This window comes from Dromiciops gliroides, chromosome 1, assembly GCF_019393635.1.
Source record: "Dromiciops gliroides isolate mDroGli1 chromosome 1, mDroGli1.pri, whole genome shotgun sequence".
Lineage (NCBI taxonomy): Eukaryota > Metazoa > Chordata > Mammalia > Microbiotheria > Microbiotheriidae > Dromiciops > Dromiciops gliroides.
Window position 1 is genome coordinate 675,324,827 of NC_057861.1, and position 121,896 is coordinate 675,446,722.

The window sequence follows — 121,896 nt, forward strand, 5'->3', positions numbered from 1 at the left end:
TCCAGGCAGAATTTGGGGTGGGCCTCTGCATCAGCCCCAAACCGGAGAGAGCTCCAGGAAACTGAGGGGGAGCTCTGCGGAGGTTATGTGTTCTCTTATGCAAACACAGGGCAATCAGACTCTAGCTAATGAGCAAAATCTCAAAGAACAAGACTTTTGGAGTTGGAAAGGACCTCAATTCTGGTCCCAACCAGACACATGCCGTCCCAGGCTTTATGTACACCCGTGGTCTCAGCTCTGCCATTAACTCTCTGTGTGACCTATGGGCAGGTCCCTTCTTCTCTGGGAGCCTCAGTTTACCCATCTGAAAAATGAGTGGGTTGGATTCTATGGTCTCTGAGATCCCTTCCAGCTTTGGAATTCTGTTTTATGGTTTCTCCATGCGATTCTAGAAATCATCTGCTTTGATCTCCCTCATCTGGAAGAGCAGGAAACTCAGGCCCAGGTCGGGGAAGGGATTGGCTCAATGTTACATAAGGAATTAGAGACAGAATTGGAACTAAAACACAGATCTCCTGACTCCAAGTCTAGTGATTTACCACTTGGGGGTGAAAAAGGGAGGCCTTTACTCCAAGCAGTTCTAGTTCCCTGTCTTTCCCAGGGCCCTGGAGCCTGGGGCGGAGGAGAAGCAATCTCCCCTAGGAGAAGCTGAAGAGGAGGGGCTTGTCCCAGGGCCAGATGGTCAGTAAGGCATGTGTCTTATTGCCTAGTGAACTTTATTAGCACCATCACTACAATGCTGTGCACACAGTAGGTGCTCAAGACTTGTTTGTGTTGGTGAATTGAATGGACAATAATAGCTCCCATTTCTAGAGTACCTTAAGTTTTATAGTGCACTTTCCTCACAATAGCCCTTCAAGGTAGGTTGTATATTAGCATGGTGGTCTAGCATGCTATATTTGGAGTCAGAGGCTATAGGTTCAAATGCCACTTGACCTGAATGTCCTTGGAAAAGTCACTTAATCCCTTTGGGCTTCAGTTTCCTTGCCTGTAACCAGGGAGCCATGGCCTAGGTGACCTGTAAGATCTCTTCCAGCACAATCTGTGATCCTATTACTCCTATTTAACAGATGAGGAATCGGCAGAGGGAGCGTATTCATCTGGGAAGTACCTACCTAATCCAGTGAAATCATGCCTATGGCTGAACAAGTTATTGTATGTGAATGCAATAGAATTATTATTGTGTCGAAAGAAATGATGAAGGGTATGAGTTCATTTTTCTCTTGTTTTTGTTTTTTTGGGGTTTTTTTGCAGGACAATGGGGGTTAAGTGAATTGCCCAGGGTCACACAGCTAGTAAGTGTCTGAGGCTGGGTTTGAACTCAGGTCCTCCTGAATCCAAGGCCTAGGTGCCCCATGAGTTCATTTAAAAAAAAAATTTGAGTTCCAAATTTTTTCTCTCCCTTCCTCCCTTACCTCCCCTCTCCCTGAGACAGTAAGCAAGTTGGTATAGATTATACATGTTCAATCATGCAAAACATATTACCATAAAGGGTATTTGTTCAGAGAAACCTGGGAAGAATTATATGAACTGATACAGAGTGAAGTGAGCAGAACCAGAACAATTTATACAGTAACAGCAACATTGTAAGGAGAATTATCTTTGAAAGACTCAGTAACTCTTATCGACACAATGACACCCCACAATTCCAAAGCATTCATGATCACACATGCTATTCACCTCTAGAGAGAAAACCAATGGACTCTGCAGTTTAAAGCATGCTTTCTTTTCTTTCTTGCCTATTTTGGGACATGGTCAAAGCAGGAATTTGTTTTGCCTGACTATACATATCTGTGATGGGTTTTATTTTTCTTGCCTTTTCATTAGGTAGGAGAGGGTAAGTAGGAAGGGAGTCCAAAACTGAAAATGAAATTAAATTGGATTGTAAAAAAAGAAATCAGCATCTACAGATGAGGAGAGGAAGGTTCAAGTGGTAAAGGGACTTGCCCAAAGTCATACAACTATCTAGTAAGTGGGTCTTGAACCCAGGTCTTCTGACTCTAAGATCAGACACTCCACTGCCTCCCTAGAGGTAGAGATGGGGAAAGTGAGGCCCAGAGACTTTCTTGAGGGAACAGCCAGGAGTTCCTGCCCTACTAAGATATCTTCTTTGGGTTAGGAGGATGGAGGGAAAGGAGAGAAAGGTGAAGAGACGAAAGAGGGAATCTCTGCACCATTTCTGCACTCTAACTCTAGGTCAGGATTCAAGAGAACCAGTGACTCATTGTATGACTTTCGTCAGCTAATCCCTTCCCCTCTCTGATCTCAGTTTTCATCTGTCTTCTCCTGGTTAACTAAGGTGTAATTGTGGGAAAGGACAAGCTGCTGAGATTCATTTTTAGTCATTACAATGTCCTACTGAAATCGGGGACATAGAGGCCTCGAGGGAATAGGGAAGGGAACCACTGGTACCTGAGGCCTGAGGACTGAAGATCTGGTCTTTGGGCCCAGAGAAGAAAGGATGCTGAATGTACCTAGATGAGTAGGCCAACCTGGAGAGGGCAGAACAAGGCCACCTCCTCCCTTTTAGCAGCTCATTCCTTCCACCTTGACTTTTTTTTTTTGGTAAGGCAATTGGGGTTAAGTGACTTGCCTAGGGTCACCCAGCTAGTAAGTGTTAAGTGTCTGAGGTCAGATTTGAACTCAGGTCCTCCTGAATCCAGGGCTGGTACTCTATCCATTGTGCTACCTAGCTGCCCCCCACCTTGACTTTTTATTCAACAGAGAATGATTCAGTACCTAATGTGTGCCAGATTGGGACAGCTAGGTGGTGCAGTGGTTAGAGTACTTGGCCTGGAGTCAGAATGACCCAAGCTCAAATCTGACTTTACATACTTATTAGCTGGGCAAGTCACTTAATGCTGTTTGTCTGTGTCCTCATCTGGAGATGGTAAACCACTCCTATCTCTCTGCCAAGAGAACCCCAAAAGGGGTCACAAAGAGTCATACACCACTGAAAAATTACTAAACAACAATGTGCTGGATGCTAGAAAGTCAAAGCCCCAAACCAAAGGGCCCCAGACTCTTCAAGAGCTCACATTCTCTTCTCCCCACCTCAATCTGCCGATCAGATCAGACAGGGAGTGGAGGTGGACTGAGGAAAGGTGAGTGTGGGATGGCGCCAAAGAATCACAGGACTCTAGGTAGCTTTGTCCAGAACGAGAGTGATGGTAGATCCTCATGTACCCTGCCCTGGCCAAACCACATCCAGAGTCCCTCGCCATGTCCTGGATGTCACAGTTTAGCTGGAGAACACCCGGAGGGTATGAACTGGATGGCGAAAGGCCTTGAGATCATGCTACATGAAGACTTGTTGAAGGAACTGGGGCTCTCTAGACTGAAAAAGAGAAGACTTGGGGGGGAAATGAGAGCTGTCTTCCAGTTATTTAATGGGTCGTCATATGGAAAAGGCACAAGATATTCTGCCTGAAAAAAAATTAAAAATCAAAAAAATGAAAAATAATAAAAAAGACATTCTGCCTGACCCCAGAGGGTAGGACTAGAACCCACAGGTCGAAGCCACAGAGAGACAGCTTTAGGCTTAATTTAGGCTTAGCAAAGGTTCCCAACAGAGCTGTTCAAAAGTGCCTTCCCAGATGCTTTGGGAAGGAATGTATTCTCCTTTGTTATTCTTCAGATGAGGGCTGTGAAATGAATGTGGCCAATTCTCAATCACCCAGTCAGGTATAGACTGCAAGGGCCCCCTCCACCTCCCAGAATGTTTGGATTCCGTGGTTCTGTTCTTTCCCCACTCCCCAGCCTTGCCCCATGGGCTCAGGTGGGGTGGGGATGGTGCCTCCAAGAGGGGGCCAAGTGGGTAGATGATTGGATCCCTAACACCTGCGCCCTGGGGAGACAGAGGCAGGCGCTCACAGCTTACACTTACACTCTCCTCTCTGTTTCCCCAGGGCCACTCTGTGGCAGAGCAGGCCAAGCAATGAGTCAGCAGCACCCCTTACCCCACCCTTCGTGAACCCAGCCTGGGGCTCAGAGAAGGGAGCCAAGGGGAGGCAGGAGTTCTCCTTCCCTGAAGAGGATCCAGGAAAAACTGTAATCTTTTTTTTTATTAGCAAGCCCTTTCTGACCTCCCAATGCTGAAGATGGCCCCTTCTGATAAAAGGCCTCCAATCAATCAATCAATCAATCAATCAATCAATCAGTCAACACACGTTTATTAGGCACTAACTATGTGCCATTCAGTCACACTAAATGCCTGTTGACTTGATTTGGTGCTGCTAGGTCAGCCGGAGACCTTCCTCCTAATTAGTCTCTTTGCCCCAAGACTCATCACTTCAGCCCATCCTATTCACTGCTACCAAATGCAATTTCCCATAAGCATCAAGATCTGACCACAGGACTCCCCTACTCAGTAGACTCCACTGGCTTCCTATTGTTTCCAGGAGAAAATAGAAGCTCTCTGGAGCTTTTAAATTCCTTCCCAACCTAGTTTTCCAGTCCTATTGGACTCCCCCTCCCACATTTTGCAATCCAGTCCAACTGGGAGCCTCTCTGTTCCTTACACATGGCAGCACCTCCATCTACTATCACTAGGCCTTTGAAATGGCTTCCCCCATGCCTCAAATACACTCACTCCTTATGTCCACCTTTAGGAAGTCAAGCATCAAGGAGAAGCTTGGTGGCTCTGTGGGTAGAATACTGAGCCTACAGTCAGCAAGGCCTGAGTTCAAATAGGACTTCAGACACTTACTAACTGTGTAACCCCAGGCAAGTCACCTAATTTCTCTTTGCCTCAGTTTCCTTATCTGTAAAAGGGAGATAATAATAATAATAATTAGTACCCACTTTCCAGGGTTGTTATGAGGACCAAATGAGATAATAATCGTAAAGTGCTTAGCATTGTAGTACCTGGCACAAAGCAAGCACCTTGTAAATGTTAGCTATTATTATTTTGCACATGAAGCATTTCTTAGCTCTGCCCCTTTCCCCGGAAAGCCCCCTCATTTTATAGATTTGGAAACTGAAGCCAGAAGGGCTGACGTGCAATGCCCCGGGTCACATAGATATTAAGTAACAACATCTGGATTCGAACTTCTCCCCTAACTTCAGATCCAAGGCTCCTTCCATTGTACTCAGATGGCTCTCTGATTGATGGTGATGGCAGTGGTGATGCTGGCTGGCCGTGATAATCAGAGAAGACCTAGTCCCCTAAGGAAACCACTGTCTGATCAAGGAAACAAGATTCACACAATTAATACTTTGTTTAGAACATTTCCTTAGTTCTTTATAGTTTTCATGTTATCTTTTATTATCCTCACTTTACAGATGAAAGAACTGAAAGGCAGACACGTAGGATCAGAGGATTGAGAACTGAAAGTGTCTTTAGAGAGTATCTAGTCTAAATACCTCTTTTCCAGACAGCAAACCTTTGAGGTAGGTATTACTGGTGCTCAGTTGTTTCTGTTGGGTCTGACTCTTCCTGACCCCATTTGGGATTTTCTTGGCAAAGATCCTAGAGTGGTTTGCCATTTCCTTCTTCTTCTTCTTCTTCTTCTTCTTCTTCTTCTTCTTCTTCTTCTTCTTCTTCTTCTTCTTCTTCTTCTTCTTCTTCTTCTTCTTCTTCTTCTTCTTCTTCAGACAATTGGGGTTAAGTGACTTGCCCAGGGTCACACAGCTAGTAAGTATCAAGTGTCTGAAGTCAGATTTGAACTCAGGTCCTCCTGAATCCAGGGTCTCTATCTACTGCGCCACCTAGTTGCCCCGCCATTTCCTTCTGCAGCTCATTTTACAGATGAGGAAACTGAGGCAATTAGGGTTAAGTGACTTGCCCAAGGTCACACAGGTAGTAAGTTTCTAAGGCTGGATTTGAACTCAGGAAGATGAATCTTCTTGACTTCAGGCCCAGTACTCTATCCACTGTGCCACCTAGATGCCTTTGGCGGTAGGGTGGTGTGATTGTTATTATCCTCATTTAACAGATCAAGAAACTGAGGCTTAGGGAAATTAAGTGACTAGCCTGTGGTCACCCACCTAGCAAATGTAGGAACTGGGATGGGGTCCCAGGTCCAGTGATACTAAGTCCAGTATTCCTTTCACTATGCTGTACTACTTTGTTGCATCAGTGTATCCCCAACCCTATCAGACACTGGAGCTATTATTAAAAAGATATTTGATGGAGGACAGCTAGGTGGTGCAGTGGATAGAGTACCAGCCCTGGATTCAGGAGGACCTGAGTTCAAATCTGGCCTCAGACACTTAACATTTACTAGCTGGGTGACCCTGGGCAAGTCACTTAACCCCAATTGCCTTACCAAAAAACCCCAAAAAACAAACAAACAAAAGATATTTGATGAATTGAAAGGAATTGAATTGCAGTTGAGGGAGGAGGAAGAGCTTAGGTCAGAGCCTTCCTCAGCCCTTGTGCTTTACTCTGACCTGGTATATCCCTTAAGCATTAAATAGGGCTCCTCAGCAAAGCCCTTTTTGGCCCCTTCCTCTGTAATGTGACCTTCAGCTTGGGGTCCTGGGGGAAGAACAGAGGTAGGGTTGGACACATTTTTCACAGCCAAGTCACATGGATGGGCTAGGTAGTGTGTCTCTAGGGTTGACCCCATACTCTCAGAGCTGTGTTTGGACAGGGCTTGAAGGCCTCCCTCTCCAACATCAAGCCCCTGGACATTCCAATCTTCCTTGATCCTTGGAAACAGTCACATGGATCTGGTCCAGGTATAGACAGATGGCTTCCCTGACTGGGAATCAGTTTATTTACAATTTAGAATGGAGGGGCAGGAAGGTGCATGGGCACCCTACCCCATAGTGTCTCATGATTCAATGCAGCAAACATAGCTTAAGTGCCTACTGTGTGCAAAATGCTGGAGATATAAAAATTAAAACAGCATAGGCCCTGCCCTCAAAGAGTTTCCAGTCTAATGGGAGAGTGGAGCGAAGCATGGTACAAACATAACTAGAATACAAAGGAGAGTGTGCCAGGAGCAAGGGAGAGTTCTAGACCAAGAGAAAAGAACTTAATCACTTTCTTTTGGGAGGGAATTGAGGAAGGGTTGCTTTTTTCCCTTTTTTTTTTCTTTTTTTTTTTTTAAATGTATGAGGTATTTTATTTTTTCCGTTACCTTTTTTTTTTTTCTTTTCAGGGCAATGAGGGTTAAGTGACTTGCCCAGGTTCACACATCTAGTAAATGTCAAATGTCTAAGGCTGGATTTGAACTCAGGTCCTCCTGAATCCAGGGCCAATGCTTTATCCACTGCGCCACCTAGCTGCCCCCAGGAAGGCTTTGAAATAGAGCTCACTATCTCGCCTCCTCCCAAATTCATCCCTTTCCCCAGTTTTTCTATTGCAATGATACCACCATCCTACCAGTTACCCAGGTTCAAAATCCTGCAGTCACCCTCAACTCCTCCCTCTCCCTCATCCAGTGTGACCAATCTGTTACCAAGTCTTGACATCTCTACCTCCACATCTTCCATAGAAATCTACTTCGTTTTATTCACACAGGGTAGTTCAGGCACTCATCACCTCTGGACTCTCTGCCTCAAGCCTCTCCCCACTCTAATCCATTCTCCATAGTGCTACCAGAATAATTTTCCTGAAGTATAGATCTGACCATGTCACACCCCATCCTTGCTCAAGCAAATCCAATGGCCCCAGGGGCAGCTAGGTGATGCAGTAGATAGAGCACCAGTCCTGGAGTCAGGAGTACCTGATTTCAAATCCAGCCTCAGACGATTGACATTTACTAGCTGTGTGACCCTGGGCAAGTCACTTAACTACAAATGCCTCACACACAAAAAAAATCCAATGGCCCCTACTACCTCTAGAATAAAACATAGATCCCTCTGTCATCTAAAGTTCTTCCCAACCTTGCCCCAATCTACCATTCCAGTATTCTTACACATGACGGTCCTATAGGAATGCTACCATCCATCCAACTTGCTGCTCCTCACACATGGTGCCATCTAACACCTTCGTGCCTTTTTATTGGCTCTCCCTTATCCCCTCCACCTCTTAGAATGTCCTTCTTGATGACTCAGCTCAAATGATATCTTCCACAGGATTCCTGATTCTTTCTCAACTGCTTGGAGCAGCTAGATGCCATAGTGGACTGAAGTCAGAAAGAATTGAGTTCAAATCCTCCTTCAGATGCTTGTTATTTGGTTCTGGGCAAGTCACTAAACCCCTCTCAACCTCAGTTTCCTCATATGTAAAACTCTACCTCATTGGGTCACTGTGAGGATCAGATGAGATGAGATGTAGAAAGTCCTTTGAAAACCTTAAAGTGATATGTTATTATTATCGATACTCTGGGTATGGAGGCATCTAGGTGCTAGCTCAGGGGATAGATCACTGGGCATAGAGTTGGGAGACCTCAAACATGCTCTAGCTATATGGCCCTGGGCAAGTCACTTAACCTCAGTTTGCCTTAATCTACTGGAGAAGGAAATGGGAAACCACTCCAATATCTTTGCCAGGAAAACCCCATGGCCAGTATTGGAGTGCTATGGTCTACAGGGTTATGAAGGAGTCAGATATGACTGAACAACAACTCTGTATGTATCTTGTATATACATGTATGTGTATATGTGTATATACATACATATATATGTGTGTGTGTGTGTGTGTGTTGTTTCCTCCATTATAAAGTAAGCTTCCTGAGGGCAGGGACTATTTCTTTTGCCTTTCTTTGTATCCCCACTGTTAGCACAAGGCAACTAAGTGAACATTTATTGATTGATTAAAGGCTTTGACTAGTGAACTAGGACTTGAAAGAGTGGAGTGAAGAAAGTACATTCCAGATATAGTCAGTCAGGCAGTCAATATAGATTTATTAATCATCTACTATGTGCCAGGTACTGTGCCAAGTGCTAAGGGGGGGGGGAAGAGGCAAAAGACAGCCCTTGCCCTTAAAGAGCTTACAGTCTAAAGGGGGGGAACACAATAAGCAAACAAATATATACAAACTATAGGAAACAGGGGAAAATTAAAAGAGAGAAGACACTAGAATTAAGAGGGTTCCTATGAAAGATAGGATTTTAGGTGGGACTTAAAGGAGGCCAGGGAAGCCAGGAGTTGGAGATGGGGAGGTCTTTGAGAATACACAGAGTTGGGAGAGTGCAGGATCAGATCTGGGAACAGCTCCAGCCATCCAATTCCTCTGTAATGTAGAATTTGTGAAGGGGAATCACTTTCAAATGAGTCTGTAAATGTAAGTTACAGCCAGACTGTGCCAGGCCAAGATTTTTTTTTTGTACTCAAAAGGAACTGAAATGAAAGCAGATGCCTATTGATTAGGGGGAATGGTTGAACAAAGTGTATTATATAGATATAATTGAGTATGATTGCACTATAAGAAATGACAAATATGAGAAACTTGAGAAGACTTCAATGAAGTGACACAGAGTGAAATCAGAACAACCAGGAGTATTATTTGCTGTTGTTTTTGTTTTTTGTGGTTTTTTGATGCTGCAATGAGGGTTAAGTGACTGGCCCAGGGTCACACAGCTAGTAGGTGTCAAGTGTCTGAGGTCGGATTTGAACTCAGGTCCTCCTGAATCCAGGGCCGGTGCCTTATCCACTGCACCACCTAGCTGCTCCCGGGAGTATTATTTGCACAATGACCATGGTAATATAAAGGAAAACAGTGAAGAAAAGACTTCAGAACTCTTATTGATGCAGAGGACTGACAGTGAAGCATCTTGGGTTTTTTTTTTTTTTTGCGGGGCAATGAGGGTTAAGTGACTTGCTTAGGGTCACCCAGCTAGTAAGTATCAAGTGTCTGAGGTCGGATTTGAACTCAGGTCCTCCTGAATCCAGGGCTGGTGCTCCATCCAATGTTCCACCTAGCTGCCCCCCTTCTTCTTTTTTAAAAAAAGTATTCCAGGTTAAGTGACTTGCCCAAGGTCACACAACTAGTAAGCATTAAGAGTCTGTAACTGGATTTGAACTTGGGTCCTTCTGACTTGGGGGCTGTCCTCTATTCACTGCACCACTTAGCTGCCCCAGTGAATCATCTTCTACATGAAGGTGGTAGATTGTAGAAGGTGCAGAGGCAGATATTTTCAGACATGGTTAGTTTATGTTGATTTGATTTGCTTAACTACTGGTTTGTTATAAGGGATGGTTGGGTGGAGATAGTCACTGGGAATCAACAGTAATGAGATATGTTTTTTAAAAAGCACATCAATAAAAGATTTTCAAAAGGAAACAACAACCAAAAAGACTAAGGAATTTTTATTTTATCTTAAGGGCAGTTGGGAGCCAGTGACGGTATCTTTGAGCCAGAGATTAACATTCAGTGGGGGACTGCTCTCAATTCTAAAGAAGCCTTTGAATACCAAGAGCTTCTTCACAAAATTTCCTCCAGCATTGGTGACCACCGGGGGGGGGGGGGGGGGGGGCTCAGTGCCATTAGCCATGAGTCTAACACAGACAGCCAAGATAGAGAGACATAGAGGGGGATGGAGGAGGATAGGATAATAGAAATGGCTCCCATGCTCTAAGGTTTACAAAACACTTTTCTTGTGTCAGCTCTGTGATTCAGGAAGTACAAGGATTATTATTCTCATTTCACAGAGGAAGAATCTAGCTCCAAAAGGGGAGAAAATGATTTCCTCTGGTTACCTAATTAGTAAGTGATGGAGTCAGAGCTCAGATGCGGGTCTTCTAAGCCGTCAGTCAATAAACAAGCATTTATTATGCGACAGCTAGGAGCTGGGGCTACAAAAACATTAACAGTTCCTGCCTTCAAGAAGCTTACATTGTATCTAAGGGAAACAATGTATACATATATAAGTAAATCCATACACAAAGTAACCTAGAAGCAAGGTCTAGCAGGTGGTGAGGTCAAGAAAGTCTTCATGTATGGAGGAGGCACTTGAGATGAACTTGGGAGGATTTGAAGGGCTGTGATCGACAGAGATGAAGAGGGGGTGCATTGCAGGCATGGGGAGACAGTGCGTGAAAAGGCATGAAGGTGGCAGGTTGATGCCAAGTTTGGGGAAAGTTAGAGGGGCTGCCCTGGGCTGGATTTCCCCTAACCCCACCAAGCTCTGCAAGGGCCCATTGTCCCTCCAGTTCCTCTAAAGACTAGGGATAGATCTCCTTGTCAATATCCCCATCACTCACAGCCTGGAGCTGTGTCTACACAGGTCACAACCTCTCACTGTCCCCTTTTGTTCTGGCTTCCTCAAATCCAGATACTTTGTAGCCTCTTCCTCCTCCTCTTTCTGAGGCTTTCTCATTCTGTCTGAAGGCCATGGGGCCTCGAACTTCCTCTAAGACATACAGTTGGGGTGGGATGGCCCAGGGCAGACTGGGAGCCAACCTACTTACACTTGGCCATTCCAACTGAACTGGGTGGCTAACTATCTCTCAAGGTCTTGGCCTGCTCTCTTGGTCTCAGTTTCCACGTCTTTGTTCATACCATTTCCCAGACTGGGAATGAACTGCCCCCACCGTGTCTAGCTGCTTTGCTGCTTTTCTTCTTTCCAGACCCGGCTCAGATGCTGCTTTCTCCATGAAGTCTTATCTGACCAGCCCAAAGGGCTTTGTCCATCCCCAGATTTTCCTAAAGCCTTTTGCACCTCTCCTTTGCCTCATGGAATTCTCCCTTGTATCATAACTGTTTATGTTCATCATCTCTGCCACTCTTTACTTCTGTAACATTGGAGAAGTCTTCTCCCTCATCTGGGCCTCAGTGTCCTCATCTGAAAAAGAAGCAAGCTGGGTTGCATCAGAAACTCAAAGAGCTAGAGCTGGTAAGAGCTAGGTGACACAGTGGATAGAGTATTAAGCCTGGGGTCAGACTCATCTTCCTGAGTTCAAATCTAACCTCAGACACTTACTAGCTGTGTCATCCTGGGCAAGTCACTCAACCCTGTTGGCCTCAGTTTCCTCATCTGTAAAATGAGGTGGCAAAAGCAAACCACTCTAGTATCTTTGCCAACCCCCCCCCCAAAAAAAAAAACCCAAAAGAATTGGAGTCACGAAAACTTGGACATGACTCAACAACAACAAACCTAGGAAAGTGTGGAGTCCAAACTTTTAATTTTATTAATGAGGAAACTGACACTCAAAGTAATTAAGTGACTTGTCTAAGGTCATGTAGGTGGTGTTAGGGGGAGGATTTGAACCCTCTCTAACAAAGGAAGGCCCAGAGCCTCTGATACCAGATATCACTGCTTCTCTCAAAGGTTCCTTCCAATCCTAAATCCTGGGACTTCCCAAATCCTAAAAGTGGCATCTAAAGGCTCCAGGAGAGGGGGTAGTGTTGGCAGCCTGAGGGCTCTGGAAAGAGAGGCTGGGGTCCCTTACTATCGATAAAGTTCTCAAAAGAAGCCCATGGCCTTGCTTGCCCACCACCCCCAAAGAAGAGAGGACATGTGTTTCTGAAGAAGCAAGCCAGACCTTCCTTCCCCTTCCAGCCCAAGAACCAGATGTCCCCACTGTGCAGTTGGGGAGAATGAGGCAGACTGGCGGGATGGGGGGGGGGATGGGTAACAGTGAGGCTGAGCAGAAGCAGTGCTCCTCAGCTCCTTAACCACTGGACCACCCACCCTTTGCAGGAAGAAAGGCAGAGGACTGCCCCTTCTTTCTTCATAATCCCTTCCCCCCTCCCTCCCTGCCTCCCTGCCTTCAATCACCCCAAACTTTAACTGGTTCCTCTGCCCCTTTAAATTCCTCCCAGTCAGGCTTGGCCCCTCACACATGTTTATGACATCTGGGCCCCGGCTGCCTCCTTTCCTCAGTGACAAATGCCTTCTTAATGTTGGTTTATTATTCTAAGATGCGGGAAGCAGCTTCAGCCAAGATCTGAGCAGCAGCTGAGCTGAGCTGAGGCCGAAAAAACCCTACCCTACCCACCATCCCAACTTTAGCCCAGTTACCCCCTTCCGGGGGCCAGCTCATCGGCATGGGCAGCCACACTGCCAAACTGGGGAGAGGGGGGAAAGGGGGGGCCAGTGTGCCCCTGGCCTCCTGTACATAGCCCATGGGTCCCAGTCACAAGAAAGGCTGCTCCTCCCCCAAAGTCATCCAGGGGCAAAGGAGTGCTGGGGATCTAAGAGGCATCTCTTCCACCCTCTCTCTTTCTCTCTGGGTTGTCTTCTTTGCCTGAGATCCCACCATCAGGCTACAGTTCCTGTAGGGTAAGACCTTCCCAGCTGCTAAAGTGCACACACCCTTGGGAGAGATAGCACATTAACGCCTCAGTGTGAATTCCTTCATCAGATTCTTCTCCTAGGGCTTTGAGCAGAGAGCAGGTTTTAATGGGGGGGGGGAGAGGGAGAGAGAGAGAGAGAGAGAGAGGAGGAAGAAGAAGAAAGAAGAAAGAAGAAAGAAAGAAGAAGAAGAAGAAGAAGAAGAAGAAGAAGAAGAAGAAGAAGAAGAAGAAGATGACGACAGTGGGCACAGGCATTCAGGAAGGGTTTGGGGGCCAGGACAGGGACTCTGTGAAGGTTGGGTCCAGGAAGTTCATTGAGGTGATCGGGGCTCTGTGATAGGTGGGGCCTCAGACTCATGGAGAGGATGAAGGCTCCCTGGGGAAGATGAGGGCGCAGAAAGGGGGAGGGACATTCAAGAAGGGAAAGGGAAGCTTCAGGAGAAGATGGGGGTAGATACACCCTCCCCTTGGACATGAGCCCGCCGCAGGCTCCCTCCTCTACCCACCCTTCCCACCTCTGCTCCTCCTTTCTTCCTCCCTGCCAACTTCCCTCCCCTCAACCCAGCCCAGCCCTATCTTACCCTGAAGGGAAGCATTTTTCTGCTTGGAAAAGGAGAGGGATAGGACCTGATAGGGAGATTCTCCCTGAGGCCACAGCAACTTCTGGGCCCAACCCTCTCTTCCCCTCCTCCCTCCTGACATTGTGTGAGACCCCGAGGCCCAGGGGATTATCTCCATTTATCAGGATACCCACCATCTTGTTTGACAGACAGGTGGGGAGAAGGGGATATGGAAACAGAGCTGTTCTGAGTCCTCCCAGTAAAGGGTAGGACTGATGTGGCCACAGCTGGGCTAAGTAGTGAAGGGAGAGGAGTGGAAGTAGAATGACAGGGAGATGGGCTGGGAGGCCTTTGGGATTAAGCTTTAGTACAGGAGGACCTGAGTTCAAATCCAACCTCAGACACTTAACACTTACTAGCTGTGTGACTCTGGGCAAGTCACTTAACCCCAATTGCCTCACAAAAAACCAACCCCCCGCCCCCAATAATGACCCCATGAAGCAGAGACTATTATTATCCCTATTTTGTAGATGAAGAAACTGAGGCTAAGAAAGGTTGCGTAACTTACCCAGAGCCACACAGCTAGTAGGTATCTGAGGCAGGATTGGAAAACAGATCATCCTGTTTGCAAATCCTGGGCCCTATTCAGTAGCTACCCAACAGCTGCCTCAAAGTTCTAGGATTCAACTCAATCCAATAAATGTTTATTGAGAACAAAGCATTGTGTCCAATTGGAAATAAAAAGACTGACCAGCAGGACTTTTTTTGTAAGGGGCGGGGGGACCTTATGATCTATTAAGGAGTAACTGACATTTACACAAACAAGTATAAGTCGAGGTGGTGGGGACAAAGAAGAAACCCGGAAGCCTGAGGAAAGAGAAAACATTTTCTGCAGAGAGATCAGAGAAGGCTTCGAGACTGAGATGGCTCCTGGACTTCCAATCAAGAATAGAATTGTGGCAACTGATGGTACTAATGTATCCTAAGGATTAAGATAGGACAAAACCAGAACTGGGGATGGAAAGCAGTCCCTTCTGCCTGGAACATAAGTCCATGAAGGGAAGGCTTGAAAGGTAGATCAGTCAGATTCTGGAAGTCCCAAAAGGCAGCATCAGGTGACAAAGCTGGTACCCAGAAAGGACACGTGGATGCAGTGGGATGTTACCATCTGGTCAGAAACAATGAATAGGAAGAATTCCAAGAAGCATGAGAAAATTTATATAAATGGATGCAGAGTGAAGTGAGCAGAATCAGGAAAGGGGTCTAGACATAGTGGTTACAACCACTCAATGGAAAGAACAGAAAAGCTGACATAACTGAAGGCTGTACAACTCCAGTGACTAAAGCTGGACTTGGAGGAAAGATGAGAAAATACCCCCTTTTCTGCAGAGGTGGGGGACTATGGGTGTGGAACAGTGTATATGTTGTAAAAACTAGCTTGATGCGTCGGTTATTTTGTAGAACTGATTTTCCCCTCTTTTTTTTTTAATTCTGTTACAAGAACAGCTAGTTCAGTAGGAGAGAAAGAAGGAATGTATTTAGCAGATGAGGGAGGAAAGGAGCATTTACTAAGTGCTTACGATGTGCTGGTCACTGTGCTAAGCACTTTACAAATTCTTATCTTATTTGATGTTTTGAAATGAAGGTGATATAAAAACAAAAATATCAATAAAAGTTTTAAATTAATATAACAGTCCAAGTGAGAGGTGATAAGTTCTGCACTAGGTGGTGGAGCATGGTAGGGAGGGGGAAAGAGGGGAATGCCAGATGTTGTGAAAGTCACAAATGGACAAAACTCAGCCAATGACTAGATGTGAAGGGCTCTGCACAGGGAAGAACCAAAGATTTGGAGTCTGAGTGACCGAGAGGGTAATGGTGTAATTAACAGATGTATGAGAAGTTAGGAACAGACTTGAGACCTCATAGCCAGAACTAAAAGAATTAAGAGAGGGAAGGAAACAAGCATTTATTAAGCACCAATTATTATTTCATTTGATCCTCAAAACAATCCTGGGAGGTAGGTGCTATTATCATCCTCATTTTGCAGTTGAGGTAAATGAGGCAAATAGAATTTAAGTGACTTGCTTAGGGTCACGTAGCTAGGAAATGTTTAAGGGCAAATTTGAACTCAGGTCTTCCATATAACTGCCCATTCTCTTGTCCAAAGGAAGAAGCCAGGACTAACCCCAGGAGTTCCAACTCCATAGTTTACCTTCACCTGTCCCCACATCTGAAGTTCCCTTAGACTCCATGGAAAGCCTGTAATCCTACCCCTGGGCAGTGCCCCTAGAGATGCAATCTTTGAGGTTGAGCATCACCATCTCCCTAGTTCTCCTGAAAGGGACCAGAAAGGAGGGAAGAGGCCATGGATTCAAAGCTATAATCAGGGAAATCCTGGAGGGTAAGGAATATTTTCTGAGGAATCAGAGAAGATTCAAGAAGGAGATGGCACCTGGCCCTTGACTAAAAGTAGCATGGTGGCAACAGACAGAGCTGATGGGTGCTATCCTATGCTAAGGGTTAAGATAGGACAAAACCAGAACTGGGGGGGGGGTGGAAAGCAGTCCAGTCTGCCTGGAACATGAGTCCATGAAAGGAGAAGACAAGGGAAGGCTCAAAAGGTAGATCAGTCAGACTCTGGAGGTCCTAAAAGGCAGCACCAGGTGATAAAGCTGGTACATGAATGCAGTGGGATGTTACCATCTGGTCAGAAACAATGAATAGGAAGAATTCCAAGAAGCATGAGAAAATTTACATAAATGGATGCAGAGTGAAGTGAGCACAATCTGGAAAGGGGTCTAGACATAGTGGTTACAACCACTCAATGGAAAGAACAGAAAAGCTGGCTGGCCTTGGAGGAGAGCTGAGAAGATGCCCTTCATCTCCTTCTTTGAAGGGGTGACCCAGCCCCTGGCCACTAAAGGAAGTGGGGACAGATCCAGTCAAGGAGGAGGAAAGAGGAACCAGTGTCTCTTGTAAGAGAGATGATGCCTTTACTGTCTGTGGCGTCTTTGCAAAGGAGGAGGAAAATATGCCGGCAGGCTTCGATGCAGTCCTCCCACCTGTGTAGAGTTGGGCACACTTCCCTGTAAGCTCTGCCAGATAGATAATAGGACTATGGGATTTAGAGTTGGATGTTACCTTAGAGACCATCCAGTTTAAGTCCCTCGTTTTGCAGAGAAGTAGCATTGTACATTATTGCTATGCATATTTGTGTCTAGTCCTCCTGCTAGGAGATAAGGACCAGGACTGAGTCTGGTCTGAACTTTGTATCTCCTCCAGTTGAGCATGATGCCCACACAATGGAGGCTTAACAAGTGTTTGACGAAGAAAAGTTCAACGGCTAATGGTTGGAAATCACAAAGGAACACATCTGAACTCAAGAAAAGGGCAAACAATTTGACAAATAGAGCTATCCAGATACAACTAAGAAGAGGTTAGAGAACCGTTAATTGTGATTTGAGTCAAGACTGGATTATATGATATGGTGGCCAAGAAGGCTAATGGGATTTTTGGTGGCATGGGGAGAGACATTGTCAGTAGTCCAGTCATGCAATAGGCATTTATTAAGTGCCTATTATGTGCAAGGCACTGTGCTGAGCAATTGAGGATACAAAGACAAGGTACATTGATTTGTTAGATATGAAGATGTGGTTGACTAGGTGGCACCATAGTGCACAGAGAGCCAGACCTGGAGTCAGGAAGATTCATCTTTGTGAGTTCAAATCTGGCCTCAGACTCTTACTAGCTGGGTGACCCTGGGCAAGTCACTCAACCCTGTTTGCCTTAGCTTCATCATCTGTAAAAAGAGCTGGAAAAAGAAATGGCAAACCACTCCAGCATCTTTACCAAGAAAATTCCAAATGGGATCATGAAGAGTTGGACATGACTGAAGAATGACTGGACGACAATGAAGAAAAGCTTTCTAACAATTAGAACTGTCCCGAGGAGTGAGTTCCCTGCCATTGGAGGTCTTCAAGTAGACACTGGATGACCACTTGTGAGGAACCGCAGGCTCTCATTCTTAGAGGTCTCCTGGTCCATCCTTCATTTGATTTCTTTTGTTTTTTTGTTTTTGTTTTTTGTTTTTTTTGTTGGGGAAATGAGGGTTAAGTGACTTGCCCAAGGTCACACAGCTAGTAAGTGTCAAGTGTCTGAGGCCAGATTTGAACTCAGGTCCTCCTGAATTCAGGGCCAGTGCTCTATCCACTGTACCACCTAGCTGCCCCCCTCCATCCTTCATTTGAACAAGAATTATCCCCTATGACATCCCCAACAAATTCTAGAGGGGATTCCTGATCAGGGACAAGTTGAACTCAGTAACTTCTGAGGTCCTTCCAACCTTAAGATTCTTTAGTCTTCGAAAGGAGCGTGAAGAAAAAAAAAAGAAAAAGAAAAGAAAAGAGGTGAAGAAAAGTATCTTTACATACCTAATCTCCAGCTAAGCCAGGATGTAAACCTGAGTCTCCTGCCTGGAGACGTGGGGTTGGGAGGTGATTTCTCATAATGGGCAATGCTAGGATGGGGCAGAAGGAATGGTTCTGCTTTGGACTCGCCTGAGTGAGGTGAGGAATATGTCACTGAGACTAGAAGGCGTGGAGGGAATCAAGTTTGGGCATGGTGGGGGCCAGAAGTGGCTGGGCTGGCTGAAGCTGTTCCTTTCTGGGTCCTTTGTCCTTCCCCTCTGCTTTTCTCCAACATGCCCCTTCGAATGGGGCTGGTTCCTATTCTTCTCTGGACCACAGTTTCCTCCCAGGACAGAAGAGAGAAATGGGCGGGTGGGTTGATGAAGGGAATTTTCGAAGCGCAATGTGAAGATATTGTTTCTCAGAAGTTTGAGAGCAGTTTTAGAGGTGTGTCCTGGTCCTTCTAAAGAGAGGGATTGGGGCGGCTAGGTGGCACAGTGAATAAAGCACCGGCCCTGGAGTCAGGAGGACCTGAGTTCAAATCCAGCCTCAGACACTTAACACTTACTAGCTGTGTGACCCTGGGCAAGTCACTTAACCCCAATTGCCTCACTAAAAAAAAAAGAGAGAGAGAGAGGGATTGTAGTGGCCTAGAAATCAGCTCCTTCCTAGCTGCGTGGTTCCAGTTACTTCCTATTTCTGGGCCTCAGTTTCCTCATCTGTAATCTAAAGGTATCCCAGCTCCAAGTGCTCTGGATGTGAAATCCAAGTCACAGAACTTCCCAATTAGATGGGCCCTTAGAGATGCAGGAGTTCCAAGCTCTCATTATACAGACAGGGAAATTTAAGGCTGAGAAGGGAAAGGTCACATAGTCAGTGGCAGGGCTGGGACACAAGCCCAGGTCTTTTGCTATGCCAAGAGGCCTCTTAGGAACAGGAATATCTCTTCCACCCCACTAGCTCTGACATATTTGGGAGGGTTAGAGTCATGGAGGCAGGAGGATGGATGAGATGACCCTGGGCGGGGCGGGGGGGGGGGTGTCATGCGAAGGCATTGCTGATTTGTGGATGTGAAGGTTCTCAAGTCTCCTCCTTTTCCTTCACTCCCCTTATCCCTTGATCTCCCTGTTCTTTCTCCCTTCCTCCTGGGAAATAAAGACCCTGTTAGAGCTTGCCCTCAGATTCAAGATTAAACAACCAGTCACTCACAGGGAGGGTGGGGTCTCTGCCCTGTGGGCTTTGGGGATGGGGGAGAATTAGCCAGAACTAAAGGCTATGGACCCTGATCCATGGATACTGGACCTTGGGCCTGGCATGAGCGGGTCCCCTAGGGACTGAGGGCAGGACTAGGAGAATGGGGACCCTTGCTCTCCTGAGACTCCTGCCCAGATACTGGAGCATGACTCCCACCTGGGCCCTGGGAGAAGTCAGTAGAAAGGTGGCGTAGGACCAGCCCTATCCCTCCCAGGGCCAAAACAGAAAAGGGGATGGGGGGGGACAGTGAGGGAACAACTTTTTTGCTGCCAAGAACAGAGCAAACTTTATGGGGAACTGTAGCCATGGGTAGGGATGCAAGAACCATTGGATCAGAATTTAAGATTGGAAAGGACTTGAGAGGTCTTCTAGTCTACCCCCAAAACATCACTTCACAGATGAGAAACTGAGGCCTGCAGCAGTAGAATCCTTTGCCCAAAGTCAATCAATTGATGAAGTGGCAGAACTGAGATTTGAACTCAGCTCCTCTGGCTGTAGAATCCAGAATTCTTTCAACCACAGTACACCACCAGCTCAAAAAGAAGGGCTTGTAGAAGTGGTCATCTACTCCAGACCCTTGCTTGAAAAGGAATCTTCTCTACCACACCACTGGCCATTGGTCATTAGGCTTCTGATATTACCTCCAATAACAGAGAACTCACTACCTGCTGAGTTCTCCACATCATCGTTTGGTCTCTAACTGATGAAAAGCATTCATCCCACTTTGCTAAGACAGGGGTCACCTGAAGCCTGGGGGAATGGGGACAGTGCCCAGGACTGTATTCTTCCCTGATCCCCAGGAACATATCTCATTGGTTCTACTGTTACCCTCTTTATGGCCTTGGGTGGCGATCTTTGGCACCACTTCACAAAGGGCCTGCGCCTCACCTCGATAAGTCTTGCTATATCTCTACCCTGGGCAAGTCACTTAACCTTTCTGTGCCTCTGTTTCCCCATCTGTACAACAGGAATGATGATGAAGATAATGATACCTACCTTACAGAGTTGTTGAGATGAAATGAGATATCATAAGTAAAGTGTTCCTGAAGTTATTCTAATGAAGGAAAAGGCAGGGAGATACTCTGAAGAGTTCATTCAGGAGCCAGAGACCAGGTGTCTGCTCCTACAGGGGTCAGCACCACCCCCAGCCTCCTAAACCCATTCAATGGGGTTATTGTTAAGAGCAGCCAAGTTCTTCAAGTTGAACACCCCAGACCAAACCACAGCTCTTTGCCCAGCGGTCCCCAGAGTTGTTAGGAAATAAAATCCCCATCAACAAAACCAAAACCAGCCTTGAGTGCTGCCCCTTTCCTCCCCTCTTCCCTCCCCATCCCAGCTGAGAGAAGAGAGCCCAGAGATGCAGAGAGGGCAGGCTCACAACACAAAGCGGCACAGCAATCTAGAGGCCCAGCAAGGAGCAGAACTCAGGCGTTCTGGCCCCCAGCCAGGATGCCCTCATTTGTAATGAGAGAGGGCTGTAACCACTTAAACGGCAGGAGTGATTCGGCATGTATCCTGATGCCAATTTAGATGCCTCCCTCCTCTGGGGCCCTGTGGATTAATGATGTTAGTACAATTCAATTAGATTTCTCGGCTGCCACCCCGCTGAGCCGACTGGAGGGCTTCATACATCCCTGCCCCTGATAGATCGCTGGCAATCATTGCCTCCCAGGGACCACTGTGGCATCCTTTTGGCCTCCCCCTCAAAGCTGAGATAAAAAGCAGAAGGATTTGGGGAGGGGGAGTAGAGAAAGGATAGAGGGGAACCTGCAGAAAAAGACCTCTGTACTCCGGTTTAATGCTTGTGACCTTTTCTTCCTCTGCAAAATACTTGCCCCCTGACATCCCACCTTCAACAATTCATCCCTTTGATAATGAACCCAAACCTCCCCTCTCAAAATGCGGTTCCTTAGCCCAACTCCATCCTGCCTGTCCTCCTTCGCTTTGCCCTGTAAGACTCAGCTCAACGCCACCTCCTCCAGGAAGCATTCTCTGCCTCCTCCATTGCTCCTTTCCTATAGGACCTGACTTCTGAATTCAAACCCACCGTCGATCCTTCTGGGGGAGACCCGGCTCCTTCAAGCTGGGAACTCCCCAACAATAGGGCCTGCGTTTTTTCCTCTTGTCTCTCCCGCTCTCTCCTGTCTTCCCCTTCCTGCCGTGCCAAAGACAGAAATGTTTAGAAAAGCTTAATAGTTAAGTGATTGATTTGGACTGGGGGGCGGGGAGGAGAGTGGAAGGGGGAAGGGAGGTGAGCCTTGGGCTGCTGATCAGTAGATTAGTTTCAGCTCTGCCCCTGACATTCTATATGACCTTGGACTAGTCTCGTAAACAAACAAAAAGGCTGACAAAGAGGTCTTGGACATCAGGGGAGGCTGCTCGGGCGTAGTGGAAAAGTTCATGATTCAGATCAGAGAACCCCAGTTCAAATCTTTGCATGGCTTAATGCACTCTCAGCACTTAGCACAAGTAGGCACTTATTAAGTGTTAGTTGACTGACTATTCTGCCCTTTATCACTTGTGGCCCCTTGGTCGAGTCGCCCTTTCAGAGCCTCAGGTTCCTCCTTGGACTAGGCGACCTTCTAAAGTTCCTTTCAGCCCTAAATTGATGATTCTGTGGTCAAGTTCAACTTGCTTATCTTACAGATGGGGAAACTGAGGCCCAGAGAGTGAGTAAAACTTAGCTAAAAGGAACAAAGAATTTGAGGCCAGAGTCAGGACTTGAACCCAAATCCCTAGGTTTCTAAGTTAGAGCTCTTCCTACTGTATTATTCCATGCTGCCTACCAATTTGTCCTTTCTGAACTCCATTTCCTTATCTTGAGAGGCAGCTGGAATAGTAGAGAAGGCTAGAAAACCCTAAGGCATTTATCTTCTCTTATACTCAGTTTTCTTATCTGTGAAATGGGGTTGTCTGGAGAGTAAAATGAGGTACTCTTCAAGCTTTGAACTCGGTTTCCTTATCTGTAACGGCAAGGATGATAATAATAGCTCCTACCTCACCTGGTTGTTGTGAGGATCTAATGAGATAGCTTATGTGAAGTGCTTTGCAAACCTTAAGGCCCTATATAAATACCTTCAATGATGAGATGAAATGAGATGCCATAAGTAAAGTGTTCCTGAAGTTTTTTTGTTTTTGTTTTTTGGTGAGGCAATTGGGGTTAAGTGACTTGCCTAAGGTCACACAGCTAGTAAATGTTAAGTGTCTGAGTCTAGATTTGAACTCAGGTCCTCCTGACTCAAGGGCTGGTGCTCTATCCACTTCACCATCTAGCTGCCCCCTGAAGTTATTTTAATAAGGGAAAACACCATCATCATCTGTAAAATGGGGTTCCCATTCCATCCAGTGGGTCCTACACTGCTCCGGCCCTTGTTCCACCCCACAAAATCCTGCCCTGCTCCTATTACCTCCTTTCCCCCATCATATTTTCCCGAATCATCTGCCCTCATTCCCTCCAAACCCGCCTTCACGACCACTGTCCCCCTTGCTGGGATCTTGGATCTGTTCTTTTCACAAGGAAATGACCTGATTAACTCTGAGTTGAAAATAATTAAGTCTAGGCCTGGGGCTCTGGCCTATCAGACAGTATCCCCTCTGGAGTCCACCATGGTTCGCATCAGTCTTTGAAAGCAGGCCCAGGACTGAAAATCTTCTTCTTGGCACTTCCATGGTACAGAGGAGGAGCCAGGCTTTTGGGGGGATGACTCACCTTTTCTGTGGAAAATTGAGTCCTTCTAACTGGATTGACCAGGGAATGTCTGGACAAAGTGTATTCAATGAGTGGTAAAAGGACAGTATTATGCCCCAAGGAGAGACTAATCTGAAGAGTACAAAGAAAATGGGAACACGCATGAAGAAAGAATAACCAAAAAATGCCATCTGCATAGTGACTACAATAATAATAATAGCTAACATTTATATAGTGCCTATTATATGCCATGCGCTGTGCTAAGTGCTTTAGAATGATATCATTTTATCCTCATGACCACCCTGTGAGGTAGCTGCATTATAATCCCCATTTTATAGAGGAAGAATCTGAGGTAGAGGTTAAGTAGTGTCTGGGCTAGATTTGAACTCAGGTCTTCCTAACTCCAGGCTGGACACTGTACCACCTAGCTTCCTCAATTATCTTAATAATATAATCAACCCTAAAAACAATAACAACACAACAAAACCCTATATGGGAGGAATTGGCATGGTAAAGTGGACTGTGTTAGACCTGGAATTAACAAGACCTGGGTTCAAAACGCACTTCTGACACTAACCGGGCACACGTTCTTCGTGATAGATTATAAAGGAGGATTTATAGTGTCACATGGGGATTATTTAAAATTTTTGTTGTGTATCTGAATGTTGTACTTTATGAATGTGATGTTTGAAAATAATTTTTGGGGGCAGCTAGGTGGTGCAGTGGATAGAGCACCAGCCCTGGAGTCAGGAGGTACCTGAGTTCAAATCCAGCCTCAGACACTTAACACTTACTAGCTGTGTGACCCTGGGCAAGTCAATTAACCCCAATTGCCTCACTAAAAAAAAAAAAAAACGAAATAGTTTTTTAAAATTTGATTGATATCTTTTGTTTTTTACATTAACTTCATTTTTTAATATATGCCTCTTCTCTTCTCTACCCAGAGAGTCATTCTTATAACAAAGAATTAAAAGGGAAGGAAGGGGAGAAGAAAGCAGTTCAGCAAAATTTATTAATGTATCAAACGACTCTGCCTGTGTATGCAGCATCCCACACTAGTGATCCCCCACCTGGGTGCATTTTCTTATTTCTTCCTGGGACGGAACTTAATCATGATAATTTCCTAGCACTTAGCTTTGATTGTGTTCTTGTTGGATTTGTAATAAGGTAGTATAGAGTGTTGTTTTGGTCATGATGTATATTGTTTTTCTGGTTCTGCATACTTTATTCTGCATTGGTTCTTAAATTGCCCTGTGTTACTCTGGATCTGTTTCCATTTCATGCAGGATTCCATTACATTCGTGTATTATATTTTATTAATACATTTCCCCAATTAGTAGGCATCTACTTTGTTTCCAATCCTTTCTTACTACAAAGAATGTGGTTATAAATATTTTGGTACGTTTGAACCTTTCTTTGATATCCTTGGGACATGTGCTAAACAATATGCACTCTGGGTCAGAGGGGATAGGTATTTTCATCATCTTCTTACCATAATTCCAAATTGCTTTCCAGATTGGATGGACCAATTCATGGTTCCACTATCTGTGTAGTGCATACTGTGCTTGTCTCTCTCCATAATCTCGCCAGCACTAATCATTCCCATCTTATGTCATTTTTTCTAATTTGATGGAGAGGAGTGTGAAACAAAGAACAATTGCACCTGAGACAATAGGACCCAAGTTCAAATCCTACACTGATGCTAGTCTGATGCTTAGTGACTTAGGCGAGTTTTTAACTTCCCTGTGCCTTAGATTCCTAATATATAAAACAAGATTTTAAGTCTTTATGAATTGATTTCCTCTGGAAGGAAATTCCCTACCCATCTATGCCTTAGTACCTAAATTATAGGGAGTTGCCGGAGGAACTTTAGAGAACTAGCCATGACCAGACACCTTGGATATGTCAAAGGTGAGATTCTTGAAATCCAGAAACTCCCTGACTCCAAATTCAGTGCTCTGTACGTTAAACTATGCTGTTGCTCACTTTCTAACTTTATGAATAATGAACATCCTGTCTTGTTTTTGAAATACAATCCTTCCCACTCTAAGCAGAATGAGTTTATTGATTGAGTAGCTTGGCCCCCTCCTTCCCCAGAGATCCTGAGTGATCCCTCCAGCATTTGCTCCTTAGTCCCAAATCTTCTCTCCTTTTTGCTTCCTCCTTCCATGGCTGAGTGGTGCCTGTGAGGTGCCAAGCGGAGTGATGAGTGAGGAGGTTGCATGCACAGGCTTTGTTTAGCCAGAGTAGCCTTGGAGCTCTTAGTGTTATTAGCCACTGTTGATGGGACTTAATATTAATAAAGAGGCTTATCTGAGCGGAGCCGGGGTGCTGCGGTGGCTCAAAAGGGCTGCCCAGGGTATTTTTAGTCTTCTGCTAAGCATGGTTATTAGTTATTAATACTCTAAAGTGCTATCCGGATGGTCAGCATGCCTCAGTGGGCTGTGGTAAAGACAGGGGGCTGCGGCAGGGATCCCCTCGGCCAGTTTCTGTGTACAGGCTGGGGGCGGGGGGGGGGGCAGAGGTGGAGAGAAGACAGGCCTGCCGAGCTTTGGGGGACACAGGAGGAAGAGCAGCCCCAGGCCCTCCGTTGCTTCAGACTCGTTGCTGCTGATGGAGCTTCAGGAAAGGGAGAGGTCAGGAGGACTGGAAAGATCGGGAGGTGGAGCTTGAAAGGGGGGTCCATCTCTCTTCCTGCTTGCCTTTTCCCTGTTGAGACCTGCCTGCTCTGCCACCCGCCTTTCCAAATCAGAAAGAGATCTAGTCAAGACTGGGCTGGTCCCTCACTTCTGATCCTTGGAAGATGGAATCTTCCTGGTCCTCTCGGGCAAAGAAATGCCTCTTAGAGGGATCCTTTTGTAGCTGGCTTTATTTCCATTTTTCAGAATGATAAACTGAGGCAAAGAGCCAGAAAGCAGCTGCCCCACCCCACCCCCACCCCCACCCCTCATGGAGCAGACAGAAGTCAGGCAGAAAGGAGAAGTAGAAAGAATTGTACGCTCAGCTGTCTTTCCCTGAGGTTACCTCCCATTAATACTGGCCATATTTGGTAGACATGTAGTTGTTTGCCTGGTGTCTCACTCATTAGAAGGTAAGTGTCTTGAGGGAAGGGACCATGTTTCTCTCTCTCTCTCTCTCTCTCTCCTCTCTCTCTCTCTCTCTTCTCTCTCTCTCTCTCTCCTCTTCTTCTATCTTCCATATTTAGCAAGGTGCTTGGCCCATATTAAGTGCTTAATAGAGTTTGTTGGCTAAACTGAGAGTCAATCAATTTGGAGCCTCCACAGTATAGCTAGGGCAGGTGAGGTGGCACAGTGGTTAGAGTGCCAGGCCTGGAATCAGGAAGACTCATCTCCATGAGTTCAAATCTGGCCTCTGAAACTTATTAGCTTTGTGATCCTGAACAAGTCACTTAACCCTGTTTCCCTCAGTTTCCTAGTCTGTCAAAGGAGCTGGAGAAGGAAATGGCAAAGCGCTCCAGTCTCCTTTGCCAATAAAACCCTAAATGGATCAGGAAGAGTAGAACGTGACTGAAAACTGACTCAACAATGGTGACCTCCCAAAAATATACCAGTATGGCAGTCAGGATAGAGATCTGGGCTTGAAGTCAGGAAGACTTAAGTTAAAATCCTACCTCAGCTGCTACTGTGTGACCCTAGACAAGTCATTTAACCTCCATTTTGCCTCAGTTTCCTCAACTGTAAAAGAGAGATAACTGCACACTATCTGACAGGCATGCTGAAAGGAACAAATAAGATCACATTTATAAAGGGCTTTGCCACAGTGGCTAAGGGTTACATCAGGGCTTTATTTATTCCTTTCCCCCTCTTTCAAACCAACTGTTCCTGCCTTACGTACACATCACTCTCCTGGAAAGGTTGGTTGAAGCCGCACTGTGAAGGCCTTTCAATGACAAACTGACTGAGGAGTTTTACATTCTGTATAAGAAGTCGTAGGGAGCTAGAAGATTTGGATTAAGTCTGAACTCAAATATTTACTAGCAAGTGACTGCCCCCTTTCTCAGTCTCAGTTTCCCCATCCGGGAGATGGGGGTAATTCTGCCCAATCTGCCTGCCTCATGTGGATGTTGAAGACCCAGTGAATTCACTCAAAAGTGTCAGAGTACACACCGTGGCTTAGCCAGTGAGTGGAAGTGGTAATGTAGGGGAGAGAATGGGAGACCAGGTGTCTGGGCTTCTAGTTGCTTTCTGAGGAGCTGGGCTCAGAGCCCATGAATAGATCGGTCTTTCCCAGTTGATCCCAGTAGATCTGTGACTCTCATCCTGCAGCACAGGTCATTTACTGCTAAAAGACTTCGGATCCTCCAGCAACTCTGATGGGCTGTTTGAATTCCCCTCTTTCTACCCTCATGCCCGGGACACCAAGCCCAGATGTAGTGAAAGAGATGAGGGAGCATGTTGGGAAAAGGGGGAAGTGAATGTGAACTTGGGAGAGTTCGGGTCCTTTCCTGGGAGGGTCCAGAGCCTGATGTCCTTGGACTCAGCCTCAGGGAAGGGTCCCATCAAGATTGTACAGCTGAGGGCCACACCAGGCCCAGGGCATGGTAAGGTGGGGTGGTGGAGAAGATCAATGGAGAAAATGGGCCCAGCCTTAGCTGAGGCCCTGACCCTAACTCAAGACTGAAACCCTTATCTACCCCTAGAGTTAGTCCTGAACTCTGTCCCAGACTGATGAACCCTGACCTTGATTCCAGAATGGAGCCCTTACAATCCTGACTCTGGCTACAGCCTGAACACTGACCCTGATCCCAATCTGAACCCTAACCCTGGCTCCAAAATAAATCCTTCCCTTGGTTCGGCAGAATGAGCTCTAACATTGGTTCTAGGATGGGCCCTGACCTTGGCTTCAGAATGGGTGGCCCTGTCCCTGACTCTAGAATAAACTCTGGAACTCCAAAATGGGTCTGAACCATGCCCCCAGCCCCACCCCTATGAGCTGTGATCCAGCCCCATCTCAGATAGAGGTCCTAACTCCAACTCCAGCCTTAACCTGAAGGAACTAGAGAGGCAGGCCAGACAAGAGAGTCCTCCCGACCCCACTGGGAGGGGTCTCTTCAGACTCTGTCTCAGAGATATCAAACTCCAAACACTTAGCCTAAGGGTCAGTCCCACCAGATGTTAGCCAAACCCTGACACCCTGTGACCCCCACCTCCCTGGCTGGAATAAATGATTTGTGGCTGCATCTTCCCCAGCTGGCTGGTCTGGGGACAAAGGCCCCTTGTCCCTGTGTCTGGGGTTGGCGCCTGAGGTAGCCTGGCTAGATTTCTCACCATCCTCCCTCCTGGGCCCTTCCCCCCCATCTCTGCAGGTGGTCTTGGGCCCTGAATGCCAAGCACAGCAATAACGTGTCAGGAGCCTGAGGAGCCTGAGACAGTCTCTTCTTCCTCTAGGGAAGTAAGAATAGTGCCAGGTCTCCCTCTGCTAAGGACCGAGTTCTGGAAGCCATCCCATCAGGGAAGATAGCCTGAAAATTTCTGGAATCTAGGATTGGTAATGCAGAGGAATGACATGGGCCAGGCTCCCTCCTTCTACTGCCCTCCCACCAGGACCAGAGCAGAGGGGGAAATGAAGGAATATGGGGCCAACCCCCCTAGCTTCTCTCTAAACAGGATGTTCTCAGCCATCGATTTCTGTCCCGGGTCACTGCAAAACCAACACAGGTCACCCCCAGCCTCCTGCCTCCCTCCCAGCAGGAGCAAAGTCCCAGTCTGGCTAGAGACACAGAGGGGCTCAGAGGGTCACTGGAGGGTCACTCCCCCCCCCCCCCGCCCCCCAGCAACATTCAAGATAGAGAACTGGGCTTGGAGGCTGGAACCTTAGTTCTGACACTTACTAGTTCTGTGACTAAGTTATGACTTCCTCATCTATGGAAATGAGATAAAAATACCTATTGTGTCTGCCTGATGGGGTTTGTTGAGACAATGAATGTAAAGCTCTCCCTGAATCTTAAATCATCTTGTAAAGGTCAGGTCATCCTCATTCTCCCTTTCTGTTCTACATGTCCAGCAGACAGAGTATCTCTCTCTTCCTCTTAATAATAGCTAGCATTTATATATTGCCTTACAGTTTCACCTTACACATACTATCTCATTTATCCTCAAAACAACCCTGCAATTATTACCCCCATTCTTACAGATGAGGAAACTGAGGGCAGCAGAGGTGCAGTGACTCACCCAGGATCATACAGCCAGGAAGTATCTGAGGCCAGATTGGAAACTCAGGTCTTCCTGACTCCAGGGCCTGGCGCTCTATCCTCTGTGCCACCTAACTGGTGATCTCCCATTCTCCCTACCTCCACTCAAAGGAGAAAGTTTTCAAATTGCTCAAAATTCTGCTTGGACTATTCCCACTGCCAATTTTTCCAAGAAAACGGGGAGGTCCTTCTCATCCCACCGCAAATCTGACATGCCCAACCCAGCTCATCCTTCCAATCCCTCTAGGTCACATCACAAGTTGTAGGATAGGTCTCATATCCTTTCCCTATAGGAGATAGTATGGTGGGGCAATTGGAAACTTGTCCAAAAATACCCCCCTAGCCCGCGCCTTTTCCCTCCCTTCCCTAGGGCACCCGCCATCCTTCAGTCACTCAGAGTTGCAACCTGGCAGTCACCCGTGACCCCTCTCTTTCCCTCCCTTTCATGTCCAATCAGCAATCAAGTCTACCCATTCTGCTTCCACATCTCTTGCATCTTTCCCTTTCTCCATCTCCTTCTCCTTCCCTTTCCTCATATGGGCTACTACCTAGTTCAGAATCTCCTCACCTCTCTCAGCTGAACTACTCCCATAGCCAATTAGTCCTCCGGTCTCGTCTCTCTCCTCTCCCATCCATCCCCCACACAGCTGTCAAAGTGAAAGATCTCCTCATTTACTCTCCTACTCAATAAACTCCTCTGTGGCTCCCTATCATTGCTCTAGGATCCAATACAAACACCTGTTTGGCATGTAAAGCCCTTTCCAGCCTGGCCCTAGAATGGAAGGGATCTTGGGTTTATAGCACAATCTCCCCTTCACTCCACTCTGGGGTCCAAGTGAGCTGGCTTCCTTGCTGTTCCCAACACACAACACTCCCTTTCCCGTGCCTTAGATGCACTCTCTTCTCACCATGGCCTCTGAGAATCCTTTCCTTCTTCAAATCTCAAGCTTTTTGAATGATTAATTTGACCCAGGATGAGAGATCTGAGTTCTAGTTCTTGCTCTGCTACCAATTCCCTGTGTAACCCTGGGCAAATCAGCCTCCTTTTATGAAAGGAGTAGCATAAAATGAAAGCCTTGAACTTGATGGGTGCTTCAAGCTCTGACATTCTGTGCTCTCTCTTCTAGCTTTAACATTCTATGTCTAATTTCCATCCAGACTTGAAAGTCTACATTCTATTACATTGACTTCCTCCCCAAGAGGAGGGCATAATTTGGTTGGTCTCTTAATACTTAGAACACCCTCAGGTACCTGCGGGAATTGAGTGAGGATGGACATCCCTGATCCTTCTGTACAAGAATATGCTGAACAAGGGACCTGCCCCCTACCCTTTCCATTAGCCTGTCTTCTTCTTCTTCTTCTTCTTCTTCTTCTTCTTCTTCTTCTTCTTCTTCTTCTTCTTCTTCTTCTTCTTCTTCTTCTTCTTCTCCTCCTCCTCCTCCTTCCCCTCTTCCTCCCCCTCCTCCTCCTTCTCCTTTTCTTCCTCTTCCTCCTCCTCTTCTTCTTCTTCATCATCATCTTCTTCTTCTTTTCTCCTCCTCCTTCTTCTCTTCCTCCCCTCCTTCTCCTCCTCTTCCTCTTCCTCCCCCTCCCTCTCCTCCTCCTCCTCCTCCTTTTCCTCTTCCTCCTCCTTCCTCATCTTCCTCACCCTCCTTCTCCTCCTCCTTCCCTCTTCCTCCTCCTCCTTCTTCCTTCTTCTTCTTAGGATGTCAGCCACTGGCCAACAAGTCCTTCTTGATCATAGCATCCCTGGTTGCTCAGAGCTGTTAAGGGTGGAGCTTGCTCTGCCATGTGGAAAGTGGAGGGGAAGCCAGGGGCAGGTGAGACAGAAAAACCTGAAGAACAGGGAAATGTGAGCCCTCTCTGAGCACTGGAGAATGCTGGGCAGGCCAGGGCCTGTTTCTGCCTGTTGGGCTGGGCCTACAGCTGAAATCTCCAATGACCCCTGGGAAGCAGGTTTGCCCCTACCTATAAGTAGAGGCAAAGCAGAGGTAAAATGGGGGGTGGAGGGGCCGTCCTTCATTTCTTCCTCTACAGAGCCTGGACATCTTGGTCTGGGTACTTCCTCTGTCCAAGGTCATACATGTTGAAGAAGGGAAAGATGGGAGATGATGATTAGGGAACCTTCTAAACTCCTGTATTTCTTAATTCCTCTCAGAATTGCTTGAAAGCAGTTTCAAGTGCCACTCAAGGGGCTCCGAGGCATGAAGTCCCAACTCCTTAGTCTGATATTCAAGGCCCTTGATGATGTGACTAGTCTCTGGCTAGGTCCAACACTGTGTTCACTGTTAGGCATCACAATCCCTCAGCTGCAGCCCAGGCTGGTCTTTTTATTTTGTCTCAAATTTTCTGGCAAGACTCATTGCAGCCTCCCTTCTTTTCCTCATGCTGTCTCCCTTACCCGGAACACCTTCTTCCCTTTTTAAATTGAAACCCAACCAGCCCCTTGGAATCCCTTCTCCTCTAGGGAGGTTTCTTGGCACACCCTAGCCAAGTGGGCTCTACCTTACCCGAGCTGGGCAGGGCAGGGCTGGCTAACCTCTTTTGCTTAGCCTTCCCAAAGCCAGGATTTCTGCTCTCTCTTGCCTCTGCTCTGGTGAAGTTGTAGAAGAAACACTGGATTTGGAGTCAGAGAATTCTATGTCAAATCTCAGGCCTGCTACTTCTTTTCCAGAATGACCTTGAAGGAATCTCCCAAGATCCCTTGGCCACAGTTTCCTTCATATGTAAAGCGAAGGGGTCAGATGACATGCTCTCTAAGGTTCCTTCCAGGGCCCAAACCTACAATCCTATGATCCTGAGGGAAGCTCAGAGCTCCAGAGCCTTCTCAGGAAGCCTTTCAGCTCTCCCTGGCTCCACTCATCCCCTTACAGAGAAGTTCCCCATGTTGATGTGTCCAGAGCAGGAGCAGCGCCCTAACAGACCATGCCGCTAACACACTTTCTGGAGACGTGACCCAGAAGAACAAAGCCCGGAAGATGGCCAGGTCCCCACTCCCTGGGACATCACACTCAGCACCCTGAGTGTGAGACAGGGGGAGAGAAGGGGGAAGGCTCGCCAAGAGCAAATTTCCATACAGAAAGATCACAGGGAGTATCAGAGCTGGATGGAATGAACCTTAGAGCTTACCTAGTCTAACCCTCCATTTTACATGTGAAATTGAAACTGAGCCAGCCAAGACCAGTGATTGTGCTCCTAGGGCAAGAGTCTTTCCATTACTTACCTCAAAGCCCGAGTTAGGAATGGGGGAAGTACCTAGAGTTTGGGGAATTAGGAAGGAATGATCCTGGCATACTCATCTCTTCTGGACACGTGACCCTCTCTCTTCTTCTCCTTCAAGTCTCTAAGGAAAGAAAGCCTCATGCCTTGGGAGATAGATCTTGTTTGGAGAACTGTGTTTGGTCCTGGGTGTTTCGGTTTAGGAAGGATGCTAAGAAGCTGGGGAGTTTCTAGAGGAGGGCAACCAACACAGTGAAGGGCTTAGATTCCATGGGAGGATCAGTTGAAGGAAGTGGGAATATTCAGCCTGGGGAAGAGAAGACACAAAGGGAAATGTGATGACTGTCTTTGTGAATCTGAAGGGCTGGAAGGAGGGACCAAGGTTGTTCTATCTGGCTGCAGAGGGTAGAACCAGGAGGCTCAGGAAAAGCTTTCTAACAACCAGGACTGTCATGTAGTAGAGAGTTTCCTTGGAAGTCTTCACGAAAAGGATGGATGACCATTAGGCAAGTATGCTGAGTTGGGGATTCATTCTATAGGAGTTGGCTGCTGAGCTTCCTTCTATCTATCAACCAGGGAGTCAAGAACAGCTAGGTGTTAGCAGGATGTAAGTTCAAGTTCAGCCTCAGAGACTTACTAACTGTGTGACCCTGGGTAAGTCACTTAACTCCATTGCCCCCCCCAATTTATATATATATATATATGTATATATATATATATATATATATATATATGTATACACACCCTTGTTTGGAATTCTGTCGCCACTACTCACTGGTGTGATCCTGCACTAGTCATTTTTACTCTCTAAACCTCAATTTCCTCAACTGTAAAATGGGGTTCAAAATTGCACCTACCATGATAAAACAACTTCTCTATATAAATAAGCTAGTATTGGGAGGGACTGACCAGGTTGCCCTTCTTTTATCCCAGCCCTTGACTGTTCATTAAGCCCTGTCCTGTTGTGATTTCTCTCTTGGATCCTCTCCTATTTTGGAGAGGAGACTCAGGAATTTGGAGGCAGACACGGAGCAGGCGCCCTCCTTGTCCTTCCCCCTCTGAATTCAGAGTGTAGTGCAGCTCTTCCGTTCTCTCTCCTGTCTCTGTTGGAAGCAGCAGGTCAGCAAGGCCGGCCTGAAGACTTTGAAAGTTCAACACATTATTAAAAAAGAGAGAGAGAAAGATGGGGGCTCTGTCATTCCTCCCCAGCTGTAATAACAGCACGAGGAAGAGATGGAGAAACCCAGTCCCCACTGTGTGCTTGGTGGACGGTTCAAAGGAGTTTTCAGCTGAATCCTTTCTCATCGACTGAGTCTAGGACACTGTGGGAGGGGGGAGCTGGGAGGCTGGCTGGGAGGTATTTGACAATTTTTCACCTTCAGCAGAAGAAGGCTGGACCCAGGACATGGAACTGGACTTTGGCCTGGCCAGCCCAGGCACCTGGATTTTCACCCTTTATGAGCCTCTTGGGTGGGTGGTAGAGTGCAAGGGAGCTCATTTGTGGCAAGAGAGCATGGGTGGGGGGGCTGGAACACCCTAAGCTAGAGATGGTTTAGTGGTCATTTGGGAGTCTGTGACCCTGGCCCTGCCTGTTGGAGAAGCTGCCGCCCACTCAGATGGCCCAATCAGATCTCTCCTTCCCTGTTGTGCCTGGGCCAGGGAGAGCCCGAGGAGTGGGGGGGGGCAGAAGCTCTGCTATGCCCCCTTTTCTACTTTACTCCGGCCCCTCCTCAGGACTTTGAAGGATCCTGAAGTAGAAGGGGATGGTTTCCTAGCCAGGGTCTTGGGGTCCCTGTGGCATTTCCACAACTCTGAACTTCACAGCTGCCAGGAAAGGGAGGGGGCAGGGAGGGAGAGGTGGGACCTGGAGGAAGGAGACAGTCCATTCCACCGTCATTTACACATCTGAAGCCACGGCAAAAAAATCAATGGGAATCCCCAGAGCCAGGCTGGGGCTGGGGGTTGGGGGTGGTCCAGCCTTCATTACAGCTGTACTATCCTTTCAGCCCCATAGAGCAGGGAAACAGGCCTGTGGTGTCCGAAGCTTCCAGCTTCTGCTGTTGCCCCTTTCCCCGGAAGAGGTCTCAGATCTGAGACAACTGGGGGAGGGGGTCGGGTGGCTGACTACCATTTGTCGGGGCCACGTTAGCCTGAAGCCTGTGCCTAGTGCTGGGGCTACAGAGAAAAAGCAAAACCACCTTCTGCCCTCAAAGAGATTACATTCTAATGGGAGATGTGACAAAGGAATAAATAGACACACACAAGATGCACACGGAGTAGTTAAAGGGGAAGGTACTAGCCCCAGGAGGGAGCAGGAAAGGCATCCTACAGAAAGGGCCATTTGAGCTGGGTCTTTAAATAAGAAAGAGATCTTAAGAGAGGGAGGTAGGAAGAAGGGAGAGCATGCTAGGTATGGAGACAGCCAGTGCAGGAAAACCCCAAGTAGGACAACCTAGGTAAGGGGGCAGAGGCAGAAGATGAGCTTGTTGCTCAGAACCAAACCAAATAGGCGAGTTTTGCTGGTACTGCAAGGGGGAGTGCAGCTAGTCAGTGGCAGGCCTGGTGTCAGGAAAACTCATCTTCCTGAGTTCAAATCTGACCTCAATCACTTACTAGCTGTGTGACCTTGGGCAAGTCACTTAACCGTTTGCTTCAGTTTTCTAATCTCTAAAATGAGCTAGAGAAGGAAATGGCAAAACACTACAATATCTCTGCCAAGAAAAACCCCCAAATGGGCCATGAAGAGTCAGACACGACTGAACAACAATGGGGGGGGGGGCGGGGGAGTAATAGAATAAATCTGGAAAGGTAGGCAGAAGAAATTAAGGATTTAAAATGCCCAACAAAGGAGTTTGTATTTACTTCTAGAGCAAAGGGGAACCATTGAAACTTCATGAACAGGGAAGTAGCATGGTCAGTCATTCACAGATTATTTTGCTAGCTGAGTGGAGGATAGATTTGAATGTGAAGAGACTGGAAGGAAGAAGCCCAATTAGAGGCTGTTGTAGGGGGCAGCTAGGTGGCACAGTAGATGTTTCACTGGCCCTGGATTCAGGAGGACCTGAGTTCAAATATGACTTCAGACACTTGACACTTACTAGCTGTGTGACCTTGGGCAAGTCACTTAACCCTCATTGCCCTGCTCCCAAAAAGATTGCCTGGCTATTCTTGTTTGTTGTCATGCTGTGGGATAATGTGCCAAACAGTTTTCTTTCTGCCTTTCAAGGCTGGAGAGGGTGTCAAGCGGGTGATATTCCCTGGGTACCTTGTGCCTAGCATGATGGATGGCCAGTCCCCCCCATCCTAGGTTTCTGTGGGTAGAACTGCCCCAGTGCCATTGTGACCTTGAGCTTGGTGAAGGGGAGCAGGAGGATTTTGTAAGATTGGATTACTAAGGGACCAGACCCAGAGAAAAGGCTCAGTCCCTCTTCCCCCTCTGATAGGCTGTTATTCAATACTTCTTCCCTTCCCTATCCCCCACCTCCTCAGCCCATCCCCAAACCAAGCTTCCAAGAGTCCAGGTGGTTGCTTCCTCTTCCTCCATTGGATCCCAGGAGCTCAACAAGGTTGATCTGAAAGTATGATTCTCAGTCATGGGCTGGATGTTGGGTCCCTGTTAGACAAACTCTTGGTTAGCGGGTTAGTCTTCGGTAGGACTCTGAGCCCATCATCTGAGATGGAAAAGTCTTTACCTCTGGCTTCTGGAATATGGGACTACGTTGAGGCCTTTAGGTTCATAAAGAACAGTCTTTTCTTTCTTTAGGTGAGGCGAATGGGGGTTAAGGTGACTTGCCCAAGGGTCACACAGTCGTAGTAAGTGTCAAGTGTCTGAGGCCAGATTTGAACTCAGGGTCCTCCTGAATCCAGGGCCGTGCTTCTATCCACTGCGTCCACCTAGCGGCCCCACCCCTTCATTTTCAAAGAGGACCAATGTCTTGACATTCAAGCGAAAGGGATTTAAGTGAGGCAGCATTTACAAATCCTGCCGTCTCTTCAGAGTCGTGGAAGTCCAGTGGGCAGGACAAAGGACAAGACGACTGTTGATGTCGGGCATGCAGTGGATGACCTGGGCATCTTTGATGTCTGGAATAAGCTCTAAGTGCTACACAGCCCTCCTTCAGCCAACTTTCATGACCCGTTGGTGGAAAACGGGATTGTGCTCATCCTCAGGATTCTGCTGGGAGGTAAGTCTTCACATGCTTGGGGCGAAGCCAACCGCCTAACTAATCAAAAGGGTTAAGTTTGAGTTTCTGAGGCTACCCCAGCGAGGTTTAGCCCAGCTGGTTGATGAGACAGGTTTAGCCAGGTATGAGGGCTGCTGCCCCTTGCCTATGTATGGCTTCTTGGAGCCTACAGGCGAGAGTTGGGTGACAGGTGGACGCCCCGGGTTGGATGAGCAGCCCTGAAAAAGGAGCAAGTCCTCACACCAGATCGTGCTGGTCCTCCTTGAACACCCACGTTAGTCTCTAAAAGTGTGGAATGAATATGAAAGTAGGGAAGGCTTGAGATTCTGCTGGTTGACTCTAGGGGGCCGCCTCCTCTTCTCCTCCCTTTGGAGGAGTAGTAGTAGTATGGGAAATGACTTTCCCCTTGGTGGGATCTGGGGGTTGGAGCCAAGGAATTGGGGCTGAGGTGGGCTGGGGGCTGGGCCTTTGTGCTCAGAACAGGAGGGGCCAGAGTCCCGCCTGGTTTGGGGTTATAATAACACAGTGTCTTGCCAACCCTGCTGCTCTCATTTTCCCTCTCTCCCTAGAGATCAGACACTTGATCTCCCTATACTTCAGAACCCCATTCCTCTTCCACATGGGCTCCCCAGGAGAAATCAGCCGAGGATCGTGGCTCTGTTTAACAGATCAGTTAACTGAGATCCCCAGGAACAAAAATTAACAAGGTGGCCCAAAGTAGAATCTGAACCCAGAGCTCAAAGCCTTTAAGATCCAGGGTTCAGGGAAATAGAAGAAAGTAGGGAAGGATTTGTCTTACCAAAGAGAGCTTAGGGATCTCTTGGGTTGGGTCCTAGGCTCAGCCACAGGGAAGTCTCCTGCTGCTCCTTCCCCAGGAGCAGTTCAGACCCTCACTCCCCTCTGGCCTGGCCTGGCCTGGATTGCTCCCCCCCCCCCCCAAGACCTGCCAGGAAGCAGGGCGAACACTGCCATCTACTGAACACCGGAGCCCTCAGGCTCGATCCGGCAGCTTCAGGCCGAGGGCAAAGCCCAAGGGACATCCCCCCTCCCTCCAGCCCCTCCGGGCATCGGAGGTGGTTGGTTCAAAGCACTTTGCCTTGCAATCCTGCCCTTCCCGGTCGCTAACCACTAGGGTAGAGGGAATAAACTAGGGGAAAGGGGGCTACTTTTTCCCCCAAGGGTACATCCAATTCCTCCTTCTTAAAAAGGTGGGTGGGGGACAAGCGGGAGCTCCTCGCTCCTTCTCCTCCCCCCTTTGCCCATCTTCTCTCCCTCATCTCCGTCTCGTCTCTTCTCTTCACCCCTCCCCTCCTCTCTTCCATCTCCTCTTCTCTCCCCCCTCCTTCTTTCTGCTTCCAATCTTCCTTTCTCTCCCTCTCTCCTCTCTCCCCTTCCCCCTCCGCCTCCGGCTCACCTCCTCCCTCCTTCCCTCCTTCCTTTCTCGCCTCTCCCCCCCTCTCTCACACCTAGCCCTCAGCTTTTCACCTCTTCCCCTCCCCTCGCAGCCCAGTGCTCCTCCCCCTCCTCCCTCCTGCACCCTCCCCGGGGGAGTTTAGACCCTGGATAAACACTAGACTCAAGTATATAAATAAGGGAGACAAAGCCGAAGGGAGAGATTAAGGGCTGATTATCGCCGAACAAAAGCGGTCGCCGGGCTGGGGGGCTCGGCTGGGATAGGGGGAGGAGGGGGCGCCACCCTGTTTCGGGGCTGGGGCCCGGCCCCTAGCTTGGGGTTGGTGGGCGGGGGGCTCGGGTGGTTTAAAATATATTTAAAAAGCAGAGGTGTGTGTGTTTAATTAAAAAAAAAAAGGCCCGGGCTCCCCTCCCCCGATGCAGACCCGGGGGAGGGCACGACTCCGCCCCTCCCTCACCCGGCGCCTTTGTGGCGACGGCCCCCAGAGCAGCTCCGCGGTGGGTGCGCGGGGCGCGGGGCCGGGCCGGACAGGTGGAGAGGGCGGTGGAAGAGGGGGCGGGGAGCGCGGGGCCGGGGCCGGGCCGGGCCGGGTGGCTCCCCGCCCCGGGAGGTGGGGCCGGGCTGGGCCGGGCTATGCAAATTCCCGCATTGAGAGGCCAATTGCCTGCGCGCCGAGAGCCGGGCTCAGAGCGCTCGCATTTCGCCAGCCAGCCAGGCAGCCAGGCAGCCAGGCAGCCAGGCAAGAGAACGCCGCGGCCGGCCCCAGCCCTAGCCCCGGCCCATTCCCGGCCCGGCCCCATCTCCGATTCCGACTTGAGCCCCAGCGCCGGCCCCAGCCCTAGCCCCGGTGGCCCGCCAGCGCCCCGCCTGGGGCTCCAGCCGCCCGCCCGCCCGCGCCCAGGTGGAATGCGCCCCAGGCGCGCGGTCCAGGGGGCGCAGTCAGCCCGTCCCGGGGGAGGCGGCGCCCGTGGCCGGCCCGCCTCGTGCCGCTGTCCCTGACTCTGCCCCGCGCCCCTAGCCCGTGCCCCGCGCCCCGCATGGATTCTTGGGGCAGCCACTGAAGCCAGCCCGAAGCGGAACGGGCCGGAGCACTTGGGCGCCGAGCGGGCATGGCCCGGGGGGGCCGCTAGGTGTGGGGGCGGGGCCTTGCTGGGGGGAGGGAGGGGGGCTCGGCTGGGGGGGGGGTCCCTGGCTGGGCTGAAAGGGCCGGACACCGAGCCCGGGAGCCGCCGCCGTCGCCGCCGCCTGCGCCTCGGGAAAGGTGAGTGGGGCCAGAAACGGGGGAGGCTTTTGCAGGCGCCCCGAGTGGGCAGGACGGGGGTCGGCTAATTGCGCCCCCTCCCCGCTCCAACTCCGCTGAAGTCCTTTGAGTCTGCGCCCCCCAAGCCCACGCTGGGCTTGCGTCGGGGAAAGTACAGGGCCAGGACTCCTGCATTGGGGGTGTGGGGGGGACGACGAGTAAGGCGAGAGTTCGGGGCTTCCATAGAACTGACTGGGACAGACCCGCGCGCCCGATACTCGGTGAACTGAGAAGGGCTAGACCAGGTGGGCCCCTTAGAGGGGGGCGTGACGTGATTCCACCCCCCCCCCCATTTAAACCAGAGTAGAGGCTTCGTTAACTCCTTGAGGGCCTCAAACATGGGCTCTGGGAGTGGGGGGGGGGGGAGTGGGAATGCAAAAGCATCTCTACGTGATTGAGAGTGGAGGCAGCAACTTTTCTAAGCTGGATCTTGGGGGCAGTGGGCCCTAACAGCCCCTCCCCCACCCCTGCTGGCCCTTTGCTTGGGGAGAAGGGAGCCCCAAGAGGCAGAATATTTTTTCCCTAGTGCAGACCCCCCCACTTATCCATCAGTGAATTCTCCACCCCCCCAACCCTGTAGCTTCCAGGGGACCTTATCAACTTCTGTGCCTCACTTTCCTCTTTTGTGAAATGTGGTGGTAGTGGGAAAGGGGGGTGGATGGGAGAGATCTGGGCAGAAAAGGGGTTGGGGAAATTGGTGACCATGGAAGGAGAGAGACATTGGGCTTTACGAGGTTTAGTGGGAAAGAAGGTGGGGGTGGGAGAGATCTGGGCAGAAAAAGTGTTGGGGAAACTGATTACTATGGAAGAAGAGGGATGTTGGATGAAACTTACTAGGGCTTTTGGCCCAGGGTTGCTTGGGACCTCCCTGGCAATCCCTTTTTCCTTTCTCGACTGGGGAAAGAGAAGGGACCTAATTTGAGCATCAGGAAAAGGTGGTGATGGTGGTGGGGGGCGGCTCTAAAACACCTTGTCTCCATTTCCTTTCTTAACACCCCCCCCATTTAATTTAGAAAGAAGAGGGAAGCTAGGCACTGTGATGGTGTATGTTGGGGGGGGAGGTGGGAATGATGGGAGAATCCCTTTTCTACTCTGCCCCCAACAGACTTCCTGAACATCTCTGCCAGTTTTTCTCCCACATCTGCCTGTTTGTTGTTCTCGTGACTGTGTAATTAGTGGGAGACCCCAGGGCTGGGGAGACCAAGGCTATTTGTATCAATGGGAAAGGAGGGGGTGCTAAGTGGGGAAGGAATTCAGACATGGTGGGAGTAGGACCAACAATCCTGACCTTCAGGGAAGAGTCTGAATTAAGGAGTGGGGTGGTGGTGGTAGAATCCTTGGGAAGAGGACCCAGGAGTCCTTGCTGCCACATATCAGCTGGAGGCCAAGTCTGTGAAATGGGAAGAGGAAAATATTGTGGCTAGGACATGGGGGAAAGAGTCAGGGTCCACGGTCTGATTAAGGAAGATGGGAAGGTGGAATGAAGGAACACAGAGAGAATGAGACAGACAGACAGATAACCCAACAGACCCGGGTCCTATCAGTCAGGGAGAGGGAAGAATGGGGGAGGGCTAGAGAAGGAGCAGGCCGGCTGGGTAAATAACACTTAATTCTTCAAATAGCTGCACTGCTGGCCAATTAACTCCTTCATAACTCCATCTCCATCCTGCCTGCCTACATCATGCCCACATGCAGAAGGAGAAATGGTTTGCCAGAGGGAGGGTGGGTAAAACGGAAAGAACCCGGACTTGCAGGACCTCCAGATCCATCTCTGGAATACCCCAGAAATCTGGGAGGATCCGAGTTGTCCTTGGGCCTGATAGCGGGGCAGGAGCTCAGAGTGAATGCAATGAGCTGATCTCTGAGGTTCTTTCCAACTCTGAAACGTGAGGGATCAGTCTCATCAGTCGCTCTTAGAATTGAGAGCTGAAAGGGATCTTGGGCTCATCTAAAGTCCCCATTTTACAGATTTAGGAAACTGAGGTTTAAAAAAAAAAAAGATGAATAGACTTACCTATGGATACATAGAAAACAGTTCAGAAGCCCCGTCTTGGGATTCCAAAATCAACTCTTTTCTGCTGTGCCACACAGATTTCTTTTCTGGGTGGGGCCAAGGCAGACCCAACTGGAGGGTTTGGGTTGTTTTTGTTGTTGTTGTTTGTTTGTTTTTGTTGTTGTTTTTTTTTTTTTTTGTGGGAGATGCTTAACCTTCAAAAATGGCAGTTAACTAGAAATCTAGAAATCGACCTCTGGCACATCCTGAGGAAAAGCTAGCCTAAAGAAATAGTGGCTATTTCTTCCCATGTTGCAGATGGGAAAACTGAGGCTCACTGAGCAGAGAGACCCAGCTTTCTTGTTAGTTTCCAGGGTTTGAGGAAGGGGTTAATGAGGAAAGACCCTGGGTTGGTGGGAGACCCTGCCCCGTGACAGAAATGGGGGAGATGTTCCTAGTGTCCAGCCGTCCAAGATGGGAATGTTCCCGGCAGTTTGGGGGAGCATTGAGGGAGGCTGAAGGCAGAGCTGAGGTTCTATCCCCATGGCTGGGAAGGAATGTTCCAAGGAGGGATGGAGACCAGGAAGGCGTACGTACGTTGTCTCTTCGCTAGCTCTTCAGAGGCAACAATTCCTTTGCAGATGGAGGAATGTGTCCCTAGGGCTGGGGGAGGCTGGGTAGGGCCTCTGTCAGACTGAAGTGGAGCGCAGGAGGGGGCCTGCCCAGGTTTAGGGAGACCCTGCCCTGTGGGGGGGGGGTGCAGGGAGTTGGGATTTCAGGTATGAAGTCTAGGCTGCAGATTCTGAAGGAGGAAGGAGGGGGCGGGGGTGGCGGTGGAAGAATTGGGATCAAAATGGGAGATAGGGAGTGAGCAGGGGGGATGCCTTGGGTAACTGGGCAATGCCTCTTTGGAGATGCCAGAGATCAGGATTCCTGGGTCCCCATTAACATACCTATTGGGAGGGGAAATGAGGGGTTAGAGATGTTTGGATTTTGCCCTTTTCTCCCCCCCCCCCCCCCCCGCGGTTTCAGCCAAATAACTTCTCTGGGGGTTCAGTTCAGTAATGCTGGCTTATGGTGAGGTATGGTGGGGTGGGGTGGAAGAGCAGGCCGGCACCCAGTGGTGGTTCGGGATTTTCTGAGTTTGTGCTGGCTCACAGAAGCTTCTCAAGCTAGACAGGGCATTTCTTGGGTTGGCAGTTCCCTGGTAAAGCTGGGCCTTTCCTTCCATTAACCTTGTGGTATCCCCCCCCACACACACACCTGAGGAGGTGGGGGGCAGTAGTGCCTGCTCTAGGAACCGGCTGGGCCAGCCTGTCTTGTTGAGTCCCATCCTTGGCCTCTATGTGTGCCTGGCTAGATTCCGCCCCCCTCTCCCCTCTGCACCCTCTCCCCCAGCTCTTCAGCTCTCTTTTTCTTTGTTTGCTGCCTCCTTCCCTTCCCTCCCCTCCCTCCTTCCCTCACCCGCTTGCTCACTCGCTAGCTAGTGGGATCAGGCGGGCTCCCAGGCGGTGGCGGCAGGAGCAGAGGGAGCATCCTTGGCCCCATCCTACCCGGCTGGATTGGTGTTGGGGAAACTCGACGACGGGCCCAGCGGGGAAAGGGGGGTGGCTTGGAGCAGGGGCAGGCATGGGTCTGGGCCTAGTCTGGTCCAAGGGGGTAAAGATAGAGGTAGGAGACAAGCAGCAAGGGTGGAAGAGGGACAACAGACAATGCCTCCTTCTTCCTCTTTCCTCTCTCTCTCTCTCTCTCTCTCTCTCTCTCTCTCTCTCTCTCTCTCCCCCTCCCTCCCTCCCTCCCTCTCTCCCTCTCTCCCCCCCCTCCCTCTTTCCCTCCTCTCTCCACCCAGGCTGGTGGGGGCTGGGCAGGCAGGCTGTTCAGTGCAGTGGGTGGGGGAGTAGGGGTGTCCCTGTCAGGATTGCTGAGGGCCCCTGGCTTCAGCCCCAGGATAAAATGCAGCTTCATCAACTTGTCTCAATTTGACAGGTTAAAGAAACACGCAGAATCCCTGCTCTGGAACGGGTGGCCCCATCCCACCTCCCTCCACCCTGCTTAAAGGGACAGAGCTGCTTAGGAGTATGTGTATTGAGGGGTGGGCTGGGGGGAGGGCGGGAGGGTGGTCTAGCCTCTGCTTCCCAGGTCTTCCCTCTTCTGCTCTGGTCTTTCTGAGAATCTCTATATACCTTAACCCTTTTCCTTCCCCTGCCAAGAGGCAGCAAACAGTCATGGAAACTGAGGCATAGGGTGGCTCTGTGGCCAGTTAGGGAGCCAGTGACCCCCTACACACACACACACACACACACACACACACACACACACACACACACACACACACACACTTCCAATCTGATATTTGTCTGCTCAGTTCCTGGTAGATTGTGTTTCTATCCCTCTCCTCTGTCCAGCTCTGGAAAGGGCTCCAGGTACCTGCTTCAGCAAACAGACCCCTGTTGAACCCAGATTGGGTTCCCTTGCAAATATTGTTTGGGCAGGGAGGAGTGTCCAAGAGAACGGGAGAGGGCGTTTGATAAGCCAGGGGCCTTGGAACATTTTTAGGGAGTTGAGGATTCCCAACTTGATGACTGAATTTAAGCAGATCCTGGCATCTCGGTGCCTCGGTTTCTCCACCTGTAAAAACAAGGGCTATGGCTTCATAGTTTTCTTATGCCGTTCTGAGTTTTCCAAGCCCAGGGGCCAGGGTTCCCGTTGCTCCTTCTTTCTTCTGCTCTGCTTTCCACAAGGAAAGACTCCAAGGAACAGAGCCTCCAACTCAGCTCAGTATCACACGCCTTGACAGGTCAGGGCCTGAAGCTTGGAGCTGGATTGGGGGTCTGAAGGCTTGCATGCAAATCTGAGCTCGTTACCCTTGTAACTTCGGTCGAGTCACTTCCTTCTGGGGCCTCAGTTTCTTCATCTGTAAAACCAAGGGGTTGGCCTGGGTGGCCAACACAAGGCCCCTCCTAGCTTGAAATAGATGATCCTGAAGAATTCAATTTAGCCAACCTCTCTTTTTCCAAAGGAGGAAACTGAGATTAAGAGAGAATCGATTTGGGGGCAGCTAGGTGGCGCAGTGGATAGAGCACCGGCCCTGGAGTCAGGAGTACCTGAGTTCAAATCCGGCCTCAGACACTTTAACACTTACTAGCTGTGTGACCCTGGGCAAGTCACTTAACCCCAACTGCCTCACTAAAAAAAAAAAAAAAATTAAAAAAAAAAAAAGAGAATCGATTTGCCCAGAGTCCCCTCGGAGCTGGTGAGTGGCAGATTCCAGTCTCCACACCCTAATGCCAGTGCCCTTGGATCAGAATAAAGGGCTCTTAATGATCATTTGGTCTAACCCCCTTGTTTGTTTTCTTAAGCAGAATTGAGGCATTGGTAGAACGCCTCACATCTCATTAATTTAATTAATTAAAAGGCTGTGTTTCAATGACACACTTTGTCAGAAACTTCATTAGCAAAGCTGGACCGAGGGGAGGGGTAGAAGCCAGATTATTAACCCCCTTGTTTTACAAGACAAAGTAATTAAGGTCCAGAGATGGGAAAGGACTTAGTCGAGGTCACACCGTCCTAAAGAGGCACTCTGGAAGCCCAATCCTTAATTGAGATGGCAACAGGAAGGCCCAGACTCGAAGCTGGCAGCTCAGATGTGAAGGTCAGTGTGCACGGGTGACCTAGGCTGCAGGAGGCTGCACTGACATTGGCCAGGGCCACCCGCCTGCCCAAATCTCCATTTACCTCAGTTTCCTCAACCATAAAATGGAGATAATAACTGCACCTACCTGACAGGATTGTTGAGGGAAACAAATGAGATAATATTTGTAAAGGACTTACTTAGGATAGTGCCTAACCCCAAACCCCACCTCCGCCCCTCATCTCCCAGACCCTCCTAGTCCTCAGCCCTTCACTCACCTATTCAGCAGATGACCCTTAAGTCTGAGTGACAATAGGGACAGACACAGATACACAGAGGCCTGCCTTCCTGATGCCTCATTCATTTAACAGCTGGGCAAAGAGGCTTGGCCTAGCCAGGGTAGTGGAGAGACCACAGAACATCTGGGTTCTGATCTCTACCCCTGCTGTGTCTTACCTATTTGACCCTGAGCAGGCCCTTTCCTATTTCTGGGAACTCAGTTTCCTCACCTGTAAAATAAGGGGCTTGAAGAGCCCCACCCCATCCCCTGCCCCAAGGCTCTGAATTCTCTTGATGTATTTCCCAACAGTCACCCCAAGGGTCAAGGTCTAATTCACTGGAACCCAGCCAGGAGAGTGTGGGGCTGAGCAGGCTGTGGTCCTGGGGGGTGGGGAGGGGGGAAGGGGGAGGGAGTTGGCACTACTGCCTCTGCCAATCGGCTCAGGCTGGTTAGGAAGCAGTTTGCTTGGACACCTGGTGTGGGCGGCGTTCCCCAAACAGCCAGCCTGCCGGGGAGACAATATTTGAAAAACACAGATTTGAAGTGGGGCTGCTTTAGGGAGTGGGGGAGACAAGTTGGGGGGATGAAAGCTGTGCTGGGGCACGAGCTGCTATGGCTCCAGGAGAAGAGCAGGTGCTCGATGGGAAGCGGGAGCCCCACGCCTTGGCCCCCTGCTCCCAGACCATCTTTCTCGTCGTGCTGCCCAGAGAAGCTGACCTAGCCTGGAAGTTCTTACTTGCCTCTGATCTGCGTTTGTCTTGCTGCAGTTAAGGCCATTCCCCCATTCCCAGGCTCACAATCCTTCCTTCCTGTGTCTGAGGCTTCTCCTGCTCCCTTTTCTAACCCTTATTCTATTTCACTGGGTACCTTTGTCTGTCTGTCTCTCTCTTCTCTCCCCTCTTGCCCCCACTTACTCCTTGTCTCTCTCCCTTCCTCCCTCCTCTCCTTCCCCCCCACCCCCCCAGCTCCCTTCCATAATCAAATCCAGGTTTTTTGAGTTGGGAGGAGATGTTTGGCTGAGGTGGCCGAGAATGGCCCCATCTCTCCTCCTCTCCTTTCCTGGCTGGAAGGGGAGCAGCCCCTTTTGTCAAGGGTGGGGGAGGGGGACCCTCCTGATTCCTTTGGTCTGATAAGAATGGTTTGGGCTTCCTTAACAAAGGGCCAGACCCTCCTTTTATTTGGAGGAGGTGGGGAGATGGGGAGAACTGGGGGCCTTCTGGAGAGACTCAGAACCGAGATCCTTAGCCTGGGACTAGGTTTTCTGGGGCCAGGATGGGTAAACAGGTTGGGGGCGGGGTGGGGGGGGTGGGGGTGGTGGGTGTTGGAGATATTGACAACAAGACCTCTTTGTCCAGAGGGGATAGAATAAGATGACCCGATTGGTTGGGGCTCTCCCTCATTAAACTACTGGTGAGATTGTCTCTGGTGTGGGGGATGTCTGTCCATTCTGACCCAGACTCTGTCCCCAGGTATCGTGAGGGCCACGTTCACCTCCCTCACCCGTGGATGCGCCCCATCATGCCCGCCACTGGCCTCCTCTTCTGGGCCTCCCTGCTGACTGGGGTCTGGCCTGCCGCCCTCTCCAAGGACTACCTCTTTGCCACCCCCAGGGTCCAGCTCTCCTTCAAAGGTAAGAAGTGGTTCTCAATCATCCATTTTTTAAAGGAATTTTCCTTGGTCAGAATAGAATCCCAGGCTCCCCCTTCATCCGTACAGGCCTTGGCAAGGCTGACCTGATCTCATTTTTGCTTGAGCCAGACTAAGTGAGGCAGGAAGGACACTGTGTTATGGAACCCAAACAGGGACATTTGGATCCTCTGCCAGTGGTGTGGAGGTTTGGGATTTCCCATGGCACGGTCCCTACTCCCTGGACATGGAGGATTAAGAGGTGATGGGGTCAGTCTGGGCCTCCTGAGAGCCAGCCTCGGGGGAAGAATGCTTCTCCTTGGTCCCCAGACACAATAGGCTAGTGGTTTGGGAGGCAGGATGGTGGTGGCCGGACTTGTCTCCCCTTGGATCTTCCCCCAGCGGTTCTTGGCTTTCTCATTTGTCCTCACTGGAAGATAGTATTGCGTGGCAGTCAGGGGGCCCATCATCCACCTGCTTGCTCAGCCCTCTTCCATCCGTTGTAGGGGATGGGACTAGAGGAGGTAGAGAAGGGGCTGGCAGAGGCTCAGCCCTCAGAGAGCTCATAGTCTGGGACGTGGAGACAGGACCCAAACCTGGTGCACAGAGAACCAGTGACAACAGGCGGCTGGTAGAGTAGGAGGAATGAGACCAGGAGTGAGGGGGGTCAGTTCCAGTCCCTGCTCTGGCACTAACAGCCTCTATGACTGGGCTCAGTCACTTTCCCTCCTCCGGGGTCCAGTTTTCCTCTCTTTGACCTCCTTGGGCTTTCTAGGTTTCCCCTGGTTGTGCTAATAGCGAGGTGTGGGATTGAGATTTAAAGGGCCATGGGAGAGATCAAAAGTGAGCTGGAGCAATCAGGGAATCCTTCCTAGAGGAGGTGGGATTGGATCGGATTCTCACCCACTGGTACCTGGTAGAAATCGTGGCCCATGAAAACCAGTGAGGTGAGCGTGTGCTCACACAGGCTGCCTTTGTTCAAGACTCTCTGGTCTCGCCTGGAGATCCAGATGTCCAGGGACACTTGGATGCACTTGGTATCTACGGGCCAGGGATGCTCAGGGCTGGGGAGGATGGGGTCACCCTAATGAGGGGCCAGTGCGCCTTGGCTAACATAGCTGGCCCCAGTGAGCAGTGCGCCCCAGGACTCAACCTGTATCTGCTTATCTCCCTGGAAGGTCCTTGGGGACCGAGGTTCCCGGAAAGCTCAGGCTGAGTGTGGGATGGACGGGACTATTTCCAGGCTCCCCTTGAGCTGGTATTGCCAACAGATCAGGGAAGTGAGCTGTCTTTAATCAGCTTTTATGCCTCGATAACTTTTGTGTGGAGTCTCTTTCCCTCTGGTGAGGCTCAGCAGGGGTGGGTGGGGGGCAGGGGCCAGGAGCTGGGGAAACTGCTGAGCTGTGGGTTTGAGAAATGGGAGGAGGAAGAGTTAATCGCTTTGGACTGTGAAATCCCCTCAACTCCCCCACCTCCTCAATGACCAGCCCAGGCCCCAAAAGGTGAGAGATTTATTCTGTTGACACCTCTGCCCGGCCCCCTTGGCCCCACTTTTACACAGCAGCTGATTAATAAATCGGAGGGATGCCGGCTGGGCCACCCCCTCTCTCCCTTTTCCCTTTTGCGTAGGTAGCCAGCCCTTAGCTCTGGAAGACCCCTTATTCTTCTCCTTCCCCCTGCCCCTTCACAGCCATGCTTAGCAGACTGTTAAGTGCCCTGGGCTGGTGGCTGAACCATGAAATATTCCTCAGCTAGTGCTGGTGGGTGAGAGAACGGCCTGTGTATTTCCTGGAGGGCATGGCGGAAGGAGCCTTGCATTTAGAAACAGAACACCTGGTTAGCCATGCTATTGGGAGCAAATCCCTTCACCTCTGGGTCTCAGTTTCCTTATCTGTAAAATGGGGGTAGAGAAAGTGATCATATTTACACCACTAGCTTTTCAAGCTGGTCGTTGGAAATTCACTCTGTACACTTCAAAATGTTATCAAAATGGGGATTTTTGTCTACATCTTAGGGTCACAGGTCAGGGTGGGCCCAAAGGGGTGGGCTCAGAAATCTGTGGCTTCAGCCAAGGTGGAGAAGGGGAAGGGAACAAGCATTTATTAAGCACCTACTATGTGCTAAGTGTTTTACAAATAGAATCAACGGGTACTGTGAGGCAGGTGCTATTATTATCCCCATATTCCCGTTGAGGAAACTGAAGGCAGATAGAAGTTAAGTGCCCCTCACTGGCCAAACCAGCACCTCAGAGGAGAGGATGCTGTTTGGCTGCCAGGCTAGAATGTTGAGAGATCTGGAGCTGCCCCTCCCTTAGAGGAACCCCAGAAGGAGAAGGGAGGTCATTTTGCTTCTATCTTGGGATCCCCGCCCCCTCCAGACTTGTGCTTAGTATCCCTTGTTCAAAAGGAAATTCAGCCACGGCTTTGGCCAGAGAGATCGGATGTGAGCATCTGGAGCCTCAGAGTTTTACATGCTGGAACAAGGGGCTCTGCTTCTCAGAGGGGAAACTGAGGCACAGGGAGGGAAATGAAGAGTTTGTTCCAAGGGAAAGCTGGCATCAAAGCTAGGAATAGAGCCCAGGCCCAGCATCCTGCAGCCAGGTGGTGCAGTAGATAGAGCACTGAGTTCAAATCCAGAATCACACTCTTCCTTAGCTGTGTGATCCTGGACAAATCACTTAACTCCTGTTTGCCTCAGTTTCGTCATCTGTAAAAAAGGGGGTAATAACAGCACCTACCTTGCAGGGTTGTTGCGAGGATCAAATGAGATATTTATAAAGCCCTTATCATGGTGCTTGGCACATAGTAAGAGCTTTATCAGTGTTTATTTCCTTCCCTTCCTCTCTGCCCATAATGCCAGTCAAGGACAATGTGTTCTTGGTTTATCTATATCAGGGTGGTGCCTTGGGGGCTTAAAAGTTCAGGGATACTTCATCTGGAAATAGGCATAAGGCAGGTTCTTATTCAGACCTAGAAGAAAGGAAGCTATGCCCCAGATCTAATCATGTGGATGCTCAGGAGAGAGCAGGGGCAGGCCTATGGTGGTCCGGAGGAAAGGGTGGGACAGGTTCCCTCACCCCATCGATGCCTCTTCCCAGTAGGAAGTTAAGAAGGGCAGCGATGCCTCCATGCCGAGGAGTCATGACCTAAGTAAGGCCTGTAGGCCTCAGGTGACTTGCCCAGAATAATGGCCTGGGGTCTTGATCTCCTGAGTTTCCTGCAAAGGAGAATAATAGAGGATTTTAATTTTTAAAAGGACGGTATTTGAGCTGAGGGGATGGGGTCTCTACAGGTCCCCAGCTCTGCCTTGATCATTTTGTATGATTAGACAGGCCCATCACACTTAGCCTTGGGGAAATGAAAGATTTGGACCAGATAATTGCAAAGGGTTCTTCTGTCTGGGTGAATTGCTCAGAAATTTGCTGTTCCCTAACAGGAAACCTGGGGACTTGAGTCTGGGCTGGGAGCTTGGGGGCTGATAGAGGACTGAGAGGAACTGGTCTGGCTCTGAGCTTGGAGCCCAAGTTTCCATCTCTGGCCGGACACTCCTTGGTGGGAGAAGGTGGAATAAAGGGCCTTCTCAGTCTGGCCCTGATAAGGAGGGAGCAGATCAGTGGTGGAGGGTAGATAAAAAACAAAGGCAGGAACCTGGCCCGAGACTGAACAGGGTCAACTCTTCCTCCCCATTCTAGAGGGTGCTGCCTAGGGGCTCCTGGGCCAGGGAAAGACCAGGGAAAGGGCATGGAGCCTCAGCCTCCCCCTGATGGAGCCTTCGGTTTGTGGAAGGAGCTAGGACCCTGCCTTCAGGGAGCCAAGAGCCAGAAGGCCCCCACCCCTACCCTCTAGGAGCCTCTTGGTCTGATGGGGAAGAAAAGAATGATTAGTGAATAGAATACAAAATAGCAATGGGTGACCTCTGACATCCTTGGAACTTTGAAATGTAGGGATTCCATAGGTGTGGGTGAGCAAAGAGTTAATTGAGGCAGGAGGAGTACAGTAGTGGGCTTCCTGAAGGAAGTCAGTTTCCAGCAGGATTTAAGAATCTTCACAAATCATTTCCCCAAATCTGTCCTTCCCCAATTGAATTCTTTTCTTTTTAATATATTTTTATTTATTTCATTATTTCCCAATAGCTTGTAAAAAAAATGAACATTAAATTAAAAGTTTTTTTCATAATTTAATTGAGTGAGCATTTCTTACAACATGTGCAAGACCTCAAACTCAGTATTGGGGATAATGTAAAGACAGATTCAACAGAGTCTTGATCTCAAAAAACCCATTCCCCAATGTGAGGAATATATGGAAGAATAATTCGGATAAGAGAGATGACCTGGTTACTTTCCTGCCTCAGTGGCATTCCCCATGCTTCTAGGATCAAATGAAAACATGTCTGTTTGTCATTTAAAGCCCTTCCCATTATGACTCCAAGCCTTCTGACCTATTATAAACAGTTCTCAAGGCCCAGCCCCGCTGGCCCTCTCGTTCACTCATCGTTCCTCATTCAGAATATCCCATCTCTTGTCTCGGAGGCTTTGTGTGGGATGATCCTCATGTCTGGGGGTCTCCTGCCCTGCAGGCCATGCATGCTTACTTTGTATATCTACTTTGTATGTGTTAGCTGTGTAGATGCATCTCCTCATGAAATGCCAGCTTCGGGACGCCCTTGGTTTTTGTCTGTGCATCCTCAGCACTAAGCATTGTGCTTGCTACACAATAGGCACTTAGATGTCCTCCGAGATCGAGATGAATGCAGAGGGGAGGAGGGGGTCAGGCAGAGTACTCTCAGCAGTTTCCCAAGAGAGGGAAGAGATTCCTTTTAGGAGTGAGTGAGTGTGTGTGTGTGTGTGTGGTGTCTGTGTGAATTTATGTGGTCTGTGTGTGTGTCTGTGTGCATGTCTTTCTGTGTAGGTGTGTGTCTGTGTTAGCATATGTGGTGTGTGTATTTGTGAGTGTCTGTGTGTCTCTGAGTGTTTTCTGTGTCTGTGTGTGTCCATGTGTGTGGTGTGTCTGTGTGAGTGTATGTGTCTTTGTGAGTGTCTGTGTATGTCTCTGAGTGTGTTCTGTGCGTGTGTGTTTTCCAGGGCTTCATGTAGGAAAGGAGATGGTTGAAGATAAAATTCACCCTGAGGTGAGAATAGATGATCCAAGATCCCTTTTAACTTTGGTCCTCTGATTATAATCTGGTGATAAGAAGATGCTCAGATGGTGATTTGGAGAATGGGTTGGAGAGAGGAGAAACTGGAAGCAGGTAGACCAGGTAGCAGGCTCTTATTGAGCTGAGGGGATGGGGTCTCTACAGGTCCCCAGCTCTTTGAGATTAGAGAGGAGGGGGCAGATGAACTAGAATAATAATGTTGATAATAGCAGGCTTTAAATAGCACTGGAAGGTTTGTTGAGTTTTTTTAAGTTATTGATATCTTTTGTTTTTCCATCACCTCCTAAGTTTCCTAAGCTTTCCTTACCTCCTAAAGAATGAGAGAGAGAGAGAGAGAGAGAGAGAGAGAGAGAGAGAGAGTGAGAGAGAGTGAGAGAGAGTGAGAGAGCACACACGCGCAAACGCTACTACCACCTCATTCAAGTTCCACAGTATATACAGGCTGTTACAAAAGCGTTAATGCAGTTTTGAGCTATTGAACCTTGGGTGTGTGTGAAGGGGAGTAATGAGTAATTAAGCTACTGAAGCATAAAACTGCATTAAGACTTTGGGGGACACTGAAGTTTACCATCCCCATAGTCCCCCACCTCACCAATGAAGGGAGGGTGGTAAATGCTCCTATCTCTTTTGGGGGCCAAGCTTGATCATAATGATTCTACAACATTCAGTTTCAGTTTTATTGTTCTTTCCTTTTGTATTGTTACCCTCATTGTATACATTGCTTTCCCGGTTCTGTTTATATCACTTTGCATCAGTTTGTATAAATCTTCTGTTGCTTCAGTGGATTATTTGCATTTCTCATTTCTCATCACATGTACCACAGTTTGGGTAGCCATCCCCCATCAGTTGTCATGTACTTCATTTTCAGTTTTTGCTACTACAAAAAAGCACTTGAAGGTTCACAAAGTATTACATAGTTTATCTGTCTTGACTCTCACTTCTTGTTGGTTGTTGTTCAGTCATGTCTGACCCTTCATGACCCCATTTGGGGATTTTCTTGGCTGGAGTGGTTTGCCATTAAAGAGTTAAGTGACTTGCCTGTAGTCGTCACACAGCTAGTAAGTAGCTAAGGTCAGATTTGAGCTCAGATCTTCCTGACTCCAGGCCTTGGTGCTCCATCCACTGCACCACCTAGCTCCCTTTACTGAAGGTATTATCCCCATTTTGCAGATAAGGAACCTGGGGTTCAGAGAGATTAACTAATTTATCCAGAGTCACTTACTTAGTAAGTTTTGGTGAGCCTGCAAAGGTTAAATCCTTGCTGATGGTCTCACAGAGCTAGTAACTGTCCAGGCAAATTAGGAACTTCAAGACAACATGTCCAGTGCTCTTTGAAGCTCTTGTTCTTCCCTCCTTCTTTCTCTTTCTTCCTCCTTCCCCTTGCTCAGATAACTGAGGGATTGGAGCATTTAAAATTCCTTGTGGTTGAGACACTAAATGGAGATTTTAAAAGCTGCCACCACCCCTGCACTTAACTTAGCTGGGAGCCATCCCAGCCTGGCCTCAATCTTTGGGAGCTGCCCATTAAGCAGCAGGGGAGGTGTGAAGGCCCCACATCTCTATTGTTCTCTCCTTGTAAATGTTTACCCTCCTCCAGGAAGGTAAACCCCCCACACCCCTTGTCCCTGCTGTGAACTCAGAATTGTGTTGTGGCACCGAGCTGCTGAAGCCAGACCTCCTGATGGCTGCTGGTGGGCTTGGGGGTGGAATCTAGGGAACTGCTTTTCAACTGGGGAAACTGAGGCATGTGTGTGTTTGTGGATTCTAGACAGAAAGTCATCTCCTTCCTGCCCTTGGGGAGGGTCACAGCGGGGCTGGGAATGAAAGCTGCCCTAGTGGTGGGCTCTTCAGAACACTAGGCACTGAATACATATTTGTAGAATTAAAGTGGACCCAGTAGTCAGTTAATAAGCATTTATTAAGTGCCTTCTACTGCCAGGCTGAACGCTGGAGATACAAAAAGAGGCAAAAGCTAGTCCTTGGCTTCCAGGGGCCTACAATCAAATAGGGGAGACGACAAGCAAACAGATTTGTATGGGAGGTCAGATTCCTAACCAGGCAGAAAAAAATACACCCACACCCAGCCAGGAAGGGCACTGGATTTGGACTGGGTTCGAATCCTGGCTTTGGTAAGTCCTTTCTCCTCACTGGGTCTCAGCTTCTGCATCTGTAAAATGGATGTGATACTCTTTGCACCACCTCCTTCCTAGGGCTGCGTTGATGAAAGCATGTTGCACATTTGTTGTTTAGTTGTGTCTGACTCTTTGTGACCCTGTTTGGGGTTTTCTTGGCAAAGAATGGTTTGCCATTTCCTTCTCCAGCTCATTTTACAGATGAGGAAACTGGGACCAGCGGGGCTCAGTGACTTGCCCAGGGTCACACAGCTAGTAAATGTCTGAGGCCAGATTTGAACTCTGGTCTTCCTGACTCCAGACCCAGCACACTGTGCACTAAGCTATCTAGCTGCCCTTTTTGAAAGCCCTATTGTTAGAGATAAAAGCTATTATTATTTTAAGTTTGGAGAGGCTCACTAGCTGCTTGATGCCATCAGAAGAATTTTTATGCCATTACAACTCTGGAAGTTCTGACCCCCCCCCCTTTTTTTCCAGGGAGGGGGGAATGAGGGTTAAGTGACTTGCCTAGGGTCACACAGCTAGTAAGTGTCATGTGTCTGAGGTTGGATTTGAACTCGGGTCCTCCTGAATCCAGGGCCACTGCTTTATCCACTGCACCACCTAGATGTCCCTGAACCCCTTTTTTGAGGGACAGTGATTTATATCAATGGAGAGGATGCCCACCCTGACACAGGAAAAAGACCCCAAAGAGGTACGATTAATAAGGGAGACCCCGGAGAGAGAGTGGAAGGTGGCCTGTTCAGCTTCTACTGACTGTCCCAGGGGCTGATGGTCATCTCCATCGGGAGAGGTGGGATTAATACGGAAGAGGAGTCCCTGTGGTTTTGGTGTGTCAGCATCCTTGCCTTCCAGGGAGCTGGTGGCTGGATCCTGAGGCCCTGGGCCCTGAAGCTGGGTGGTTCCTGGGCAGAGGAGATGAGTGTTGCCTGCCCGGGTGAGCTGGCCCTCGAGCTGGAGGGGAAGGGATGAGCTGAGAGTTGTTTCCGAGAGTTGATTTCTGGCTCTGCTGCCTTCCTTCCCATCCCTTTTCCCAAGGAAAGGACAGGGGGTGGGGCTGTGTGCCTGGGCCTAAGCCTCTACCAGGCCCAGCCTCTTCTCCAGCCCTAAACAAGTAGGCAACTATTTTTATTTGATTCCAAGATAAAAATACCTCGTTCTTTCAGTCCCTTGTTCCCACTGGATTTAGGGACAGTCTTCTCTCTGCTTCCCATCCTGTCCCCAATCGCTTACGTTATGAAGCCTAAACAGATTTCTTATTCCCATTTTACAGGTGATTATAACTGAGGCCCAGAGAGTTTAAGGGACTTGTCCAGGCACACACAACAAGTAATAAAAGAGCCAGAACCCTAGAAATCAGCTGAAAAGAACAGGTTCTAATCAGAAGAGCTAAAAGTTAAAAGAGATGATTCCTGGCTCCTGGCCCCCAGCCAACCCCCAGCCTGGGGAAGGTGACCTGGAGGAATCTCTGGCTGGGGGAGCCTTCCTCCTTCGCAGGAGGACAGGTAGCGGCCAAGGCCCAGGCCCAGCCAACTCTGGTCAGTGAGAGGGGTCCTTAGTGGAAGAGTGTTTTATGTCAAGCCCTTCTCCACCATGAGACTGGTTGTCTAGAAATGAGTTAAGTGGGGAGTTTGGCCACCACTGTCTCCTTGGGAGCCCCTCCTGAGGCACCCTGAGTGGATGTAACTGGAGGGAGGCTTTGGGGTGGCAGCCTCTGCCTCAGGGTAGGGGATCAGAGCAGGCTTTCCCCGAAGACCTTCCACTTCAGAAACTTCAGTTCTTGACTCAGGGGCATTCCAAGAAGTGGTTCAGGGGTTGGGGAGGGTCTTTCTCAAGCCTACTTCTTTCCTCCTGCCCTGGCCCGTTATGTGGGCTACCCTGTGTTAACCCAGAGAGCTTTAGGAAGGGGAGCTGTTATTATTCATGCTAGCCATGCTGGAGAGCTTGGGCCCTGGAGACCTGGGTTCAAATCCTGGTACTGGCAGCCTCACTTGGGTTTCCCATTGGCTGGAGGAGAGGATCCCCTATATACTGACTAGCCTCTGGGCTCACAGATCTTATTCTTTTCCATAGAAGCCTCGAGCCTTGAGGACAGGGTGAGAACTGGCTTCCCTTGCCTTGGATAGGAAGCCCTCAGCAGAGTAAAGCCAGAGTTTGCCTTGGGAAGATGGGAAATAGTCATCGCAGCAGCTTATATTTGAAGCTGGAAGGGACCTTAGAGGCTTTCTAATTTGTACCCGCTCCCCATTTTACAGATGGGGAAACTGAGGGCCAGCGAGGGTCAAGTGATTGGCCCACAGTCACACAGCTAGTATGTGACAGAGATAGGATTTGAACCCAGGGCCCTCTGATCTCATGACTGCATCCCTCAGGGTAGGTCTGTACAAATGCAAATTAATTTCCTCATCTCCCTACCCTCCCTTGGTCCGGGAGGAAAGCTTGGGAAGTTGGTTATTATGAGAAGTATGGGGAAGTCCTTCTTCTCTCCGAGGAGGGGAACAGGACTCCTCCCTCAGCCCAGCACGGGTCATGTGGGTCTCTCAGAGGCAGAGCCAAGGGAAGGACTCAGGAGTTCCAGGTTCCCTGGCTGAGAAAAGCTAATTAGGAAGATGGCTCTTTTGAGGTAGAAGCCGCTGGGGTTCAGAGATTTTGGGGGGTGGGGTCTGGTTAGGGTTAACCTTCGGACTACCCCGCCAGACTTGGCTTTGCTGGGGAGCAGCGCGGCTTCTCCCCCTTCCCCCCTCCCCCTTGGGTTTTCGTTGGCATCGAGAGTCGCTAGTGCATACTCAGTAAGTAAATCATGTTCCTTGGCCCTCCCAGCCTCTTAGTAATCATAAAGAATTTAAAGGAAAACCGCTGAGATGAGATTTTTATCTTGGCTCATAAAGGCTTCTTTCATCGAGCCTTCGATGCTTAGAGGGCACCGAAAACCTCCACCTGTACCCCTCTACCTACCAGTGGGGCCACCTCTGACCCTCCTCTCAGAATACAGATCCCCAGGAGCCTGAGGGACCCTGCTCCGTGTCTGGGGCCAGAGATAAAAGCGAAGCCAGAGTCTCTGACTTGGGGTCATCAGCCCAGGCCTTGCCCTCTCACTCCAAGGGACCTGTGGACAGTCAAAAGACCTGCACTCAAGTTCCAGCATCTTGTGGTGGAGGGGACGGCGGATTTGGAGTCACAATCTGGGTTCAAATCTAGATGCTATTCCTTACAGGCTGGGTGACCTTGGGCAAGTCACTAGCTTTGTCTAGGCCCTTAGTTTTTTCCTCTGTATACTAAGGGGGTTAGCCTAGATGATCTCTGAAGCCCCTTCCAGCCTTGAAGCCTAAGTTTTTATGACTCTGGCCTCTGAGGGAGGGAGAATAGTTTATCCATATGATAGATATCTCTTTAGAAGTAGGCTGGGCTAACCTTAGCCTACCTTCGGGCAATCCCCCCCAGACTCAGCTCTTCCTGATCCTTCCCCCAATCTCCTCCCCCCCCCCCATTTTTCCAGATCACCTGTGCTTCTGAGAGCTTTCTGACACCCCTGCCCTTAGCCTGGGCTCCTTTTCCCACTCCTGCAGACCTGGAAGAAGGTCATCTGCTGACCAGCCTCCCTGGGCTCCTGGCATGGGCTTTTCCACAAAAGCCTTGAGGACTGGGCTAGGACCAGCTTCCTTTGCCTCCGGAGGCCTTCAGAGGAGCAGAAACCCAAGCTTCCTCCTCCCTGAGATGTTGATGCGGGGATGGGGTCCTGTCCGAGTTTTGTCCCCCTCTTCTGAGACTTTAGGAGGTATGCGTTTGGAAATCCGAGGCTCTCCACCCCAAGCCCTGGAGAGAGAATGGAATCCAATCTCCCTTCCCTCCCTTTGTTCCTGCCTACGAAGCCTTCAGGAGTGGAGGAGGTGGGGGGGGCGGCGGCATCCTGGTCCTTTGGCCTGGAGCCTCTGAGAAGATGAGAGATCCTTGCTACATATTTCTTAGAAATAGAAAGAAACCTTTTCCAGGAGGCTCTGAACTCTGGTGCCAGAAGGCTCCAATTTAAGCCCAGCGGCACAGCCCACATGGTCCGATGAGTCTTTTCCTGGCCTTGTGCCGCCCCCCCCCACTTCTACTGGGCTGGGGAGGGAAGGGGGCAGACCTCCAGCCCCTGTAGGAGGGGAGGCTGTGGCCTCTGGCCTCTTACCGGCAGAACAGAGATCCCGGGGGGCTTACAGAGCAAATCGAGGAGCAGGGTGAGCTCTCTCCATTCTCCGGAAGGGCAAGTGGAGGCCAGAGATTTCCCAGCTGAGATGGCATTGCCGACAAGTGCATCTCCGGCCAAAGGATCAGAGCTCTTCGTTTCTACCCTCCTCTTCCTTATGTGCTCTGAACCCAACCCAGCCTTGGCTCTGCCACCTACTAGCTGAGCGATCCTGGAAGTCAGAACCCAAGTTCATATCCTGGGTCTGTGTCTTTTACCTAGGCATGTTGTCGCTCTCTTTGGTATCCTCAGCACCTGGCAGCGGGCCTGGCACACAGTAACTTACTAAATGCTGATCATATGACTTTGGTTCAGTGGGCTCCGAAATGCCCGGGAGGCCCTTGATAAGGCCAGAGAGAGGGTTCCATGTATTCTGGTTTATTTAAACTGTCAAAGGGGCAGCTAGGTGGCGCAGTGGATAGAGCACCGGCCCTGGAGTCAGGAGGACCTGAGTTCAAATCCAGACTCAGACACTTAACACTTACTAGCTGTGTGACCCTAGGCAAGTCACTTAACCCTCATTGCCTCACTTAAAAAAAAAAAAGTAAACTGTCGACCTTATGGGCATGGGGGTCGGCAGGAGCACTGGCATTCCAACAGGTAGGGAGCTTCCATTACAGGAAGTAGTTTCAGTTTCTCGGGTAGGTCCTCCCTGAGAAAGCGAAAGCTAAGGGTTAGCAGCCTTGGGGAGAAAGGAAGCTTCCAGAGGGGTGGGGTGGGGTTAAGGCTATCTTGGAATAGAGACCCCAGACTTGGGAGGGAGAGAGATGGTGGTGGGGTGGGGAAGGGGCTCTTGAAGGCCCAGCCCTCTGGCTAGGCACTGGGGGGGGATGGGGGGGATGGAGGAGAGGAGGCAGAATTAGAAGGGACCTAGTCCTTCTCCCAGGGAGCTGGCTGGTATTGGCCAGATCTGTCCAGGCTAAGTGTGGGGTGAGTAGGTTGGTCTCCTAAGTGCCAGAGGGCTTCCCCAGCAGTGTAATGAGGGAAGGCTTCTGGAGGAAGCAGACACTTAAGCTCCTATGATTTAGAGTCTCCAGAAATGGGCCAGTCTGGTTCCCTCATTTTACAGCAGAGGACAGGAAGCCCAGAGAAGGGAAGAGACTTGCTTAAGGGCACAACTCCTACTCAGCATTTGCCTTTTGGCCCAAAAGGGTCAGGTGGGGAATGGGGGATCTTCTGGGTCAGGAAACGGCCTCCACAAAGAGTCAGAGTGGACATCCCGACTGTGGATGAAGCTGGACTGAAGGGAGTGTTTGGGCTGGGGCTCCTCCGCCTGATTCCTAGCCGTCTATTGCTGTGCGACCTAGGAAAGGTCGCTGCCCCTTTCTGGGCTCCAGATCAAGTTGAGGCCAAGCCCAGAGCATTCAGGGAGAAGAGCAAGCTCCAACCCTTTGGCAGGAAAGTGCTGGCAGCATTGGGAGTCAGGGAATCGTATGCCTGGTATTTGAATTGTTTTCCAGAATTATTTATGGCCCGCCGTCCCCCCAAAGCAGGATAGCAGATGGACCACGCCACCCTCTGAGGCTAGAAGAACGTCTGCGTGGCCCGGGCGGGGGAAGACTGGAAGGCAGGAGGCCTGGGTCCCCATCTCAGGAGGCCCAGAGAGCTTCTAACCATTTCTCACACTCATCCGGTCCTTTTTCCCTCCTTCAAATGTTTTCCCAATCCTAGATCTCATTCCATCCCTCACAGAGCCCCTGGGAAGCGACTAGGCTGGAGAGGTTATGATGACTCCTTTTTACTGAGAAGGAATCTGAGGCCTGGAGCAAGGAAGTGACCCTCCCACTATCAAAGGGTAGCTGAGTCTGTGGTTGAGGCTCATAGGCTTAGAGCTGGACCTGAGAGGTCACCTGATACAAGCTCATCATTTTACAAATGAGGAAACTGAGTCCCAGAGAGGTAAACTATCCCCTAAGTGACCACAGGCCGGGGCCACATCCAGCAAACCTACTGGACTGGGATGTGATTCGGGCCTGACCATGAGCATCACGTCCCCTGCCCTAGCCTGGAGCTGAGGAAGCTTTGAACTGGCCCCGGCCCTGCTCCAAAGGCAGCTTCCAAGGTGGGGCCAACGGCCCTGTCAGTCCATGATCAATGTTTTTCCTTTTCATACCCCCTGCCTAGACCTCTTCCTTCCCCCTTCTTCCCTCCCCCAGCCTGCGTTTCCTGTTCCTGCTACTCCCATCATTGGGAAAGGCTTGCTCTCACGTGGGGAAGGCAGTGTGGGGCATCAGGCACAGACTTTGCTGCAGCCCTGGCTCTGCCCCAGGCTTATGATTTGTACCACCGAGGCCGGATGCTTTGTGATCCTCAGAACTCAGAAGGGACCCTAGAGATTAAGTCCAACCCCATCCCCCTCCATTTTGAGGGCTAAGAGGGTAGCAGACTTGCCCAAAGGTCCCCAATGAGGGGCAGAGCCAGGATTAGAACCCACATCCTTGACCCCCTTCTCACTCCCTCATGCTGCCTTCCTCGTGTCCCTTCTCAGGACCACCTAACTTTCTTCAGCTGATAAAAAATGAAGGGATTGTGAGAGATGACCCCCCCCACCCCAGTGCCTTGTACACACTGGGCTTATTTAATCCGTGTTTGAATCGAATCGAGTTGGGGCCAGGAGAGCTGTGTTCTGGGAAGGTCCCCAAGTGGAAAATCTGCCAGTCCAAGCTCCTAAAGACCAGGCCCGAGCAGAGCGTTCAAAGGCCTCGATCCTGGCTGTTTTCCTCCCCCTGGAAGGAGCCAAAAGAGCAGGGCCCCTCTGGGTCCTACCAGACCTCCTGAAAATGATACCCACGAAGGGGTTAATGAGTGACCACAAGGCCAGAGGCTGGGCCCTATCTCTCAGCCCAGCCAGAAGCCACCTTCCCACTCAAAGGGAAGGAAACCCTGAACAGATCTGGGGGTGGGAGCTGGGGAAGGAAAAGAGATTCCTCCCCGTCTATCTGTCTCCCTGCCCCCCCCAGCCCCCCACCACTGATGAGTGAGGGTGATTTATGGGTGTAAATGAGCCATGGAAAGTTTGTTGTGGTTTCGGCAGGGACCCACCAGGAGCCGGGGAGGAAGGGGTGAGGGGTTTCCGGGCCAGACCTGGAATGTTTGTTTGCAGGGAGGGGACACGGGGGAGAAAAACCCAAGTACGGACAGGGCACAGTGGGTCTCTACCTCCCTCGGGAGGTGAGCTCTATTCTGCCTCTCACTGGGTCCCAGATGCCTGGGACCTCCTGCTTGTTGTAGGCCTCAGTTTCCCATCTATGGTCCCACGGGAGCCTCACACTAATCCCCATGAATTGGGAAGGGTGGTGGCTCTTATCCCCAGTTTGTGGAGGTGGAAACTGTGGCCCAGTGAGGTGAAGGGACTTGTCCAGGGCCACACCATTGCTGGAGGAGGCGGAGCAGAGTCCCTGACTCCAGGCCAGGGTTCTTCCCCCTCCCGCCTGCCAAGTTCCAGGCAGTGAGTTCCCCCCCCCCCTTCCCCAGGGACAGGCTGGGGGTGGAGGAGATGCGGGGGGGGGGGGGGCGGGGAAACCCAAAACTCTCTAAATTCAGCCTCAGAAACAGCTCAGGAATTCTTCCCTTCTCCCCCCTTCCAATAATCCTTCCAAATCCTTTGATAAAGACTAGATGCTGCAGTGTGTGTGTGTGTGTGTGTAGCACTCTCTCTCTCAAGCCCTTAGAACTGGGGGAAGTACTTGGGGGTGAGAGGAGACAGCAGGCCTGGTCCTCCACACCCCATCCTATTCCTCTCTGAAAGACCCACTTGCTGCCCTGTCTGCATCCAGGGGTGCTGGAAACTCACAAAACCCACACCAGGGAATCCATGTGTGTGCTTGTATACCCACATACATCACCTTGCTTCCACAGACATATGTGTGCAGACCCTGTCTCTTGGGCACTCATGCCCATGGGGCCCCTCTCAGTCCATTCAGAGTTTGGATTCAGGGCCGTCATGTGCCATGATTGGGCCTGTTGGCACAGCTGAGGCCTATGCTACACCCTGTTTCATGTCAGCCCAAGGCTTAATGATGATGAAGACAATGGGCACAGACAGACCCAAAGGGTCCCCTAACCTCTGCTCAGCCCAACCCACATAGATAAGTCACATGTCTGAGCCATTGGCCCTGCAAGGGGCTTTGCCCCAATGTGCTGTTTGGGACTTTGGTGCTCCAACCCCTCTGCCACTCACTGTTTGCCTTCTCCAGCTCTTCGCCTCTTTTTCCATCATAATTTTCTCCTATTTTTCTGCACCTGTCATTCTCTGTTTCAGTATCTGTCTCTTTTTCTCCCTGTTCCCTGCCATCATTTTGGGTTTTGAGCAAGGCAGGGCCCCCCTTCCCTTGTTCATTTTGTGGGTAAACTGAGGCACTAAATGGAAGTATTTTCCAAATACTGAGTCAGAATTTGATCCAGAACATAGGCTTCCTGACCCCCAAGCTTGTTTCTCCCTCCATCCTGAGTCACATGTATGCACACTTAGAATCTTTCTTTCCGGGAGATGTAGGCATACATGCAAACTTGGGGATGTTCAACAGAGACATGTTTTTAAAAAATGAGCCCACATGCACACACACCCGTACATGTGCTGTGTTTGAAGCCTCTGGCCATTAGGCCCTGTCTGGACTGGCCCAGGCTGGTGGCGACAGGTTTGATGCCATCTCCAGTGATCTGGAAAGGTCAGGGGAGACCGTGGGAGGCAGAGGCAATGGGTCAGCAAGGAGGCCGGAAGGGGGTCCTCCCCCTCCCCTCACCTGCTCTACTGGAAAGGCCAAAGGTCGTTGGCTGAGGGCACCCTGGCCCAGCCTAGTCCTGTTGTCCTGGGTTACAGGGAACAGTGGGAGGGGGTTGGGAGTTATCGGGTCAACCTGGAGAGAGTGAATTCCTCCGAGTACCAGTTCTGTCTCTTGGGATGGTCTGAACAGGAAAGCTTGAGGCCTTCAATGATCCAGATAGCTTTGGGGAGGAGCAGCTGGGAGATCTTTTTTTCTGCCTCCAACCATCCCCCCTCCTAACTCCTTCAACTCCCCCCACTTCTGATCTATCCTGCACACAGACCCAGATCATCTTGCTAATACACACCTACTGCCAGAGGCTTGCGGTGTTAGTGGGGATGGTGCTAGATTGGGAGTTAGAAAGACCTGGGTTCCAGTCCCAGCCCTATGAGTAATTAGCTGTGGGACTTGAGCAAATTGCTCAACACCTAGGAACCTTGTTTCCTCATCTGGAAAGTGGAGCTTATTATAGCACTTCTCTCTCAGCTTTATTGTATGAGGTATGTAGAGGTTATTAACTATGGGATGTAAAGCACTTTGCCAAGCCTACAGCTCCCTAGACCTGTCAGGTGCTCATATTATGGTGTCAATCACCTGTTCAAAATCTCTCTGAGGCTTCTGGTGTCAACTGCATAAAACCTGAACTTCTGATCTTGGCATTTGGGGCCCTCTGTAATCTGGCTCCAACTTACCTGTCTGGCCTCATCTGCCCTTCACATGCTGTGTTTTGTCTAAGCTGAACTCTGCCTCAGTTTCCCCATCTATAAAATGAGCTGGAGAAGGAAATAGCCAACCACTCCAGGTACTTTGCCAAGAAAACCCCAAATGGGGTCACAAAGAGTAGGACACGACTGAACAATGACTGTCTCATCCTGCTCTGTCCTTTTTTCCTTATTTGGCATGGATTCCCATCTCACTTATCTCTCCTCCTCAATTTTTTGCCTTCAAGGCTCAGTCTGGGTTACCTCCTGCAGGAAGCCTGTTCTCACAGGTCTTCTGCTCCCCCCGCCCCCACCTACCTCTGTTCATATATTCCTAGGTGACTTCCCTTAGCTTTCTCTTTTACTCCTAGCCATCACACTGAAACTTGTTTGAGAATTATTTGGGTGCCTGTCATATCCTCCCTTCTCTGTTTTTGAATGCCTAAAATCTGGGCATAGGGACCTCTACAAAGTAAGTGCCTAATAAGTTTGTTGAATCCTTCCCCAGGAGATGTGGGTCTTCCGGGCTGAGTATGGGGGGCGGGGGGGCTTGATGCTGGCCTGCTCCCTCCCATTCCCTTGGGAAGACCCACGGGGTAAGGGTCACCCACGAGAACCTCTTGGATGGGCCATATGAGGCCAACATTTCATAGAATCACAGATTGTCAGAGCTAGAAGAAACTTTGATTCATTTAGTTTAATCCCCTTGTTTAACGCTGGGAAAACTGAGGCCCCAAGAATTAAAATGATTTGGCTAAAGTCGTGCCTCTCTAAGGCACTTTAGCCAATATTTGAACATTTAATGTGTGTAGGGAGGAGTCCCAACCCTATTAGGGCCAAAATCTCATTCAATGGGAAGCAAAGCTGGTGCCCCTCTCTGGGAAAGGGGAGGTAGAGCGCAGTGATGCCTAGAGATGTCTGCTCTGTCCCACTGGAGCCTTGGCCGCACCCCACCCCCATCACCTGTGCCCCCTCCTCCAGGAGGCAGGCAGCATCTCCTGGGTGGTGGATTTATCCTCTCCAGCTGTGTTCCTGCAGAGTGTTTATGGAACATCTTGGATGTTTACAGGGGCCGAGGGGGCTGGGGCAGTCACATCCCCCTTGCCAAGAGATGATTCTCCATAGCCAATTTCCCCCATCTGTCTAGCTCGGTCTAGTCCCATCCTACATCCCCCTCTCCTCCTTCCCTCTCATTGGCCCTTCAATCATCTTCAACTGTAGCCAACCCCTGCCAGGGCCAGGAGCTGGGCTTATCCCAATGGCTTCCACTGAACTGGGCCTCCTTCCACTAATAACCTGCCCTGTCTTCTCTGAACAGCCTGCTGTTCCCTGCCTAGAGAATCAGTGTCCTTGATCATACCACTTCCTCCATCCCCTCCAGAGTCGGTGAGACTGTAAGATGGAACCCCCAGCCACAGAGGTTGGTTGCATTAGGCCATCCCCAGTCTCTTGCTCCATGATTGGCTCTATGGGTTTGTGACCCAGTTGAAGGATTAGAACTCAGCCTGGGACCAAGGTCAGGGCTGGGGCAGGAATGAGTTAGGTCTTTCTGGTCTTTTCCTGTCACTACTTCCTGCCCTGCTCCCCCTACCCCCTTGGTTATCCCCGGTGCCTAGTCTGGGCAGTGATATTTGGTCTCTAACACAACCGTAGGGGCACCCAAACTGACCTTGGTCACCTCTGAAGGCTTTCTTCCGACCTTACTTGGCCTACTGGGCTAAGGAGAACAGCCTAACTGGGCTCATTTGCATGTTAATGAAGCTGCTGTGCTCGGAGCCTCTAGTGGGGATAATTGGGTGGGAGCCCTTGTAATTGACTTGGATGGCCCCGGGAAGACTGAAGGTACCTGTCTGACCCCCCACAGCCTCCCCCCTATCCAATTGATTCTTCTTGCTTAATGGGTATCCCCTTATCAAGGTCTAACATGCCATTCTGGGGCTTGGAGAAACAGATGACACAGTTCCTCAGGAGAGCATGACTAATGTCCCCTCTCTAACCTTAGTGCTCTCCCCTCCGGCCTGGAAACCTCAAAGGGCCTGCTGGCCTGCTGGCTGGCTGGTGGGAGAACCCAGGAAGCCTGGCTCCCAGCTTGGCAACACCTTCCTGCTTCCCTCCCCAGCCCCAAAGGGAGGCTGAGCTTGACTAGAAGATTTGAGGGGGAAGAGCAGAAGCGTGAGGTGTGGGAACATAGCTAAGGAAGGTCACGGGATCCTAGGGCCGGAAGAAGACTTTAGGGGCCCTCGAATCCAACCCCTTCATTTTACAAAGGAGGAAACTGAGGCACGGAGTGTAAGTGACTTGCCCTGTCATACAGTCATAAGGTATAGGTGCTAAGAGGCTGAAATTAGGAAGGGTGGAGGAGGCAGAGCAGACACAGGAGAAACTGTTCTGTATCCTCCATCTTTATCCTCTCTCCTGTCTCCCTCTGCCCTCCTGACAGAGCCTAATCAGGAAACACAACAATTGACATTTCTGGCACTAGCAACACCCATGGAACCAGGAGACTGGGGGAGGGGGGAACAGGAAGGAGGGGATGGAGAAGGGCAGAGGAAGCTTCCACAGCACTGCAGGAAGGCAGTTTTCCTGAGGTACAGGGCTGTCTGGAGCCATCCAGGGTCAGGCAGAGGGGGATGGGTTCTCCAGAGAGCTTTGATGCTTTCTGGGAAGCCCTGCTCAGGCCCCTCCCCTTCTCTGCTACAGAAAGTCAGCTGGGAGAGCCCTTCGAAGTCACCTAGTCCCTCATTTCCCAGAAGAGGAAGCTGGGACTCTCACAGCCTCCCCTGCATCTATCCCCTTTTCTCTGCTCACATAGCCTCTTCCCTAGTTTGGGCTTTTAAAGATTCTTGCCTGGAATATCACAGATACTTCCTAATAGGTCTCTCAGCTTCCATTCCCTCCCCTCAACAATCCATCCTCCATACAGCTGCTAAACTGATATTCCTAAAACAAGGATCTGATACAGGTTCCTTCTCTCTCCTACCTGAACCTCAGTGGCTCCCTATTACTGCTAGAATAAAATACAAAACCCTCAGTTCAGCAAAACCCTCCACAATTGGGCTCCCACCCACCTTTCTAGTCAGATTTCATATCATATCTCTTCATGTATTCCCTCCAGTCAGTCTGGCTTGCTAGCTCTTCCCCATATAGGATGTTCCAGCATCTCCCACTAATGTACACATTAATGCACACAGGTGGTCCTCCACATCTGGGATGCACTCCTTCCACACCTACACCCCTTGGAATCCCTAGCTTCCTTCAAGGCACAGTTGAGCGGTTAGCTTTCACACATCCCCCTACTTGTAGAAACAGCCTCTCTCCCTCTTTTTTTAAAAGAATATTTTAATTTTATTTTTTCTCAATTACATTTAAAAGCAATTTTTTAACATTTGGGTTTTTTTTTAATTTTGAGTTCCAAATTCCTTATATAGATCATACACGTGCAGTCATGCAAAACATATTTCTACATTAGCCAAGTTGCAAAAGAGAACACAGTCCCCCAGAAAAAAAGAAAAGTAAAAATAGTATGCTTTGATCTGCATTCAGATTCCATCATTTCTTTCTCTGGAGGTGGAGAGCATTTTTCAACATGAGTCCTTTGGAATTGTATCATTGTATCACTGAGAAGAGCTAGGTCATTCACAGTTGTTCATCATACAATGTTGCTGTTACTGTATACAATGATCTGGTTCTGCTCACTTCACTCAGCATCAGTTTGTGTAAGTCTTCCCAGGTTTTTCTAAAATCATCCTACTTGTCATTTCTTATAGCACAATAGTATTCTATGACAATCATATACTACAACTTGTTCAGCCATTCTCCAGTTGATGGGCATCCCTTCAGTTTCCAATTCTTTGCCACTACAAAAAGAAACAGCCTCTCTTTTAAAGTTACTTTGGTTATGCTTTGCTCATGTGTGTTTGTGTGTGTGTATATATATATTAACTGTGTTACCTCCCTCCCAGTAGAATATAAACCTCTTGGGCGGCTAGGTGGCACAGTGAATAGAGTACCGGCCCTGGAGTCAGGAGTACCTGAGTTCAAATCTGGCCTCAGACACTTAACACTTACTAGCTGTGTGACCCTGGGCAAGTCACTTAACCCCAATTGCCTCACTAAAAATTTTTTTTTTAAATTAAAAAAAAAAGAATATAAACCTCTTGAAGGAAGGGACTATTTGATTTTTTTTTCTTTGTATCTCCAGGACCTAAGACTGTGCCTTGCACATGGTAAACACATAATAATTTAATTTAAGCCCAGAGGACTGAAGGGACCTGTACCAGGTCATAGACCAAGCTGGTACCAGGCTTGAGACTAGAACCCAGCTCTTGATATCTGTTCCAGACCCCAAAGCTCTGCCTTTGGACTGATGTCCATTGGGCATGTCATACAAGATTATGGGCCTCTTCTCTCCATCCCTCCAACGGGAATGAGGTGGTCAGGAGCTCTGTTCCATGAAGAAGGAGCCGGGCACTATTGGGGAGTACATGGAGTAGGGAGAGCAAGGAAGGAGCCTCAAGCCTCTTAATCTGGTGGGGTTAAGGTTATCCCTGTTCAGCAGATCTTGAGGTCTTGCTCACTCTTTATTCTAGGGCAACAGCCCTAGGAATGGGCTCAGGAACCCCATCTCGTCTCATCAGTCTTGCCTTTAGGGGCAGTAGGCCCTTCCTCCCTCCAGCCAGGATCCTGCTTCTTATGAAGGGACATTTAGAGGACAATTATGGGTTGAGTGTTTGGGAATGGGGGGAGGGGGATGGGAGAGAAGGAGATATTCTCTTCTAAGATAAAGGCTTCCCAGAGCATATAGAACATAGACTGTCCTTCCTGGCCCCCTTCTAGAGATCCACGCTATGGGGACTTCTCAGAGGCCCCCTTGAGCCTGCCTCTGTTCTCCCTGTGGGTTGATGATGTGTCATTGGCTTCTAAACTCTTTTCTACTTCCAGCCCTTGGGGGTAGGGGGTACCTGCTCTCCTATGGCCAGGGCTTAGGAAGGGAACGTGTCTGTGTATCTTCTTTTTTGCAGAGTGGGGGGACAGAATCTGGTTCTACCCCTTGTCCTCAGCCTTGCTCTCACCTGGTCGGAGTAGTCAGGAGAAAGGCACAGGGGAGAGGGGCATCTCTTGCGTCCCTCCCCATTCAGAAAGGTGCTGGTCTGGGCTAGGGAAGGGGTTCAGTGCTGCCAGGCTTTGGCCAGGGGGCCAGGGACCTTCCGGGCTGTGGAGCTCATTAAAAAGGGATTAGGCAGGAGGCCAGTGGGGGCCATGGGGGTTCATCCCAGCCTCCTTCCTGCTGGGGGCGGGGCCTCGTTAGGGGCCTCAGACCCTAATGAGTTGTTGGCTCCTTAGGGCAGTCGGGGGTGTGGGTTCAGCAGTGCCAAGATTCTCCCCCCAAGGACCCTGACAAAGGTAGGAGGATCAGGGAGCCTGCAGAGACAGTTCCCAGGCCCTTGGAGCGGAACTGGGCCAGGTCAGCCCATGCACTCCCCAAGGGCACTCGGCTCCTCCAGCTTCTCCATGGAACAGAGCTCCCCACCACTAAGTCCCCACTGAGGGGATGCCCTGACACACTTAGCTTGCTGTGTGACATGGGACAGTTCCCTTCCCCTCTCCTGGCCTTTGTTTTCCCATCTATAAAATGGGAGGGTCACCGTGGCTATTATCTCTCTGGGTCCCTCCCAGTTGTGATAAATTTGCTTGAGTTTTCTGGGTTCTCTTCTCAGCTCTGTTGTTGATGCCACTGAGCCCTAGCTTCCCCATCTATGACACAAACTCATGTCTCTCCCCGCCATCTCTACACCTGCTCCCATGTCTGTCACATACAACACTGAGGGCAGAGGTCATACGTAGCCTAGTCCTTTCCCCTCCCTCCCCAAATCCCTTCTCTCTGGTCTGGAGATTAGGGAGGGTGAGACTTTGGGGAGAGGGTCAGGGGTCAGTGTGTGGGCTTCAAGGGCCTGTCCGTCATGCTTAAGGCCTGTCAGCCTCAAGGCTGAGGGGGAGTGACTGCTGTCCATCAGGGCTGGCCAGCCTCTCTGGGGCTTTTGTGGCCCTCTAAGTGAGGGGGTGGGGCCGCCCACCTCTGCTCCTGCCTCCCTGCGGTTCAAGAGTGCCTTCTCTGTCCTCTCCCCAGGAGCTTTCCAGGACTGGGGGCTGTATCACTCAGCCCCAGCCTGGCCTTGAGGGCAGCCTTTGTTAAGGGATGGCTGGGTAGGTGGGGGCACATCCTCTGTCTCTGACATCTGCCATCCACCCCATTGTCTCCTCTCACAAGCCTTGGCTTTGGGAACTTCGGTCCCCATTTTGCCAACGAGGAAAACCGAGGCACCAACAAAAATCACCTTCTAGATCCATAACCGGCCTTTCTGCCCTCGTGGTTCCCACCTCTTGTCCATCCCACCCAGAATACCGGATTATAGCCCAACTTAATACTTACTCCATCCCTCAGGGAACTGCAGAACCCTGGAATCCCGTCTGCGATATTCTTCCCCACCAGTGCTCCTGCCCGTGCTTGGAAGCCTTCAGAGGCTGCCAATTTTATGTTAGGACAGCTCAGATGAGCAGGAAGGTTTTCTTTAGCTTGAACTGAAACCTTCCTCTCTGCTGCCTCCATCCATTGACCCCAGCTCTGCCCTCCGAGGCCAAGCACAGTCTAATCCCTAAAATTCCCACATGATACCACCTTTTGCATGTTTGAAGACAGCTACCGTGCCCCTTCCACATTTGAGTCATCATGCTCTTCAACCCATCCTCATGTGACAAAGCCACGCATCCCCTTGACATCTAGGCTGCCCTCCTGAACAAGGCCCAGCTTGTCAGCATTTTCCCTCACAGGTGGTATGGTCAGATCTGAACCCAAGATCCAAGAAGTGTCTGAGCAGGGCTGAGCCTCCACCCTCCCGCCCTTTCCTGACACTCAGCCCTCCCCAGTCAGGTCAGTCCAGCTTGGAGAAGGCATTCGTTAGTTGACATCTGGTTAGCCAGGATCATAATTTAGAGCTGGACGGAGTGAGGTGCAGAGTTGGTACCCAGGTGGCAGGATGGGAATTTGAATCGTGGTCTCTTCCCTACACAGCCCGGCGTCCTCCTGGCCTCTCCACTTTTGTTTATCATGCTCACAGCCACCTGCAATGCCCTTGAGTTGCCTACCTTTCCACAATCCTCCGTCTCATTCAAGGCCCTGCCCAGTGTCACCTCTTCTAGGACACCTTCCCATACTGACCCAGCCCACTGGTCTCTGTCTCAATCCCAAGCAATAGCCGGAGCATGGAGCTCACACACTCACCTTTACAGTCTCCTCCTATGATGGTCCCACACAACAACAATGCTAACTTTTGTGGGACAGTGAAAAGAATGTTGTTGGCCTTGGGGCCTGGAGACTGACATTAAGCTTCTGCTGTGGCATTTAGCTCTACGACTGTGGGCCAGTCACTCTGTCTGTAGTCCCGTTTCCTCATCTATAAAATAAGGATAATTACCAAGAGCTACTGTGAGGAAAACTCTGAAAAATGTTAAAGTGCTGCTGAAGTGAGCGCGCTTGTTTCCCTCCGTATTTATAAAGCCCTTTTCTCACAGTGAAAGAGCCCTGCAGGGTAAGGAGCTGGGGGCAGGGAGGCCGGAAGGAAAGATGGACAGCTCACTGTCCAGGAGCAAGGAAACCTGGCTTCTGAAGTGGCAGTGTGACCCAGGAACGTTATTTCCCCTCTTCAGGCCTAAGTAAAATGGGCATGATCTTTGCACTACTTGTTTCATAGGGGGGGAAAACAACACTTTGTAAACCTTCAAATCCTTCAAGACAAGGGAAAAGTTATCATTACTGAGTCATTTTTGTATACATATTAGCATCCCAATTTTTCTGGAGGAGCCTGAAGCTCAGGACAGGAAAGAGAAGGCTTGCCCAGCTGGGAAGTGCCCCCTCCTCTGTCCCTATCTCTCGGGTTCCTTGTTCAGGGCTCTTCCTGCTCCCTGAAGATGCCGGGAGAAGCCCGGAGCCCTCTGGCTTGGTAGGATGAGATGACAAAGGCCTTGCCCGGCCAGGAGACACTCACCCCAGTGGGTGCTTCTACCAGGCTGAGGATGGGTGGAGAGGGCTGTTTGGCAGGTACCACTCATGAAGAAGAAAAAAAGTTTCCGGGCCGGAAAAGGTGTTTTCTCCTGTTGCTTGGATGAGTGGAAATGAACCTTTCCTTCCATTGATGACGAAGATCCCCCTGCCCTCCAGTGCCCTCTGCAGCTCAGGCCCAGGCCCAGGCCCAGATCCCAGCACTGGCCTCACTGCCTGTTGCTTTTCTGTTTGTTGTCTTTGAAAGTCACAGAAGTTTTCGCTTTCAATTTTGTTTGACATTTGCTGTCATCACCTGGCTGTGAGCAGAGGCCTGGGTCACTCTGTGACCTTGGGCTAGTCGTGGCGTGGTAGTGACCCTAGAGAGGATCAGTGTATTGATGGAGAAACTGAGGCCCAGGGCAGGTTCAGAGGGTCCTCGGGTTTGGATCTTGGAAAGGGTATTAGAGGACATCTGGTTAGTCTGAGGCCTGTAAACCTAATATTGTGAAGACATTTCAATCCTTGTTTTTTTTTTCTAGTCCTATATATTTTACTCCATGTGCTTGAAAGTATTATTCTAAGGATAATAATAATAATAATAATAATAGCTAGCATTTATATAGTACCTACTATGTGCCAGGCACTGGGCTAAGTAATTTATAATTATTTCATTTTATCTTCACAGCAGGCTGGAGAGGGAGATGCTATTATTATCTCCATTTTACAGATGAGGAAATTGAGGCAAATGGGAGTTAAGGGACTTACCCAGGGTCATACAACTAGTAAGAGTCTGAGGCCAAATTTGAACTCAGGTCTTCCTAACTCCAGGACTGGTGCTCTATCCACTGAGCTATCCAGCTGTTCCTAAGGGATCCATAGGCTTCAGCATAGTACCAAAGTGAGAATGGGAGGGGTTGATGACAATAAAATTAAGCATCCTTCATCTAGTGGGGGTTGTTAGCTAGGTGGTGACATGGTTAGAGCACCAGACCTAGACTCAGGAAGACACTTATTGGCTATATGACCCTGGTCAAGTCACTTTACCCTGTTTGCCTCAGTTTCCTTATCTGTAAAATGAGCTAGAGAAGTAAGTGGCAAATCCTCCATTATCTCTGCCAAGGAGATCCTAAATAGAGTCACAAAGAGACAGACACAATTGAAATGACTGACAACATCTAGTGGAAACCCCTCATTTTACAATTAGCGAGTTTTCCCCTGGTCACACAGCTAGTAAACCGCCAAGTTAGCATTTGAAATCAAGTCTTTTGAGTCCAAGTACCTTCCACCATACTGTGCTGCCCCCCGCCCCCACTTTTCCTTTCTGGGCCTCAGTTTCCCTCTCTGTAAAAGGAAGAGTCGCACCACATGATGCCTGGGGTCCTCTCCAGCCTAGAACTGCCTAATAAGAGTACAGGGCAGCCTCACAAGGTACTAAGCCCTCCCCATCCCTGGAAGTGTTCAATAAAAGACGTTGGAGGGGGGCACCTAGGTGGTAGAGTAGATAAAGCACTGGTCCTGGATTCAGGAGGACCTGAGTTCAAATGCGACCTCAGACACTTGACATTTACTAGCTGTGTGACCCTGGGCAAGTCACTTAACCCTCATTGCCTCACCAAAAAAAAAAAAAAAAAAAGATGTTGGAAAGGGGATGCATTCCTGTTTCTCCCCAGACATGTTGGACAATATGGCCTTTGGTGGCACTCCTCCTGCTCTGCAGTTCTATGGTGCTGAGTCCCCTTAGATCCCTGAGGCCACTCTTCCTCAAGTCACAGCCCTGTTTCAGGAGCCCTGGACTCTGTACCTCTGTATCCCTATGGGACCAGCCCTGGGGCCTCTAGGGAATAGGGGGCACCTAGAGCTGGAGCTCCAGAGATTTAGCACTTAGACCTTAGCTCAGCCTGGCCCTGTAGAATTCCCTCTCCTTCTGTCCCTCACTGTGATATAGTCCTGTGTCCCGAGGCTGTAGGAGAGGGGGACGTGCAAAGCAGCAGTCGCGTTGGGGAGGGCAAGGCTGAGTCAACAAGCCTCTCCCTACTTCCTCCTGGTCCCTGAGGGCTCCTCGGAGGAGTCATCTTTCCTGCCCCCCCCCATCATCATCATCATCTTCTGTGCCAGGGAGATGAGTGATAGCGGAGAGAGCTTCGGACTCGGTTACTAAGGTGACACTTAACTGTGTGACTGTGGGCACGAGCCTCTCAATTTTCTTACCTCTAAAATGGTCGTAAAAAGACTTTCCACTAGTTGCCCCATGGATTTGTTGTGAGGAAGGTACTTTGTAATTGAAATAGGACTTGGTCTTATTAGTGGTGATTGGCTGGGGCTTTTTTCCTGACTGTGGGGGGTCCTGGGTCAAAAGAGATTGAATTACCACCAGGGCTTGTGGCCCCTCCAGGGTTCCAGAATTGGGAAAGATGATCGGTGCTGTCCACAGTCACCACCCCCTAAGAAGGGGGAGTCCTCCTGAGTCAGTGGCATCCCTGCAAGGGGGCCCAGAGGTCTCTTCAGTCCTCCTTCCTACCTTTGGCCCCTGGATACCAGGTCAGCAACATTCCAGGGGTGGGGTGGGAGGAAAGAGGGGTTCAGAGGCCTGAGAAATGTCACCAGTGTCTTGTCAGGTTTTTGAAACTGGAGCCCACAGCTATAAACAAAGGAGAGCCCAGGCCAGCCCTTGGAATCACCCTGCCTCCCCAGGCCCTGGCTACACTCCCTGGAGGAGATATGTATAACCTGGATCAAACAAACCCCCAAACAACCCAGACTCTTAAGCATGGGAAAGCAGCCCCCCGGGGAAAAGGGCTTTCACTGCAATCCATAGCATCATATCCTGTGACATACCTACTGAGGTCACATCCAGTAGAGGGGGGGCTCCTGTCCCACTGAGTCACCCTTTCCTGACGTTCCCACTCTACTCAGCTTCCTCCACCTGGGCTTGTGGAGGCAGGGGTCGGGGGGAGAGGAGAGGGGGTGCCCTTTGTGCATAGGAGCCCGCAGTGAGAGAAGGCAGTGTGGTGCAATGGAAAGACCTTTGTCCCAGAAGACCTTGTGCCTGGCTCCAGCTTTGCTGAGCTACCTTGGACAAGTCCCATTCTCCTTCTGGGGCCTCGATTCATCCTTTGTAAAACCGGACCTAATAATCCCTGTCTGTCCTGCCTGTTGTACCAGGCTCTTGTGGAACTACTGAGGGAAGGATGGGAAGGTTCGTTGTGAGCCTGCATGGGGCTGTTGGCTCAACGCTTCAGAGCTGCTCCTGGAGAAAATCTTTGGATTTCTTCATTTCTCTGTGGCTTTCCTGGGAGCCCCTAGCCTCACTTAGTGGCTCTAGACCGTTCCTCCATTGCTTCAGGGACCCAACTCTGAGTCCTAAGAGACTGATACGGTTCCCCTCCCCACCACCACCCAATGGTCAGGTAACGCCACCAAGAATCCAGGACCCCTTTTCGGCCGCCATCCACGGAGACCCAGGTAGTTGGTGGGGCTTTTCGTTAATAGGCTGTTTAAAATTTTCTTTGAAACCTTAACAGTTGGACATCAATACAAACCAGCAGCCTTGCTCAGTAACTGTTTACATTTTAGTTCATTTAAACACATTGATTATCCTAGCGTTACTTCCGGCCTAGGCTGTAAGTCTCCCTTTGGATTCTTTGGCTCATTCATTCCTATTCCCTGTTCCTGTCCTAGGGCCTGGGTTGGTGTGAGCTCCATTCTTCCTGTCCTGCCCCCCACCCCCAGCATTATTTCATAAAGCTCTTTCCAGATTCCTTTGTATTCTTAGTACTTGCTAGATATGGTGTTACACTCCACTCTTGGCTACCTCTTGGAGAACCATTTCCCTATTCTGAGATGCTCAGGCCGCTTGCTTCCCTTCCTGTTTATTTTTATTTTTGTTGTTATTTTTGCAGTCACATGTAATGCTGTCCTGAGAATCTTTGAAAAGATGGACTTTTTTTTTGGTGGTGGTTGTTTTTGAATGCACTTGTGGGGTATAGTCCCAACAATGGCGTTATTAGGTCAAGGGGCATGATTATTTTGGTAACTTTTACTGTGTGCTGACAGATTGCTCTCCAAAAGGATTCCACGAGTTTGCAATTCCCAGGTGGCTGGACTTGGAAAACAAGCAGACAGTTAATACCACAATCTCCTGTACCCCAGTCCAGTAAAACCTCGAATTCTCTTAATATGGGGCCCTGAGTACTGGGGTGCAGGCACACGGGGGCGAGGAAGCTGGGCCTGAGAAGTCACTTATTAGCAGATGGGGACTGGGACTGGCCTAACTGGCCAGACACGGATCTTCCTAGAGTGGTAGACTCGAAAGTGGGCCCCCATTACTTATCTGGGCTTCCTGGGGGCCCCATGGTCAGCTTGTTGCTTCTCCTAGGCCTCAGTTTTCCTGCCTGAGTAATAGGAGAAGACACCCACGGGTGTGAAGGAGATCCACAGAGATACAGTAGGTGGGATGGCTGTCATTGGATGTGGTCGTGGCACAAGGGTCTCTGCTCCAGTTGCCTGCTAGATCCCATACCCCAGAGACCTGGCTTCTAGCTGTTGGCCTTAGGATAAAAAGGGGGGGAAGAAGAAGGAGGAGGAGGAGGAGGAGGAGGGGAGAGAGAGAGAGAGAGAGAGAGAGAGAGAGAGAGAGAGAGAGAGAGAATGGATATATGTGAGAGACCCCCTGTGATTTTCCCCGTCTCTTTGTGACTCTGTCAATTCCGTTCAATTCAACAAACATTTCTTAAGTGATAGAAGCGGTTGGTCCAGTTCTCAGAACTTATGTTCTGCTGGGGGAACATCACAGATAAATAAGTAGAAAGTGGCTTGGGAGCTAGGAAGCCTTGTACAGGAGGTGGTGTTTAAGCTTTGCAGGAAGCCAAGAATTCCAAGAGATGGAGGTGAGGAGGGAGAAGATTCCGACCATGTTGGGACACAGCCTGTGTTCAGAGGTTCAGAGTCAGGAGCTAGGTTAGGGAAAGGGGACAGCAAGTGAACCGATTTGGCCAGGACATAAAGTATACAATAGGGGGTAATGTGAAATCAGTATATAAAAATAGATTAGCTTTAAATGCCAAACAGAAGGGATTGCTTACATTATCCCACACACAGTAGGGAGCCACTGAACCTTCTTGAGTGAGAGAGTAACATAGTCAGATTTGTGCTTTAATATCACTTTGATGACTGTGTAAAGGATGGATTAGAGAAGGGTGAGACTTGAACCAGACTGGCCAATTAGGAGACTTGAAATGGTTTAAGTGAGGGGGCAACTAGCTGGCACAGTAGATAAAGCACTGGCCCTGGATTCAGGAGGACCTGAGTTCAAATCCGGCCTCAGACACTTGACACTCACTAGCTGTATGACCCTGGGCAAGTCACTTAATCCTGATAGCCCACCAAAACAAACAAACAAAAAGAATCATACTCTCTTGCACATAAATCCAATTAGAAATGGTTTAAGTGAGAGAGATTAAGGGCTTGACTTAGGGAGGAGGTAACATGCAACCCTGAAAAGAATACTAGCTGTGGAGTCAGGGAACTTGGATTCGAGTCTTGTTGCTGACACTTGACATTTATTATGTGACCTTGTACAAGTCTATTAAACTCCTGCACCTCAGTTCCTCATTTGCAAAATGAAGGCATTGGATGAGATGGTGTCTATGATCTATGATCTTGTGTTTTCTGTCTGTCCGTCTGTATATCTATCCATCCATCCATCCATCTGTGTCTCTGTATTCCCTCCATCTGTCTGCCTGTGTCTGTATCCCTTCATCTGTCTGTGTTCCCATCCATGTGTCCCTTACTTTCCCTGTCTCCCAGCATTTACGGTCTGTCCCCAGCCACGGCTCCCAACCCTGTAGGCCTGGGCAGGGGGGTATTATGGGGGGTGGGGAGGGGAGACCTTCTCCCATCCTGTCTATAAATAGTCTAGCCTGGGCCGGCTTTCCCGCCTCCTGGGTGACCTCCAGTTGGCAAGTCTGGCTTCCCCTGGCGGCTTCCCCATTCTTGGCTATTTGGTTTCTTGTCACCACAAACTTGGCTAAGAAGGGGTCATGGGGGTGGGAGTGGGCAGGAGCTTGGGCCCGGGAGAAGCCTGGTCCAGCTGACCAACAGGTGACTGGCTGGGACTTCAGAGGTACCGACTGGCTGGGCAGGGAGAGGGGCTCAGTTGGAGAAGATTAGCTTTGATCCCTTTCCCAGACCCAGGTCATCTCATCCATCCCCCTGCCTTAGCCTGCCCCTATGGCCTTGTAGCCTTTGGCTGCTGGCATTCTCAAAGGGGCATATGGGCTCCAAGGTGAAGGGGAGGGGAAACTGAGTCAACTCTTCCTCCCCATTCATCTCTTATCTCTGGGATTTCTGGATGCCAGGGGGAACAGTTTCCCTAAGAGTTTATGGGAATGACCTTGGAAGCTGGTTCTTCTGAGTTGGCCCCCAGGGAAAGTCTGCCCCACCCCCAGGTCCTTACCCTCGGGGTCCCTTTGGTAGCAGCAGAAAGAATGGGGGTGGAGAAGGCTTGGGGCAGGAACCTGGCCAGTCCAAGGGACAGCTGCCTGGCAAGGAAGGGTGACCTTGGGTAGCGGGGAACGATGGAGTATGATATGAAGAGAGGGAAGAGGCAAGATAGGACTAGCCCATGCTCTCTTCTGGGAACCTGCCCCCCCATTCCTTCAAACAAACACTCCAAAGCCCAACCCCCAAAGCTGGAGCTGGCATCCAGCATTGAAGGCAGAGGCCTTATTTAGGAAAGGAAACATGTGCCAGGGCCCTGAGCCCTCCAGGATCCCCCCAAGCAGCTGAGGGAGGCCACTGGCCCAGGGGTTAAGTGGTTTCAGTGTCTCTAGCCCTTCCTGTTTGGGGTTCCCTCCATAGATTTGCCATAGGCCCCCCCATCCACAAAGTGGGGTGGCTGCCAAAAGATTAGGCTAGACACTGTGTTGTCTCATAGGTTCCATAGGATTTAGAATAGTTGGGAAGCCACCTAGTCCCAACAGGTGAGGAAACGCAGGCTCAGAGACATCACTGGTCTTGGCTAGGGTCACACAGAGCCTAGATTCACACTTGGGTCCAGGTACATCACTCTTTCCACTATAGTTTGGTGCTTGGAGCTCCTGGGCCAAACAGCGAGTGTTGGATTGGCAAGTATGAGCCAAGCTTACTCTCTGAAACCCCCACCTTAGCCAGAGGAAGGCCAGGGTCTCTTCCTTCAATCAAGTTACAGACGTACGGGCACGTACACATCCCTTCAGTGATATGGGTAACCATGTTCCAGGCCCCAGCCTGGACATCTGTAGGTCCCCTGGCTCCCATCTGGCCCGACCTCATTTAGCCTTTGAATATTTATGACCTTCATTGTGCTTTTCTAACCATAGAGCTAAAAATAAGGTCTCTGAGGGGTGATGGGCAGGGGTTGGGGGATGGGTAGGGTCTGAGTGACATTTGCCTCCCTCCTCCCAGGTGGAACCCCTGAGGCCTCAGTGAACAAACACCAAGGGGAAAGGGCCCACTTGGAGGAGGGTCGTCATGGGACAAGGAGCAAGAATGGGGTCCCTGGCAATCTATGTAGAGCCAATTGTCTTCTTGCTTTCCTTCCTTCTCCACCTTTGCCCTCCGTGCTCCCGTCTTTCCTGGCCCGTGGGGTTCCAGGGAATGAGACGTAGTTTCCGAGGGGCTCTCTTCAGGACCTCCCTCTGTGAGTTAGTACTCAGTGCAAATATCATTGTCCTTATCTTCCAGAAAAGGAAACCGAGGCCTAAGGATGGGAATTGACTTGTCTAGGGCTGTGCCGCACATTCAGAGCACAGCTGGCTGCAGAGAATACGGGGCTCTTGGGGCAGCTAGGTGGCGCAGTGGATAGAGCACTGGCCCTGGATTCAGGACTACCTGAGTTCAAATCTGGCCTCAGACACTTAACACTTACTAGCTGTGTGACCCTGGGCAAGTCACTTAACCCCAAATGCCTCACTAAAAAAAAAAAGAGAGAGAATACGGGGCTCTTGACTCAGGCCAGCCTCACATTTCCTCTGTGCCTTTGCTGGTGGTGCTGGCCAAACAAGGCTTCTCTGGGGACACTTACCCGATGCCAGGAGGGTCTCCGTGCTTACTCTTCCTGCTGAGAAGCCTTTCCCGATTCCCCCCGGCTGCTAATACTCCCTAAATTATCTCCCATACTTTTTGTCTTTTTCTGTATGGATACTTTATGAACATATGTATAAACATAATGTTTGTATGATTCTTATTATACGTACACTTATGTATGGAGTATTCCAAAAATCTTAATGGAATTTTAAGCAGCTTAAAATTCCACTGAGACTTGAGATAACACACACATGCATGCACGCACTTGCGCGCGTGTGCGCACGCGCACACACACACACACGCATGCACATGCATGCACTACATTGCCTGATAATACTAATATCTTACATTTATATAGCACTTAAAAGTTTGCAAAGCACTTCACATATATTCCCTCAATTGATCCTCACAATTATATTCTGGGGCAGGTGCTCCTGTTACCCTTTTTTTACAAATGAGGAAACTGAGGTTGAACAAAGTTAAATGATTTACCCAGGGTCACACATCAAGTAAGAGTCAAACGCAAGATTGCAGGGATTTATATCTTTCTTTTTGTCTTTGTGTGTCTCCAGCGCACCTGGCACAGAGTAGGCCTTTTAATGAATGCCTGTTAGTTGCTGTTCTATGGTCCTGGAGCTGCCTCACTAACTCTTGGGTCCTCTGGGGTTAAGCATCACCCTTTCCCAATGTCTGGTCCTACAGTAGTAGGAATTGCAGCTGGAAGGACCCTCGAAGAACCCCTTCATTTTACAGATGGGGAAGTAACTTGCTCCCAACTAACTTGTTCGAGGTTGCACAGTTAATTAATCTTCTGCCGACAGTTCTTTACCTAACAGTGGGGATATACAGAGGAAGTCCGGTCCTCATGGAACTAAAGGGTGGAGGCTGGGGGTGGCATAGCTTCAGATAAATTTGAGACAAGGTAGGGAATGATGGGGATATGGGAGAGAACCTGGAATGCTCGGGAATGATGCGAGGTGGGAGAATGCGCTTTCAACTGGAGACGTCATCGAAGGTGTCTTAGAGGAAGTGATACCTGAGCCAGGCCACCTTCTAAAAGAAGTGGAGGGCAGAGGATGAAGTCATAGAGGGCCCATCTGGCCCGGCTGAAACACAAGCGTGATCAGATGGAGATAAGGGTGAAGGAAGCCGGTTAGAAAGAGAGCTTGCATTTATAGAGCGCCTCAAGGTTTGCCAAGCGTCCTACATAAATTAGGCCATTTGATCCTCACAACAACCCTGGGAGGTGGCTCCTATTGTCCTCCTACTTTTACTGATGGGGAAAACTGAAGCTCAGGGCGGTTCAGTGATTTGCCTCAATGTCTGAGGCAGGAACTGATCTTGGGGCTTCCTGAGTCTAGGTAGAAGACTCTGGCTGCCTATAAAAAAGATTGTGGAGAGCCCTAAATAGCAAGTAGCAAGAGTATCATGGGGATTCATACCCAGAACCTCTGACTTCTACTATGTTACATCTTCATCCGGTGGGCATGGGACGGGGGAGGGAGACAAGCAGAAGACAGCAGGAGAAATGGCTTGCTATAGTGGTTAGTGTGCTGAACTTGGACTGATATCAGGAAGATCTGAGTTCAAATCCCATTTCTGATACTTCCCAGCTGCTTGAGCCTGGACCTTCAGCTCCAAGCTTCAGTTTTTTCATCTGTAAAAGGAGGACAGTAACAGTAAATAATGCCCTTAGTCCTATCTCTCAGCATTCATGTGAGCCTTAAATGAGGTAATGCCCACAGAACACTGCACCAAGCTCCAAGCCTTTGTCAGCTCTGGAACACGGAGGTGATGCTGATGGGTTGAGGCCTCCACCCTTTAGTCTTGGCCAACCTGGGCTAAAGTTCTTCCTCAGAACTCCGCACTAGGCATGAAAGAGGGCTTGGGAACAAGCCCGACTCAGGGGGCGGGCTGAGAGAAAGGTAGTTCCCCTGCCTTGGGGGCCCAGCCATTGGGCATCTGGCTGCCCTACCCCAAAAGTCTGGGTGAAGAACAGGTTGGAGTTGTTAGACCAGACCCTAGGGTGACGGGGGGGAGGGGAGGAAGGGGGGAAGGTGGTCCTTAGGGTGATGGGGGGGAGGCACCACTAGGAGTGTATCTCACCAGCTGTTGAAACAGGTCTGGCAGCATCTGGTGGGGAGGGAGGTAGGGAAGGGTGGTTGTGTATATGTGGAGGGGGGGAACTGAAGCCAGCCAGCCAGGAAGGGCAGCCCGTGGAGTGCCAACTCTCTTCTAGGTGTGGCAGAGGCTCAGGGAAAGGAGGAGACGAGAGAAACCTGTCGGCGCTCCACACCACGGAGGGGCACGCAGGGAGAAGAACTCGCTGCTTAGAGCTGCTTTGCTTGTTGTCTCCCCTGTCAGACTGCAAGCTCCTCCAGGACGGGACTCATCTTGGGCCTCTTCAAGCTGCTATTCAGCGAGCACAGAATGTTTATTGGGAGTGTGGGATAAATAACTACATTAGTTGGACTTCACCCGCTGCCTTGCCGGCAGGAATGCCAATTCCCAAAGAGTCAGGAAGATGCTTTCTGCTATCCCAGTCCCATCCACTGGACCATGAACTTACTGGACCTGTGGGTGCTTCCCAATCCTGAAATGGATGCCCCTGGCACTGGTAGAGGAGGCGGAGAGACCCTGGAGGCAGCACCCCTGAACCAATGTCCGGGGCTTATTCTCTCCCCAGAAGGGCCCCCCAGGGTAGCCTTTCCTCACCCTCATGCAGTATATATGCATCATCCCCCCCAGGTCACCCCCTTCACCAATTCCTGATGCTGTCTGGGGCCACTGAGGGTTGTCCTGGATCCAGAGAGGTCTTATCTAAGAGTAGAAAGGTTGGGTTGGGGTTCCCGGATGCCTTCCCCAGTATGTTCCCTTCCCATGGCCCAACTTGCCCTGTCCATACTGTGTATGTGTGTGAGTGCCTGTGTGTTCGTGCACGTGCATGCCTCTAGCCCTGGGCAAGTTATTTATTTTGCCTCCCTGGGCCTCAGTTTTCTCCTCTGTCAAATGAGGAGATTGGACTAAATTATCTCAGAGATCCCTCTCAGCTCTGAATCCTGAGGTGTATGTGTGTGAGATGGGGCAGTGGGCGTGAGGCTGGCTGCTCTTTAACTCCTGAATGCCCATAAAGACCTTTGATGCAGCTACTAAGTTGGGGCGGGGACCCTCAGCCCTTTTATCCTGAATTTCCAGGAACTGGGTTGTCCGGGTGCTGGCTTAGTGAGATGGCTGATGAATCAAGGATTTGGCCTGGAGGTGTGGGCCTGCCCAGCTCAACTTCCTTCTCCCCAGCCAGGCCCAGACGCCACAGTCTCCTCATACTTCCCTATCCCCAATTTCTGGGGCTGGGCAACTCCCCACTGAGGACAAAGGGGCAGAAAGGGAGGTTGGGTGAGCCCTAGGAGCCTTGGGCCCATAACCTGGGAAGGAGTAGGGAGAAATGACTTCTTGACAGTGATCTGGGGGAGCCCTTGGGAATGGCTGGGCCTGGAAGGTGGGGATCAGGGGGCACAAAATGTTTTCTCCCCAACACCAAAAGCCCTGGTGGTCGATCCAGTTGTGAGGGTCGTGGGTTTCCTCAGTCCTTAAGATTGGAGAGGAGGCTGGTATCCTGGACCTTAGACTCCAACTGTTTCAGATGATTAGAAGAGTAACTAGAATGGGACAGCTGAGGCTTTGTCCCAGGTACTGACATCTGGGGGAGGCTCCACTCCATCCCTACTGGCCCTGACTCCAGGCCCTGTACCTAGAGCCTCTTGGTCTTCTGACAGCCCAGGCCCCCATAGGAGGGAAGGGAAGGGGAGGGGAAGGTATCCTCCCCCAAGGTCAAAGGAGGTCAAGAAAGCAGAGTCCGGGTCAGTAGAAGCCAGGGGAGGAGGGCAATGGGACCGGGCACCCTTTTGCTCCTCATGAATGTACCCATGGTTCAGCTGGCAGCTAGGTGGCATAGTGGGTAGTGTTGGACTTGGAATCAGAAAGACCTGAGTTTGAATTATGCCTCAAACATTTACTAACTCTGTGGGCAAGTGGGCATAACCTCTCTCAGCCTCAATTTTCCTATCTGTAAAATGAGGATAATAATAGTTGATGCAAGGATCCAATGAAAATACATGAGAAGTGCTTTGCAAACTTTACAATGCCCAGCTATTGTCATGATGATGGTGGTGGTGGTGGTGATATGTCTCCCAAGGCTTGCTTGCTTTCCCATTGATTCTCATATCACCACCCAAATGAATTTGCCCCAGGTGCCAGAATGGATAAAGCACTGGACTTGCAATCAGGAAGATTCATCTTCCTGACTTCAAATCTGGCCTCAGACACTTACTAGCTGGGTGACCCTGGACAAGTCACTTAACCCTGTTTACCCCAGTTTGTTCATCTGTAAAATGAGCCGGAGAAAAAAATGGCAAACCACTCCAGTGTCTTTGCCAAGAAAACCCCAAATGCAGTCATGAAGAGTCGAACAGGACTGCAGTGACTCAGCCGCAACAACAACAAACCAGAATTCCTAGTTACAACTCTGAGCCCAACTAAACACTGATGAAGTACCTTGTGTGTACTTAGGTCTCAAGGGGCCCCTTTGTGGCCCTGCCTTCCCCACAGGGGTTTAGAGAATACGATGGGGATGATGGGGTGATCTTCCCAGCTCCCCACTCTGGCTAAGCTTTCAGGGAAACAGGAATGGAAAAGCTTTTATTTTTTTAAATCAAAAGTATTTTATTATTTTCCAGTTATGTGTAAAGATAGTTTTCAATATTTGTTTTCATAAGATTTCTAGTTCCAAATTTTTCTCCCTCCAATCTTATAGAGGTTATATATGTACAATCACATTAAACATATTTCTGTATTAGTCATGTGTGAAAGAAGAATCAGAGCAAAAGGGGAAAACCTCAAAAAACGAAAGTAGAAACTGTATGGTTCAATCTGCATTCAGAATCCACAGTTCTTTTTTCTGGATGTGGAGAGCATTTTCCATTAGGAGTTCTTTGGAATTGACTTGGATCATTGTATCGCTGAGAAGAGCTAAGTCTATTGCAATTGATCATCACACAGTGATGCTGTTACTGTGTACAATGTTCTCCTGGTTCTGTTCATCTCACTTAGCAACTTAAGTCTTTCCAGGTTTTTCTGAAATCCACCTGCTCATCATTTCTTATAGCACAATAGTATTCCATTACATTCATATACCACAACTTGTTCAGCTATTCCCCAATTGATGGACATCCCCTCAATTTCCAATTCCTTGCCACCACAGAAAGAGCAGCTATAAATATTTTTGTACATGTGGGTCCTTTTCCCTTTTTTATGATCTCTTTGGGATATAGACCTAGTGGTATTGCTGGGTCAGAGGGTATGAGAAGCTTTGGGCAGGGATCCCCTGGCATGGGGCTTAGGTAGCCCTGGGGTCTCAGCTCCACTTTCTCACCCCACTCCTAATACTGTATTTGCCTGTCCCTGTGCTGTATCTTGCAGAGTTGAAGGCTACGGGTACTGCTCACTTCTTCAATTTCCTGCTGAACACGACGGATTACCGGATCCTGCTCAAGGATGAGGACCACGACCGGATGTATGTGGGCAGCAAGGATTACATCCTGTCCTTGGACCTCCATGACATCAACCGAGAGCCCCTCATCGTAAGAGCAGGAAGGAGGGGGGTGGGGGAAAGCCAGCATCAGGACCTCCCCCAGAGCCGCCTACCTGGGGACAGACACTGGAAGGCCTGCTCCTCCACCCCCCAAATACCTGGAAAACACACCCACACCCACACACCCACACCCTACACACCTCTGCCCTGAAGGAATTCTAGCCTGGCAGAATTACAAGTACCTCGTCCAAGATAGACAGATAGCTGGGTAAAGACTGTGTGGCTGGGATATCGATCCCAACATAACACCATCAACCTGCGTCTGCGTGAACGTGTGTGTTGGGTCTGGGAGGAGGGGGAGAGAAGGAGGAATTCCTGTATCCCTATCTCCAGACTGCTGCCTCGTGGCAGGTGTTAATGGAATTGAGAGCCTGATGGGGGGGGGGGGTCTGTGAATTGGGGGTGGGGTGAATGAGAGTACTGGGACCTGCTCTGACCTTTTCTCTCCCCCCTTTCTCGGCAGATCCATTGGGCAGCCTCCCCGCAGAGGATCGAGGAGTGTGTGCTCTCAGGGAAAAACAGCAATGTGAGTATCTGGGGCTGAGCTGTTGGTGGGGAGAGTGGGTGAGACAGGGAGTCCCTGACTCCCACAGTCCCAAAACCCTCAGAGCCCAAACTCCCAGCCTCTCGACTTCATGGTCTTCCATCCCCAGAACCCCAGTCTCATGGCCCTTAAAGCCTAACTCCACATCCCCCCACCCTACCAGTACTCCAACTTCCAAATCCCCAGATTAGCTAGTCCTTTAATATCAGATGATTTAATGCTACTTCTGAAACCAGGGAAGCCCTCCATCCCCCAGCTCCCCCCTCCCCCCAAGCAGCCCATTCTCCCCTGTCAGTGCCCCTGAGCCTGGGCCATCTGGGCCACCCTTGGAAAGCTACCTCAGACCAAGGGCCAGGAGGCAGACAGGATTCCCTGGGGCTCCTTTCCCCCCATCCCTGTCCCTCCTTTTTGGCCCCCATGTCAGCAGATCTGGCTGCAAGTCCTGGCCTCACTATTGTTAACTTGGGCAATTCTTTTCCCTTCTCTGGGACTCAGTTTCCTCTTCTGTAAAATGACAACAATGGGTGAGATCCCAGAGTACTCTGTGAGCTCTGAGTGGGGTGGGGGTGGGGGGAAGAAAACAGGGAGGAGCTGGGCAAGAGGGGGCAGGGGGGAGGTTCGCTTTACAGGATCCTCTTGTTCTCTCCTTGGTCAGGGGGAATGTGGGAACTTCATTCGACTCATCCAGCCCTGGAATCGGACGCATCTGTATGTGTGTGGGACAGGTGCCTACAACCCCGTGTGTACCTATGTCAATCGAGGGCGCAAGGCACAGGTATAGCCCAGGGTCTGAACCCCCATCCTCTGACCCCAGACTCTTGGCACTTGACTCTTTGAGTCCTGACCCAAAAAGCCCAGACCCCTTGAACTTCTTTTCCTTGACCTCTACTTTCCCCGCTCAGACTCCCCCAAGTGTGGTCCCAGGCCTGCCCAGAATCCCCTGGACCCCTCTAGTCCTAGCCTAGTTCTGCCCCTCTGATCTACATTAGTCTCTTCTGGGAGCTCCTGGGATGGGTGAAGAATGAGTAGCATTCCCTTGCCTCTAGTACCTCCTCCTCCGAAGCTGCCAGGGATGTCTTAAGGGCCCCAGATGCTAGGGACTCTTCCAGACTGATTCTGTGCCCCGACCCAGGGCTGGGTGGTCCTGCCTCACACCTTGGAGGAGAAGGTATCTTGATAGCCCCTGAGACAGACAGATCAGCAGTAGGAAAGATGTCAGGGGATGTGTGTCGGGGGGGTGCATTGGTGGGTCAGAGAGCTGGAATTCTAGGTTTTCTCCTTTGCTGCTGCCTCCAGCTGACTGGAGGGAAGGGATATTGGATTTACTGTGCCTCAGTTTCCCTGTGGGTGCTACCCCACCCCTACCCAACTGTTGGAGGTGGGGTAGATGAAGAGATGCCCCTAAAACCAGCACTTTGGCTTCGGATGAGCTCATCAATCTTCGTGTCAGTATATGGGGGGGTCTTTGGGGGAGGGAACCCTGGGATGCCTCCTCCCTTCTCCCTCCACCTGCCACATTTGTGTCTCCTCACCCTCGTGCTTCTGCTTCCTTTCATCTCCATCGGGGCTGGGCTGGGGCCCTGCTGCTCCTGTGTGTCACGGGACATGTGTGTGCTCTCCGTGGGGACTCCCTGTGAGCAGGCATGGTCTTGGGGCACAGGGCAAGCCCATGTGGGCAGACGTCTTTCTAGTGGGACTTGTGTGATGGTGGCTGATGGATGCTGGGCCAGTGAGTGTGTGCGAGGCTTAGGGGCCGAGGATGCCCAATGTGTGAGTGTGCCGAGCTAGATTGTGGCTCCTGTGAGTGTGCCTGTGGAAGGAGAGGCACAATCAGAGGCCGACTGGCCTATCTCCAGTGGCCTTCCCTGCCCCGTGGGCGAGCCCCCAAGGCTAACCTGACTCTGTCCTTCTTCTCAGGCCGTGGAGCTGACACACACCCTTCAGGCCAGAGGCCGGGGCAGCAGAGCCACGGATGCCGCCGCTGTCAGCCCAACTGTGGCCACCCAGCACCAGGTGGGACCCAGGCCTCAGTCTCCCCGGACCCGGCCCCAGCATCCTGACTCCCTTCCCCCCAGAACTGTGGATAACCCCATCAGGGCCCGCCTCCAGGCTGACCCTGGACATCTCTCCCTGCCCCTTTCCCTTCTCCCCACCCCCCCAACACAGAAGTGTGCCCCCCTCATCCCTTAGCCAGGCCGTGCCTCCTGGAACCGGTCTATCCACCCACCACCTGCCATCCTAAGCATCCACGATGTTCCCAGATCCTTCCTGACCCAACTGCCCCAGTGTCTGGCCCCAGGGTCCCCAACCACCCCCACCTTCAGTCCCAAACCAAGGTGCTGGAGCTGTGAGCACTGCAGAGGTCTCACCCGGGGTGGGGCCCTCGAGGACCCCCCTCCACCCTGCCATGGCCTGAGGAAAGTTGAGCAGGATCACATCTGTGTCGCACAGGAGCCCACACGGGACTCATCCTAGGCATGCCACACCCACAGCACACACTTCCCCAAAGCTTGTACTCAGTGACATGCAAGCGGCAACACACACACATGCATACACACACGCACGCACACACACATGCACACACTGATGCACACAGTCCTCCTTCCTGGGAGTGAACAGGTCATCTGCCTTGGGGCTCTCTCCAGGCCAGAGTTGGCTCCGGGGTGGTGAAAGCTGTGTGGATGGCATGGATGGGTGGGAGCGTGACTGTCCGTGTGGGAGATAGCTGTGTGGGAGCGTGCCCATGAGATGGTCCTGGTTGTGTGCACATGTCTGTACGTGCCGGGGGCTTGGTGTGTGATGGGGCAGGAGCCTGGCATGTCATGTGTGGAAGGGCTCATGTGTATGCGTGCAGGTGGGTGTGGAATGTCTGGGAGGGTCACTCATGTGTTTTCCCATCACCATCCATGGCACCTGCTCTCTGCTCCTGTCCCTCTGCTCCTCTGTTGCCGCAGCCTCCTTCCCCCTCCCCTTCCTCCCCTGACCCGCCCTGCCCTGTGCACCCGCTCCCACCCCTGCTGGGACCCAGGCCGGGTCTGTGGCACTTCACGCCTGAACTGCCTTGTCTTACTGGGGCTTGGCCCCAGCACTGCTCACAACCCTCAATCCCTGTGCTGGGGCAATCTCAGGGTTCTGGGATCTGTAGTGACCGGGGCTGGGCCACACCTTGGTGCCCAGACCTGTGGGTGTCTTCTTCCTGGGCCCGTGCTCAGCTGGGCTGTTATTAACATAAGCCAGTGCAGGCGGGATCTCCGTAGAAGGGCTGGAACTTGGCACTGGGAGTTGGGGGAAGGTGAGGAGTAAGAACCACCAAAATAGAGGAGGCCATCTCTCGGGGTGCCTCCCCCACCCCGGATCCTTCCCAACAGGCAGGAATCTGCTGGGCTGGGAGTTTCTAAGAGACAGCTTGGTAGGCTCCTCCTGCCCCCTTGCCTTGGAGACAGACATGAGCTGACTAGCTGGGTTACCCTGCCGTGCCCGCAGAGGTGTCTGGGCTGGAGACGTCGGCTAGGCTGGGCTACCTGTTTGGGGCCCTCAGACCTGGGGTCACAAGGAAGATGGCAAATTAGCCGGCTCCCAGCTAGCCATCCTCTGAGGGAAGGATCGTACCAGCAAGGACCGGGAAATCCAAAAGCCAGTTTTCTCTGTGACTTGGGAATTCCCTAGAGAGTTTGTGGTTGCAGACCTGCCCTCCTCACTGTCTGGCTCCAGACCGATGTTATTCATCTGCCTTCTTAGGGTGCCTGAGGGTTCATGGGAAAGGAGGGCTGAGGAGGAGGCCTGGGGATGGATGATGGGAATATCGCCAAATGCCCTCCCCACTCACACTGCCCCCCCCCCAGATTCCTGCCTTTCTCCTGTGGTGGGACTGCTGGGATTTTCCTGAACCTCTCCACTCCAGCACTGTCCCCCCAAAAGATGGACCTTAGCACCCTTCTCTGTGACTGGAACCCCAAAGTCACACTCACTGTGTCTGGGGCCATACTTACCTCATCCTTAGCATGGCCCTTCCTGTGACAACCGGCCCTTCAGTGTTGGGGGAAGTAGCGGGGGGCAAAATCCATTTTGGCCCAAAGACTGGCTGTCGACTTTGCTCAGAGTGTGAGGGAGATAATGCCAAAGTTATGGTTCGCTGAATGGAGCTGTGCACTCGTAGCCTCAAGGCCTGGGTTCAAGTTTCTCAGGGCCTCAGTTTGTCTCATGTGTAAAATTGGGATAGCAGTACTTGCAGACCTACCCATCAAGACTCTGGTGAAGGGAAAGCTTTGTGGGCCTTAAACCCTTAGAGATATGGGAAGTATCATTCCCACTGATGGCTCCAGCTGATGGGGGAGGGCAGGGTGGTGGTTGTGCGTGGAATCTCCGCCCATTCCCTCAACCCCTCTGAATGCCCGTCTCTCCCTGGCAGGATTATATCTTCTACTTGGAGCCGGAGAAGCTGGAGTCAGGGAAGGGCAAGTGTCCTTACGACCCCAAGGTGGATAGCGTCTCTGCCCTCATCAGTGAGTGTCCTTCTCTGGGGAAGAAAGGGGCCTGGGCTTCAGGGACTTCCCTCATCCTCCCTAGCCTACCGAGGATCAGAAGGTCAGGGAGGAACTCTGAGCTGGGTTCTGAAGGAGGAGCCAGGTCAGGAGAGGCTGAGGGTGTGGGAGAGAGAAGGTGTACCTGGCTGGTGAGGCATATGCAAAGGCTCACATGATGGGCAGCACCAGAGGCATCCTCTTCAGTTAGGTGGAAAGTTCTGGATTGGAAGTCAGAGGACCCAGGTTCAGATCCTGACCCTGTCACTTATGAGGTCTGTGGGACCTTGGACAAGCGACTTAACCTCACTGTAGGGTTACTGTTTTGTTTTTTTAAACTAGACTAGATGGCCCCTATGGTACCTTCTAGCCCTAACCCTTTGCCCTGACGACTCCAGAGATTCCTGCAAGCTCTAAATCTATGTTCCTGTGGCTAGGATTACATACCAGCTGGGTGATTTTCAGCAAGTCATTTCCCCTCTCTGAAACGGAATTTCTTCATCTGTAAAATGCGGGGCTTAGATTCCATGATCTCTCTATGGTCTTGTAAAGCTCTGAGCTCTACAATTTCCTATGATTTGAGACACTTGGGGCAAGGGGTGGCATTTCTGGGCATGGACAGAGGGGCATCTTTCTTGGCTTCCTTTAAGTCCCAGCTACCCAAGCCACCTTGCCCTGATCCCCCTTAATGCTGGTACCTTTCCTCTGCTCATCCTCTCCAATTTGTCCTGTCTGTGTTTCCTTAGTACCAGGCCGTTTGCAAGTTGTCTCTCCCATTAGAATGTGACTTCCTAGAGAACAAACAGACTGTCTTTTATTCTCCTTTGAATCTCTGGTACTTAGCAGAGTGCCTGGCACATAGTAGGCACTTAATCAATTCCTTCTGACTCATTCACTGGGTGACTGCTAAGTGACCTCCCTCAGTGTCCGTCTGTCTGAGCACCCCCTTCCAGACCAGCCTGCCCACGATTGCCACCCCCCTCTCAGGTTGGCATCAGCTCCCAGGCTATGTTCTGCCAGGCTTTATTCATTTGGGAACAGCTGTTAGGCCTGGTGCCCATAAGAGAAGCCTGAGAACAGCCAGCAGGGTGAGGGTGGCCACCCCCTCCCTGTTCCCCCCCTCCCCGGGCAGCCTAGGAGGTGTCCGCTGCCAGGCAGTACCAGGAACTCACAGGCCTATTCGTTCATTCAACAAGTATTTATTAAATGTCTGCTCTGAGCCAAGCTAAGCAGACAGGATACAAAGGCAGAAATGAAGGGGTCCCTGCCCTCAAGGGGTTTACATTCCCCTGGGAAGGGGCACACAAGGCATACACAGATGCATAAATAGGACAAGGAAGGAGGAGGCCCATCCCTTGACCACTTCCTGACTCCCTGGGCCTCAGACAGACTTTCTAATGTTCCTTCCCCTTGGACCGCCATGATTCGGTCACTTTTCTGGGAGGCTCAGCACACTTGCAGGAAACGCACCTTCTCCTTAGGCAGGTCCGGCCCACCAGTACCTGGGGAGGTACTGAGGGTTGGAACAATTTCGGCCTTTGGGTTAGGGGCGGGCTCACGAGAGGAGAACGGAGGCCGGAGCTCAGCACCAGAGGGCTCCCCTGCCTTCGTCCAAGGGGCCGCGGACACGTGTAACCCCCAACACCCTCTTCCTCCACAGATGAAGAATTGTACGCTGGCGTGTATATAGATTTCATGGGCACAGACGCGGCCATCTTCCGCACCCTGGGCAAGCAGACGGCCATGAGGACAGACCAGTATAACTCTCGCTGGCTCAATGGTGAGGCGGCCCCAAAGGGCTGCAGGGGGTTGGGCGGGGGTGGGGGGAAGGGCTCCCATTGGATGGCCGAAGGGCTGGCCCAGCCTGACGACTCCCTCTCCTGGCCCCAGACCCTTCCTTCGTGCACGCCCAGCTCATCCCAGACAGCGCCGAGCGCAACGATGACAAACTCTATTTCTTCTTCCGAGAGAAGTCCATGGAGGCTCCTCAGAGCCCAGCCGTCTATGCTCGAATCGGGCGCATCTGCCTGGTATGGCATTGGCACGGGGTTGTGGGGAGGGACCCTTGAGCTCCTGCCTAGGCCTTCAAAGCCTCCTTTACAGGTGTGGGCTCTTTGGGAGTTCAGACCCCAAGCCCTCTCTCACTCTGGGCTGGGGAGGGGGGGGGGCTAACCCTGGGAGGCTTAGAGGGAGGGGTCTGGGGTCTGGGAGAGTGGGCATGGCTGCCAGGGCATGGGTCTAGGACGGATGAGGGCATGTTTGAAAGGCAGGACCAAGTCTGGGGGTGAAGCTTGGGGGACTCACAAAGGGGGATTGTGCCCACAGAATGACGATGGGGGTCACTGCTGCCTGGTAAACAAGTGGAGCACCTTCCTGAAGGCACGACTCATCTGCTCTGTCCCTGGCCCTGATGGCATCGAGACCCACTTTGACGAGCTGCGTGAGTGCCCATGCAGGGGGTGGCAGGAGGGGGCGCCCCAGCCTCAGGCCAGCGTCCTTCCAGTCCTGGGCTCAGCGGGAGGGGCAGCCTGGACAACTCCAAAGTGCTTGCCCCACCCCTCCCCGCCATCACCCCAGCAGTCATCGCCCTGACCCCCCTTCTCTCCTGCACAGAGGACGTGTTTGTACAGCAGACCCAGGATGTAAAGAACCCCGTCATCTACGCCGTCTTCACCTCCTCAGGGTGAGGCTCGAGTCGCATCAGGCTGGGGATGGGGGCCTCTGGGGCTGAGCAAAGGCAGGAGAAGGGTTGGAGGCTCTGCCCAGAGCCCCCTAGCCAGCTCCAACTCTCCCTCCTCCAGTTCTGTGTTCAGGGGCTCTGCCGTCTGCGTGTACTCCATGGCTGATATCCGCATGGTCTTCAACGGCCCCTTTGCCCACAAGGAGGGACCCAACTACCAGTGGATGCCTTTTACGGGCAAGATGCCCTATCCTCGACCAGGCACTGTGAGCGCTCCTGATAATAACAGCTATGGCTCCCTTGGGCCCCCAGCCTTCTTCTCTCACTAGCTCTGAGCTGGGCCCCTCCCTACCCCCACTCCAAGCCCCACCCCCAAATGTGGAGGATCTGTCTGGGATGGAGCTGGGGGGAAGGTGCCTGGCTGAAAGCAAGTCTCTATCCAGGAGAGGGTTTATGTGGGATTGTGGGGTGGGGGCTGTTCATGACTTGGGGGCTGGGCCCTGGCAGGACAGAATATATGTATATTGGGAGGGGGCAGGGGTACAGACTCTTGTTCTGGGCCTCCCATCCTGGTTCATTCTAAACCCCAGATCCTTCCCCCCCACCATCTTGGAAATCTGATCCCATATCACAGGAGCCCGATAGTAGACAGGGCAACTGATGCCCAAGGTCAGGGCCTTCCCTCTTCAGGACTGCACAGAGCAGGTGACTCTGGGAAGGAATAGCCCTAGGGAAAACCCAGCTAGTTTACAGGGCTGGGGTGATGGGGCCAGGCCCAGGGCCCCTCACCCTCTTAACTGGGCCTTGTGTCTGGTGCCTCCAGTGCCCAGGGGGGACCTTCACACCGTCCATGAAATCGACCAAGGATTACCCAGATGAGGTCATTAACTTCATGCGGACTCACCCACTGATGTTCAACGCAGTGTACCCCCTGCAGCGGCGGCCTCTGGTGGTCAGGACCAATGCCCGCTACCGCTTTACCACCATTGCCGTGGATCAGGTGGATGCGGCCGACGGGCGCTATGAGGTGCTTTTCCTGGGCACAGGTACCCACCGCCACACCCACCAGCACCCTGACGTCACATTGGGCTGCCTTGGGGAAGGGGCTGGGTGGGATGGGGCCAGGAGTCTCCTCTTGGGGCTCTACCCTCACAGAGGAGGGGGCTCCTTGGGAACATGGTCGTTGCTCTTCCTTCTCAACTTTTGAGGAAAAGAATAGGGATCCAGAGAGTATAGGGGGCGTGCCTAGCGTCAGTGGGGAGTGGTAGCTCCAGAGCTCTCCCCTCCCAGGGTTGGCCTCAGGCTCAGGATAATCTCAGCTTCTCTTTGCCCTCCAAAAGAGAAAGCCCCACCAGGACCCCCACCCCCCTAGCATTTCATAAACCAAGGCTCCAGAGCTGTCCTGCCCCCCTGGCAGTCGGAAGAGGGAGTGGGCACCCCCAATTCCTGGCAGACTCCCCTGAGGAGCAGCTGTTGTGTCTGCTTGGCAAAGGGGCCCGGCGCCAAATAGTGGTAGGCGGGGCCTGTCATGTGCAAACACACACAAACCCACGCATGCACCTGTGTGTGTGTGTATACATCTACACACCCCCATATCTTACACACAAATAATAATACCTCCTGGGATTTATAGAACCCTTTAAAGTGAGCCGAGCTCTTTAATAATTAAATGTAAGGTTCGACCTGTAGGAATTGTTGTCATGCCCATCATAAAGATGAGGAGATGAGGCCCAGAGGCTAGAAGATCACACATTTAGAGCTGGAAGAGACCCCCAAGGTCATCTGGACTTGCCCAGGGTCACATAGCTAGGGCCAGGGGCAGAGGCTGAGCCCGGGTCTTCTAGCTTCAGATCCAGTATTGTATTCACTATCCAGTGCTGAGTTCCCAGGCCCATGCTCAGTCTTGCACACAGCACACACAACAACACACTCGTGTGGTCATGTCTCTGCTCAGGAACAGGGGAAGAGAAGGAAATAACCATTTGTTAAATGGCTGCTACGTGGCAAGCACTGTGCTAAGCACTTGACAAATATTGTCTCACGTTTGACCTTCCTAACAACCTAGGAAGTAAGTGCTATTGTTTTGCCCATTTTGAAGCTAAGGAAACTGAGGCAGACCGAGATTAAGTGACTCTCCCAGGGTCAGGTCACATGGCTAGGAAGTGTCTGAGACTAGATTTGAATTCAAGTCTTCTTGACTCCAGGCCCAGTGCACTGCCCTCCTTTTCTCCTTTTCTGTCTATATCTATCTATCTATCTATCTATCTATCTATCTATCTATCTATCTATCTATCTATCTATCTATCTATCTATCTATCTGTCTATCTGTCTATCTGTCTATCTGTCTATCTGTCTATCTGTCTATCCATCCATACACACACACACACATATGCATACACATATGTACATATGTGTGCATGGGGTGAGGGGCCAAGAAAGATCTAGTTCTCAGCGTAGGCTCAAGGAGCAGGACTGGTGGAGTGACTTCATTCTGGATCTGGATTCTATTCTAGCTTTGGTCCGAAGCTGGGGACAGGTCCCTTGGGCTAGAGGCCCTGGAGGGAGGCTCGACTCCTTCCCTAGTTCCTCTCTCTCTCTCTCCTGTCCTGGGGACCATGGGATAGATAGCTCTCTTTGCCTTTCCCTTTTCCCAGCCCTGAGCTCTCACTTGCTTCCTAGTTAGTGCAGGATCAGGGCCCCCAGACTAGAATGTGGACTAGAGGCCAGTGACCCCTCCCCCCTTTGGCCTCTCCGCTGCTCCTCCTCCCTTTCCCCACCTGCTAAGGGGCCCCTCCCTCATTCCAGATCGAGGCACTGTGCAGAAAGTCATCGTACTGCCCAAGGATGACATGGAGACGGAGGAGCTGATGTTGGAGGAAGTTGAAGTTTTCAAGGTGGGAATGAATCTCCCTGCCCTGAGATCTCCCCCTCCTAGCCCATCTCTAACCCTGTGACTTCCTGACCTGATCCCGGCCTATGCCCTTCCCAAGCCTAGAACCCTGGGTCTGCTCAGCTGTGATTCTGCTTAGCTTTCCTGGCTCCCTGCCCAGGGGGATGGGAAAGGTGGGCCATCACTAGAGGAGGAAGCCAGACAGAGCAGAGGTGAGGGGAAGGGCTTCCCCCAGCCCTCTTCACCACCTCCTTTGACCTCTCTTTTCAGGTTCCAGCCCCCATTAAGACAATGACCATCTCCTCCAAGCGGGTGAGTCCCTGGACCCCAGTGCTGCCTCACTAGGTATCCTTCCCATCCCCACTCCAGCACTAGGTAGGACAGAGCAGGGGACAAAGCATTGGAAATCCCAGGGACCAGGATTCCACCCCCTGAACCCTTCCTCTTTAATGGACGAAGGTCCCAGAGTTTTCCCAAAGGCAGGACTTTCCTCTCTTCCCATCTTCATCTCACCCTTCATTTCAAAGGCTCATCTCATCCCTTTGGAGTTCCCAAGGCTCTTTTCTCCAAAGCTTTTGAGAGACACCCCCAGAGGAGGAGAGCTTGAGGTGAGGGAAGTCAAGCTGGGACGAAGGTGTACTATTCATGGGACTCTTGGCAAGTCATGAGTTCCTAGGATTTAGATCTAGAAAAGGACAATAGGAGCATGGACTTAGAGTGAGGGACCTTGGAGGAAATTGTGTTCAACCCATTTGTTAACAGATGAGGAAACTGAGGCACAGGGAGGTTAGGTGACTTGTTCTGGGTCACCCAGCTAGCAAGAGCCTGAGACTGGAGCAGTACTCAGGTCTGGGACTTTAGAAACAGTTAACTACAACCCTCTCATTTTACAGATGAGGGAAACTGAGGCTCAATGAGGCAGGGGTCTTACCCACCTCACACAGGTGCTAAGTGTCAGAATGGAGAATTGAATCTGAGTGTTCCGCCTCTACTTCCAACCTCGGCTTCATTTTCCCTGTCTGTAAAACGACCGGCTCCCTACAGTCCCTTCTAGCTTTATGTCCCATGGCTCTTCTCTGAATATTCTGATGGTTCTTCCACAGTCTTAGCCTAATAATAAAAATAATGACATTTAGGAGGAGGAGGAGGATCTCGCATTTTTATTGCTCTTTACAAATATCTGTTTCATTCTCACAACAACCCTTGGAGTAGGGAACATTATCATTCCCATTTTGCAGTTGAGGGAACTGAGCCAGACAGAGCTTTAAGTGACTTGCCAGGGTGTCTGAGACCAACTTTGAACTCAGGTCTTCCGGACACTAGGGCCAGCAGCCTGTTCATTTTATTACCTGGCTGCCCCTCGGAGATAGACGGCCCCTAGCCTGCTGAGGTGTGGGAACTGAGGCACCTGGGCAGGATCAGGACTGACCAAACCCTCCATGCCTTCCTAGCAACAACTCTATGTGGCCTCTGCTGTGGGGGTAACCCACCTGGGCCTGCACCGCTGCCACACCTATGGGGCCGCCTGTGCTGACTGCTGCCTTGCCAGGGACCCCTACTGTGCTTGGGATGGCAAATTCTGCTCCCGCTACTCAGCCTCCTCCAAAAGGTAAGAGGGGCAGCATGAGGGGACAGGGGAGAGGCCAGCCTGGTAGGAGCAGGAGCGCACAGGGCCCCAAGAGGAGAGGACCTTTGCCCTTAGGGAGCCCCTGGTCTGTGAAAGAAGTATGTACCTTGGCCTGAGGGGAGCCCTTGGTCTGGGAGGGGGACGGGTGGACATGACCCCTGCCCTCAGAGGGCCCTGGGTCTGAGGACAGCTCCTTTGAGAGTCAGTCTCTCCTTTCTTCTCCTTCTCTAGACGCAGCCGCCGCCAAGATATCCGTCATGGCAACCCCATTCGGCAGTGTCGGGGTTTCAATTCCAATGGTGAGTAATGACCTCGCTTCCTTCCAGGGCTGAGGGAGAGGGACTCCCCCACAAATGTGATGGTCATCCGGACGTCTCTCATTCTGCAGAAACACTTCTACCAGACTTTGAAAATTGCTGGCCTACCTCATTATAAAGAAAGAAATCCCCAAAGGCTGTCTGTCCCAGACATTTATTAAGTGCCTATTGTATGCCGAGCCCTACCCTAGATGGGCCCTGACAGCCGTGGTGGTTCAGTTTAGCTAAGCCCTAGTGTGTCCCTGCCATTTTGTCCTCACAACCCAAGCCTCTGTCTATTATGTTTTTGTTTTTGTTGTTTCTTTTTGTGGGGCAATGAGGGTTAAGTGACTTGCCCAGAGTCCCACAGCTAGTAAGCATCAGGAGAGAGAGAGTCTACATGGACATGTACAAAAACTTTAATCCAACTCAAACAACTTCATGTCCCACTGAGGACAATGACTTCAGATCTCCGGGGAGGCATGGCATGTTATTGTTCTTTGATACGCCTTTCTCCATAATCCCTGTGAGGTTTATTGATTTAAAAAAAAATGAAAGTAATTTGGAGAGAGCCACCCTCAAAATCAGAAAGACCCAGGTTTAGGTTTGGTCTCTGAAATTGTACTGGCTGCGTCATGCTGGGCAAGTGACTTACCTTCTCAGTGCCCGGGAAATCTAAGCCTGTAAATTGCAGGAAAATTGCCAGTCTGCAATGGTAGAGGGGATTTCTTTATCAGGCGTTCCTTACACCAGTGAAATCTGAAGTCATTCTAACCCTCCCCCCCCCCCGAAAAAGAAAAAAGGCTTTCCTACTGGTCCATAATAAGCTCCTTGAGAGTGGAGACTAGTCCTTATTTCTCTCTCTATCCCTTCCTTCTCCTCCCAAGCCATGCCTGGCATAGTGCCTTATATGTGGAGGCAATTAATTGTTAGTTCATTTGACCTGAATTTGGAGTCAGAGGAACCAAGTCCAAAATCCTGTGTTATTTTGAATGAGCCTCAGCACCCTCATCTGTAAAACAAGGCAGTTGGCCAGATGAGTTATGAAGTCCTTTCCTTTGACTACGTCACATCCATGCACAACATGACACAGTCAGTGGGAGGTGGGGGAGAGAGGGCCAGGAATCGAGGCTTCCTGGAGGAAGTGGTGTTTGAATTAGCTTTTAAAGGAAGGTTAGGAATTCAGCAAGTGAGGAGGTGGACAAGAGGCCATTCTGGAAATAGAGAACAGCTTGAATAAAGATACTGAGATAGAAGAACATGTTTTGGGTGGGAGAGAAGAGTCTAGTATGACTGGAGTATACTAGAGAAGAGGGATGCCTGAGATGAGGCTGATTAGGAAGGTAGAGTGGCATGTGATTGTAGAGGAAAAAAGAAATACCTCAGGCTTTTGGTCCATGGGAGAGATATCCTACGGAAGTTGTCAGTGGCAGGAGGAGGAACTTGGAAAAAATGCACAGGTGGGTTCTTAAGGAAATCCACATTCTGAAATTATCTGGGCACCTCTTTCCCTAGTCAATAAGAACACAGTGGAGTCGGTGCAGTATGGGGTTGAGGGCAGTGCTGCCTTCCTGGAGTGTCAACCCCGATCCCCCCAGGCCACCATCAAGTGGCTTTTCCAAAGAGATGCCAATGACCGGAGAAAGGAGGTAAGGAAGGAAGGTACCCTCCCCAGAAGTAGCCCCTCGTTCATTGAGGCCATAGGGTGTTGTGGCAAGAGCACTGGTCAGAAGACCTGAGTTCAAATCCCTAGTATAATGGAGAGTTTAGGTGTTCTCTAAGGTGCTCTCTGATAACCTGTGATTGATTCAAAGAGCTGGGTCTCAGTCTGGCATTAGCTAGTCCTGTGTTGTGTCCCTGGTCCTGTTATTTAACTTTTCTGAACCTGTCAAATGGAGAAAAGGAGATCTTACATATCTGTTATTTCTCCCTCCTCAAAGCCCTTAGGCAGATGTCCCAAGGCCTTTTAGGGGAAGTCTACTCCTGAACTAGGATGGGCTGGGAGGGTTGGGGGTGGAGGTAGAAACCCTCAGAAAAGGGGAAATGGAAGGGAAGGATGTCAGGGAGGAGACTCTGAAGAAGGGACTCTGGGGAGAAGGATGGATGCAGTCAATGGCCTGTTTGCCTGAGGTCCTTATTCTCGGTTTCTCCAGCTCCGATCAGAGGACCGCATGCTGCGGACCGAGCCTGGCCTGCTCCTTCGGGCCCTTCAGCTGAGCGACGCTGGCCTCTACACTTGTACAGCCACTGAGAACAACTTCAAGCATGTGGTCACTCGTGTCCAGCTGCACGTCCTCAGCCGAGAAGCCGTCCATGCTGTGCTCTTCCCGCCAGGCGCTGCCGTTGCTGCCCTGCAGCCCCCTGGGACTGACCCTGCAACGGCCAGCCTCAGGCCGCCTACACCCCCCTACCAGGAGCTGGCCCAGCTCCTGGCCCAACCCGAAATGGGACTCATCAACCAGTACTGTCAGGGATACTGGCGCCATGCGCCCCCAAACCACAAAGAGGCCCCCGGGGGGCTCAAGACCCCTGAGCTCCCAGACCAGAAAAAGCCTCGAAACCGTCGGAATCACCAGCCGGACACATGAAACCACCACTGCTGCTGCCCCGTCCCCTGCAACCTTGAGGGGCCATAAACTATCTCATCACATCTCTATTTTCCCACCATCCCCCACCCCCAGGCCATTACCCCCTCTCCCATTTTAATATAAAAAGATATATATATAAATATCTATATATATTATATATATATACAGAGAGAGACACATACACACACACACACACACACACACACACACACACACACACACACACTCTCCATGTCCCTTTTATCAGTATTTATTGGTAAGTCCTACATAGTCCCTTGGGATCACAAGCCCAGGGTCATCCCTTTCTCAGTCCCTCCTGGTGTCAGGGAGTCAGGACCTCGGACAAGGACTGGGCGCCCTGGTCTGCACAGAGCAAGCAAGAACCTGGGCCCTATAGGACTTAAGGTGGCTGGTTCTCGACCAACAGACATCCCCTGGATTTGTCAGCTGTGAGAAGACCCAAAAGCTTGGGGAAGGATTTGTCTCCAGCGGTTGCAGTATAGCCATGGCCGGGACCAGAGCTGCCTCTGGCCAATAGATGCCCACTGCACATCCGGGCGAGGGGGCAGCAGAGGGGAAGCCCAAATTCTGAGGATGGAGAGTCAGGTCGGGGCACAGATCTTATAGGAGTCCACACAGAATAAGCATGCGCAGGCAGGGCAAAGCAGGTGTGTGCGTGCAGGCAGGAAGGGGCCAAACCACTTTGGGTGGAGGACAGGACAAAGACGAAGGGATGGACTGGGTTAGGGTATGGGGTTGGTTGCCGATCATTGGCCACTATGGCATAGGTGTTTTGGACTGGGGCTGGAACAGGGCATCCAGGGTCTGGGCCTAAGCAGGGATGATGTACCCATGGTCTGGGAGAAAACCAAAAGAGGACCTCTAAGCAGGGGAAGAGAGCAGGGGGACCGGGAAGGGCAGAGGAGGAAGCCATGGGGACTGGACTGTGTGCAAACTGAAGGGATGAGGGAACAGAGAGCAGGTGGTGGGAATGAACAGAGAGAGTCTATGCTAGCCCTCCTCCCCACCACCTCCAGCGAGCCGCAGGATGTGTGAGTCCTGGGCAGTGCTGGGAAGGGGCCCTACTTACACTCGTGAGCCAGAGGCGAGGGCCCCAGGGAGCCCTGCAAGGGGCTGGTGGGAAGGTGCAGAGGGGGCATTTTAGGATATTTATTCTCTATTTATTGGGGGGAAGGAGAAAGGAAGGGCAGTCCGTGCCAGTCCCGCTCCCGATCGCCCAACCTTCCTTGAACCCATTCTCGACTCCTTCCATCCTGGGGCCACCTTGGAGAATCCAGTCACTGGTTGGGGCCAACATTTTGTCAATCGTGGCCTTTCCCCATCTCCCTGCCCTACAAAAAAACTTCTCTCCTGGGAAGCCCAGCCCCAAAGGGGGTGGCGATATGGGGTAGCCCAAGGCGTACTGGGATGGAAGATCAGAACCCCTTCTCCCCTCCTGTGGGGGCCACCCTGGGGCTGTAAATAGTTGTACAGGGAGACAAGGGGGAGGGGGGAGATGGGAGACAAGGGGCCTGAGCCACGGGGTCAAGGAAAGTTCCTGTGGATGGGATCGCGCTAATAAACACTGGTTCTGATTACAGACTCTGGAGTATTCCTTGGTGGGGTTGGGGACAATAGCTATTCTCTTATCATGCATGCATGAATACATCACTGTGGGGGATCTCCCACCGAACTGATGCAGCATGGCCTTGAACAAGTCCCTTTTCTTCCGAGCTTTAGTTTCCTGCTCTGTAAAATGTTTGTTCATTGACTCAGGGTTGGAAGGAATCTCTGTTCCTTTCATTTAACCTGGGGTGTCGGGTGGTTTTTCAGTTGTGTCTGACTCTTCGTGACCCCATTTTGGGGTTTTCTTGGCAAAGATACTGAGGTGGTTTACCATTTCTTTCTCCAGCTCATTTTACGGATGAGGAAACTGAGGCAAATGGGGTGAAGTGACTTGCCTGGGGTCACACAGCCAGTAAATGTCTGAGGCTGGATTTGAACTCGGGAAGATGAGTGATTCTAAGCCCAGCTTTCTATGCACAATGGCACCACCTAGCTGCCCCCAGTTTTACCTGTAACTAAGTAGTAGTCGGTGGGGTGCCCTTTAAAGGTAATGACTGTATTTGAGAATCAGAGAAGGTAGGTAGAACTCTGTTCTGCTACTTTAAAATCTGTGTGGCCTTGGGTAAATGGATTAAATCTCTCAGGGCCTCAGTTTCCTAATCTGTAAAACGAGGGGATGACCGGTTGTTTCATTTCACATCTTGATCTTTTTGCCCCAGTGCCCAGAACGTAACAGATGATCAGTAAATGTGTCTAGACTTGCTGTGACTCTGAGGACCCTTCCAGCTCAATCCTCACACTGCCTTCTATCTCCCTCTGTAGCCTCCCTGAAAAGTGGTCAGCCAATGACCACTTCGGAACTCAAGGGAGCCCATCCCTCTCTGATGAAACTAATTATTAGGACTTTTTTCCTTATATGGAGTCAGATTAAATTGTCTAAGGAAGGACTTGTGATTCTAAGTCCAAAGTGGCTTTTTCAGTCTCTCTCCTCCACCCGGCCCCTGGGCCTCCCTGGTGGCATTTCTCCAGCCATCAGGTCTTAACCCTAGGGAGAGTCAGACAGTGAAGGGGTCCCACCCTGTGGGACTCTGGCGAAGGGAACCCTGGGGCCATCCCCCCACTTAAATAATTTGTTCCTCCATCTCCCTCAGGAATCTAAACCTCCCATTTAGGAAGGTAGGGTCTGAAGCTTGGAGAAAGGACACTGAGACCCAGGGATACTCTCCTGCCATCCCCTTAAGGGAGAATGTTTACCCCACAGATGATGGGATTTAAAGGGGTCGCTGTCTACAAGAAGTTGCAGGGCTGTCTTGTGGGAAAGGAGGAGGTTTATTGTGCTTGGCCCCACAGAACCAGGAGCCGGGGTCAAGTGGCAAACATAGATTTCAGCTCAAAGAAAAGAATATGGAAAAAGAAAATCTTGGCAATTAGAGCTGCCCCATTGTGCAATGAGCTGCCTTTGGAGGTACCTCCTTAGAGGTCTTCTGAGGCAAACCTGGGTGACCATTTGTGAGGACGGGCACTGTTGGGTTTGGGTTTTTTTCTTTGTACCTGCAAGCACAAGGCACAGGGAAATGCTGAATAAATGATCCAACCAAACAGAAGGTTGCAGAAAGGGTCTTTGTTCAGGCACAGCCTTCAAGGGCCTCTGAGGTTGGAATCAGTGCTCAGATTTTGCCCAAAGTCAGATAATTGGTAAGTGCCAATTGAGCCCAGCTTCTCTGACCCCTAAGTCAGTATTAATAGTACTGCACCATTTGTTCTTTCTCTACACCTATTATCATCATCACCAACTACTATTCTACACCCACTGTTTCCAAGTATCCTTCCCTCATCCTTCCGGGATTGAGTTCTAAAAAAACCCAAACAAAACAAGACCCTTATCCTCTGACCTCCATCCCACTGTCCTCCTTGGTTTAGACTGGGCCAATAAACCTTTATTTAAACACACAAATGCCTGCCCTTGGCTGGCATGCACCAGGAACACTAAGGATAGGGACTGGACCCTTGGTTTTATTGAGGGAGGGCGCTCCCACCGATGCTGGTCAGTACTTGCTCTCTGCTGAATCACAAGTGAGATATCTAAATCAGCCGAGAGTCAGGAGGCAGCCAGATGGAAAATTTGAAGGTGGATCTCTCTGGCTCCCCATAGCCAGCTGCTTCCTCCTTCAAGTGTTCAGGTTCACAAAATGTTTCTCCTTTTAACAACCTGTGGGGGTAGTTAGGGCAAGTCTTTTCATTCAGATTTATCAGATGAGGAAACTGAGTTACAGAAAAGAAGCAAAATGTCCAATGTCACACAGCCGTGAGGTCTCAAAGCCAACATGTAAGACCCCAGGACCTGGGTTCTTTACTGTGAGCTCTCTAGCCCTAGCCCTAGCCCCTATTCCCTGTAGAGTAATCCCCAAAGGACTCCCTCACATGGCTGATTCTCTCTCTCTCTCTCTCTCTCTCTCTCTCTCTCTCTCTCTCTCTCTCTCTCTCTCTCACACACACACACACACACACACACACACACACACACACCCCTGGTGCATTGGTGCATTACAGTAGGTCATTAACTTGCCCCCCTGAAGAGAGGCAAGGGCAGGCAGAGGAGTTAAACATTGCAGTGTCAGCAGAGTAGGGAAGTCAGGCACCTCAAGCACAGGGTCACTGTTGATGCCATAGCACTGGAGGGAGGACCTCTTTGGATACTGAGGCAAGGAGAAGCAGATGCTGAGAACACATCACAAGGCACTGTTTAGGATGGCCAGATCATAGGAAGGAAGGTGGTAGTGGTAGTAGTGGTAGTAGTGGTAGTAGTAGTAGTAGTAGTTGTGTGTGTGTGTGTGTGTGTGTGTGTGTAACAGCTCCCACTTTAATTCAATAAAGATTGATTAATTCCCTACTGTGTGCAGTCCCATGCTGAGCACAGAGAGCAAGAACTTTCAGAGAAATTTACAGCAATCCTTGACCTCTTGGAAGAGGGAGTTGGGGGGGAGGGGGGTCATGGGTTTTAGAGCTGAAAAGGTCTAGTCCAAACTTCTTTTTTTTTTTTTTTTAGTGAGGCAATGAGGGTTAAGTGACTTGCTCAGGGTAACACAGCTAGTAAGTGTTAAGTGTCTGAGGTCGGATTTGAACTCAGGTACTCCTGACTCCAGGGCTGGTGCTCTATCCACGGCGCCACCTAGCTGCCCCCTAGTCCAAGCTTCTTATTTCAAAATGGAAACCAAAGGAAGCCCAGGCATGGAAAATGATGTGCCCAAGGACATTGGCAGAGATAAGACTGGAGCCCAACTTTAGCTCTCCTTCCACTGAGCAATGCTGACTAATCACAGATAATGAAGGATATCCCAGGATCACAATAATACCCAATAATACATAATGAAGGTGGTCAAGGGATGGCCACTTGCTCCTTGGAGTCAGAAAGGCCTGGGTTCGGGTACTCCCTTTGTGGTCTACTGAGCAGTTACCCCAGACCAGTGTCAGCTCTCTGAGACTCCAAATTGTGGAGGTCTGCTTTGGCAGAGGAAGTTTATCACAGGAGCCCCCTACATTGATAAATGAAATCACAAGTCTGGTCCAAAAATAAAAAGGGGAGGAGCATTCAGGGCTTTGGAATGAATGCTGTGTGAGGTCTGAAGGGAAAGACAGAGAGTCATTGGGAGATCCCAGGAGGCTTTTGGGAGGAAGGGCATTGAAATCACCCTTTCCAGGTTGGGGACACTTTCAGCAGATGGAGATGTTCTCAGACCATTCCTCAGGGTGAGGTAACTTCCTTCCATAAAGAAGTTTGGAAGAAGACTTCAACTTCTTTTTGGTGTCCAACAGTTATTTGTCAAGTCATAACAGAACTAGGGGTCATAGATGTAGAGATGGAAGGGACCCCACCCTAAGCCTCTGCCTGAACTGAAAATTGGGATCCTAAAGGGACTCCAAGAACCACTACTCCCTCATTTTACAGATGAGGAAACTGAGGCTAGAGAAGATTAAGTGATTTGCTCTGGGCCCCACAGGAAGTAAACACTAAGGGTGGGATTTGAACCCAGGATCTCTGCCTCTTAGAGATCATAAAGTTCAACCTACTCATTTTACAGATAGGGAAACTGAGGCACATAGAGGCAACCTAGCCCAAGGAAGAGGCAAAGCAGGTATTTGGAAGCCATGGTGAGAAGAGACAGCATTTGGTGAGAATGAGTAAAGGGCAAAAGGGCTCAGAGGGACAGCGGGTCTTGGATCTCCTTCCTCCCTATGTCTGCGGTCCATGAAGGAGCTAACAGGCATTGTCAATCTATGGTCCAAGCTCCAGAGCCCTCATGAAGCAAGTCAGAGGAATAAACCATGATGAAGCTCCTTTCAGAGCCAGCCTAACATTGCTTTCCTGCTTGGTGCCAGCTGAACTTATTCCCAATTCACCTGAGAGAAGGTGGGGCAGGGGTTAGAAGCGACAATAGCATCAGGACAGCATCAGGAGCCAAGAGACCCAGATATGAGCCCCAGTCCTTCCATTTAGTACCTGTGACCTTGGACAAATAACCTTTCTTCTTCTTTTTTTTTTCTTTTGGTGAGGCAATCGGGGTTAAGTGACTTGCCCAGGGTCACACAGCTAAGTAAGTGTCAAGTGTCTGAGGCCAGATCTGAACTCAGGTCCTCCTGACTCCAGTGCCGGAGCTCTATTCACTGCACCACCTAGCTGCCCCACAAATAACCTTTCTTGAGACTTAGTTTTCTCATTTGTAAAATGCGATGGTTGGACTAGATGGCCTCTTTTGACTTTTCTAGATTTATGATCCTATGAACTCCTCAGAGTCTTGGCTTCCATATTTATAAAGAGTCTGGGAGGCAGCTAGGTGGCACAGTGGATAAAAAACCAGCCCTGGATTCAGGAGGAACTGAGCTCAAATCTGGACTCAGACACTTGACACTAACTGTGTGACCCTGGGCAAGTCACTTAACCCTCATTGCCCCACACAAAAAAAAAAAAAAAGAAAGAAAAGAAAAAGAAAAAGAGTCTGGCTATTAGGATGAGTCAATGAGACAAGGGAAGAGAAAGTCCTCTAGGAAATATGAGGGGAAAAGGAGAAGAATAAGAAAATGATGGAGTCTCTCCAATGAAGACCAAAGGAAGGCAAGATTCAATTTTCAGACATTTCAGTTTATAGGGTAAAAGTGGGATGATTGTGTATAAGTTGAGGCTAAGCCTGACTGGAGGAGTGAGTCTCCTAGAGGTCCCTGTCTCTGAGCACTTGGTGCCCTCTAGTGGCCGCAGTAGACTCCTCGGCAAGATGGCAAGTCTGTGTAGGTCATGATAGGAAATTAACCCATCAGGAGAGTTAGGACTCTTAGAGAACATGAGTGCAAACTTCTCATTTTACAGATGGTAAAACTGAGTCACAGAGAGAAGAATCTCGCTCAAGGTCACACCTCATGTCAATGTGGGTGACAGAATCAGGACCAGCAGAAAGTCAACCTGGTATCATGACAAGAAGACAGAGGATCCACATTAGAACCACAGTTTTGCCAATCATTTCCATAATTATAAAGAGCCTGGCTATGGGGATGAGCCGATGAGACATGGGAAGAGAAAATCCTCTAGGAAATACGAGGGTAAATTTCCTAGAAGTTTGGAAGAAGACTTCAACTTCTTTTTGGGGTCCAGCAGGTATTTGTCAAGTCAGAACAGAACTAGAAGACTTCTGGGGTCATAGGTGTAAAGATGAAAAAGACCCCAACCTGAGCCACGCTCTTTATAATTATGGGAGCCAAGACTCTGAGGAGTTCATAGGATCATAAAGTGACCTTAGACCAGTCACTTCCCTTCTCTCCTTTGTAAAGCTAAAGGATTGGATTCTAGCACTATGTGAGCCTATGATCTTGTCTTGAGCTACAAAGATTTGGGTAAGATTCTATTTAAGAAAATGCTGGGGCCTTTTTTTTTTTTCCGGTGAGGCAATTGGGGTTAAGTGACTTGCCCAGGGTCACACAGCTAGTAAGTGTTAAGTGCCTGAGGCCAGATCTGAACTCAGGTCCTCCTGAATCCAGGGCCGGTGCTCTATCCACTGTGACACCTAGCTGCCCCATGCTGGGGCCTTTTGATGACCCTAGGTTTACTATTGCCAAAATTATCATGTTTTATGGTTTCCAGAAATCCTGGGATGCCTTGATCTAGAGAGAATCCAAGTGACAAATACACCAACTGGCAATGGAAAGATCACACTGCATATAGACAGAATGCCATATATAGATGTAGAGATAGAGATAGAGATAGAGATAGATAGATAGATAGATAGATAGACAGACAGACAGACAGACAGACAGACAGACAGACAGACAGACAGATAGATAGATAGATAGATAGATAGATAGATAGATAGATAGATAGATAGATAGATAGATATTTGGCCACACTATAATGTCAGAGATTTATTTATTTCCAAGAATTTTGCCAGAAAATGTCACTAGAGAGACACGGTACCAGAAAAGAAGGTGGTCTGGTTATGAACCAATGGACAACTCTATTGGTGTTCATTCAAAACCCATCCTATTAGATAGATCCCCTTTGGAGGATCAGCAGGAGGGCATGGACAAGAGTTAGCCAGGATGAGGGAGAAGGAACAAGTTTCCATCTGCCTCATTGGTGGGTATACTCACATTGATGAGGTCACATCCATCAAAGTATTGAGTCTGTGTACGTGTCATATCCTGCTATTAAATCGTAAGCATTACATCTGGACATTACATCTGAGCTAAATATTATATCTCCCCCTGCACCTCCCACAGTCTTCTGCACAAAGCATGTATGTGTCAAATGTTTACCAGGTTAGAAAAAAATAGAGAAGCGACAGGAAAGGCATTACCAAGGACTTGTGTTTTGGGGGAAAGGAATATATCAAGATTGAGAGACACCAGATGGATTGTCCAAATGCTGAGCCCTCAAGATATTAAGAGAAGCAGAGAAAGCCTCCCACTTATTGGGCAGATCCTTGATATTCTGGGGACAACCTGGATGAAAGTAATACAGAATGAGAAGGTATGGAGGGGCCTCGGTCTGTGGTAGCAAAGGGTCTGCCCATCCCAGAGGAGCCTGAAGTTAACGGTTTATTGATATGTGTGTAATATTTTCTCCTCCCAAGATTGGGAACTCCCTGGAGATGGGCTTTGGATCTATTCTTCCCAGGCCTTCTGCAGGTTGTGTGTGGGCTCCCTAGGGGCAGGACTCAGGTCTTTGTTTGCTCTGTCTCCTCTCACTTGCCCCACTTCCCTGAAAGCAGGTTCTTAGTTTTCTCCATTTCTGTATTCCCCTGCAATGCCTAGATCAGAGACCCCATATAGGAGGTGCTCAGAAAACATTTGTGGAACTTATCCTTGGTACAACAAAAAGGACATTAGGTTGGGAGTCCATTAATGGTTCTGCCACTAATTTGCTGAGTGGCCTCAGTTTACTACTCTGTAAAATAAGGGGGTTGGAAGAGAAGACCTCTAAGGTCAGCTAGATGGTGCAGTGGCTCAAATGCTGGCCTTGGAGTCAAGAAGATATGAATTCAGATGAGGCCTCAGATACTAGCCATGTGACCTGGACAAGTTACTGTATCCTCAATAACAAAATGGAGATCCTAGCACCTACCTCCCAGCGATGCTGTTGTGAGGATCAAAAGAGATAATATGTAAGGCACTTAACACTGTCCTGGGCCTAGCGCATAGTAGGTGCTTTATTTTAATGGGTTTTTTTTCTAATTTTAATTTTTTTAGTAGGTGCTTTTAAAATATCTGTTCCCTCTCCTTCCCACCCAACTCTAACAGACTCTAGAACTAGTGAATCACATAAATATACATGTAGTGCATATACATGCAGATTCAAATATATGCAAATACCAAGACAGCAAATAGATAAACAATGATGTTACAGAGGCTCCCCCAGGTATCACATGCAATCATGTACACAGGGGCACAGCCAAGGCTCATGACCAGTCTGTCACAGATGTCCCCTGCCTGCAGAGTCCCAGGGTCGGCTGTCCTGGGGCTCTAGCCTGCATCACTTCCCTTTGCCCACAAGAAGGAGTTCAAGAAGAGCAAGGTGCCCGAGTACATGTCCCCAGATCACCTTGGAGGCTGGTTCTGTCTGCTGCCACCTGGGGGAGGACAGGATGGAGGGGAGGGCAGGGGGGGGGGTCCAGACTCCTCACAGGCCTCCCCAGCCCTGGATGTCTCTGAGTTCCAGTTGTGTAGGCTGTGGGGAGGGATGGGGTCAGTGCTCAAGCATTATTCTTGCCCGTCTCCTGGGTCTCTTCAAGGTTCCTAAATGCACTCCTGGGGGTCAGGGAGGTCTCGGGGGGGGGGGGTGACCCAGGGATGGGACTGGAGCAAACATCCAGGCTCAAGGTTATTTCTGGCTTCTACTAACAAATGAATCAAAAAAATGGTTAAGCCCTTCCTATGTGTGAAGCACTGTGCCAAGTACTCAGGATACCCATAGAAAAGCCATTCTCTGTGTCCATGGGGGAAGCTTCCCTTCTCTCCAGGACTGAGAAAGAAGATGCTTTAACTACCCGGCCCCCAGATTGGAGGTAAGGGGGGAAAACACAGAGTCAGCTTGTAAGGGATTGGGGACAGGGCCACTGCCTGATTATGGCTGGGAGAGGAGGGGGACAGGGGCTCTCCTGAGCCGGATTCACCTGTCCTTGGCCCTGATTGGCTCCCAGGCAACCCCTTTGCCCCTAAATCCTGCTAAGCAGTCCCCAGCGGGAGGGAGTATGGAAGGGCCCCACTCACTCTGTCCTCGAACTTCCCGGGACCAAGAGGGTACCAGGGAAGAGGGCCAGGGGCCCCGGGCTAAGCCCGAGGTTTGAAGAGTTTGGACTCCATTTTCTGCCCTTCAGTCCACCCTCTTCCCCCAGCCCTACCAGGAAGATGGGGGCTGGAGCCAGTGCTGAGGAGAAACACTCAAGGGAGCTGGAAAAGAAGCTCAAGGAAGATGCAGAGAAAGATGCCAGGACCGTGAAGCTGCTTCTGCTGGGTAAGTGGAGGTGGGAGAGAAGAATGGATGGGTGAATTGCATTGCCGGCAAATCCTGCATTGGCAATGAAAGGAAATCTGGGCAAAGGTTTGCTGTCTTCCTCCCGAGAGGCTGGGCAGGGAGCCCACAGGTCCCTTCTTTTTATATGATGGGTGAACACCCAAACAGCTTGGCGACAACTGGACCTCATTCCAAATACTGTACAAGGGAGTGATGAAGGACCCTTTGGGGAAAGGGAAGGACCTTTTGGGAAATGAATCATAGCACCTCACCAGGGAATCTTCTGTAAAGTAGGTATCCCCCCACCCCAGCCTACCTGAGCACATTTTGACAAGAAAATAATTACCCTTTAAGCTATCTGGGGAGTCCAAATGGCCTCTGTTAGAAGATTGTGGAGGTAACAGGTGCCCCAAGATGTTCACTGAATAAATCAATGAATGAATAGATGGGGAAAGCAGAGGCACCCCTTTAATCTGATCATGGCCCCATTCATCCCTGGTCCTTCTCTCAAAGGTTGGATGTTTTCTCTGTCCAGGGGCTCTGCTTAAGGACCCCTAAAAAGGTACCTAAATCAAAGAAACCTGGATTTGAGAATCAACTCCATCATTAATAAGCTGCAAAATGTTAGGCGACTCCCTTTCCCTCTGTGACCTCATTTTCTTCCTCAGAACAATGAGAAGGGACACACTAGGTCATCTCTAAGATCCTTTCTGTGTTCTAAGATGCCCACCATTTCTATTCAACTTAATTCAAACCAAAAAACATGGATTAAGTCCTTAACATATAGAAAATGAAGGGGGAAGCAGTTTGTTGTGGATGTACTAGCTTGGTTGGCATCCGGAGTAATGGGGTTCAAATCTCACCTCTCATATTTCTCAGCTATGTGACCATGGGAAAGTCAGTTAACCTCTCAAATAACTTAAAAATGTGTCATCTGCCTAGGTTCCCACAACAGCAAAAGTCCAGGTCCTAGAGACAATGTATGTGTAACATACCGATATTCTAAGGTCCCTTCTAGCTTTGAACCTCAATCAGGTTTATAACTCAATAATTATAACCAAGCCACCAGGCATGTATGGATGTTTCCATTTATGAAGCATGTTCAGATTGGTTACTCCTTTGGGGCTCATTTCTGCCCAAGATGAGGCTTATGGCAGTGATTATCATGCCCATTTTATAGACAAGGAAATTCTGAGAATCCCAGCATGTCAGAGCCAAAAAACATTTTAGAGACCTTCCAATCCAACTTCTTAATTTTACATAAGAGGCTAGTGAGGCACAGAGAGATGAACTGAACTGCCAGAGGTCACACAGTGAGTAACAAAGTCAAGTCTTAAAACCTGACAGTGCTCTGGTGCACCCTGTTTTCAGTATCTGTAAACAAACAATTAAATGCACCACTGGGGTATCACTCTGTAAAGAGGGAGCTCTTGGGGGAGTCCTTTTGTAAAGTGAAAAATTCTTTTGTAATAATAATAAAAATCAGCTTGCTCTAAGCTAATTCCATCTGCATCATCCAGGGCAGCTAGGTGGTACAGTAGACAGAGTACTGGGTTCTGTCCCAGGTATCTTTCATCTTCCTGAGTTCAAATCTGGCTTCAGACACTTACTAGCTATATAACCCCAGGCAAGTCACTTAACTATATTTGCCTCAGTTTCCCCATCTGTAAAATGAACTGAAGAAGGAAATGGCAAACCACTCTAGTATCTTTGCCAAAAAAACAACAAATGGGGTCATGGAGAGTTGGACACGACTGAACAACAAATAACTAATCCAGTTACCAAACAGATACATCAGAGGCAGCCATGACCTTAGAGAAGAATTTGAACTACTAGGGTGGGAAGAGCATTGGGTTTGGGGTCAGAGCTGCTGTGTTCCCATCCCTGATCTTCATGTGACCTTGGGTCAGTCAATTCCCTTCCTTCAGACTCAGTAACATAAGGAGGACAGACTGTAGGCCTCCAGGATCCCTTCCAGCTCTAAGCTCCTATGAGCCTCAGATCTTCATTTCACTGTGGTCCCTACAGGACACTTCTGCTAGTCCAATTCCCCAAGGACATTTAAAATGCATTGGGTATTAAGTTACAAAGGTTTGGCTCACACACACACACATTCCCAGAGCATGTCTGTTGTATTGTTTCATGGGTCACCAGGGCCAGAGAATTCATCACTTGGTGGCCAGCCTCCTCACATCAGCCTCTCCCTTCTTAGCAGGGTTGGCCTTGGGACAGCAAGCTCTGTATGTCACTTGGTGGTCCCTTACACCCTGGTGGAAATTGCTAGAGCTATCTTTCCTCTGACATAGCCCCTTGAGAACCCAAGGTCATCTCGGTGCCACAAGGGCATTGCTCTGCTGGGCAGAATACCCATAGATGGTAATAAAGGGAGGTTGGCTAAAATTTTCCTGTTCAGTACAATGGAATTTTGGATTAATAATAACAATAACAATACTACCTCTAAGGTTTGCAAAGTGATTTTTAATCATAATAGCTAACATTTATATAGCACTTACTATGTGCCAGGAACTGTGTTAAGCACTTTCCAATTATTATCTCATTTGATCCTCACAACAACACTTATTATCCCCATTTTACAGATGAGGAAACTGAGGCACACAGAGGTTAAGTGACTTGCTCAGGATCACACAGCTATTATGTGTCTGAGTTAAGATTCAAACTCAGTTCTTCCAGACTCCAAGCCCAACACTCTAGGGGCAGCTAGGTGGCTCAGTGGTTAAAGCACCGACCCTGGATTCAGGAGGACCTGAGTTCAAATTCGACCTCAGATACTTGACACTTACTAGCTGTATGACCCTGGGCAAGTCACTTAACCCTCATTGCCCCCCAAACAAAGAAACAAACAAATAAAAACCAACACTCTAGCTACTGAGTCATTTAGCTGCCTCTCTTTCTAGGTGAATAATGTAGGATCTCAGTCTTTCCTCAGGGCGGTAGCAGAAGATATGCTGGGGTGGGGGTGGGGGCAAAGGGGAGGTTCAGGGATAGGAAGAGGCTAAACCCATTGATCCCATTAACTCTGCCCTAATTCCCCTCCCCCATCCCATAGCCCTCCAAAACCCCAATACACCAAAAGAACACTTGGCTGAACAGAGGCCTTGGTTCTACCACTGCCCCACTAGTATCCTTCCCCCTTCCTCTTTACATATTGTCTTCTCCTATCAGAAAGTAAGGGTAGGGACTATTTGTTTTGCTTGTATTTGCATCCCCCCCGGGGTTAGTGCTCTGTCTGACACTTGCTAAGAGTTTAATAAATGCTCTCTCTACCTAGCTATCTTCCTTTCTTCTTCCTTTCCCTCCTTCTTTCTCCCTCCTTTCTTTCTTTTTCTCTTTCTCTCTCCCTTACTCTTCTTCTCTAATCCCTAATTTCCTCCTCTCACTGCCCCATCCCCCCAACCTACCCGGATCCCAAGGGCCAGCCCAGAAAGAAGTTAATTCCCTCTTAGCCTCTCAGGGTGATCCTTGGCCGGACATCCCACCTCACCCTTGCCCTGACCCAGTGGGGTGAGTGGCGGGGGGAGCATTGGATGCCATACTCCTTCCCTGGGGAGAGGCAGGAGGGGGAGCAATGATGCCCTGGAGACCCTTCCCTTGAAAGACAAGTCCTTGGGTTACTTAGCCCTGACATGGATCTCTTAGGGGACAGCCCTTGTCCCAAGGTCTAGCATTCTCCATCCTCTTTCCAATTGTATTTTTGAGTCCACTCATCCCCTCAACTTACTCCTAGGCCTTTATTGACTCAAGTAGTGCTCACTGGGTACAGGGCATTGGGGCAGTTATCAAAGACAGGTAACACAGGGAGCTCACACCGACTTGTATTTCTGTCTCTAGGGGCTGGTGAGTCCGGAAAAAGCACCATCGTTAAGCAGATGAAGTGAGTGTTTTCCTTATCTATTTCCCCCTCTCCCCCATCCTGAGCAGCACCTTCTAGGAAAGGCCCAGACCTCGTATATCTTGGCTTGGTGCACACATGCACAGACACACACACACCCCCACAACCGCCACCAATAACAACCAGAGCGTCAGACCCATTGTCCTGCCCCAAGACCTCCAGATTGACTCCCGCCTACTGCTGATTGATCCCACTCTTTCCTGACTGTCCCCAGAATTATCCATCAAGACGGTTACTCCCTGGAGGAGTGCCTGGAGTTCATTGCCATCATCTATGGCAACACCCTGCAATCCATTCTGGCCATTGTCCGGGCCATGACAACCCTCAACATCCAGTATGGAGACTCAGCCAGACAAGTAAGGCTCTGGTTTAGCAGGCATAGGGTGGGGGCAAGGCAGAGTTCCTAGTGGAGGGATGCAGACCGGGAGCTTTGGACATCGCTGGTAGAATCACAGAGCTTCAGGTTTAGAAGGGACCATAGGGGTCATTGAATCTAACACCCTCATTCTTCAGAGGGGAAACTGAGGCCCAGAAAGGGGACTCAAACCCAGTTCCTCATCCAAGTCTAGTGCTCTTTTTATTTTGCCAGATAAGGGGGTGGGGAGCCCTGACCCCTGAGTACTCAAAAAGTGGTCTAGTAGGGCACGGATAGGTAGGACCTGAATCACTAGGGATGGGGGGAGAGGGGGAATGCTCTTGTAGGCATGCGGAGACCTCTGGTCTGGGTCACCCAGATGGATAATGGAGGCTGGGAAGGGCATTGATAAGACCATAATTCAGAAAAGCTCTAGAAGAGATGGAGTTGGTTTACTCAGAGAGTTTGGGGGGCAGGAAACCTGGGAGGTGATGGGAGGCAGGGATACTTGGGACAGGTCACCCAAGGTGGAGATGGGTCTGGGAGCCTTGAGACCCAGAGTCCTTGAGCTGGGTCATTCAGAAAAGGGAAGGGTAGAACAAGAATCATTAGGTTAGATAGGTAAGGTCTAGGAGGGCTACAGCCAATCACATCAAGGAGAGGCTATCTATTATTAACTCCCTTTTCCCACCTCTAACTCCTGCCCCAGCCTCCATCCCCATGCTTTGGTTTTCATCCCCTCCTTCCCTGTCTCCCCCATCCTCCACCCCAGAGAGCTCTGACCATGACCTTAACTACCCCCAGGATGATGCAAGGAAGCTGATGCATATGGCAGACACCATCGAGGAGGGAACAATGCCCAAGGAGATGTCAGACATCATTCAACGACTGTGGAAGGACTCGGGAATTCAGGCCTGCTTTGACCGAGCCTCTGAATACCAGCTCAACGACTCAGCAGGATAGTGAGTCCCGGGGTACCCCAGGAACCAAATGTGGGGGGCAGAGGGTGGGGAGGCTGCCCCAGGCCGGAAGCCCAAAGCCTCAGCCTCTAGCTACTGCCTGAAGCCACCTCAATTCGAAGAGCCACATTACTGCTAGTGCCTCCCATCCAAGATAACGTTTTACTTACACAGTTACATCTTGTATGTACATAGTCGTCTGCCCATTAGAGACCAAGGGCAGGGGCCTTCTTTCTGCCCCTGCTTAGCACTGTGCCTGGCATTGAGTAAGCACATAATAAATGCTTGTTGGCTGACTGAATATTCACAAAATAACAACTGTAGGAAGGGCCCCGTGCCTGGCATTAGGAGTACAAAGATGAAAACAAGACAGTTAACCTCCTCAAAGACCTGGTCAGAGAAGAGAATCCAAGATGTAAGCAAAGTGCCAAGAAAAATGTAAGAGCAGGAAAGGAAAGGCCTGAGCAGAGCAAGCTAGGCCAAAATCACTTTCACTATTTTGGGGGGGTGGGCCTTGAAAAAAGGGAGGGGAAGAAAGGGGAGGCCTAGGTCAAGCATGAGGGCAAGGCATGAGTAAAAGCAATGGGGAGCAGCCTGGAGCTGCCCAGCGGGCTCAGAGGCAGATGGAGGGTAGATCTGAAAGAGGAGAGAATGGGGGGAGGAAAACAGGTGGGTGGGTGGGAGAGGGCCATTTCAATGCCTCTGGGAAAGGGCCCCTAGTCAAGAGTCATTGAGCACATGCTCCATTACTCAGGGAGTGGCCCTGGCCATCCCCATGCCCTGCAAGGAGGCCCTGACTCAGTGGTTGGCCGTGAACTTGGGTCTTCCTGGTTCAGAGGTCAGCTTTCTCTCCATTGTACCAGTCTACACACATTGCAGAGAAAGTGACAACCTACATGGGTAGGAGTTTCCTCACCAGAGAGGGTTGTAAAACCAGGTCTCCCCTGGGGTCTCCAAGCAGAGATCCAAGAATATCCCCAGTTCTGTTGCTAGGGCTCCCTCCCAACCCCATCTGGTTGTATGTACCCTTTGGTCAGCTACCTCTCAGACCTGGAGCGGCTGGTGACCCCTGGCTATGTGCCCACGGAGCAGGACGTGCTGAGGTCCCGAGTCAAGACAACAGGCATCATTGAGACCCAATTCTCCTTCAAGGACCTCAACTTCAGGTGAGGAGGCCAGACTCACTGAGCCTCCATCCCCCTTTGTGAGGCCTTGTTCTTTTCCTGAGCTCTCCACCTCTTCATTGAACTTCCATCTCCCCACCGCTGAGCCCTCCATCCCCCTCCATGACCATCCCTCTTCCTCAACTCCAAGCCTTGGGTCCTCCATCTCTTCCTTTTTTATTTTGTATTTTTTGTGGGGCAATGGGGGTTAAGTGACTTGCCCAGGGTCACACAGCTAGTAAGTGTCAAGTATCTGAGGATGGATTTGAATTCAGTTACTCTTGAATCCAGGGCCAGTGCTTTATCCACTGTGCCACCTAGCTGCCCCTACCTCTATCTCTTCCTTAAGACCTCCATCTCCTTGCCTGAGCTTTCACCCTGCCTCCCTCACCTCCTTCCTGTACACTCCATCCCTCTCAATGTGCCCTCCATCACCAACCATAACAATCCCCACCTCTATTTCTGCTCCAATGGCCTCCTTTTATGAGCTTCCCCTGCCTCGAAGACCTCAGGCCCTGGGGCTCGCTAGATGTTTACTGTCTGTTTTTCCAAGAGGGATGGGTCAGGCCCCCTCCTCCTACAGTAAAGGATGGAGGGGGCCTGGGGTCAGATCAGGGGGTGGTGTCCCAGGAGGTGCCCTATTCTCTGGCAGAATGTTTGACGTGGGAGGCCAGCGCTCAGAGAGGAAAAAATGGATACACTGCTTCGAAGGTGTCACCTGCATCATCTTCATTGCGGCTCTCAGCGCCTACGACATGGTGTTGGTAGAAGATGATGAAGTGGTGGGTATAGGCTCTTATCTTAAAGAAGCCCCTAACTTGAGGGGAAAGCCTTGGGGAGGAGGGGGGAGGGTCAGTCAATGGTTAGTATCAGGGTCTTCTTCCCTGTTGGTCTATCAGTCTATCCCTGCACCTCACGGTCCTTTGTCCATTGTCACTCACTTAGCTCTAGATTGGCCAATACTCAGGCTCCCCTAGCCATGAAGCCCCTCTTCCAGGCCTACCATTATCCTCCTGATTGCCACCTCATCTGCTGCCTTCTCTTGGATAATCAGGGATCAGGGCTTGGGCACCAGGCATGCAGTAGGGGACTAGGCCAGATTCTGGGGCTACGTTATCTCCCAGCATGATTGTACCTATCCAGGACATATCGTCATGGGGACCCACGGCATGACTTCCACGGGATGTACCTTGACATTTCTCTTGCTTAGAGAAAGGAAACTGGAAGCCCGTCCCCACTCACCCACAGGGACAGTGTGCCCAAGTCTCTTCCCACACAAGAACAAGATCAAACCCTTTCCCCTCAAATGAATTTCCCCCGGGGCCAGAATTCCTAGTCACGGCTCTGTCAGCGCCCGACCTGCTCTCTCTCCTCTCTTCCCCCCAGAACCGAATGCACGAAAGTCTCCACCTGTTCAACAGCATCTGTAACCATCGTTACTTTGCCACAACCTCCATCGTCTTGTTCCTTAACAAAAAGGATGTTTTCACCGAGAAGATTAAGAAGGCCCATCTCAGCATCTGCTTCCCTGATTATGACGGTGAGAGGCCCCTGCCCAGCTGCCAAACCCTTAGCCCCACTGCCCCTGCCTGAGCCAGGGCTCCTAACTTCAGAATCAGCTCTCCTCACTTCTAGGGGCCTGTATGCTCCAGGTGTGACCACTAGATGTCGACCCATCTCCACCAAAATCCCTACCAGGCTTTAGCATCATCTCTGGGAGTCCTTTTAGGGGGTGGACTTGGGGAGGGGGCTCTCCTGTGGGTGCCTCCTACAGATTCTTGAACCTGGGCTATAACCTTCCATCTCCATTTCTGAATGGAGATCCTCCCCCCCAGTTCTTAAGCTCCGCCCTTGAACCCATCCCTCTGCCTAACTCACCCCCATCCCAGACATCCTATTTTTATGCCTGACTCTCTATCCCCAAACCCTGCCCACAGTATCCAGTGTTCATGCTCCATCTCAAGTCCTCCCTAACTCCATGTACAGCCCTGACCCTACATCCCGCATCCTGACCCTTCACCCCTTGACCCTTCCTTCATCCCTATCCATGATTCCTTCATCCTCAGCCCTCTATCTCCATCACCAACTCGCCCCCAAACACAGTCTCAGTCCTAACTTCTCTATCAAGGACCCTTTATCTCTGTCCTATCCTGCTTTCTCCATACCTGGCTCTGACCCCTGTTCCCCCACCCCATCACCATCCCCGACATTGCCTCCTCCATCCTCCATCCCTGACACCCTCCTCCACCCCTTCTCCTGCCCTGACCCTTTGGGATCCAGTCGGGTGCGCTAGGCAGGGGCGGGGTGCTGAGGGATGGCAGGGAGGGTGGGGGAGTTGAGCTCGATCAGAGTCCACAAGACCAACCTCTTCTCCATCCGGATCCCCTCAGGTCCCAACACCTACGAGGATGCGGGCAACTACATTAAGCTACAGTTCCTGGAGCTGAACATGCGGCGGGACGTCAAGGAGATTTACTCGCACATGACTTGCGCCACAGATACCCAGAACGTCAAGTTCGTATTCGACGCGGTCACCGACATCATCATCAAGGAGAACTTGAAGGACTGCGGCCTCTTCTGAGCCGGTGAGGCCCCGCCGGGGGTCCTCCGGCCCTTCCTCTGCCCCGCCCCAGCCGCTTGTCCCCCCTCTCCCCATTCTTCCCTCCCCCAAGCTCCCCTCCCCCTGCTCCACAGGCTCTGGGCCCAGACCTCTGCTCGGCTCTCCGCAGGCGCCACCTCGGACCCGTGCGTCCTCCTCCCTAATCATTCCCGCTCCTGGGCCCTTCTGGCCACGACCCCGCCCACCTCAGCTCCAGCCTGCCCCTAGCTCAGTCTGGGGAAGTTGGTCTTCACCTTCTCCAGTCCAGACTTTTGCTCACAGCCCTGGACCCTGATCTTGTCCTGGACACTGACCCTGGACTTCGACTTCATTCTCCCTCTCAGAACATCGCACCCCGCCAGCTTCCTGGGTCCCCTGCCTCCCCTTCCCAGGGCCACCCCCACCATGGGACACCAGGGGCTCTGTGGGACTGTGAGACTCCCCCCAAAACACACACACTCACATGCACACACTCACTCACACATGCACCCTCACTCACTCACACTTATACATACTCACTCTCACACTCATACATACTCATTTTCTTTCACACATTCACTCACTCTTTCACACTCACACACTCACAGTCACAGATACTCTCTCTTTCACACACACTCACACACTCATGCACACACTAACTCTTTGACACACATTTATTCACACACATTTATTCATACATATACCCTCACTCACACACTCTTATACACACTCACATATACTCACACTTTCTTTCACACATTCACTCTTTTACACACACTCACACTCACACACACAGTCATAGTCAGATACTCTCTTTCACACAAACACACACACACACACACACACTCACTCACTCACTCTCACACTCCCCCACATTCACACACTCACACGCTGACCTTCTTTCCCTTTTTCTCTCCCCAGACTGCTTAGACTTTGGAACTGTCCTGCAGCACTCATTCCTTCATTCCATCGGGATTGTGCACAGAGAACCTACTGTGTGCAGAGCATGGTGCTGGGGGAGCTATGAAACTTAGATGAGCCAGGATCTTGGCCTCAGAAGCTAGGCTGCCTAGGAATACGCACTTCCCATGTCCATAGCTCTTTAAGATTGCAGTCTGAGTTGTATAAAGCACTTGCTCACACCAGATCTTTGGGGTAGGTAGCATGCTTATGATTATCTGCATTTTACAGATGAAGAAACTGAGCCCAGGGAGATGAAGTGACTAGCAGAAGTCACACAGCTAGTAAGTCTAGGAGTCAGGATTTGATTCCAGGTCTCCTGACCCCAAGTCTGCTCTCTTTCTGCTAGGACATGCTGCCCCATAGGTAACCCCCTGACTCGATTTCCTTTCGTTCCCCCCTGTTTTCTTCTCCAGAGCTCTCATTTGTTCCCTCAGGATTGGGAACCCCAACTAAATCCAGGGGTTCTATCTCTATTAGCCCCCAACCCTACCCCAGCTCAGCCAAGACCTCTCCTGTTTGTCAGGGTAAGGACCAGGTGTCAGGCTTCTCCTAAATTACTCTGGGTCTAGGTCTTCCTAAGGATAACCTCTCATGAGGTTGACCATGTCACTCAAAGGACAATGGGAAATAAGGGCTGAA

General features: G+C 50.3%; 2 protein-coding genes across 3 annotated transcripts; both read left to right on the forward strand.

Annotated features, from left to right (window-relative positions):
* Positions 1 to 39,252: 39,252 nt before the first annotated feature.
* SEMA3F (semaphorin 3F) lies at positions 39,253 to 102,329 on the forward strand. 2 transcript variants are annotated; one of them, XM_043979330.1, is made up of 19 exons: positions 39,253 to 39,330; positions 46,743 to 46,903; positions 85,452 to 85,612; positions 86,087 to 86,149; positions 86,823 to 86,942; positions 88,085 to 88,180; positions 90,576 to 90,669; positions 92,348 to 92,467; positions 92,578 to 92,717; positions 93,013 to 93,127; positions 93,301 to 93,370; positions 93,489 to 93,633; positions 94,191 to 94,413; positions 96,173 to 96,261; positions 96,528 to 96,569; positions 97,709 to 97,866; positions 98,116 to 98,183; positions 99,696 to 99,829; positions 100,334 to 102,329. In XM_043979330.1, exons 2-19 carry the CDS (start codon positions 46,780 to 46,782, stop codon positions 100,766 to 100,768), a joined length of 2,397 nt encoding a protein of 798 aa, XP_043835265.1. In that variant the 5' UTR covers positions 39,253 to 39,330; positions 46,743 to 46,779; the 3' UTR covers positions 100,769 to 102,329. The 2 variants fall into 2 exon arrangements, with proteins under 2 accessions (XP_043835265.1, XP_043835266.1); XM_043979331.1 differs by lacking the exon at positions 88,085 to 88,180.
* An 8,894-nt stretch (positions 102,330 to 111,223) lies between these two features.
* On the forward strand, positions 111,224 to 120,297 carry GNAT1 (G protein subunit alpha transducin 1). Its single transcript, XM_043976090.1, has 8 exons — positions 111,224 to 111,329; positions 115,179 to 115,221; positions 115,454 to 115,595; positions 116,399 to 116,556; positions 117,591 to 117,719; positions 118,369 to 118,498; positions 119,103 to 119,256; positions 120,107 to 120,297. Exons 1-8 carry the CDS (start codon positions 111,224 to 111,226, stop codon positions 120,295 to 120,297), a joined length of 1,053 nt encoding a protein of 350 aa, XP_043832025.1.
* The last annotated feature ends 1,599 nt before the right edge of the window (positions 120,298 to 121,896 follow it).

Coding starts and splice junctions, on each gene's coding strand:
- SEMA3F (XM_043979330.1), top strand. CDS start 46,780: ATGCGCCCCATCATGCCCGCCACTGGCCTCCTCTTCTGGGCCTCCCTG. Junction 90,670..92,347: donor TAGCGTCTCTGCCCTCATCA/GTGAGTGTCCTT, acceptor CTTCCTCCACAG/ATGAAGAATTGTACGCTGGC. Junction 92,718..93,012: donor GAATCGGGCGCATCTGCCTG/GTATGGCATTGG, acceptor TTGTGCCCACAG/AATGACGATGGGGGTCACTG.
- GNAT1 (XM_043976090.1), top strand. CDS start 111,224: ATGGGGGCTGGAGCCAGTGCTGAGGAGAAACACTCAAGGGAGCTGGAA. Junction 111,330..115,178: donor CGTGAAGCTGCTTCTGCTGG/GTAAGTGGAGGT, acceptor TTCTGTCTCTAG/GGGCTGGTGAGTCCGGAAAA. Junction 115,222..115,453: donor ACCATCGTTAAGCAGATGAA/GTGAGTGTTTTC, acceptor GACTGTCCCCAG/AATTATCCATCAAGACGGTT.